We start from the raw sequence: 129,879 nt of genomic DNA, 5'->3' as shown, positions 1-129,879 counted from the left end.
GGGTAAGCGAGGAAAGGCGAGAGCTTCGTGAGGACATGGCAGCGAAGGATCTATCATCTAAAATTCAAGAGAATGACAGTCAGAGAGAGGGAGGGCAAGGGAGGGTCGGACGTGCATATGTTTTACAAGACTGGATACCAGTGTGTTAGTGGCGGCTGGTGAGCTGGAAACAGGGGAGGCTGAAACATTACCTTTAAATTTATCATTACTTTCATCCTGTTCCCCTTTACCTTCCTTGATAAAACAAATAATTCACAGAATAATTGACACCAAACGCGTAAATGGAGTAAATGCTTATGTTCGCGAAACAGTGCAGATTGTCTGTAGTTTGTGTGCTTGCGAACGCTACAATGTCAGATTGTTTAATTAACAAGGATGGCATTTATCGATTTAAATTACGTTAAATGCTCATGACGCATCACAGCTTTTGTGAGGGCTGTGTTCTAAACGTTATTGTTCTTTGCACCTAACCTAAACGTTTATTCTCAGTAATTAAATTCGATCTAACTAAATTTAGCTCCGTTTTGTAATTTGAATTTTGTAACACAAAAAAGCTATAATGTGAAACACTTAAGAGAAAGCTTTGGGATTACTTGCCACTTAATTGTTCAAATTGCTATCCTTAACAACGTCATGCTGTTGCTTTTGCAATAGCGCACAAACTACGGACAATCTGTGCTGTTTCGTGAGCACAATCATTTACTCTATTTACGCATTGGTATCAATTATTCTGTGAATTATTTGTTTTATTGTTAATCAAGGAGGATGAAGGGGAACAGGTTGAAAGTAATGATAGATTTAAAGGTAATGTTTCAGCCTCCCCTGTTTCCAGCTCACCAGCCGCCACTCAGTGTGTATGCTCCGAGAAAAAGAGATGAGGGGAAGAGGAGCCACTTCTCACAAAGGTGTACTCAAGCATCAACCAAAAAATGTCTTTGAGTTATGAGAGAATGTATTTTAACAAGGTACTGTCTGTAGGCGCAGAATAGGCCATTTAGCGCATCACATTCCCCACCCGCATGTTGGAACTGCCGGAAAACTGCCAAAGTATTTCCAGCGCTATGTGACTCTCAAAAACCGTGCGCCCTCATGGAGGCAGATAGATAGATAGATAGATAGATAGATAGATAGACTTTGACTGCTACTACTACTAATAATAATAATAAAAACACCTATCATGGAACTCTGTTTGAAAGGGGGGTGAGGTGCCTCAACCACCATCAATGTGTGGCAGTGTGGCACTAACTGTTAACAGTGCTAGTAATAACTGCAGCAGTATTTACCAAGTGGATGTTTTAGATTGCTCAAATATCTGAACTTTTACATAGTGATACAGCAGAATTATTAATCATTTACATTTATATGATTTCCACATTGTGTCTACAGCTGTGAGCTTTCACACAAACTTTAACACACACACACAAACACAGAAAACTTGTGCCCCTCATACTTGTCTCAGAGAACACCAATCACAGGACACCATTGAGCATGAACCCCACACCCTTACCCACCTGCCCATAGCTACAGGTGCTCCTCACTGACCACTGAGTCTAATATGACCACATGAAAGGAGAGCTGCTTCAGGGGAGATAATCAGCTCTGGCAACTTGTTTGTGGGTACCCATATATGGCACCCATATATACCCCCAAAAAGGGGATTCAACACTGATCTTCAGGTCTGGAGAAGTACAGCCTCACTCCTGTGCCCAGCCAGGGTTGCCAGAGCTGGCTATTGTTTCCCTGAACTCACACTGACTCATGGGATTAAGGAATAACAGAAATTTTGGCATGCCCCATGGAATAGTTTCCCTTCAATGCCTGACTGACTTGAAGAAACTTCCTGCTGTTTTAATCTTGTTTTTTTAATGCACTGTCTTTTTAATTTTGTATTTTTTAGTACTAATGGTTTATGCACTTACACAGTTGTTATGAAAGGAGGACAGAGTCTCTGCTGTTTGTTAAGTTATTATGGCACCGTTTAAGAATGTGGTTGCTTTTGACAATACTGTGTTACTAAGGTCATTCCAACAAAATGCCCTTTAGCTGAGTGGAGCAAACTTATTTATTGGAACAGGTTATTGTTCTCTGAGGTTTTTGTTGTTTGAACATCGACACCACTGTTGGGCTTGATTGGGTGGTTTCTGTTGATGGTTTGGCTTTAAATCCTAAAGCAGGAAATCTGAACACCCTCACTGATACATTTTGCAATAAATGCATTAACAGAACATTTAAGAGTTCATTTTTAAGTCTTGAAAATTGTCCTCATGTCTGCCATCCTGGCTATCATATTCTGCAAAGGTAACTCAAGTGTTCTGTCAAGTTAGAATGCAGATCCTTTAGTTCTATGAGTGTTAGAATGAAGGTCCCACTGGTTTTCCATTGCAACTTTTCTGTCGTATTCTAAACATCCACAATTGCAGCCCTGTGGTGCCTTTTTTTAAACAAGCTTGTCTTAATTATAAAACTCACAGCCAGACAGCAGACTTGTAAACCCCTTGAATTACGCCTCTGAATAATTTGCCATTCATTAACTACAACAGCTGTGGATTAAATCACTGTACATTTACTATTTAGATTTAATTCAGGCCAAATGTTTAATTACACATAATAAGAGCAAACTGGTGCCATGAACGTTTAGGTTGGTGAGGTTGTAACTTTTTGGAAAAAGCGTGTACATGTTTGTGTGCGCATATGCATGTGACTGTGTGTGTGTGTGTGTGTGTCCATGTGTATCACTTCAATTTTCATTTATCTCAGTGATGAACCACATGAGTAACATTCTAAGTTTGAGAGAAGTAAAACAACAGGCAGCAAAAATGTCAGCTCAGCAGCACAGTGCTGTTAGCTTCAAGGGTATGAAAAACAGTGCTCTTCCCTCACTAATAAATGCCTAAAACATATGAATGTGTGTATGTATGTCTGTAAGCATGCGTGTGTGTGCATGTATGTGTGTGTGAGTCAAAGGTTCATCCCTCCGGACCAGTTACAGTTCTTGAATATCATACTCTGTCCCAGATACAGGCACACAGTTCACCTCCCTTCTGTCTCTCTCTCTCTCACTCTCTATGAGCTTTCTAAGTAAGAAAAACCCCTTTGCTCAATTTTAGTTTATTTCAAAATGTATTGTTGGTATGATATTACTGAAGTCTGTGCATTTTGCCAAAACTCAGTATACTAACCTGCTCTGTGGGGTGTTATCTCTCAGCACACTGACCTGCTTTAGCTCATGTTTCCTTATAATAAGAAACGGGTGTAATCATACACACAATGACATGACCAGGTGTTCACTCTTGGATTAGAGTGAGAGGGTCAACAAAAAAGCCAGGATGTCAGAGAGGGGGCAAGAGAAAAAGAGAGAGGATGGGGCAAAGAGAGGGAGAGAGGGAGGATGGACCGAGGGAGATAATGTCTTAGTAATGAAAATATAAACCTGTCCATGCCACTAATTCAAGTTGGAATGAACTGGAAAAAAAGGAGAGAGAAGAGAAGAAAGAGATATACAGAGGGAGTGGGAGTTAGAGAGAGAAATTGGGTGAAGGAGTGGAGTGGAAAGAGAGAGAGTGAGAGGGGAGGAAGGGAATATCTAGTTCTCTGGGGTAACACAAGGGCACAAGATATAATCTAACCGCAGTATCATATTATAATAAATATCATATCAAGATGCACCTACAAGTGTCATTTCAGCACTACATTTGGTGAGTGGCAGGTGTGTTGCTGAGTTAGGTCGTTGCAGGTGTGATAGGGATTAGGATTGCAGTGGAAACAGGTGGCTATACCTGCAGGACAGTTGTGTCACAGGAAGACAACCCTCTTGCATGACTGGAAGGCAGACGCATTAAGCAACTTCATTACTGCCTGTCACTTGTGTGGCTCCACCCACAAAAACCTCACCTAGCTCACTGCTTTGGTTGCCACACACCTGATGTCATTCCTCTCAACATTCCAACGCTGTCCTTAACATCCATCTGAACACTCCAACACTGCAACTTCCTGCACTTGTCCTGAACACTCTAATACTGTCACTTACTGTAGTACCTGAACATTGTCACTTTCTGTAGTAAACTGAACTCTACTTCCAACGCTCTAAAGGACATGATATACTTACGCTATGTATAAAATGTTATGTATAAGTATAGATAAGTTCAACATCCATCATTAATATTTCTCATTACTCTTGCCCAATCAGATCATTAATCATTATTATGATTTATCAAATGTTCAGCTGCAGACATGAGCTGGTCTCAAAGCATATTTAAAGAAAATCTCCCCCTGACAAGGGATTAGGAGAAAAGAAGAATGTTTGGGATGTATGTTAAAGGTGTGTCTGTTACAGTAACTGGGATGAGACATTTTTCCTTGGCACAGAGTATTTACCCTTTAAAGTGAGCCACACCTGATTTTCTTATCTCTCCTAAGAATCATGTTCTACAGCATGTCTCTGTGATAGCTCATCATTCTACCAACATTAACATACTTCCTGCTGTGAAGAAATGCACAGCACAGAATCTGTGCACAGCATTGTGCTGTAATGGCAAGGAGCAGGACTGGTAACCAAAAGGGTTTGATTCCCAGGAAGGGTGAGGCACTTAACCCTTATTGTGTCACTACGTACCTGGCTTAGTGAATGTATAATAGGTAAACTATGTAAGTCGCTCTATACTGTGAGAGCATTTGCTAAGCAAATATAAAGTAAATCAATGCAGAGAGGCTACAGCTCAGAGGGGTGGCATTGACCTGGTTACAAAACCTGGACATCTTGGGGCATGTCACCAGCTTCCAGCTGTCTTATTTAACATTTTCAGCAACTTTGCATCAGCATTTCAGTCTCACTGGACCGTCAGGCTGGGTCATGGTTAATCGTTCAGGGTTAAGACAGCACTGTGGTGTAGTGATGAGGAGCAGACCTCATAACCAAAAGGTCACTGGTTCAATACCCCACTGCAGCACAGCTGCTTCACCCTTAGGCGAAGTACCTAGTCCACAATTTCCTCAGGAAATATCCAGCTGTGTAATTGGATAAAATTGTAACATGTGTAAATTGCTCTGGAAAAGACCATCTGTTAAATGATAGCAATATACTGTAATGTAATGTAAGACAGATGTAATGCTTCCACAGAGCCAGAGTGGATGTGTATTATGTGGAATACTTGGTGTTGCTTTCGCACCAATACATGGATATGCCACAGTCTGTCCTAACCCTCTCTTAATAACCATGGGCTACACACAGAACTGAGAGACTCCGTTGTTAAGGAAATTGAAAAAGATGTTTTTAAAGCGCATGGCGCAGAACAGAAAAGGACCAGACTGAGTGCTGAGGGCGGAGCTACGTGACAGCTGACCTTTGACCCTGAGGGATCGCTCAAGCATAGTGGTCCCCGATTAGAGTGACCAGAAGGAATCACAGCACTTCCCACAACAGCTGTGGAGCTGTGGTCAAGCTAATATTACAAACACACACGCACACACTCACACACACATACACACACATACACACTGGTGTTCCAGAATTGAGTTTCATACAACTGCCTTACCGTAAGTCCCAAAAGCGATTGCACTAACTCCCACCACAGCCCTGGAACAGTAATCACATAAATATCTCCAGGTTTCTTTCACATGCTGCAGTGAGTCATAAGAAAGCAAAAGGAGTGACACCTCTCTCTGAAAGGACCTAAGAGGATTAATGATAAGAACAGAACCAACTAGGCTTGTCCATATATTCTGCCTTTTGTCTACAGAGTGTGTTGCACTGTTTCAAGTCTGCTCTTAACATTGTCAGGGTGCCTGCTTCCACTACAGATTCTGAGGGGAGATTCAATTAATTTATAACTTTCTGAATGAAAAAAATACTCTGAGTGTCATTGAGAAATGTACCTTATTTCCACCTTTGTCTTTTCATTCCCACAAAAAGGACCAATAAAAAAAGATCAAATCACCCATAATCCTCAGAGAAGATGGACACGGGTCCCGCTAACTGGACAGTACGCACACCCAGAGTTTTGAGTGCTTACCGAGAAGCAGAAATAAGCAGCTGACAGAATGACCACAAGTAAGATGTGATTCAGTTCACACTCATCTGTGTTCTGCAAAGGGGAAGAGTATGGCTCCTTCCTCAGGGTCTCCCAAGAAAGGTCTCAAAGATAGGAAACACTGGGCTTCCAGTTCCTCTCTGATTATTTGTCAATAACCAGATGTCTTTGTATGTATGCTCAAATGTTTTCAAGCGCACACTCTTTCAAACACTTGGTCTCATATTTCCTACAAAACAACCCTTATTGGAAAGAAAATAGGTTTTGTTGCCTCAGGAGGTAGCCTCTAATCGAACCTTAACAGCCATATTGACAGGGGGAGAGAAGAATCCCTAACTTGAAAATCTATAAAGCATTTTTAAAGTGTGACAGTGTCTTCACACAGTAATTTATTTGTTTTTTTTTGTTTGTTTTTTTAAATTTAGCAAACTCTATCACCCTCTTATCAAATCTCTCCTGCATTCCAGAAAGTAAAGATTGATCCCAGGTCAGAACTGCCGTGCCTTTTGAAAAAGGTGGAAAAGAAGCTCATTTTAAAAGCCAATATGGACAATAAAACAACCAGGGTAGCATAAATTTCTTAAAGCCCCTGAAAAACATATCTGTGAGTGAAGATGGGACCCCCAGTTTCTGCTCTCTGTACCAGGTTGTGGGGTCCACACCTTTGATGTTTACACCCCAACTAGATATTCATTTTCACCACAGACTGGAGTTCTACATAAAACAAATTACTGAGTGTACATTAGTGTTCAATGTTTGTTTAATAGCCAACATTAACAGCCAGGGTGGTGTACAATGCAAGGTCATAGTGGTGAGATACATTGTAAGAGCTGAAAGGTTGTATAGACAGGGAGGAGCAGGCATTAAGCTTTAGAAAACAAAAACAAACAAAAAAACAGATATGAGCATGTAATCCAGGTGATTATAATTGCAGACATTACATTACAGCAAGGTTATTTAAACTGTGTAACTTGTGTAATTTTGAGTCCATTTTTCTTTCTGTACATTTTTACCTGTCTTTCCTTTCAGAGTTTGATTTATATTATTTTCTTGAACTTCGACATCTTTACATATTCATGAGGCACAGTCTGAAGGCTTATCAAAATGATTTTTCTCTCTCACTGTTTATAAATAGATAAAGATGTAGACTCAAAAGAAAAAATAAATGACTATCATAAATCCTGAAAAGCAACTCAACCACAACTCTTTTTGTTTAAAATTATGTACAGCTAACCATACATTCCCTTAACTGCGTCAATATAAAGACAATACAGCATCAATGGAATATTGCTCATAGCGTTTCTAGCGCAGACTCGCTAGAAACTGTCAGTTATGACTACAGCTCTCTGGCCATCCCCTTCAAAAATACACTGCAGCTTAAAGCGCTTAGTCATTTTTCTCACATTTTCCATTGCTCACTCAGGTTTTCCCAGTGGACATGGTGAGCAACCGAAAACCTGGTGAAGTGACACAACCGTCCAGACAGAGAATGTCAAAAGAGAAGGACACACAACTGTGAACCATAAATCACCAGTATACATCCCCCTTCAACAGAGGAGTTAAGCACAGTTTCAAACAAAAGGCCCTGTCTGGTTAAGGGGTTAAACCATGTTTTGTGCACATACAACCAAGTCTGGTTCAAAGGTTAAACCGTGTTTTGTACACATACAACCAAGTCTGGTTCAGAGGTTAAACCACATCTCACACAGAGAACCTGCTCCGGTTCTCGAGTTAAGCTACATGAGGCTGACTGCTGAAGGATTGTAGGATTGTAACCAGAATGTTACAGGTTTAAATCCCAGCTGGGATTGTGAGTGAAGTGCTGTCACCCTGAGAAAGACAATTAATTATAAGAATGCTGAATTGAACACTAAATTTCCATTAGCTGGGAATAAATATCACAACCAGTGTAAACACAGCAGTACTGAAGGCTTTGGTTTAAGTATAAAAACACAAAAAACAGTGGTAGAATCTGAACTCGCTGAGCTGTGTTAGAGCTGTGTTCTACTTGGATCGACATCTCAACTGGATTGAGACAACTCAGGCAATGTGAGGGACTGTCAGATGAGCCAGAGTGCGAGCAGGTCAAAGCTGAGGGGGTTCCCGAGTTCAGAGAGAAAGGGGGAGGGGCCACATCAGTGCTGATGATGTAATATAATGATTTAAATCATGCCGCAAGTGTCACAACAAAATGACATCAGTGCCCACCCAGCGCAAGACATACGCCACATTACAGTCGAGAGGAAGTGAGTCACGACCTATAGGCGCTCAGCAGAGCAGTTTGAAATGACCTTTGTGACAACGGACAATGTCAAGACATGTTGGGCAAAAACACAACTGCACAGGGACAACAGCCAATCAAAACAAGGGGGGGAGAGTGATGACTACCTGTTGATTGACATCACACCCAAACATTCTACTGGCAAATTTCCTACTGTTTTGTCATAATGGAAATTAATCCCAATGGGAGACAGCCCAGCACTAGCAGCACGCCCCTCTATTCTGCTTCTGAGAAAACAGTTGAATCAAGGATCTACCTGCCAAAAACAGCATAATGAAAATACAATGACGCAGGTGTCTTACTCAACCCAGCATGAAATAAATGCCAGAACTAAATGAGTGCTGCAATAATCCCAAATCAGCAGCGGTTACAAATGCACAGGTACAGCAATTTGCCAAAGGTAGGCTACTGTCACAAATGGCTAATTCCATACATAATAGTAAGACCCGAGCAAAGGTTTTTTAGTGATATGGAGCTGAATATGAACTACCCGAGATTCTTCCTCAAGGGCCAATCATAAACTGAAAGAGTGTCTGAAATGTAACAGATGCATAAAAACTGAAAATCCCCACCACATTCTCACACTTTTTAAAGCACTTCAGTAAGTACAGCATGTGCCACTTACCTCTTCCAAAGATGTTTCATGTTGCAGGCACATTACCTGAACACGCCTGTGGTAGAACACTTCGAATGCCAAATATGTCCCTCTGCCAGTCACTCAGCCCAGTGTGTAAGTCACCCTTGTTGGCATAATTGGTGCCACTGATGCCAGCACATTCTGCCAAATCCGTCCACCAGCCAGGGAAATATCTTCACGCAAGGGGGTCCCTTTTTTTGACTCCTCTGCTCTATCGACCCATTAAAGTGGCAGGTCCTTCAGTTTCAGTAAAAGCTAAATACAGTAAAATATTGTGGAGGTGTCAGCACTGAAGGCAGAGCCCTGGTGGCAGTATTGGCTTTTGCAACAGTAGAATCTCAGTGGTAAACGCTATGTGCTGATCCAATCTTGTGGCTGTGCTGTCTTGGTAAATAGTAGCTGTGTACTTCACGTCAGCACTGACTCTCCCTGTGTCATTGGTAGTACGTTACAGGAATCACACTCAAGATTCAGCATCTAAACAGACACTTGTGAAACCTTGAATGCAGTTTTGGTAATTCAGTGATTAATCCGTGCTAATAATCATGCTGTTTTGTGGGATATCAGAGATTTATCAGCAATCCAGCATTCAGATCTGTAATGTACCCCAGGCTGACAGGGATATCAGGCATAACATGAAGCAGATTCGCACAAGGGTCTGAGCTACAACCTCCTGTTGATGTAACCATATGTAGTTAAGCTCCAGCCCTGAGGACACCGACTCCATCCTTCTGTGCCGGAGGTGGGTGTTGGTGGGGTTCAAAATCGCATTCTCTGAAATGAAGGTCATTTTGGATGTAAGATTCATGCTGTGCACCATCCTCTCAAATTAAAGGAGTAGACTCCTTGGGGCAGGTGGATTGGCATTTGAGGTCAGAGGGAACAGCCTAAATATGTCACCACGCCTACGCAGCAGCTAGTGCCATTCAAACAGGGTAGCAGCACCACAAGGGGGACAGGAAGGGAGTTGAAAGGGACAGAGAGAGAAAGAGAGAATGAGAGAGGAACTGAAACTGACTGAGACACACTACCTCACTGAAAGCATGGAAAAAGAAACCACAATTTCATTTTTGCCTAAGTGATTACCACAATTTCTCACAGTTACCACATTAGGGAGGAGCTTTTTACCCTCCCTGCTTCATTTCACAGAAACGCTGATGACTGACATCACAGCGGGAATCAAAAAGGACAGTAAGGACAGGCTGAACATGGAAAAACTGTATGGTCTCTGGCAGAGTAAACAGATAGTAACCCAGCCCGTCCATTAAGAAACAGAAAAAAAATTAATCCAGGATCCATTCATGAAAAGCCACCTACACACCTGCAGAAAACCTGACTCATTCACTAATCACATAAGGTTTATTGCAGTACCACCTGTTGGCAAAAGGTGGTACTACAAACACATTCCACCCCCCCAAACCCCAACAACTCCACCAAACCAGCAGTTAAAGGCACAGAGACACAGGAAGGCAGTGACTCTGCAGGTGTGTTTTTATTAATATAGAGAACTTGCAGTGCAGTTTTCATCCCCACCACGGTTTTCCAAATACAGATACTTCCAAACCGTTGCGCTTTTTTTAGAGTCTTGCTATCTCCATATACGTATATGCTGTCATCTTCAGCTTCTGCATCCTCCCCTCACATTCCCCCAGACAGACAGTCCTTATTCCAGAGCCTGTCCCACTGCTGGCACAGGAAGCACACCCCATCGTGGTGTGTGTGTGTGTGTGTGGGAGTGAGAGTGAGAGAGTAAGTGGGCATGTGTGTTTTCGAGGAGAGTGCTGAGTATGTGTGTGTGTGTGTGTGTGAGATAGTGTGAGAGAGAAAGAAGACAAAGGGACTTGAGAGGATGGCAGGTTGTGATACAGTCACATAAACACACACACACACACACACACACACACTTCTAGCACAGGCACAATCCAGCATGCTCTCTATGTGTGTCGGAGAGAGAAAAAGCATGCAGTGCTCGCTTAGGAATCAGGCACACACACACACACACACGCATTCCCACGCACACGCGCGGACACACACAGGCACAGACGACACACTTGCACAGGTGTAGGGTTGTAACGGACTGTTTGAGTCTCTCGGACACAGTAAATCTTGTGCATCAGGATCTTCACAGCAAAATGAAGGGAACCGCCTAGCCCCCTCCCTTCCCCGACACGAATAAATAGCGACCAGGACACACAGAGACAAAACACACATGCGGAACACTTAAAAACTGCCCCCCTCCGCCGTCCCCCGTCCCCGAACCATGACACAGTCTGGAAATGCAGCGGGGGCCCAAGCCGCCAGCTCCTCTCAGAGCAAAAGGTCTGTAACCGAGGGCAACAGCTCAGCCAGCTCTGATTGGAGGTTGGGAGTCTGGGTCACAGGGTTTCCACGGAGATCGAGCCGGGTCAGCTTGGGGCAGGAGGACAGGGGCTTAAGTTCAGAGAGCCGAGAGATTTCTGCACAGGGGGTCAAGGGTCAAGCAAACCCATTACACCTTGGGAAAAATACACTACACCTGCCATGCTGTCCAACATAATTATTATTCATAGTTGACATTGTTAATATTACCACTGAAAAAAACCCAGTTACTATGCAAGTGGTCCTGGATTCAGCTCTGGATCAGTGTTTTTGATAAAGGACTTGTCGCATTACTGGCAATAACAAAACTACAGCAAACACAACTTTTGCAAAAATGTGGCAAGAATACTGCTCTTCTTATTATAATAGCATTAATGGCAATATTAGCTTTTTTAATTTTGATACAACTAAATGCATTACTTGCACAAACACATGAGTAGGCTCTGCTGACACCAGCCTATATCGCTTTTGCACTTCTGGTGAAAGGATACGGTTGTTCCTCAGTGAAAGCTCCTCCAGTCGGGGCAGGTGGTAGAGTCCAGGGAGAGTCTCAATGGCGTTATCGTCCACCTCCAGCACCTGCAGGACAGAGACTGAGTTACTCACTCTGAGACAGTATGGCCCACTGCCTTTGCTCTGTGCTCCCAGTCTGCTCTGGACTCTTTTCACAAGGCTGTGTCTGACTGGTGCACAACAGTGGGGACATTATGGAGACTGAAAAAATCAGGCCTGATTTTTCAGCAGCAGGGTCTGCAAGCACTTACTGGAGAAACAGATAAAAAGAAGAAACATTCTGGCTTTGGGCCAAGGTAAACAGTTACAGCTGCTATGGTCCCTGATCTTTCCTGACTTCCCCGAACCCTAAAGACAGACAGGCGTACACAATGGTCAACTTGCGCCATCTGGTGGAGACGATGGACCAGTCGTATACGTTATCGCATGGATTACCTCAAGGCACTGCAGCATAGCGAACTGCGGAGGCAGGGATTGCAGCTTATTGGAGGAGAGGTTGATGTGGGTCACCAATAGCAGCTGGTCGAGGTGACACAGGGTTGTCAGTTTCTGTGGTTGTAGGAAAAAAACAACTCTTTTACAACTTGTGTGCAAAGTACAGACAGAGAGAGCGATGAAGAGAGGGATAAAATCACAAGTTATACAAGTTCTTCAACAACAGTGTATGAACAATGCAGAAGGATGATTCTAGGTAAAAATGTGATTGGGTATGTAGAGACACACACACACAGACACGGCTCGTACCTTGCCAGACAGGCTGAAGACTCGGACCTCTGCGTACTCCATCTTTAGAATGGTGTTCTCTATCATAAACTTACTGCACAGATCACTGTAATAGGAGGAGCGCATGGAGTCTACTTCCTGCAGAGAGAGAGAGGGAGAAAAGCTATTCTCTTCATCTCCTAAACACATTATAGTATCTTCAGTGTTCACATATACTGTATATTACTTTATCAATACCTCAAGGCATCTGCATATGTGTTCTATAATGCATTGTGTGTGATTGCTTTTGTAACCCGACATTGGTCTGGACTGACAATGAAGCATAACTGCATGGAATTAAATTGATCTGAATTTGAAAAGGAAGGACAGAGAACAAGATTGGGGGTGAGAGAGAATGGTGTTCAATTCTAACTGCGTAGCTTTCTGTAACTTTACTGGCTGCGTGTCAAACAGAACACACCCACCAATCAGCTTCCCTGACTGCATGGTGTTGCCAAACCCTCCCTCCCCCAGACGATATGTAAGGAATGATGCACTTCTGTGTGTGTGCAGGTGCGACTGTCTTTGTGTGTATGTGTGTGTCCCTCTTTATGGACTTTGAGGGGCTGTTATGGTAATATTCAAGCCCTACCCTAAGATAAGCTGTGCAACCTGACTAGACAGCCTAGAAACTAAGGGGAAGGCAAGTATACTACCATACATCACAGTCACTAGATCAGAGAATCCAAAACACAATGGTGTAACAGCAACAGCCACAGCTGTAAAGTGTCCGGCACCATGCTATTGGTGACAGAAAAGTGATGGTTGGGGGGACACTGGCAATACCTTGAGGGTCTCAAAGTGAGCGAGGGTCTCTTTCTCATACCCCAGGGGGTCCAGTGCTCTCATCAGGAGGACGATGGTCAGCACACACCCTGAGAGGGCGGAGAGGGAAGAGGGAGACAGATTAGAACCATCTGTGAATGTGAGAGCTTGGTGCAGGGGTCTGGAGAGTTAATCCTGGTCTGAAAGGTGTCCAGTGCTGGTCTGGAGGGCTCTGCAGAGCACTGTTATTCAAGCTCACTGGGCTTCCAACCAAGCTCCCATGGGCGGAGCCAGGGAGAGCTTGCTCCAACACATACCTCTCACACACACACACACAGTGAGACACACACTCACATGCACAGACGCGTGTGCGGTGACACTCACATTTGTTCTGGGGCTCCAGCTCCAGCAGCTGAGTGCAGGACTGCAGCTCCGACTGTAATACTGAGGACTTTTCTACAGAGAGCTCGCTCCTGAGAGAGAGGGGGGTGGGGGACGGCAAGAGACAGAGGGGAGGGGGAGAGAGACACGGGAGAGAGAAGGTGAAGAGAGAGAGGGGGAGAGAGAAGGGGAAGAGAGGGACAGAGGGAAAGAATGGAGGAGAAAGAGAAGGACAGAGAATGAGAGAGGGGTAGGAAAAGGAGGGAGCAAGACAATAAGATAAGAGAGAGTGAGAAGGATACAGCAAGTGAATGACACAATGTCACACAATGTCAAAAGTGATCAGACACTCACTCACACACACACACACACACACACAGTTTGAAATGGCACAGGAGGCCCAACCTAAGAGGCATTCTGACACATAGTATCACTCTCCTTAGACAGTGCACTCTAGTTCCCCTCACATGTGATTAAGCCCAACCTGAGGCTTTTGGGAAATATTCTCTGGCACTGGCACTCAAATGAATTTACTATTTTTATGATGGATATTAACACTGACTGGAAGAAAAAGGACACACACACACACACACACACACACACACACACACACACACACACACACAGAAAGCTGTACCTGAAAAGCTCCTGGTCTGTGGCAGAGTCTCTACACCAGCTTTCTGATCGCCCTGCAGAACAGAGAGATCCAATGAGCTGCAGAGAGGAGGCGCTATAGAGCACACCCCAAAACACACCCATTAACAAGCAACATCACATAAATGCACTGACAAACTCCAACAAACTCCTCCACATACACAAATAAACAAAAACATATCATGCGAGTTTGAACAGAAGTTACGGTTGCACACTCTTGAAAAAAAGAATACATTTCCTTAGCTAAAACATGAACATAAACACTTAAAATTTAGTTATACTGAAATCATACGTATGAATTATTATTTGCTCCTCCTTCGCATGGTGTCCCTTTGGCATCTGCAATAATTGTGGCGTTGGCATAAGTACTGATAGTCACAGCTACTGTGCACCTAAATCTCTCTCCACTCCTCAGGAGAGGGCAATACTGACAAAAACACAAATGCATCCAATCTTCGGATATCTTAACTGATCGTGATCGTGATCTGTTCATGTTTATTTTTTATATACCTTTGATCCTATCCTTACGCCATTCCATGTATGTGTCCTGCACTACTCTTGTTGTTCGTTGTACCAGTACTGTTGGATGGCATTTGTTGCTGTCACCTTGAAAATCATTGTATGAATGCACTATGAGAGACGACGTAACCGGAGTCAAATTCCTTGTATGTACAAGAGCACACTTGGCCAATAAAGTTTTATTCCGATAGCCACACTTTACGGGCCACCAGCAAAAACCTGTAGCGCGTCCTCATTCCTGTCTGCCAGCAGTGTCGGCCAGACACAACAGCACCACGCTCATGTGTAAACCCCCCACTGAGGCATGCTGGTAACCAGGAACGCGCCAGACAGGGTGTGGAGCCGACGTGACGCACACGCCGAGGTCTCCATCAGGGCAAAAGATAACGAAAGCATGCGCAGGCTGAACCCGCTGCAGGTTGGCCTGGGTCCAGCACCTCTGTGGCGGTGGGAGTTACCTGTGTAGAGTACAGTTACCTGTGCGGACTGCATTTACCTGTGTAGAGTGCGCAGTCTCTGTGCGTGTGCCTCTCTGTCCAGTGGACAGTCAGGTTGTGCTCGTTACTGGTGTCACTGATCGTCCCTGGAGGCAGCTCACAGATCTGACGCAGGCGGTGTGTCAAAGAGCAAATTCTTGACACACTCAAAATCAAATCGAAATCAAATCCAAATTCAACTGAGCTTCGCTGGCATGAAATATGCAATGTGATGCAGTACCAAAGCAGACACCTGTCAATCATAAATTGAAATGATGAATGAGTCATTGCTTAATTGCAAAAATACATTTAACACTGTAAGGAAGTGTGCATCTGTCTCTGTCTCTCTCTCTCAATGGCCACATAGCACCTTCTTTCCTCAGTCACTGGGTTTCACTCTGTTCCACTTACATTTCAATATAGCATTACACTGACACAATCACTGTTTTACAGCCACAGTATGTTACACTGATACAGTCACTGTGTTTTACAGCTACAGTCTCTGTGTTACACTGATACAGTCACTGTTTTACAGCCACAGTATGTTACACTGATACAGTCACTGTGTTTTACAGCTACAGTCTCTGTGTTACAATGATACAGTCACTGTGTTTTACAGTTACAGTCTCTGTGTTACACTGATACAGTCACTGTTTTACAGCTACAGTCTCTGTGTTACAATGATACAGTCACTGTGTTTTACAGCTACAGTCTCTGTGTTACAATGATACAGTCACTGTGTTTTACAGCTAGTCTCTGTGTTACACTGATACAGTCACTGTTTTACAGCTACAGTCTCTGTGTTACAATGATACAGTCACTGTGTTTTACAGCTAGTCTCTGTGTTACACTGATACAGTCACTGTTTTACAGCTACAGTCTCTGTGTTACAATGATACAGTCACTGTGTTTTACAGCTACAGTCTCTGTGTTACAATGATACAGTCACTGTGTTTTACAGCTACAGTCTCTGTGTTACAATGATACAGTCACTGTGTTTTACAGCTACAGTCTCTGTGTTACAATGATACAGTCACTGTTTTACAGCTACAGTCTCTGTGTTACAATGATACAGTCACTATTGCACTGTCCACATATTGAACACTGAAGCTGCTGTTCTGCTAAAGTCAGTGTTACAGATCCATACACGCTGTGACAGACACCGATGAGAGGGCGTGTGTAATGACAGGGTGTGTGCAGTGACTGGGTGTCTGTAATGACAGCCCATATATAATGACAGCGTGTGTATTGATTATGGTGGCCTGCAGTGAGTTCAACCTGGCAGTACTGTTCCTAGTGACCTTGGTCTCACTGTGAAGGCATCCAAAACTAAAGATTCAAAGCATCTGTACATCAGGGATGAAACAGCCGCCCTCACTCAGCACACTTTCAGAGGTAAATACGAACAGATAATATTCAGGGCTACTCTCTGTGCAGACCTGCTCCTCTCTGTCTCTCTCAGGAGCCACACTCCCGCTGAGGCCGAGGCTTGTGGACCGGAGATATTTGGCAGACGCCGCTCACATTACCGCGTTAATTGTGGTGTGGTATGTGAGGAACTCACAAAATAAACATTTCCTTTGCAGAGCACATATCCGAATATTACTGCACAAAGAGAGAGGCAGAGAAAGACTGCAGAGCGATTTATACACCGAAAACATTTCCTCTTTTTTTAATAAAATTTTTGTAATAAATGGAAAATATACAAAAATCAGTCCTACCCATTTATTCTCTTGATGAAAACTGATTATAAATTAATGGACCTGTACAGAAAAAAGTGGAATTTGGCTTTGTATCTGAGAAAGGGAAGCAGTGGGAGATACACTGCACTGTACTGTTACACTTACAATATGCTAGTGCATACCACACACGACCGCTTTAGCAACGCTGCTGTGGTTTATCCTGCTAACAAGGCTGAAATGACAGAGAGCTACAGAGAGGGAGAGGGAGTTTTCACCACTGCTCCCTGACCTCTGACCTCTGACCCCCACTGAAAGGATACCCACACCGGACAGTGCCGGAAACGAGGGTGAACACTCCTCCAGTCCACCTGCAGGGGCTGGCCATCCACCACCAGCAGCAGCCCCACGGCCTGGGCCTGAGGAAGAGGAGGACAAGGGAGGAAGAGTGAGAGAGAGGGAGAGGCCTGAGGAAGAGGAGAGAAGAGGTGGGTGGTGGTACACAGGTACTAACGTTCACAGGCCTGGAGAAGGCTACGATGACCCGCTCTCCCTCACGACTGACATACACACAGCTGATCATCTCCTCCCGCTCCGCTGGAACACAGAGAGAGAGAGAGGCACTGTTACGCACACATACACACATATATACTCCACATGCACACACACACACCTACACCTCTTTCTTTCAACACACATACATACTACACACTCCGTCCTACACTGTACACATCTACCACCCTGCATTAACACACGCATACACACTCACATCTCTTTAAATCATCATCACAATAAATACTGCTCTATAGCAAATACAGCAACACACAAACCCCTGGCACAAAGCACACAGACACAGACACACACGCACACACCTCTTCCCAGGAGCCAACGGTAGTAGAACCAGGCACTCTGGTCGTTGGGATCAGTGAAGAAGGCGTTCTGCACCAGCTCATACTCTGGAAGATAAAAAGCACAACAGTGACAACACAATCACATCAGCACAACCTCAGCCTGTAACATTACAGCCTAAATCACACCAGTACAACCTAAGCCTGTAACATTACAGCGAACATCACACCTGTAATCACAGCATTGAACAGCTCAATCGCATTCTAGCACTGATCTCACACCATCTGGGTTGTCCGAATGCCTTACATTACAGAGGTAACAGCAGCCTGTCAGTCTGTCTGACTAACTGCACCCTAGAAGATCAGTCAGTATGATTATTTCCCAGACTCGTCTGTGACTGCATTCCAGCCATTCCTGACAGACTGACTCTGTATCCAAGCAAGCCTGTCTGCCTACGATTGCCTGAATATACGCCTGAATATATGCCTGAATATGAGCTCATCTGTTTCACTGTCTGTCTGGGATTCCGACTATCTGTCAGCTACCTGTCTGTATATACCTGACTGTCTGTATATCCATCCCTGTACTATGTGTGAATTCCTGCCAGTAAATGTATGTGTCTATGTGTGCAAATCCCAGTGTGGTTCTATGTGTCTGTAAATCTCAGTGTGTGTTTGTGTGTGGTATAACAATCCATCTGTTTGGCCTGGCGTCTGTCTGTCTGTCCTGGCATACCTTTAAGCAGCTGTTCCTCGCAGACGCGGTGGGAGTGCATCTGGGGGGAGGAGGGGGAGGAGGAACGGGCGTTGCGCAGGGGGGAGGGGGGCTCAGGGGAGTGGGGGTGCAGCAGGGGCAGTAGGGTGCTCCTGTAGTGCCAGCTGGAGTAGTTGGAGAAGTTAGACCCGATGAGTCGATCGGTGAACTGCAGCTCCTGTTCGACCGGCACACCTGACAACTTCACCACCATCCTGCGGTAATCCCAGCAGTGAACTGGCAGGAGAGAGGAAGCAGTGGAGATGGTGAGAAAGAGGAGGAGAGTGGAGAGGAGGATAAGCAGAGAGGGAACAACATACAGGGTGTAAGAATGAAAGACCTGACAAGGGGAAAGAAGGCTGTACGATTGCAGCTCAGTCAGCACCCATCCCCCAATCAGATCTCACCCAAGACCCCCTCCTCTCTGTCTCTGCACGAATATCCCTCCAATTCTATTGCCTCCTTCCCTTCTGCTCCCTTCCTCTCTCCCTCCCTCACTCACTCACTCTCCCCAAACACCCCTGCATTCTGTCCTTATCTCTACCCCTCCTTCCTTCTTTTCTCCCTCCCCCTCTCTCACGCCTACCCTTCCTTTTTTCCTTCCTTCCTCCCTGTTTCTCTCACTCCCTCACTCACCCCTACCTCCTTCTCCCCCATACCCCCTCCCTCCCCCCTACTCGCCTCTCTCTCTCTCCCCCACCCTCCCTCCCTCTCTCCCCCACTGTCCATCCCACCTCTCTCCTCCCCCTCTCCCACTCCCTCTCTCCCGCTCTCTCACAGTTGCGGTCGTCCAGGCTCAGGCAGCGGTCACACAGGCCCAGCTCTCGGGTCCAGTCGGGTCGGGGGATGCGGGACAGGACCCAGCCACGGTGGTGCCAGCTGCCGTACGACTTGGGGTTCACCTTCAGACATCCCTCCAGAAACGCCAGCTCGTCCTCATACAGCTTCTGTACCTCCTCCTCTGAACTGAGAGACAGAGAGAGGGAGGGAGAATGAAAAGGGTGAAGAGGGTAGTCAAAGCCAATAGTAATTACACTGACATTTAGAGGAATTTTTATGCTGAACAAACATGGTGCAAATGCAATAATAATCATCATGTTTTCTGTACCACACCTACTCCCCCAGCCTGATGATAATGCTTCCAAACATCACTTAAAAAAACAACTGAGTTCCACTCTTTCCAGGCCAGACCTGTAGATATCTGATGCCATCATTAAAGTGGAAGCCAATCCAAACTAGGGTGTATTTTGTGAATGAAGTGAGCTGTTCGGAAAAGGGGTAAACTATGTCTCCCACAAGCCTCTGCTACATGACCCAGTGCTCTGTCAGAGTCCTTACAGCACAGTTTCCTGGTGCAGCAGGATCTCCCTCCTGTAGTTCCACAGCGTGGCAAAGTCAGGGTTTGAGGAGAGCAGCTGCTGGGTCAGCTGCAGGGCCTCAATGTCCATAACCCCCTCCTTTCTCTGTCAGGGCCAGAGAGTAGCAGGAGATAATTGGTTACTGCATATTATTACACATTATGTTTGCTTAGTAACACATTTATGCAGCTGGGCATATATTGAAGCTATTTACAGGTACAACAGCTGTACCCTCACTTGGGGACTGAACCTGCAACCTTTAGGTTACAATGTAACGCTTTAAAGAACTCAGCTACACTGCAGCTAATCTGTACTTCTCCCAATATAAACAGTGGTTGCACATTAAAGTAATGAACGCCACCTGCTTCAGTGGATATCCGGCTGCATAAACGGAAAGAGTGAAACCTGAGGTAGGTACAGAAGGGAGTTCGCTAAACGAACAAACAATAACAGTATAAGAAATAGCTCCCTCAACAACCCCCAGTCCACCAGACCTTGCTAAAGCAGGCATCGCGAGCAGCGACGTAAATTTTCAGTTTTTTCTCTCGCTCTTTTCTTTTTTCCTCCTCTTGCTGAGCTGTCGACTTCAGCTTCACTCGTCCGTGCTGAAGGGAGAGGGAGAGACAGATCGTCCAAAACATTGACAAAATTCATTCACTGTAAATGTAATTCAATTTAGATGTAAATAGTAAGTTAGGTGCAAACAGAAAACTACGACAAACAAATACTCACCATCGTTGTGACTTTTAAAGCGTTCTGAAACCTGAAAATTAGATAAGCAACGAGCTCAGTTATGGTCGGACAGGCGAATGATCTTTGCTACTGTAGAAGCTAGCGGGGCGGATAAAAGGCAAATATGAATGCTTTCATGCGCGTCCACGCATACGCGCACACGAAAATGTTTGAATCTGGAACCGAGACTCGTCCAGGGAGCACCTTTATCGTTACTATTAACAGTGGTGGTTTTTAAACATCGCCTGTCATGCTGTCAATAAATAATTAATTGTATAGCACACCCACTTTTCGCATGCATCGACCAAATTAAAGTTCTGTCAGAAGACTGAGGTTTGCGGTAGGAGAGACGCCGAGACCGGTTTTCTGGCACCTAAGCAGACACGGACTGAAAGCCAGCTCCCCCACCCAGTGGGCAAAGCAAGGCAAGCTCAGCAGGCTAGGCAAGCTAACTCAGCTGCAACAGACACTACAATGACAAGAATACAAAACTAGCTATTACAGCAGGTAGGTAGCTAGACTGCAGCTTCACGGGACTTACCAAGAAGTATCGCTCTAATTACAGGGAACCCTTAAAACCCTGGCAGTGTAGCAGCTGTCATGCAGTATTGCTGATGTTCCTGCGTCATCATGCGCGGCCGCTTTGCGCTTCCGGCTACAGTGACGGTACGCCGCCGCTGCATTTACCTCCGTCGCTTGTAAATTACATCATCGCTCGTGTTACGGGGAGTCGCTCGCGAGCTGCTGCACAGAGAATGATCAACAACTCACATGATAACGTTAGAACAAGGTGACTTATGTAGTAACAGTATACGAGCCAGTCTAAGGTGTTAGTGTATACCCTGTTGTTCGCAGTACAGGTATAACGTTTAGTATTTTTGTTTAAGCGCTGGGCTAACAGTTACCTAGCAACGCTTTATTTCCGTCGCTTAGTAAAAACGTTATCCTTCGGGATAACAAAGTCGGTGCAAAGCGGGGTTGCCCGCAAGGTGCTGGACAAAACGATCTGTACGGCCATAAAACATGATAACGTTATATTTAAATACGAGCCAGTCTAGCATGTTAATGTATGCCCCGTTGTTCGCGGTGTAGGTTTATCGTTTTGTATTTTTATTTAAGCGGCTGGGTAACGGTTAGCTAACGACCCAACAAGCTACACTTTAGGCAAACATATTTTTGTGCGTATGTGAATGACATGTATTAATCACCTCTATTTGCAGGAGAGTCGGTACTGGATACACAGTCATGAAAATAAGTCCTGTTTATTCTCGCAGTGGACGATCTGGCTTCGACCGTCCGGTGTTTTTATTTTGTTGCCAGATAGAGCAGCTCAACGCTGCGACCGCCGGACGTTTTCATACAGAACTCGTTATTACCGAATCATCAAAATATGTAAAAACTAATATGAGTTTTATACGTTCTCTGATCGGAGTAAATATGAAGGAAATGTTAGGAACATAATTTCTCTTGCGGTATGATGTAGCTGCTGTATGCAGCGCTGATTTATGCCTTTAGTGGAGTGACTTTGTCCTCCCTAAGCTGTTTTGGAAGCTCAGCTCTGTCCTGTCTCCATACCCCTGCTAGACCTGGAGGTACGTGCGAGAAGACAGCAGATAACACTGCGATTCAGCGCAGGTAAATCCAGGACACGCATTCGAAAAAGCTGCTCACGGTGAAAGTAACACTCCTTGAAAATTAGGCGATTTGCCTTTGGGCTTAAGATTCTGGCTATAATTGATAAATGAATGACTTTGGTTGGACATGAGGGCATAATACAAAAGAGATGTGAATTCTTAAAGACAATAATGCAATGGTGTGACAATGGAAACTGAAACAAAGTGACTCTTTGCCAGCTTTTATGCATAACGTGCGTGATATCAAAACTCTGTGGAGAAACACCTGTTCTTTCAGCTGTTCTGTGGACTTACTGAAAATGACAGCTGGCTCCCAATTGACTTACCTTGTGAAATAAAGAATAAATAAAAACATATGCCTCTGCCTGGCCAGTAATATCGAGGTCAAGGTGCAGTAAACTATATGTAAGTGTTCTGCAGTTCTTTGAATGAAAAACAAACAAAAAAGAATTTCCCCATAGACCTCTGTGAGTTTCTCTCTGAGTCTATGAAATAGATGTGCCGAGGGTAAAAGACAGCAACAGACAATCAGTTAGCTCATCAGCTAACTACAGTGCAATGTTCCTTGTTATGCTGGGTGCTTGCTGCAGTAGCTGGCTAATGTTAGCTAGGTAACAGGAAAGCTGTCCAGCCAGTAGCCTGACAGTGGCCTCTATTTGACTATGTACATCTACACTAAATTCATCCATGAGCATTGTGTTTCTCAATATCATATTTAAACATCAGAGACTCCATTTGAGTTTATTCCAAATAATGGCTCTGTCTTTTCGGAATGTGCCAATATTGTGAAGGAACTGTTGCTGTTCCGTATGAACTCCAAACACTTTGGGGAGGCTGGGCTGGAGACAGAGGAAAGAGTGAACAAAATTGATTTTTGCTGGAAAAATTCCTGGCACAGATGATCTGTGTCACAAGTAAAATATAAATAAATTATATATGTTTTTATTTAGGGTCTGTATTTACAATGGGAGTCAGTTTTTTGTTGTAGTTGTTGGGTAACACTGTACCTGACAAAGCACTTAATTTCAATCACATATCATGCTGGATTTTCTTCCAAAAGAAGCATTGGGTATTGGTGATTTGCCCTGATTAGGATAGGGCACCTCTGCAGGCTTTCAAAAATTGACCACAATTTGATTTTTAATTTTTTAATTTACATTTTTAAAATACATTTTTGTATTTTACATTTTTAAAAATATTTTTTTGGAAGTTTTGTCTGGATAGTCATCAGCTATGAAACTACCCCCCAAATGGTTAAGCATGCTGTGGAGTGAACTTTTCTTTAATTAATTTGGCAACCAAACCTTTTTATTTTAAATGAAAAGAAAAACACCCATTGAGTTTATTTTTAAGGATTTTTTTTTAGAAAGAATGGAGCCTTAAAACTATGTGACAAAAGTCAGTGTCTCATTCTCTGCCTCTTTCTGACAACAATTTCCTCCTAATTATTGTGCCAGTAAATTGCTTTCATCCTGTCTGTTATTCATCTGGCAGCAGTTATCTGTTTTACTGATGTCCAGGGCTTCCTTGTAAAAAAGACTCGACATCTCAGTGGTATCAAAAACAAAGGTTAGTAAATTATTTAAACCAAACTGAAAGTCTATAATTGTTTTAAAGCAAAGACACAGCTATAAAAAGTCTAAACTTTGCATTGTGTGTGAAATCAATTTAAAATATATATTTCTAATATACATAAAAATATGCATTCAATAAGACAAATGTATCAGACACTGCAAGTTGGCACATGAATGGCATGACTGTAGGTTATATCTTTGTTTTACTTTTTTTTTATATATATTTGAGTCTGTCTTTTGCTGTATCTCCCATTTGATGAAGAGTCAAAGTACAACGGTAAGCTGTCAGCTGTAGTCTGGGCTTTGTATTCCAGAACATCTTCAAATGTTCTCTGTCAACCCTGACTGTCTATATGGAAGGAAAGTGAAAAACTACAGCACCCAATGGCCATGTTCTAGCTCCCCCGAAAATCACTGTGCCCCATCCCATAGATGATTATGAGATTAATGATTTCATGTAAATCACAACTTGAACCTTGGCAGAATGTTCCCTCTAGAGCATATTAAGTAACAAATCAAAAACTATCATGTAAAAATCACAATAAAGCACAAATTTGTCAAAGGTACAAAAGAAAAGAATTATATCACCCACCAAGACTGGGACATTCCAGTACTCCTGGCCAGTGTCACCTCTAACTACATCTAACTAACTCACAGTTCAACTTAAACTTTTGATAAATACAAGTGCAATTTTGTCATAGGTACTCATTATTGATGCAAGGTGGAATGTAGCTTTGAAATTAAAATTCCATAAGGAGAATGAAGCCACAGTTCGCTTGGGAGGAACGTTTGCCACCAGATGGCAACAGTATGATTCTCCTTCTCCGTACCATCATAGTATGTGTGTGTCCTCAGCATACACTGCAATGTACACATACTGTGGCACATGTCAAAGCAGTGTATTAGTTCTGGAAAAACAGAAACGGCTACAACAAGCCTGCTCATTTTGGTTTAGATTTCCTTTGATTTTGGCCACTTTGTACACATTGTATGTGAAAACTGCCTTACTCTCCCTCCTGTTACTTTTTACCCCTATATGGTTATTTTAAACAGACAGATGTTATTTTGTCAACACATACTGTACAACCATATAATTTACTAATAGTGTCAAAAGTTAAATAGCAAGTTCATACGTAGGAATATACTGCATTACAGCATATAACAGGTTGTTATTTATATATCAATTTTTTCAGCCGGGGTGGGTGAATTGTATGTTTTTGTAGTTAATCACATTGGCAAGGTCATATGCACAAGTGCACAAGACACCAAGAGCCAATTTGACTTCGACTGTAATTGTTGTATTCTGCCATTCAAGGTAAGTGAAAAGTATTTTGCTTGTTATTAACATGTGTTATTTGAATTGTTTTTATTTTAAATCATGTTATTGTGTGTTTAATGAAAAAAGGCAACATATGTATGCTTTAGTAGGTGTTAACTGCAGCCATGATTCCCCTTACCCTTCATTTCCTTTAACCCCTAGTAATGCTATTTGTTTTTATTAACCCTCTGCATTCTAAGAAACATAACTCCTGCTGTTGGTGAGGGATTTCTGTATATACATACTTTCAGGATACAGCTAAGACAGCATTATAGTAAGGGCCCATTAATTAAGCACTAATAAAGACATTATTAAGGCAATATGTAAAGTAGATACCTTTTGCTGCATATGAATGACTTTGGGATAGGAACTGCAAAAAAAGGCAATTAATGCTTTATATAATTAGTTTCTGATGAACAATCATACGTTGCTTGTAAAAGAGCATTCTGTCTTCTTTAGGTTCTGCAAAGTGTATATTATTATAATATTAAGAATTCATGTAACATCTCTTCAAGATATTAATTGATGATTAATACATGGGATTTTAATATAAAGCATTACCTTTTTTCTCAGAATCAGACTTAATATTCTGAGTCTTTCAGACTCAGAAACAAAATTTACAGAGCAAATTTTCTCATATTTTCCATGATGACTTGTTCCTTGTGTCGTTTCCTCTCATGATGTGTTTCATAGCCACACCATCACACCTTATTCCCGCAGACCTACTAGACCGTTCTGCAGTCTGGTAGCTGGCTTCCTGTTCCATTGAATAGCTTCTGTTTTACTGCTTTTTACCCTTCGCCCCTGCAATGGAATCACCATTTGCATGTTAGGCTTATCTCACCGCAACCACTAATGCATTCATGCAGGAGCACTGGAGAAAATAAATGCAGTCTCCTTGCTCTCAGAGTGAGGGGGAGAACCCTGGGCAGACTGAACTCCAGAGTCCACTCCACTCAGGGCTGTTGAACAGAGAGAGGGTGCTTCAGACCCCCACCTGCCCTGGCTGGCAGACAGCCATCTTGTCACATTCTCATGCCCCCTAGGTCCTTCACACCAGAGGTCACCTGAGCTGCTGCATTCAGAGGCCAGGCCTCCACTCACTGTTAAAGGACACAGTAAGCAGTTTGGTTATCACTGATAAATGTAAATACTTTCCTTACAGACCTTAACTCTGATTATCTTACTTAACCTGGTGATAATGTTCCAAATTTAATTGGATTGTTTGCTTGTTTTAAGTGTTGGTTAAGTTAAATTCAAACAAGTGTTGCAAAGAAAATTTACAAAAAGTTCTGAAACTAAGTTATGATAGAGATCTGCCACTCAGCATTGTTTTTTATTCCAGAAGGGAGCCTAAAAGACTGAAATGTTTCAGTGATATTTGGCCACATTGGTAAATGTGCTTCTGTTGGAAGACATTTTAAACCAAGCCTAAAACATCACCAGAGATGTACAAATTAATTAGAGGGAAAATGCCAATAATTTTCTGCTGAGAGTTTGTAACTGATTTTAACAGCCAAAATTAAGAATGGAGGTACTTCTGAGGTGCAGCTCCTCTCTTAATTATCTTTAAGCGATTCCAGAACAAAGCCAGTTCATTCTGCTGCTGCGGGCTCCCAATCACTGTTAGCTGGTGGCACAGCTGTAATTAAACTTGTAGGCTGTAGTTCTCAGCCTGTGCTAAAAGCAAGTACCTTTCGGAGCTACTAGATATCCATGAAAAAAAAAGTTAAGTATGGTCTTGATAATGAATTAGATATCCACAGTGAAGAGTTAAGAGATTGTTCAATGAATAAGTGTATCGGTCAAAACATTCCACCAGCACTCTGTGAAGGAGCGCAAAACAAACCCCCAGGGGAAGTCCATCAGACTGGTTAAGAAGTATCACTCACTGCTGGGCGGGGTAGCCTCAAAGCTGCCCTTCATCCGCTTTGGCAGGTTGATCCCCTCAGTCCCTTTACCCAGCCTTTCTATCATATCTTCTACTCTCTTCTTCATCTCCTCCTTCCACCTCAACAGCTCCTCAAAGTCACTTTGTGGTAAAAAGGCTGTAAGACACATGAAATGCAGGGCATGAAATGAGTCAGTGGAGAACTTGCTGACACAGGTGTAACTTAAACACTAGTGTGGATGAAATTACAAATCAAATTTTTCAAATTAATGCATAATTAAACTCAGAGTGGTGGGGTAATGTTGTGCTTACTCCTTAATTTGGCAGGCAGCTCTGATCCTTCAATCTCCTTCCCCAACTCCATGAGTGACTTTTTGAACTTTGTCATGAGATCGCCCTCTCTCCTCCTCCATTGCTCCTCGAAATGTAGCCTAATCTCGTCAGCCATTCTCCTCTGGAACTTCTCCTCCACCTTTTGGTTCACTTGACTCATGTCAGGAGAAAAGTGATGCCCACTGTTTTCTGCCACCATCTCCTCTATCTTCTCCAGCAGCTGTTTAACCTGAGTGCCATCACCCCTGTCCTTATTGTTGAAGACATGATACCTGTTCCCGCATTCATCTACAAGCCACTGGAGGAACCACCCTTCCCTCTCAATGTGCTCCTCAATGGTTCTGTCTGCCAGTCTATCCCCATAAGAGAATAGTACCATAGTGTGTCTCCAGACATTCTCACCAAGACACAACAGGTAATCCAGCAGGGCTCTCCAGTGTCTCTCAGTATATGCTATGTCTGCAGGAATGACCAGGAGGACAGCGTGGGGTCCAGGGGGACACAGAGACATGCTTCTCATGATCACTTTATCCCTCTCCATAGTGCATTGTATAAGATTGTTACTCCATCCTGGTGTGTTCACAACCTTCACCGGTCTCCCTGCAACCTCAAGCTGCCTCTCCTCACACTGTGCAGTTTCACAGGTGGGGAACACCTCTCTACCCAGGATGGTGCTTCCTGTTGCATTCTTCCCAGCTCCTTCCTGCCCCAACAGGACCAGCCTCAGCTCTGGAAGACGATGGCTGGACCCTGTAAATATGACCAGAAAACAATAAAGCTATCTAAATAAGCACAAAACAAAATGTTTTACATGAATCAACATTGAGAAACAGTCCCAGTAGAGCTGATGGGGGTTTCATTTAGGTTATGAATAGATAATCTAGAAAAAAAGAGTATATTTGAATTTCCATTGTCTATATTAGCTGTGAAACATGAAATCAGGAAACTGGAAAACTCACCTTGGAGGCCAGCTTGGAGTCTCTTTCTCTGTTCCTTCATCTTTTTCATCCTCTGCTTAGCCTTTTCCTTTACTTCCTTCCTCTTCTCCTCTATGGATCCCAGAAGTTTCTCATCCACCTGATAGTGACTTCCTCTGTTCCCTGCCACCATCTCCTCTATCTTCTGCAGGAGCTCAGTGACCTGAGTGCCATCAGCTTTGTTCTTGTTATCAAGAGCATGGTACTTGTTCCCACATTTCTCCACAAGCCACTGGAGGGCCTGTCCTTCTAACTCTATGTACTGCTCAATAGACATGGTCCTCAGCCAATCAGCTTTAGTGAACAAAACCATGGTGTATCTCCACACCTGCCCACCTAAGAGCTGCAGGTGTTCCTCCACAGCTCTCCTCTGCCTCTCTGTGAACAATACATCTGTATCAATGACCAGGAGGAAGACGTGGGGTCCAGGGGGACACAGAAACACACTGCACTGCACTTCGTGTTTGATCAGCTCTGGAGTGCTGTTTACAGAGAAGCTTCTCCACCAGCCTGGTGTGTCAACTATGGTGATTTCCATCCCATTCACTTGACCATGTTTCACAAAAGACTTTAAGGTCCCTCTTTCAACATCAAACTCCTCTTTGCCCAAGATGGTGTTTCCTGTTGCACTCTTTCCAGCATTTTGGCTCCCAAGCAGAACTACTCTCATTTCTGTCAGCTTGATCTGCATTTCTGAAAACAGAGAAGGAGGGCAGACTGAAGTCAGACAGATGGCAGTGACAGTGTCTGAGCTAAATTTGTCCCTTTTGCTGTATTTCTATTATTTCATTACTAAACTTTTAAACTATGTGAACAATATGCCTGCACAATGATTACCTAGCTGTAACATAATGGTGAAGTATAGACAGCATCACAGCTGTTCCCTTACCCTGGATTAGTGCCTTGAGCTCCTCTCTTTGTTTCTTCACTTCCATCTTCCTCTTCTCTGCCTTTTCTTCCACTGCTTTCCTCTTTTCCTCCATGGCCTGACAAACACTTTCTTCAACCTCATAATGACCACCACCATTTTCTGCCACCATCTCCTGTATCTTCTCCAGCAGCTCTGTGACCTGAGTGTCATCACCCCGGTTCCTGTTGTTGAAGACATGATACCTGTTCCTACATTTGTCTACAAGCCACTGGAGGGCCTTCCCTTCTGTCTCAATGTGCTCCTCGATGGTTCTGTCCTTCAGCCAGTCCCCACAGGTGAACAGCACCATGGAGTATCTCCATACTCTGTCTCCCAGGAGCTTCAGATGTTCCACCAGTGCTGTCCTGTGGTCCTCGGTGAACGAGGTGTCCAGGGGAACAATGAGGAGGAAAGCGTGGGGTCCTGGTAAGCAGTGACACACACTGTGTTTGATCTCCTCTTTATCTTTCGCTGTGGTTTCTTTCAAAGAACAATAACCTTTCCACCCTGGTGTGTCGACCACAGTGACCTGTCTGCCAGCAATTTCCTTATGGCGGTTCTCACTTTGCACAGTTCTCTGTCTCCCAAAATCAAACCACTCCGTTCCCAGGATGGTGTTTCCTGCTGAACTCTTCCCACCCCATCTTCCTCCCAGCAGGACAATCCTCAGCTCTCTGCTGTGGGTCCCCTCTGGGGGAAATAGATAGGGAAAAAGATACATAGTCTTTTTATCTGCAAGACTACATTTTATTATTGATGTAATATACACAACTATATTAGAATATTAGCCTCCCTTTTTAGACAAAGGTCCCTGATCACACTTTGATATCTTGCCCCAGAAACAGTAAGTTAATCATGTGGCACGTTCAATGAGTTATCAGGACAGTCCCAATCAGTCTATAGTAGGCATTTCTTGAGAATGCAGATTTTTTAACTGACAGGTAAGATCAGATGAAAACTGCACAGAAACACTTTTCTTTCTGCTTCTCTTCTCCATCGTAATTAATCTTCCAACCAGTGACTGTGAATTATGGAAATCTTTGATGATTTTTATGTTCCTTCTATCAGACATATGCACTGGCATTACTTACATACAACACCACATTCACATCCCACCATGAACTGCTGCCATGAAATAATACACTTCCACAAGATCCAGCAATTCCTCATATAAATGTGTCTGTGCCTGTATTCTATGATGAAGTCACTGTTTCTGAGGTCTGGGGTAAATTTTGCTCTTGGGAACACACTGGAGTGAAATCTGAAATTTGACATGGGGGAATATAAAACTCAACACAGACAGAGCAAGAGTTGGAGCTGTGGGGCTGTGATATTACTACCCAGTGCTACACCCAGCCACCCTGCAAGTGGTTACTTTAAGGTTACTGCAAGTGAGGGAATAACTTCTCAGCCAGTGCTGAAAGACTGATGTAACACGGTGAAGTAAACAGGGTAACGTGTCAAATATTATTCCCCATCTGAATGTGAGAGAGACAGGGAAGGAGGCAAATATCCTTAGCTCCCAGCAAAGCTGAGTCCAGCTTTCTTTTTCTTTGTTCTCCTTATTTAAGTAAGTACAAAGAGCCAGTTTCAAAATATATTCATCATGACCATGCATCATCGGTATGTTCCAGTACATTGGCTAATTTAGTAGACAACTCACATAATTACATATTACTTATCATGCAGTCGGTGTAAGTGATTATATACGAAATGAAATGTGCATGGTTATATATACGAAAGCAGCATAACTCCAGTACCTTGCTCAAAGGTACAATAGCAGTGCTCCATATGGGGAATTTTAGTAGAAATATTGATGATAGCCTAATTCTGTAATGTTGTAGCTGTTTTAGTAAATTTCCAACAGGTGAAAACTTCAGGACCTCACCATGTTTCAGGACAGGATCATCAGTTGCCATTTCTATTCTGATCTCGTTGCCTTTCTCCTTTCCAGCTCAGTGTGACCCTCTGACAGATTTCTTTTTTTTCCCTTTATGTGTCCAAAGTGGTTGATGACGCTGGTCATTGATTCTGTCTAAATTAGCTTCTGATGTTAAACCATCTGCTCATGGTTTACAAAACAGAAGTTTTCATCTCTCTTTTTATGATCTCTTCTCTTCCATCTTCCTTTCCATTCTGCCTCTGAGGAAAAACATATACAAAAAAAAAATAATAAATAGTGCCTGCCACTATACACACTTGTTGTTTGCTCCTCAGGAAACCGGTCTGACAAGTTTCCTAACAGGTTTGATATGGCAGCTTGCGCAAAACTAGGAGGAGGTGCACAATAAGACGTCCCTATAATAACAAACCACATTCCAAACATCTGAGTTCCTCCTGCAGTAAGCAATCGGGTTGACATGAAACCTTTGTTTCTGTCAGAATTCTTTTGATTCTGTCTAAATTAGCTTCTGATGTTACTGATCTGACTTTGACAAGAGTCTCTGTAGTTCAGAAGTAAACAGTACTTCTGTTTTTTAGGGTTCTCTCACCTCCCTTTTCCTGGGAGTCAATCATCAATCATACCTACATACACTAGGTACCAGCACTGACAGTGACTTTACTGTTTGCTGCTGTGTGATATCTGTATCATTATAACTGCAATTTCCAGCAGGTATAAATTTAGGTAAAAAAACAAACTGTCCTTCAGGAGTGAATCCTTGGGTGTTGCCATTTTTATCTATTCTGACAGTAGATACTCTAACCCCCCCCCCCCCCCCCCCCAAAAAAAAAACTCAGTGCAGTCCTCTAACTCATTTTCTTTTTTCCAGTTTTCCAGTTTTCTTTTTTCCACTTTCAGTTATTTCATGCAGCTGAATGGGAAGAACTCACCAAGTTTCAGTCACACGCACCTCAGGACTTGGGGCTGTCAATTTTATTTTCAGAATGATTCCTAGTGAGCACCAGCTTGTTTCAGACTGGTACCAGCAGCTACCCTGTTGTACGCACTGTTGTTCTATTGTTATGGTTTTGTATTGTTCATTTGGAAGTGAATTAATCAAAAATCATTCATACATGTTCTTATTAGTGTAAATCTTAGTAGTGTAGACATTTCAATGTATACCTTATATATGTACTTGTATGTCAATATGGTTGGGAAGGTTACTTTCAAAATTACCAATTACCTGACATGATTGCAATCAGTAAATTAATCCCAAGGAACACTCAAACTCAGTAAATCAATCTGATTACCTAGCTTTAGTTTTACTGCAAAAGCTACATACTGAAATAAAGACATTTCAATCAAGACTGGCTCTTCTTTTAATTTTATCAACATTTTATTGATTTTTATACAGTCGGTTGAAGACATAATTCAGGGTAACTGCTTTGCCCAAATCCTTGCATGAACAGCTAAAGAAATAAAGAGAGGAAATAAAAACAGACTCCAAACAATTTTAGGGAGCTTTAATATTTAAAAGAGATCTTCCACAGTACAGATGAGAGTTTTCAAATGAAGATGTATCCTATCTGTGATTTCTGATAAAGAAAACCTTCCAATTTGGAAGACTTTTCTGTAGATTGAACACATCATTTTCAGTGTAGAAGGGCTTGCAGAAACCCAATCAATAATAATATCACTGAGGTACCAAAAACAAACATAAAATACTGCTAAGCACAAGCGCAATAGAGTTGACTTCTTCTTTCAGGAAACCAGTTTTTGGGGAGAGCTCACCGTCAGATTAACTTGAATGTGGTTTATTTTTACATGGTTCATTTATCATCACACTCTTCCCCATTCCCTGCAATCTTTTCTGTCAAAACACTTTGCAGAGGAGCCAATAGGGAGCAAAGTTTCTCTTTCGGATGAGCTGTGGGCTGTGTATGTTTTTTCTTTCCCTCAGAGACTGGAAGAGTAAAGCCCAGTCAAATAGAAATGAATATCCTGAGTTCCTTGGATAGGGAGTCAAGCTAATGGAACCGGTCCCTCTCTAGCTGATACACTATCATGTGTGACAGTGACAGCTGTTTCCCCCCAGCAGGGGGAAACATCTCATGGCTGTGGTGCTTGTGCTCAAGGATGGGTTTGCTTTGCACTTTAAGGTAAATTCTTTGATTATTTTATGAGTGTGTTCCTTCTGTTGATTTGTGAGAAGTGTCAGCCAACTTCTTCACAGTGAAAGTCCCCCCCTGAGAATGGTGTTTGTGTTTTTTCTTGAGCCAATGAAACTGCCTGAATCCTGGTTTATGCTCACGTGGACATTGTCTGGCATATGTGGGTGTGCCCATACTTCCTAACTTAACTCACTGTTATCTTCCAATAGTCCCTTGGCTGGTCTGCCTGAGAGTTCGCAAAGTACTCAAAGTATTTCAATTCCTCTGGTGTCACCCAAGGACATTTTGCTGGCAGAAGCCCTGAAATTATGGGATGTTTAGCCTTTCACCATGTTTATATTTCACATTTATGTATGCAGAGACAGTAGCTTATGTCTTGTGTTTTAGGTCCCAGGAGCAACACTCTGTTCCTCTTCCTTGTCCTCATCTTTGTCTTCAGAGGATGTGACAGGATGGGAAAAATCTGAGGTAGACTGAAATCCAGAGTCCGTTGCAGCCCTGGCTGCAAAAGACCTCAGCTCTTCCTGCCTGTCAGATAGCCATGCTGTCACAGTGTCATACACCCCTTCCTGTTCTTCACTGTCTCCAGAGAAAAGGCCTCCACTCACTGCCGAAGAACACAGCAACAGGTTTTGATACCACTGATAACTGTACCCTTTCCCGACAGACCATTCCTGCTATCATCTTACATAACCTGGTGACAGTAATTCATATTTCAGTGGATTTTGCCTGCTTTAAGACAAACATTTAAAAACAGATGAGTGTTCATCAAGAAAAGGAAAACATTCTTGGTGCAGTATCTGTGGGATTGGGAGCCTCTTCCCTCTGGGCTTGTTGTAAAAAGCAATATGATTTGGGAGAACAGTTCATCTACATTTGAAAACTTAGCCCATTGATTTACACACTATAAACTTGCACACAGGTTTTATATGGTTCCTTTTCCGGCTTTTCAAATGAAGCTGGTCATAACAAATATTGACAGGGAATCTGTGCCCATTGGGTACATCTTGTCATACATTCTGGGAATGCCCATGTGAATTTCTGGGAATATGTTATTGTGGCTCTCTCTAAATTGCTGCATTTTGAGTTACTATGTCCATAAAACTTTTTCTGGGAGATGATTCTAATGTCCTTTTAAATCAACCACCAATGCTTTTCTATCTTGAAAGGCTGATTTGAAGGTGGTGTCCATTTAAAATCTGTGTGGCATCATTATGTTTTGGACAGATAGTTATTTTAAAAAGGTCCACATCTAAACTGCATAAGGCTTCCGTATAGGTGAATGTGTTAGCAGACATTTTAAATTTAAACTGTAAAACATACTGTAAGTCTTAAGAAGTGTCACTCACAGCTGGGTGGGCTAAACTCATAGCTGCCTCTCATCTGGATTGGCAGGTTGATCCTCTCTGACCCTTTATACAGGCGTTCCACTGTGTCTTGTATCATTTTCTTCATCCACTCCTTCCTCTTCATCCACTTCTCAAATTTTCTTTGTGGTAAACGTGCTGTAAGACAAAACATTCATATTCTTCTGTTTCTGTGTTTCATATGGTTTAATATTTTGGAAAAATACAACAGAACTTGAAACAAGTGTACACAGGAATTTCAGAGAATGCTAATGATAGGCTCGGTTCTGAGAACCCCTGGTAACGGAGGACCCCTGGTGACTGACACTTTAGTGGAGGACTTGCCCCTGCAGATTGCTGTCTTAATTGAACCAGTAACTGAAACAGTGGTTTAAAAGAAGTGACAAATTCAACTTCTGTCAATTTTATGAATAATTAAACTCACAGGTTCTTTGGGTAATTTGAGGATTCTTCTTTGACTTAGTAGGTGGATCTGATCCTTCAATCTCTTTCACCAGCTCCATCAGAAACATTCTGACATTCTTCATAAGTTCATCCTCTCTCTTCTTCCATTCCTCCTCAAAACGCAGCCTCATTTCTTCAGCCTCTCTCCTCTTGAACTTCTCTTCCACCTTTTGGTTCACTTGACTCATGTCCGGGGAGAAGTGCTGCCCATCGTTTTCTGCCACCATCTCCTCTACCGTCTCCAGAAGCTGTTTAACCTGAGTGCCATCACCCCTGTCCTTATTGTTGAAGACATGATACCTGTTCCCACATTTATCTACAAGCCACTGGAGGAACCACCCTTCCCTCTCAATGTGCTCCTCAATGGTTCTGTCTGCCAGTCTATCCCCATAGGAGAATAGTACCATAGTGTGTCTCCAGACATTCTCACCAAGACACAACAGGTAATCCAGCAGGGCTCTCCAGTGTCTCTCAGTATATGCTATGTCTGCAGGAATGACCAGGAGGACAGTGTGGGGTCCAGGGAGACACAGAGACATGCTTCTCATGATCTCTTTATCTCTCTCCATAGTGCATTGTATAAGATTGTTACTCCATCCTGGTGTGTTCACAACCTTCACCTGTCTTCCTGCAACCTCAACCTGCCTCTCCTCACACTGTATAGTTTCACAGGTGGGGAACACCTCTCTACCCAGGATGGTGCTTCCTGTTGCATTCTTCCCAGCTCCTTCCTGCCCCAACAGGACTAACCTCAGCTCTGGAAGACGATGGCTGGACCCTGTAAATATGACCAGAAAACAATAAAGCTATCTAAATAAGCACAAAACAAAATGTGTCAACATTGAGAAACAGTCCCAGTAGAGCTGATGGGGGTTTCATTTAGGTTATGAATAGATGATCTAGAGCAAAGTATATTTCAATATCCATATTCTATTTGGACTTTCAGCTGTAAAATATAAAATCAGAAAATGGTAAAAACTTACCTTGGAGGCCAGCTTGGAGTCTCTCTCTCTGTTCCTTCATCTTTTTCCTCCTCTGCTTGGCTTTTTCCTCTGCCTCCTTGTTCTTCTCCGCTATGGATCCCAAAACCATCTCATCCATCTCATAGTGACTTTGTCTGTTTCCTGCTACCATCTCCTCTATCTTCTGCAGGAGCTCAGTGACCTGAGTGCCATCAGTTTTGTTCCTGTTATCAAGAGCATGGTACCTGTTCCCACATTTCTCCACAAGCCACTGGAGGGCCTGCCCTTCTAACTCTATGTACTGCTCAATGCACATGGTCCTCAGCCAATCAGCTTTAGTGAACAAAACCATAGTGTGTCTCCACACCTGCCCACCTAAGAGCTGCAGGTGTTCCTCCACAGATCTCCTCTGCCTCTCTGTGAACAACACATCTGTATCAATGACCAGGAGGAAGACGTGGGGTCCAGGGGGACACAGAGACACACTGCACTGCACTTCCTGTTTGATCAGCTCTGGAGTGCTGTTTACAGAGAAGCTTCTCCACCAGCCTGGTGTGTCTAACTATGGTCATTTCCATCCCGTTCACATCACCTTGTTTCACTACAGACTTTAAGGTCCCTCTCGTAAAATCAAACTGCTCTTTGCCAAAGATGGTGTTTCCTGCTTCACTCTTTCCAGCATTTTGGCTCCCGACCAGAACAACTCTGACTTCCGTCAGCTTCATCTGTACTTCTTAAAAAAAGACAACAGGAAAGATTTGAATCAGACAGAGTTGACAGCCAAATTCTTTTATTGAAATACACACATTTTGAATCAATTATTTTCATCTTTCATCTTTCATCAAGAAGTTCATCTTTTGACTTGACTAATTGTCCAGGGGGATTAATTCATTGTTTGTAATTAATATCCCTTGCCCTAAACTGGCCTTACCCTGGATGAGTGTCCTATGCTCCTCTCTTTGTTTGTCCACCTCCATCTTCCTCTTCTTTGCCTTTTCTTTCATTGCTTTCTTCTTTTCATTCATCTCCTGGCAAACAATTTTGTCAACCTCATAATGACCACCACCGTTTCCTGCCACCATCTCCTCTATCTTCTCCAGCAGCTCTGTGACCTGAGTGTCATCACCCCGGTTCCTGTTGTTGAAGACATGATACCTGTTCCTGCATTTATCTACAAGCCACTGGAGGGCCTTCCCTTCTGTCTCAATGTGCTGCTCGATGATTCTGTCCTTCAGCCAGTCCCCACAGGTGAACAGCACCATGGAGTATCTCCATACTCTGTCTCCCAGGAGCTTCAGATGTTCCACCAGTGCTGTCCTGTGGTCCTCGGTGAACGATGTGTCCAGGGGAACAATGAGGAGGAAAGTGTGGGGTCCTGGTAAGCAGTGACACACACTGTGTTTGATCTCCTCTTTATCTTTCTCTGTGGTATCCTTCAAAGAACAATAACCTTTCCACCCTGGTGTGTCGACCACAGTGACCTGTCTGCCAGCAATTTCTTTATGGCGGTTCTCACTTTGCACAGTTCTCTGTCTCCCAAAATCAAACCACTCTGTTCCCAGGATGGTGTTTCCTGCTGAACTCTTCCCACCCCATCTTCCTCCCAGCAGGACAATCCTCAGCTCTCTGCTGTGGGCCTCCTCTGTCAGGAGAGAAAAACACATTTTATCCCACTTAGAATCTCAGTTCAAATCTGAATCAGTGGTAGTTTTCATTTGTTTCTAACACACACACACACACACACACACACACTTCCCTGTTTATATTAAAAGTGATTAAACAGGAAGAGCAGCAAAAAACGTGCACACAAAACATTTTCAATTTTTTTTTAATTAAATGATAACCTTAGGAAAGTCATATTCTTCACAAATCATGACTTTATGCCAGAGAACACAAGGAAACATGAAACACACATTTAATAAATGAAACCATCATTGAATGCACATGATGTAGGAGGCATTAGGGCTCACATTTCAGTCAGAGCCAATACTTTCAACTCCACACCTTTAGCTTCAACTGTTAATGACATTAGCATTCAGTGTTAAAGTCTTCAGCTTTTCTGCTTCATTTAAAAGGACTTTCAGTGTTGAATGTATTAAACTCTAATAAATGTGCCACTTAATTTTCCATTTTGCACATAGACAGGCAAACAGGAATACCACCTTGATGTTCTTGCAAGAATTTTCTCCTAGACATTAACTGCATTTTCATGACATCCTATGATTCCTTAAAAATAACTGCCAAATAGGTCAATATAGAATCTCACCCCACAAATGAGGCTGTATCAGCTAATTATACTGTTTATGTACTGTATTGACCATATTCTCTTCAGTTGATAAGGTGAAAAAGCACACAGCCAGGAAACATTGAATAGTCCTTGTGCAGTTTGTGTGAGGTACACCATAAACTATTATTGGAACAGCACATCATGGTACAACGCTACAATACTGTCTGATTTTCCATTTCATGCAGATGTCAGGAATATATTGACCCAAGGAAGGCAATTAGTTATCTTCCTGAAGGTACAGTTTCAGGAAACAAGACCTGTATGTAATTCTCAGCATGCATAATTACACCAATTTTGACCAGATCTGTTACGCTGTTGGCTGAAATGCACCCCCAGGTCATTTCAGAGCCACCACCGTGCTTCACAGATGGCTGTAGACAGGTATCAATGTATTTCTTACCAAGTCTTACTCTTCTGACATACTGGTGTCTTTTCTGAACCAAAAAATTGGATTCTCCAGCTGATTTTGTATGGGGAGCTGTGGTGGTAAGAAGTATTTAGCTCTCTTTGCAAGTCTGGCTCACCACTAGTTGTTATGAAGACTCCACTTGTTTGTGTCTCTAACATTCTGGAGGTAGAGTTTTCATATATACTGAGTGGCAGGAAAAATACCTGGCAGATTAGCGGTGATTATGAAAACTGGTCTGACAGGCTTATTATGTTGCAATTGTACATTACATTATTCAGCAGACACTCTTATCCGGAGCGGCTCACACAGTGTGTCTAATAAAGTGGCATGAAAATTTGAACGAACAGGACACCACTAGCCATATCAAGCGTCGTTACCAAATACAGTGTGGACATTGAAAGTGCGAGCTTGATAAACATGACATGCACAACAAAGTGTTCACAGCAGGAAGTCAGGGGAGATAAGAATGGGTGAGATATGGGAGATTTGTGACCTATGAAAAGGCATGCAAATGAAAAACCTGTCTCACTGGTAGCTCGATTTTTTACAGAGCAAAGCAAGAGGAACGTGAGCTGGTATGAGTTGGTACAAACAACTTCCTAAAAATAATCCATCACCCACACACACACACACACAAACACACACACAGCAAGACAAAAAAAACAGCAAATTTACACAAAGTAATTTAAGAAACATTGAGTAGGTTTGCTTTGGAATGATGCTTGACCTTAGGCAGCCCAGGTCTTTTTAGATACTGTAATTTAGTTTAATTTTGATTTCAGTACATTTGCAAATCTTTCTCAGTACCTATAGACATCATCTCTGCATTTTGTGTTTTTGAACAGATTCTATGTAGTCAGAGGTAGATTTGAACACCAGACCCTGGCAATCTTAACAGAGCAGCCAACTTGCTTTACTTAATGAGTGTGAGACACAGGAAATAAAACTTGCTAAAAGTTGCTGCAAAGCTTTGAGCTCCAACCAGTTCGATTACATTTTTTCTTGTGTTTTGACATGCATCATATGCCAAGTGCTGGCACTCACCTTGTGAACTTTTTTAAAGAGATAGTTCATTTATACAGCAGACACCAGAGAGACTGATAATACCTCTTGCTCCTTTGTAGTTTTACACCTGGATATTGAGAATGAATATACAGTACCTTGGGTAAGGGTAAAATGGCAGTGCCCCACCTGGGATATGAAGCTGCAACCACCAGTCCAGGGTCACACTGCTGGTCAGCAAGAAATCACCCACTCCAAAATGTGTCTCTGAAACCTAAAGTGAACAGCCCCTTTCAAAACCTGAGGCCCCAACCAAATTGAAGCCCAAAAACTAAAGCCTTCACCTACCAGTAAGGAAACACCCTGCACCATACCAGCCCATGTCTGATAACATGTGCCACAAATATATTTAGTACTATTACACAGACCACACTATCACTGACCTGTGCAATCAAGGCTTTTGATCTAAAGACAAAGTAACACAAAGTAACTCTTGTGCTGTCTGTGAAAGTGCTCATATTTCAAATATAACACATAATATTAATAATATTAATAATATTACACCTGCCATATGTCATTGACCAGTGTGAAATTAAATGACAATATGTTATTAAAACAAGATTTTTTTGTACATGTGACACGTTTATGCATCATGTGCTTGTTCTTATGGCTGGCAACATGCCATTTGGAATTCTCAGAAAATGCTTGCAACAAGACATGCTTGGGCGTTGACTTTGTCATATTTTTACAGGAATCATCTGTTGTGCCACTCGTCTTTGTTTTCTGCAACTTGCTCCATTAACAAAAAAAAAGCCAAGCAGAGCCAATACAGAGCAAGGTTTCTGTTTCAGCTGAACTGCTTAGAATACATTCTTTTTTTCTCTCTCTTTTTTTTACCTCAGCAGCAGAGCAGAGAGAAGTTAGAAGAGCAGAGCCCGATGAAGTAGAAATGAATATTCTGTTTCTGAAACTGTAGATGCTTAACAAAGACTAGTGTCAGCAACCTGTTTGGACACAGTCAGGGAAATAGAGGAAAGTCCTTTAGATGACCATTTTGAGCCAGAAAGGAGAAAATAAATGGCAAGTGACGGATCACTCCTGAAAGGTGGTAAGTTTTAACCTGCTGGAAATAGTAGTTATAATAAACAGCTGTAACATTACAGCAAACAGTAAGGTGACTGCCAATGCAGTCATTTCTGACTGAATTTTTGTAAACTTTTGTCTACTGAAAATAATCTCTTCAAACCACAGCGAAGGCTGTCTTTATCATATCTCACAAATACAAGAATACATCTACATTTGACTAGTAAATATTGAAATCTTCCATCTGAAGATATTACAGTAACTACCTCAATAATTAACTACTGAAATAACAAAGTCCATCAACTGATGTGAAAGGTGAGATAGGTTTAGGTTTGCTTCAGCACAGTATTATGTGTTGCGTAGCGCAAAGATAAAGGGACCAGGAAAAAATTGTGATTGAGCCGGTTCATGCAGCGTAAAAAAAAGTTACACTGATTCAACCTGAGTAAAGCTTGAATCAGTGTAACTTTATTTTACGCTACATGAACTATTGCAGAGAAAATCCTGTTGTCCCATAAATGCAATGTTGTAAGCAGGGGTTACATTTCTGAACCCAGTTGAATTAAAAATATTTTTGAAAAGGTAGATATGTGGGTAAACAAAATGTGCATAAGATATTTATGATGTGTAAATATTTTTCTATTTAAATACAAGTAAGCATCCTGGTTAACAAAGCCTATGAGGATAAACCTGTTTTATAATTAAAGTTTTACACTTTTATTTTTACATTTTTACACAACTGTAACTAAAAGTGTCATATTTGGTAATAAGTCCATAAATCAAAGGAACAAATAAAAACAGTGATATTGCTTTTTAAAAGTAAATGCATGTTGTTCACATTATCAAAAACCAGTTCATCAGTTTGTCAGTTACACTAAATAAAGAGTCTCACTTCTCCCTTCATTCATCACAAAGGCTTCCAAACACTAACCTAATGTGACTTTCATTGGCAAATGATGACATGTCAAATTCTAAAAATTCAGATTGGCTCTGACTGAAATGTGAGCCTTAATGTATGCTTAATAATTGTTCATTCAATAAATGTGTGTTTCAAGTTTCGTTGTGTTTTCTAGAATAAAATTATGATTTGTGAAGAATATGACTCTTTGAAATGCAACACTATGCAGTTCATCATTTAAAATTTATTATGATTATAAAAGGTTCTGTAAAGACATGTTTTTCGTGTTCTTCCTGCTTAATAATGGATATAAATAGGGCACTGTGTGGGTGTGTGTGTGTGTATGTGTGTCTGGGTGTCTGTGTGCGTGTGTGTGTGTGTGTGTGTTGGAAACAAATGAAAACTACATTTACATTTATTCATTTGGCAGATGCTTTTATCCAAAGTGACTTACAAATGAGGTACAGTGCAACACAAGCAAAAGCCATACGGAGTTACGATATTAGAAGCACTGCATGACCAGGTTTCAATGGTTGGCCAGGCAAGGTACAAACTAGCAGGTAAAGATAACAAGTGCATTAAACCATTAAAAATTACTTTTTTTAATTTAATTTTATAGTTTAGTAGGAGACAGTTTGAGACATGAGAAGTTCCTTTAGGGGGTGCTCAGGTGAGAGCAAAAGAGCTGTGTCTTCCGATGTTTCTTGAAGACAGAACGGATGAAGTGTGGAAGTTCATAGGGGGACAAGGAGAAAGTCCTGTATAGTGATTTTACACCATGTGACGGGTCCACCAGATGCTGCTCGGTAGCAGAGTGTAGCGGTTGGGAGGGAACATACGGTTGCAGCAGTGAGTTCAGGTAGGTAGGTGCAATTTTGTTGGTCACCCTGTATGCAAGTATCAAGGCCTTGAACATGATGCGGGCTGCTACAGAGAGCCAGCGGAGCGAGACCAAGAGAGGTCTAATGTGAGCTCTTTTTGGTTAGTTGAAAACCAGACATACAGCCACATTCTGTATCAATTGCAGAGGTTTAATAGTGCATGCAGGTAGGCCGGCCAAGAAAGCATTACAGTAGTCCTGTCTTGAGATGACCAGATCTTGGACAAGGAGCTGGACAGCATACTCAGATAGGTAGGACCTGATTTTCATGATGTTGTACAGCACGTGATCTGGCAGTCATCGCAATGTGGTCAGTAAATTTTAGCTGGTCATCAATCACTACTCCCAGGTTCCTTGTAGACCTGGAAACTTACCACAGATTCAGATCTGAACTCAGATTCTGAGTGGATATGTTTTTCTCTCCTGACAGAGGAGGCCCACAGCAGAGAGCTGAGGATTGTCCTGCTGGGAGGAAGATGGGGTGGGAAGAGTTCAGCAGGAAACACCATCATGGGAAGGATATGGTTCAAGTCTGGGAGACAGAGGACTGTAAAGAGTGAGAACCAGCACAGCCAAGTTGCTGGGAGGTTGGTTACTGTGGTCGACACACCAGGGTGGAGAGGTTATTTCTCTTTGAAGGATACCACAGAGAAAGATAAAGAGGAGATTAAGAGCAGTGTGTGTTACTGCTTACCAGGACCCCACGCTTTCCTCCTCATTGTTCCGCTGGACACCCTGTTCACCGAGGACCACAGGACAGCACTGGTGGAACATCTGAAGCTCCTAGGTGACAGAGTATGGAGATACTCCATGGTGCTGTTCACCTGTGGGGACTGGCTGAAGGACAGAACCATCAAGCAGCACATTGAGACAGAAGGGAAGGCCCTCCAGTGGCTTGTAGATAAATGCATGAACAGGTATCATGTCTTCAACAACAGGAACCGGGATGATGACACTCAGGTCAGAGAGCTGCTGGAGAAGATAGAGGAGATGGTGGCAGGAAACAGTGGTGGTCATTATGATGTTGAAAGAAGTGTTCGTCAGGCAATGAGAGAAAAGAAGAAAGTAGTGGAAGAAAAGGCAAAGAAGAGGATGATAGAGGTGGAGAAACAAAGAGAGGAACTTAGGACACTCGTTCAAGGTAAGAGCACTTTGGCATGGCTGTGATGCTGTCCTTATTTACCCATAATTATTAAAAGCAATAAATCATGACCCAAGCATAGCTAGCTGGTCAAGTAAAAAGACAAGCTCTTCAGAAAACATGAGATACTTGAAGTATGTCAGCAAATGAGAAAATCAGTCCAGACTTTCTCACAGCTACCTTTCTGAACTAAATTTCACCCATTTTCCCTCTCTTCTCAGAAGTGCAGGTCCAACTGATAGAAGTCAGAGCAGTTCTGCTCGGCAGCCAAAACGCTGGAAAGAGTGCAACAGGAAACACCATCTTAGGCAGCGAGGAGTTTGATGTAATAAGAGGGACCTCAAAATCTGTAGTGAAACATGGTCAAGTGAATGGGACAGCGGTCTCTGTGGTTGACACACCAGGCTGGTGGAGGCATTACTTCATAAAAGATTCTCCAGAGATGATCAAACAGGAAGTGCAGTGCAGTGTGTTTCTGTGTCCCCCTGGACCCCACGTTTTCCTCCTGGTCATTGATACAGATGTGTTGTTCACTGAGAGGCAGAGGAGAGCTTTAGAGGAACACCTGGAGCTCCTTGGTGGGCACGTGTGGAGACACACCATGGTTTTGTTCACTAAAGCTGATTGTCTGGGAACCACGTCAATTGAGCAGTACATAGAGGGAGAAGGGCAGGCCCTCCAGGAGCTTGTGGAGAAATGTGGGAACAGGTACCACACTCTCACTAATAAGAACAGAGGAGAACAATCCACCGAGGTCAAGGAGCTGCTGCAGAAGATAGAGGAGATGGTAGCAGGGAATAGAGGATGTCACTATGAAGTGGATGAGACAATTTTACAGACCATAGAGCAGAAGAGGAAGGAAGTAGAGGAAAAGGCCAAGCAAAGGTTGAAAAGGATGAAGGAACAGAGAGAGAGACTCCAAACTGGCCTCAAGGGTGAGTTTTCCTGTTTCCTCAATTTCCTTTTTCCTGAATTTCCAGAGCTGTGTGGTGAAGGTCCACATATTACACAGGTCTTGAAATATAATAGGTTCTAGATCTTTTATCTATAATCTTAACAGAGAAGTGCTGATTATGAGGCATTCATCTTACTGATCAAAACCACCCATAATAATATTTTCCTTTCTATTTGTTAAGACAGCTGAAATGTGTTACGGTCTCCATTGCAGGGTTAAACTACCATCTCCCAGAGGTGAGGCTGGTACTGCTGGGGCAGGAGGGAGCTGGGAAAAATGTGGCAGGAGGCACCCTTCTGGGTAGAGAGGTGTTCCCCACCTGTGAAACTACACAGTGTGAGAAAAGGCACTGTGAGGTAGCAGGGAGACAAGTGATGGTCGTGAACACACCAGGCTGGAGGAGTAATCATACAGAGTGCACCATGGAGAGAGATAAAGAGATCACGAGAAGCATGTCTCTGTGTCCCCCTGGACCCCACGCTCTCCTCCTGGTCGTCCCTGCAGACACAGCATATACTGAGAGACACTGGAGAGCCCTGCAGGATCACATATCATGCCTCGGAGAGAATGTCTGGAGACACACTATAGTGCTGTTCTCATACGGAGAAAGACTACGAGACACAAACATTGAGGAGCACATTGAGAGGGAAGGGTGGTTCCTCCAGCGGCTTGTAGATAAATGTGGGAACAGGTATCACGTCTCCAACAGTAAGATCAGGGGTGATGGCACTCAGGTTAAACAGCTTCTGGAGACGGTAGAGGAGATGGTGGCAGAAAACGATGGGCAGCACTTCTCCCCGGACAGGAGTCAAGTGGAAAAAATCCTGCAGGAGAAGTTCAAGGGTAGAGAAGCTGAAGAAATGAGGCTACGTTTTGAGGAGGAATGGAGGAGGAGAGAGGATGAACTCATGAAGCAAGTCATAAAACCACTCATGGAGAGGTTCAGAAAGTCCTTGATGGAGCTGGAGGAAGAGATAAATTCTGGACCGCCTGTCGATCCCAAGAGCAGGCATGTATTTACCTCACCCACCTGTGAGTATCAGTATGTATAAGTCAAATAAATAAATATACAAACTTTTTATGTACTCTATATTGATATGACTAGTTTTCCTGCCTCAATAAGAACACTGAATATGGCTGTAAAAGGAAAAGCTAGTCAAACCTGATTGTGTGTTGTGAGTGTGCAGAAAAAAACAACCCAAAAAAAGTGGCATGAGGCAGGCCTCACAGTGTAAGGCAGCAGGGGTGAACTTACTGAGTCTGGGGATCTCCTCACTCCGCACTGTCCTTTGGACTCTAACAGCCACCGGAGCCGCAGCGGTGGTTTGTTCAGTTCAGTATATTTTTATTTAAAATCGAATTGCACAACAGCAATAGTCAAAACCCCGGCTCCACAGAACGGACAGTGAACAGATGAATCCTACAATGCTGTCCCTCTAGTGCCAGTGACCAGCAGCAATGGCTGGTCACTGGTATAAATCTGATAAAATCTTGAGTCAGATTTTTTTAAATGTCTTATACGTTATTTCAGTCAAGGCAGCAATCTTTGGGAGCAATTCCTCCAGTTACCAGGGTCTTCCAGAACCAAGAGTAGAATCAGCTGCTCTGAAATTCCTGTCCTGTTGTTGTCTCAAGTTCTGTTGTGTAGTAGCATCATGTCAAACCATGTGCAGCACACAGAAATGTGTGGTTATGGATGTCTTACAGTGTTATCACCACAAAAAAAAAATGAGACCGAGTGGATAAGGAGGAATGAGCACATAAAGAAGAGGCTACGAGAGACAATGGAAGGACTGAATAAAGAGGCCTTGAGGATAAAGCCACTGATTCACAGGAGTGGCAGCTATGACTATGGTCTACCCAATCGTGAGTGAGACTTTTTATTGGTCACATAGATAGCACTTAGTGGGTCTGCTACAGTTTAATTATTATTTAATTCATGATCAAGATGACACTTCTATAAACAGTATCAAATTTCTATATGTTGATTTACAGCAGACACTCTGCATTCATCAGAATATGTGCTGCTGTGTTTACACCAAACTAAAACATCTCCACAGGTGTACATAATAATTTAGAGAGAAGCTGCACATTAGAAGTCCCTCTGTTCTAAGCTTTGGTTGTTAAAATTAGCCATGAACTCCTGGCAGAAAATTGACAGTTGCAGTTAATTAAAGTGTACAGCTGTGGTGATGTTTTAGGCTTCAGATATCTGTGAAGTGTGCTGAAATGTGTCAGTGTGCTGAAATGTGTCAATCTTTTAGGCTTGCCTTTCAAGAAAAAAAAAACAGTGAGTGCAGATATCATCAATTATTTTCTGAATGTATTACTTGTATTTTTCTGATTGACGCTCATCTTTTCTTCTGGAAATTTAAGACTTAAAACAATGGTGCAATCCACTTAAGCACTGAACATTTTACAAATGCCACATTGTGTAAGACAACCACAGGAAAAATCTGTATAGAAATAGTATGCAGTTATCAGTGGTAACCAAACCTGTTGCTGTGCCCTTTAACAGTGAGTGGAGACCAATTCTCTGGAGACAGTGAAGAACAGGGCGGGTGTGAGACTTCAACAGCATTAAGTGAGGCGGACTCTGGAGTTCACTCTTACTTGGGCTCTTAGCCTTTTTGCACAGAACTGGAGGATGAGAGCATCTGAGATGATCATTGCAGCATTGCCTCCTGGGATTCAGTGAAGTTGGGTGGGGAAGAATGGCATTCTGGTTTAGCAGAAGCACATAGACTTACTCCCTATTTCCCCTTCCCCATGGACTCTTGTTGGGGTATAGATATCTTCTTCCTTCTGTGTTCTAACCCATGTAGTTCTTAATGAAGAGTCCTACTAGCTTTATGTGTATGATTTTGTTACTACTGGGTTCATATTCAGTGATAAATGAGATTATTTACATAAAGTTCTCAGTGAGTCTATTAGTCTATGAAAGATCTAGCTTTAAGCAGGGGCGTGTCTACGGGTGGGCTGGGGTGGGCATTGCCCACCCAAAAGGCTCGTTTGCCCACCTTATGAAAAATCGGTTAAATTAAAGGTTTATCTTTATTTATATAGTTTATGGCTTTTCTTTGCTTTTATATTTCTCCAATGAATCATTGGTTATTTTAAATGTGTGACATAATGGAAGAGGGGCGGTCGAGAACTTTCAACACTCAAAACCTTGCGTCAGAGCGCTTTCATTCAAACAGGAAAATGCTCCCGGCCGGTTCTTGTGTGAGTCACCAATGTTTTGCATAGGCTACTTTTGCCCAAAAGAAAACGTTTGAATTGTTCATAAAACTTTTGTTTTGTTATCCATTTTTTTCCCTCTCATTCGTAGTGTTGACTGGGGTTTAGTGTCATTTCTATTATGTTATGGCCTATAGCTACAGCTAACGCTTTCTTGACCAATGTTAACGTTAACCAGTGTTGAGTCACTATAGTTCCTTGCTGGTTTGTTTTAAAGTAACCTTGCAAACTTACTTGGGCAGTTAAGTTTCTTGAGTTTTAAGAATGCATAAATAGATGGCTTATTCAAAAATGGTCTACCAAGACCACAGACCATTGCTGTTTCTGCCGATCTATCCCTGCTTCAGTGTCAGCAGCACCCGACATTAAAAATACACGACCTGCCAGCCCTGAATGCTTCCACTGTCAAAGACTGAGACTTACATAGTGATAAACCTTCCGAGCCAATTTTGGCAAGTTCCCCTACACGTATGTTTTGCCAGAAGACAAGATACTTTAGCGCGAGCTGGTACCAGTCTTGATCATGGCTGGAGTATTCAGCACAGCATGATGCAGTTTTCTGTTTTCCGTGTCATAGGTTTGGTGCCAGTGATAAGGAGGACATATTCACCAAATTTGCTTCACAAATAGGAAACGTACCCTTGACCAAGACAGTGGCTTCCAAAATCATGTGTCCAGTGTCTGCCATGTGTGGGCTATGTCTGCTTGGCAAGAATATCAGCACAGACATGGATACTGGTGAAAGTGTCGCACATCTGCTAGGGCAAAGTCAGGTCGAAAAATGCAAATATTACGTTAAAATCATTGGCGAGTTTCTCGCGGTAAACGAACTTGCTTTCTGTGGTCATAGCAGTCGGGGAGAGGGAGAAAGTTTCTTTTTGTGTTATATATCTTTGCTTTAGGAGCCTATAGACTACACCAGTTGAGAATTTGTTTTATTTTCAGATTTCTTTTTTTCAGTGTTTCAAAAGAAAACACAAGGCTATCTTACGAGTGATATTCTTGTCTTACTAGGCTTGAAAATGACAGCCTGTAATTCTGTATTAAGTTTGCTAGTACTGCACTCTGATCCTACATTTCTGTAAATTTTGTGTCTATCACATTAATAACTGCAACTACAGTATAAATGGAAATAATCAGCAATTGTAATATTTTTTGTTATGTGGGAATAGCACGACTGTAGTTGCATTTACTGTTGTATATGTGGGCTTACAGCTTTTATCGGAGTATTTCTGAATGAAAAGTAACCTGTGTTGTACAGGCAGAAAGAGAGGTTTTTGAGCTGTGGCTCTTTTCATATTGGATATAGTTGCCCACCCCAGGATGACATGCTAGTAACGCAACTGGCCTTAAGTGGCTATGCGATTTAACTACTTCCTCCACGTTGAGTTATGAAACTGAATGGTCAGCTTATGTCACCCTTATCATAGTTTTATATTGCTGTTAGATCATGAAATTGTATAAATGAAATACACCACAAACATAAATGGGGAAAACTCTCCCTTCTGTCATAGTCACCACCTACACTTTCAAAATTTCAAACTGTCTCAGCATGTTATATGATGAAAAAGAATATTGTATACTATGGTGTTTAAAATAAAATAAATTGGGTTATTATATTGTGATAAAACTATGTAGAACTATACAGCAGATTAAAATATGAAAAAATGAAACAGCCTACCAGATGTCTGCAGTTTCCTTGTCTATATACCTTTCGGCAAAGTGCAACTGCACACAGAGGGCTTTAGTAGACTAAAATAAAAACTTATTGGTAGAAACACCAACACATTTCATGTCAGGCCCATGAATGACACTACACTCTATGCAGAGCTGCAAAATTGCACTCCTGGGGGCCCGCCTCTGACAACATACCTAAGATCAACTCTCCCACCCCAATAATAACCCCAACCATTAAGTGTGATGTTTGTATGGTGATCCAAGATCAGTTTTTAAGAGCATAAAGTGCCTTAAATTTAAATTAGCATTTATGCTAAGTAGCACATGTATAAATATGGAAACTAAAAAGGTGATATTTTCCAAATAATGTGTGTGGAGGATGTGTGGTTGTGTGTGTGTGTGTGTGTGTTTGTGAGCTTGCATGTGGATGCGTACAGGTGTGTGCAAGTGTTTTAGCGTGCATAGTGTAAGGTTTACTATACCTTCTGTGAGCATGGCTGATGGAGACAATTCTCTGGAAGGTTATCTGTAGTTTGATGGCACTTGTTGGTCAAAAGTCATCATGTGTGTCTGTCATATTCATGTCACCTGGGAAACACTTCACCCTAGAGGAACCTGATGGGTTCCCTAGCTTTCACATCAAGCTTACCAGCCTAGAGTGCGGAAAAATAACCTAAATACATAAAATGGGCTCGGACAACCAGGAATGATCTAACTGTAGATGTGGTGTGGGGACGATGTCTGGTGGTGTACAACATTTTTTTATTGTCCTGCTTGTGATTTGGATAGGCTTTGTTGTGGGCTGTGCTGTGGTTGTCCTGTGTTTCTTACATTCTGTTTGTGTTAAATCAGGCCCTCCAAATGATTATCCACTTAAGGGGATGAGCGTGGACAAGTGTGAGTAATTGACTGAATAATATTACTGCACTGCAGATTGGTCAAGCTTGAATTGTACCTTGTGGAGGTTGTGTGCTGTGTAAGGGGAATACATGGCTTTTGTGAATAACTGCATGATTTGTCCTATTCTTGGAGTACTCTCTTTGATCTGGAGTGGTGTGGTTTGGGGTTATACTGATTTATAGACCCTGGTTGGACCAGAGCTACTGAGTGCCAGCTGCTCACCTCTGGCTACCCTCGTCTGAGTGGTGTGTATAGGCGTGTTTCCATTGGAACAGGGCCGGGGTAGTTTTACGGGGCCAGGCCGTTTACAGGGCCGACCCCCTCCTCAGTTCTTTCAGCCGTTGTGTCTCCATTAGGAGAGTAAAGACCCCGGTAGGACCCACTGGCCTTTGGTATTGACGTAATCATTCTTTGACAGTTTCAATTGCAACATAATTGTTTTGCAATAGTTTCAATGCGACATCAACCGCTGCTACTCGCTTCTGGTGAGATTTAAAAATGGCACTTCTCAACGTCTTGTTGTGTTAACGTCATCACCCGCCTACAGCATATCCAATCAGTGTTGAGTCAACACCACGCCCCACTCAGCACTTTTTCGGGGCCGCGCGAAGTACCTACCCCAACGCAGGGTCTTGCCTCAGCCCCGTGAAGGTTCCTGAAAACTCTCGTTGCGGGCCGGCCCTGGGCAATGGAGACATGCGCCGGCCCCGGCCTCGTGAAACTACCCCGGCCCAGTTCCAATGGAAACACGCCTTATGAATTTGTAATAAAGATCCATTTTATCCTAACCTGGTCTCTGTGTTGTGGTGTGTGCCGTGGGATTCCTGGGTCGTTAAGCCGTAATGGTTGTTGGCATAGATAGCAACAACAATGGATGACTATGAACAGTGTGAAGGCCTGTTTTCACGCAACATCCTCCCTAGTACCGAGGAAGGAGCAGGGTGATCATCTCAGTGAACATTGTTTTTCCTATTTAATCTTTTACCTGCAGTCTTGACCGAGTCTGAACAGAAAAAAAACCTTACCTGACTGAGTCAAAACTTATCTGAGACAAACCCAAAATGCTTTTCACCAGATCATCTGTGAGCCCACGGCAAACTCACTATCCAGCAGCTCAGCAGCTGTGAAGCTCACTTGTGAAGGCTTTATGTAACTGACTATTTCAATTTAGAACCTACATTGACCCATCTCAGTGGATTGCAACACAGCAGCTAGAAAGATATCAGAAAATAAATAGTGCATTTCCTCACCAGTGTGCGTCCTACGATGGCAGCATGCCTGTAAGGAGCCAATTAATTAAACAGATTGGAATAATTGATTGGATAAAGCTGGGCTGTATGCTCTGATAACTTAATAAAGACATTTTAGTGGACAAATGTTTTGTAATTTCATGTGAATATATTTTATTCTAAAGATACAATTTAAATGTGTATTGAAATGTACAATGAAATATAGTACTATATATATCAAACACAGGAAACACAAAGCAGTGTCATCTGTTAGTCTGGTATGATTGACAGTCATTTTAGCCTGTTCTCATACATATTTCATACATATAAGTCATGTGACAAACGGAAAAAACAGTGAACTGCTGACTACCTCTTTAATAAACTTGTTTTCAGGATAGGTGAGAAGAGGGTATCAAATGTGCAGTTGCAGGTACAATTTTTTATTATAAAGGAGATGAGCCTTCTACAAAGCAACCAACTGTGGAAGCTCTGTGAAATGTATGTACAAAAATAAACAAACAATATTACAGTGCACAAAGCCTTTATACATATACTGCATCCAGAGGGAAAACACTATGATGACTATAGATGAGAGCATCTCTCTTTTGTGAAAAAGTCATCACTGAAATGACTCCTGCAACATGCTGTTACTGAGCAACCAGCAAATCATAGTGTAGGAGCTAACAGGGAATATACATAGATTCAAAAGAGTGTTTTAGGAAATTGCTTGAAGACCAAAAGCTTTGTGGTTGTTGATGCTACCAGGAGAAAGAAAATGTATCATTAAACAAACATTTTAATAGTGCCCCTATAGTGTAAAGAAATTGCAGCAGAATGAAAATCTAGTACTAAGCGCTCAAGATCTACTGTACATCAAAATTCATGTCTTGGCTGGCTCTTTGTGATGGCCCTGCATTTTCAGAAAGGGGCTAAGGACTCTGAAACAGAATTAGATCTGGATGTGTCACCTGTTCTCACCCCGAATCCTAGTGCAATATCCATTGGAGTATCTAGTTGCCAACGCTGTCTTTAAATCTGTCTACTGTGGACAAACTAGTAAGAAGCAGCTCTTTGTGTCACAGAACAGATCTAAATGCATGTGTGTGTCAGTCTTCCTGGATGCAGCAATACAACACACTTGTTGGGATATTACTCTCGCTGAGCCGCATGTCAGTGTCATGTAGTTTATATGAATTAAAATAATAATGTAGCATGAAGGTTACATTTAGCAGACGCTTTTATCCAAAGTGACTTACATAGGTTACAGATCTTTACAATGTTATCCATTTATACAGCTGGATATTTACTGAGGCAACTGTGGGTTAAGTACCTTGCCCAAGGGTACAGCAGCAGTGTCCCAGCGGGGATCGAACCGGCAACCTTTCGGTTACGAGTCCTGCTCCTTAACCACTATGCTACACTGCCGCCCAGGTTACTGTTTCCTTTACAGCAGGCTGTATACTATCTCACTTGCTACGTTGAAAGATATTGCCATTGCTGCTGATCGGGTCTCCACTGGCCTCTCAGGTAGAGAGATGCATGTAGAAGTTATAGACTCTTTCAGGGGATTGCTTTGAGTCAGAGCTTTTATCCATTTGTGTCCCACCGGACAATTCAATATCCTCCCCTTCTGGGTAAATATTGAGACCAGATCTATATTTTTTTACTACTTGCTTTTGGCAATCCAAAAATACACTTGCAAGTGCTTCACTACCTGTCCATTTGAATTCACATAAATGGAGAGAAACCTGGGGAGAAAGAATAACACAGGAGAATTTACACTTCTCTGTGTACCACTTGCTGTGCATATCATGCAAGCATGCACTTGTGAGCAAGTCATAGCAGAATAGAAATCTATAGTAGAGACCTACAGTACAAGGAAGATTTAAACCACAGTGTGAGAAGCACAAGTGATTACATTTAAGGATTAAAGGGGACTAAAATTCACAGCTTCTATGAACACCCTAGATAACAAGTCATATAGTAACTCTCTGTCACAAAACACACTCATAAACAGTCTCAGAAAAATAAAATCCATAAAAGCATTATATAAATAATCATATCAACATATGAGGAGCTTTATTTAAAAACATACAGATTTATATGTATTTTTTAACGTAGAATTGATTTTAAAAGGCGACAATGTGTCCAGACTGTGGACTTGTATTAATTGCACACAAACACACACACACACACACACATGCACACACACACACATGTCCTCAGACTACAGGAGTCAACTTTCATAGACATTGGAGAGGATCTAGACTGCATATATTCAGCATTAAATTTGTACCCTCATTTGTTTACTGAAACTCATTGAGTTTAATTTTAGGGCCAATATTGATGATAGCCTAATGTTGTAATGTTGTAGCTGTTTTAGTGTAACACAGGTGAAAACTTTGCGAGACCTCACCATGTTTCAGGACAGGATCGTCAGTTGCCATTTCTGTTCTGATCTCGTTGCCTCTCTCCTTTCCGGCTCTGTGTGACCCTCTGACAGATTTCTTTTTTTTTCCCTTTATGTGTCCAAAGTGGTTGATGACGCTGGTCATTGATTCTGTATAAATTAGCTTCTGATGTTAAACCATCTGCTCATGGTTTACAAAACAGAAGTTGTCATCTCTCTTTGTATGGTCTCTTCTCTTCCATCATCCTTTCCATTCTGCTTCTGAGGAAAAACATATACAAAAAAAAAAAAAATAGTGCCTGCCACTATACACACTTGTTGTTTGCTCCTCAGGAAACCGGTCCGACAAGTTTCCTAACAAGTTTCATAGGGCAGTTTGCGCAGAACTAGGAGAAGGTGTACAATAAGCTGAGTTCCTCCTGCCGTAAGCAATCGGGTTGACAAGAAAACATTTGCAGGAAGGAGCAATCAACCGTCAAAAAAGACCAAAAATATATGTTACATACACTCAGAATCACATTTTACTGCAGTGCTTTGCTTCTGTAGCCTTTCTTCAGACTTACAGAATTCTTGTGTGTTTTGACAATCTTTTGATCTCAGTTTTAACTATTTAACTAATCTGACTATGTTTGAAAGAGCTTCACTCCTTCACAGTCTTCACTGTTTGTGTGATCTGGCCTTACAGTGTTCACGGGATTTGTGACTTTTTTAACAGTGCATACAGTGTCCTGTTTGCGCAGAGTAGGGTACAGAGCACAAGGAAGAGAAATATGATATGAACTTCTGATAAAAATAAGCCACACGCAAACCAGAAACTCGTAAACAGGCCTCACTTGCTCACCTCTGTGTGATAAACACAGGCTTGTTTTTCAGAGATCTTGATATGTTTCACAAATTCAATTTTCAAAGCCATTCTTCACTTGTGTTTACCTGTGTTATCATCCTTCATTACTGCATACATCCACCCAGAAGAACACCGTGGTCATTGTCAGTAGATACCATGGCTACTTCTGGTTCAAACATGGATGTTGCCTGTACAATCTAAACACCATGGGCTTCATGTCTAAAGGCTTAACATGTAATGAAGTTGGTGATAGTGTTATAGACAGCAGGGAATGCACACCCTTTCTCACAATTGATGAAATGTTTTAGTTTCTCAAAAACTAATAACATACGAAGACCAAAATGGTGCATTACTTTGTGTAACATTGAGTTGACAGGAACCAGACAGACATTTTGTCTTGGCTGACAGGTATCTCTGCAGCTATTATAAGTGTCATTTTAACTGTGATTGAGCTCTCATGGATACATGAAGAATAAACAAACAGTGCAAAGACAGAGCTCGATTCCATTTTCACTTCATTCCAACGAGGCAACCCACTGCTTCACTGTGCCCTCCTGCCCAAAAGGACCTACGTTTTTATTCTGCCCCTGTGATAAAGCTGAACTTGATGCAAACTGATGTAGCATTCAAACCCAGCCACCTGTGTGAGACACAAGAGACAGCTATTGAGAAGCTTTGAGCCCCAACCAGTTTTATTACATTCTAGTCCTCGTGTTTTTCCATTCATCAATCATACCTACATACACTGAATTCCAGTGCTCACCACCATCATGAGGTTTTTTTTAGAGATCACTTCAGAGATTGTACAGCAGACGTCTGTATTCAGAGAGACTTATATTTCCTTCTGCTCACTGTGTAGTTTTACACCTGGATATTGTGTGGGACTATACAGCATCTTGGGTAAGGGTCATGCTCCACCTAGGATATGAACCTGCAACCACCTGTCATTACATTTACATTTTAGTTGCTTAGCAGACACTCTTATCCAGAGTGACTTAGGCTACAATTCCTATATGTTATCCATTTATACAGCCAGATATTTACTGGGATAATTCAGGTTACAACCAGCAACCTTTGGGTTACGTGCCCTGCTCCCTACCAATAGACCATGCTTCATACCTGAGGACCCAACAAGCTTGAGGTCCAAAGTGTCTGTCCATCAGTAACAAACAGTCCCACACCCTGTGTGTGATGATACATGCCATGATTATTTTTAATATAAATATTATACTATACAATTACAGTATAATATAATAAAATACCATGTCAATACTATTTAAATACTACTTTGCCCACGTTCACTGTGTGAGAAACAAACATAAAATATTGGTAAGCCTAAGCACAATAGAGCTGACTTCTTTCAGTAAACCGGTTTTTTGGGACAGCTTACCGTGAGATTACCTTGAATGTAGTTTATTTTTACATGACTCATTTATTGTCACATTATTCCCCATTCCCTTTTCTGTCAAAACACTTTTCAGAGGAGCCAATAGGGAGCAAAGTTTCACTTTTAGATGAGCTGACAGCAGTATGTTTTTTTCCCTCAGTAACAGAACAGAGAGAGAGAGGAAGAGCAGAGCCTAATCGAATGGAAAATGAATATTCTGTTTCCTAAAATCAGGATGCTTATTTAATATCAGTTTATCATTGATGTAGAAAAAAGGGAAAAAAAAAGGAAATCGTTTAGAAGAACGCATTGATCCGGAGGGGGTGGAAGGGGTAGGGGGGCAGGAAAAACAACAACATCAAAATCGATTAAAAAATGGTAACCCCCATGGATTCACTTCCAAAGGACGGTGAGTTTCTTTTTTATCTAAATTTATACCTGCTGGATATTACAGTTATAATGATACAGCTACAACACTGCAGCAAACTGTAAAGTGGCTGTCAGTGCTGGTACCTCAGTGATGTTATTATTGACTGGGTTTCTGCAAAGGCTTGTCTGCTGAAAATAATGTGTCCAATCTAGAGACAACTATTCTAGATTGGAAGGTTTTCTTTATCAGAAATCACAGATACATCTTCATTGGAAAACTCTCAACTGTCCTGTGGAAGATCTCTTTTAAAAATTAAAGGTCCCTAAAACTGTTTGAAATCTGTTTTTTTTTTTCTCTTTGTTTCTTTAGTTGTTCATGTAAGGCTACCCCATCGATCATGTAAAGCAGTTACCCTGAATTACATCAATATAAAAATAAGTACAATATATTCAATACAAGTTTTACAAAAACACAAGTTATCTGAGTGATCCTGGAAAGGGTCCAGTAGGATGGAAGCTGTAAAAATAAAATATATGAAAAATGTAAGTGTTATGAAATGTATAAACAATTAAATAGTGATGTCTAACTGGATAATTAAAGAATAAAAGAATGTAGTCTATCAATCAAGATTTAGGTCTGGTCTGTGCACAAGTAAGATGAAGAGACCAGGAAAAAATGTAATCTTGCTGGCTTGTTAGTTTAAGTTGATTCGGTGTAACGTTTTTAAACTCCTACTGAGAAAATCCTGTTGTTCCATAGATGTAATGATGAAAGCAGGAGTCATCTTGTAACAGTTATCTAATGTTACCTTCCTTGGCTGATGATGAAATACTGAATTTCTAAAACTTCTAAAATTTCTGAACTGAAAACATTCAGATGGCAAGTAGAGCTGTGAGAAATGGAAAATTAAGTGATGCATTTGTTAAGCTTTTAAAAATTCAACATCAAAAGCCATTTTGAAACAAACAGGAAGACTGCATCAAAGAATTAATCTTTTCTCAATCTCTTCAATGATGTGTGTTTAATTTTTGTCCATTCAATAAATGTGTAAGAACTGAGATTCTGACTGCATATTTTTATCCTGACAGAGGAGGCCCACAGCAGAGAGCTGAGGATTGTCCTGCTGGGAGGAAGATGGGGTGGGAAGAGTTCAGCAGGAAACACCATCCTGGGAACGGAGTGGTTTGATTTTGGGAGACAGAGAACTGTGCAAAGTGAGAACCGCCATAAAGAAATTGCTGGCAGACAGGTCACTGTGGTCGACACACCAGGGTGGAAAGGTTATTGTTCTTTGAAGGATACCACAGAGAAAGATAAAGAGGAGATCAAACACAGTGTGTGTCACTGCTTACCAGGACCCCACACTTTCCTCCTCATTGTTCCCCTGGACACATCGTTCACCGAGGACCACAGGACAGCACTGGTGGAACATCTGAAGCTCCTGGGAGACAGAGTATGGAGATACTCCATGGTGCTGTTCACCTGTGGGGACTGGCTGAAGGACAGAACCATCGAGCAGCACATTGAGACAGAAGGGAAGGCCCTTCAGTGGCTTGTAGATAAATGCAGGAACAGGCATCATGTCTTCAACAACAGGAACCGGGGTGATGATACTCAGGTCCCAGAGCTGCTGGAGAAGATAGAGGAGATGGTGGCAGGAAACGGTGGTGGTCATTATGAGGTTGAAGAAAGTGTTCGTCAGGTGATGGGGGAGAAGAGGAAAGCAGTGGAAGAAAAGGCAGAGAAGAGGAAGATAGAAGTGAAGAAACAAAGAGAGGAGCATAGGACACTCATCCAGGGTAAGGGCACTTTGGGATGGCCGTGATGCTGTCCATACCTACCCATACTGTTACAACTAGGTGATCATTACACATGCATATTGTTCAGTTAAAAGACAAGATAAATAATGGGTTAATAAAAATATTTTAAAAATCTGTTAATATAAAAAAACTCTTTATGGCTTCAATCTACACTATGTCTCTGTTTTCAGAAATGCAGATGAAGCTGACAGAAATCAGAGTAGCTCAGCTCGGGAGCCGAAATGCTGGAAAGAGTGCAACAGGAAACACCATCTTGGGCAAAGAGGAGTTTGATGTTACAAGAGGGACCTTAAAGTCTATTGTGAAACATGGTCAAGTGAATGGGATGGAAATCACCATAGTTGACACACCAGGCTGGTGGAGAAGCTTCTCTGTAAACAGCACTCCAGAGCTGATCAAACAGGAAGTGCAGTGCAGCGTGTCTCTGTGTCCCCCTGGACCCCACATCTTCTTGCTGGTTATTGATACAGTTATGTCATTCACAGAGAGTCAGAGGAGATCTGTGGAGGAACACCTGCAGCTCTTAGGTGGGCAGGTGTGGAGACACACCATGGTTTTGTTCACTAAAGCTGATTGGCTGAGGACCATGTCCATTGAGCATTACATAGAGTTAGAAGGGCAGGCCCTCCAGTGGCTTGTGGAGAAATGTAGGAACAGGTACCATGCTCTTGATAACAGGAACAAAGCTGATGGCACTCAAGTCACTGAACTCCTTCAGAAGATAGAGGAGATGGTGGCAGGAAACAGAGGAAGTCACTATGAGATGGATGAGATAGTTTTACGATCCATAGAGGAGAAGAGGAAAGAAGTAAAGGAAAAGGCTAAGCAGAGGATGGAAAAGATGAAGGAACAGAGAGAGAGACTTCAACCTGGCTCCCAAGGTAAATTTCCCCATTTTCTAATTTTATCTTTTACAGCTGAAAGTCCATGTAGAACATTAATATCTGTCACCATGCAACTGCTCTATAGCCATGGGGCAACTGACTGTCCCATGTCAAAGGGGTCGCCCCTCTCAAACACAATCCCTGTCTGTACTGTGGTGGAATGAACTCCCCACGGGTGTTAGGACAGCAGAATCACTGCCCATCTTCCAATGCAGACTGAAGACTGACCTCTTTAGGCTGCATACTGGATCTATTTCAATCCCTGCCCCCTATCACCTGCTACTTGTAGTACTTGCTGTTTAATTTATATGTATTATTGCAATGTTTTGGATTCTGTGATCTAGTGACGGATATATGGTAGTATACCTGACTTCCATTGTCTAGTCAGGTTGCAAAGGGTAGCTTAGGGTAAGGCTTGGATAGTGTTTTGCTCACACTCACTGGTCTAGGAGTGTTGTTAGCCTGGTCTGACACTGTTGCTCATTCAACTTAAATGGATACACTTATGTTCCATTTTGCTTGAAGTAGCTCTGGATAAGAGCATCTGCTAAATTAATTTAATGTAATGTAATGAAATATACTTTGTTCTAGATCATCTATCTATAACGTAAATGAAAACTCCATTACCTCTACCAGGACTGTTTCTCAAGCTTGAGTCATGTAAAACATTTTGTTTTGTGGTTATTGAGACAGCTCTTCTGTTTTCTGGTCATATTTACAGGGTCCAGCCATCGTCTTCCAGAGCTGAGGCTGGTCCTCCTGGGGCAGGAAGGAGGTGGGAAGAATGCGACAGGAAGCACCATCCTGGGTAGAGAGGTGTTCCCCACCTGTGAAACTACACAGTGTGAGGAGAGGCAGCTTGAGGTTGCAGGGAGACAGGTGAAGGTTGTGAACACACCAGGATGGAGTACTAATCTTATACGATGCACCATGGAAAGGGATAAAGAGATCACGAGAAGCATGTCTCTGTGTCCCCCTGGACCCCATGCTGTCCTCCTGATCATCCCTGCAGACACAGCATATACTGAGAGACACTGGAGAGCCCTGCTGGATCACATATCGTGCCTTGGTGAGAATGTCTGGAGACACACTATGGTACTATTCTCCTATGGGGATAGACTGGCAGAGAGAACCATTGAGGAGCACATTGAGAGGGAGGGGTATTTCCTCCAGGAGCTTGTGGAGAAATGTGCAAACAGGTATCATGTCTTCAACAACACAAACAAGGACATTGCTCAGATTAAACAGCTGCTGGAAAAGGTAGAGGAGATGGTGGCAGAAAACGATGGGCAGCACTTCTCCCCAGACATGAGTCAAGTGAACCGAAAGATGGAGGAGAAGTTCAAGAGGAGAGAGGCTGAAGAAATGAGGCTGTGTTTTGAGGAAGAATGGAGGAAGAGAGAGGGCGAACTCATGACAAAGTTCAGAAAGTCACTCATGGAGCTGGAGAAAGACATTGAAGGATCAGAGCTGCCTGTCAAGTTAAACAGTAAGCATACAATACAATTACCCAACCAACTTGCGAGTTTAAATTGTGTATACATTTGAATTTGTGATTTCATCCACACCAGTCTTTCAATAAAGTAAATTAATCTAGCACTTTACAGAAGGCAGTGCTCCACTGAGTTGTCTCATGTTTTGTTGTGTAGTTCCACTGTGTCCAGCCATGCGCAGCACACAGAAATAGAGAAGGTGCATTTGTGTCTTACAGCATTTTTGCCAAGAAGCAAATTTGGGAAGGAATGGAAGAGGAGGAAGGAGGAGATGAAGAAGAGGGTACAAGACATGAAGGAAATGATGGGTAAAGAGACAGAGATCAACCTGCCAATTCAGATGAGGAAAAGCTTTGAGGTTATGCCACCGAGCTGTGAGTGATACTTCCTAGTCCGATTGGTACATCTCTGCAGGTTCATTGTGTTCAGCTTTACACTGCAGTGGAATGTTTGGACTAATGCACTCTTAAGCATTCTGTTAATGTATAATTTTTTGTTTTTGATTTTTTTTCCTGATCAATGCTGTTTTGAACAAACACTTAACACACGAGTGCGATCCACTTAAATATTTTTACAATCACAGGAAAAATCTGTATAGAAGGAGTGTGTAGTTGTCAGTGATAACCAAACCTGTTGCTGTGTCCTTTGACAGTGAGTGGAAGCCTGGTCTCTGAATACAGCAGCTGTCAGGACCTCTGCAGTGAAAGGGCGTATGACACCGTGACAACATGGCTGTCTGACAGCCAGGGAGAGTGGCAGTCTAAGGCACCATTCAGCTCTTCAACAACATTAAGTGATTTGGACTCTGGAGTTCAGTCTAACTTTGGTTATCTTCGTTCTCTTAAGGACAAGGGAGAGAGTGAGAATCCTGAGAAGGTCTCCACAGCACTGTCTTCTGGAAATTAGGAGCAGGCAGGGAAAGGGGGGTGGGGAAAGACCCACACTCTGTCTTCTGTTTTAACCCACATAGCTCACAATGAAGGGACTTACTAGCTTTAGCTTTGCAATTTTGATGTTTAATCACTTATAGAAAATTGTTCTATTGATGTATAGACAACTGTGTGTGTGTATTTTGTACAGACGTTTGTATAACTGTGTAAATAAAAGACACCACACACATACATGTAAATGACGTAAGTTTGATAAATGGGGAAAACTCTTCCTTCTCCCACAGTCACCACCTACAGTTTAAAAATTTCAAACTGTCTTAGCACTGTTATATGATGAAGAAAATTATTGGATACTTTGGTGTTTGAAATCTGGTGACAGCAGATTAAAATATGAAAAAATGAAACAGCCTACCCTGCCCCAGATGCTTGTAGTTTCTTTCTATAGATCCCTTTCAACAAAGTGCAGCTGCATGCATACGCCTTTAGTAGACTAAAATAAAAATTCATTGGTTAAAACACCAACACATTTCATGTTAGGCCCATGAGAGCTCATAAACTCAATGCTGAGCCATGCTGCACTCTATGCAAAGCACCTATAATTAAATTATCATATATGCTAGGTAGCACATGTATGAATATGGAAGCTGACCAGGTGATATTTTCCCAGTTTTAGTAACACATACACATATACAGATAACACATAACACATATAGCAATAATTCTCATGATTTATCCTGAGCTAATTCTCAGGATAGCTAATGTTGTTAAAAGCAGAAAACTGTGGCATGTGGTGGAAACGCTAAGGCGAACAGATTTTAAGATGAAGCCACAACATGCTGAATTTTGTTGAATTGCAACAGCAAGAAATACGCCACCGTGGCACTGGTGCCAGCACCCCTGGCCATGAGGAAGAGGCCACGGAGGGTTAGAGTGCAGCTGGACTGGGATGGGGGCAGCTGTCCTTCTACAACCCCTCAAATGGCATCGTCCTCTACACCCCAAGGTACACCTTTACTGAGAAGCTGTACCCTGTCTTCTGTCCCAAGCAGGACAGGCTCTTCCCTCTGAGGATCGCCCTGGCGACAGTGCCGACTTTCTGCTCCACTTCACCCACCTGAAACTCCAGTGGCACCACCAGGATTCCAGCCAATCCAGGGCTGTGGCATTATGTGAGCGGGTTGGCAAGTGTCAAAGGTTACCAGGTCAGGTGACTTTGACCCAAGCACTCAAAAATCCAGCAACAAAAATCACCAGTAGTAGTACTGAGCTTTGGAAGTTGTATGAAGGCATGATCTTTATTCTTTTAAAATGTTTTTTTTTTTATTTTTTTATATCTCAAATATAACCTCAAATACTCTGATAAAGATATATATATATATAAATATAAATATATAAATTTACACAAAGTAACTGGTTTCAAAATACCAACTATGCAGTATATATTTAGGCAAATATATTAATTTGTATTAAAAGCTACATACATTGCTTTTACATTGATTCCTTTGTAATGATAATTGAAATTAATTTCATTTCAAGAGAATAAAGGGTTAAACAGAATTATCTGATAAGTGCCACAAATATAATAGACTGATAGAACAGAATGGTTGTTGTTTCCTTGGCGTGAAAGAACGGCTCTCTGGAACACATACAGATGGTACAATGCACCATGGGTACTGTACTTCTCTACTCTGATATGTCTACAAATGATAGTCCTGTATCAGATAAATTATTAATTTTCTCTGTTAGATCACCTTATCCGGTGGTGATACCAACTTTTCAAAATTTCATTTTGTGAAGCATAGTTATACAGTCAGACTGTCACACCAGTGATTCAATCCTAGCATGTTCACATTGAGGGCCAGTGCTCTAATCACAATGTGTCAAACCATGGAAGTCACTCCTGTAAGATTCCCTGAGTGGTTACACCTATGTGTGTGTTTGTGGAGGAAGTCTAATCATACCTGTAGCTCAGTGATGGTACCATAACTGCACCTGTAGCTCTCAAGGTGAGTATATTCACACCTGTAGCTTTCTCAATGAAGGCAGAGTAATCACACCTGTAGTTCTCTCAGTGAAGGTAGAGCAATCATACCTGTAACTTTCCATAAGGGTAAGCTATAATTCTGTCTGTGGTAGTCACACCTGTAGTTCTGTCTGTGAAGGTAGTCAGACCTGTAGTTCTCACACTTTGGGTAGCATAATCACACCTGTAGTTCTCGATGAGGGTAGCAGAGGTAGACAGAGAGAGAGGATGCAGATGAGATGCAGGTGAGACAGCGCCCTCTTGTGGCCAGGAAGTCAGTGACCAGTCTCCTGCTTCCTGCCCAGCAGAGTTGTCTCTGTCTCCATCTCCATCCAGGCCATGTCCCACTGGATCTCCGTCACGTCCGGTTTCGTCTGGGGCGCCCCCTCTTTCGGCCACTCATTTCGGGAGCCCCTGACGGGACAGCAGCTGTCATAATAACACCTCATCCGAGACCTGCGGGCACCAAAGCAAATAGGGTTATGCTGGATATGGTTACCATGGTCACCATGAAAGGTTTGTTACAGGAGTATGGACGCAATACCAGGACAGTGCCAGGAAATAAAACATGATGGCACTATAAGCCACAATCACCTGTCATTTTGGCATGTATCGGTGAACTGGACAGCTCTGATGCTTCTCAAACATTGCTACTTGACTGCATAATGTTTGTGAAAGGGAAGGGTTTCCTTGCCATAGCTCTTGCCATGAGGTTGTTTTTACTCCTCAGCTGCCCCCTAGTGGCCAAGGATGGCGGAGCATTTTACTCTCCTTAAGCAGATAGAAGTATTCATCTCACCTGTAGCGACAAGCCAGCAGTCCCAAAACCAGAGTGATGGGCAGTACTCCCAGAATGCAACAGAGCACCACCACATACAACCTGGAACCTGCCAAAGGAAAAGAGAGAGACCAGGAGAGGGGCACACATAGGCCTGTGTGTGTGCATGAGTGGAGGATGAGTGTGTTTATGTGTGTATATGTATACGTGTGCATGTGTGTGCGAGCACGTATGTGGATGTGGAATGTGTGGTGGTAAGTGCATGTACATGTGTGTGTGGTGGTATGTGTGGTAGTGTGATAGTGTGTGAGGTGTTATGGTTACCATACCTTTTGTGGGCGAGTTTGATGGTGACAGTTCTGTGGGAGAGGTCATTTGTGGTTTGATGGCACCTGTGGGTCAAAGGTCAAAAGGATTTACAGCAGAGGACTGACAAATTAAGAAACAGCTGGGAGAATAACCAGAGGTGGAAAACCCCGGCTTCAGAAAGTAAAAGTCCTGCCATGTATTTGTTCTAGCCATTCACTAAACAAGGTGATTTAACTAATTACCTCCTCTACCTGGCTGGAGAGTTGTGCTAATTAAATTCAGCTGGTGTAATGAATGGCAAGAATAAATATGTGGCAGGACTTTTACTTTCTGAAGCCGGGGTTTTCCACCTCTGAGAATAATATACTCTGTAATTCATTCAATCCATCAATCAATCACATTAGCCCAGCGATTTTAAAGGAATAGTCAGAGTGTATTACAGAAAAGATGCAACAGGTAGAATTGCTAGCATTTTGATTACCTCTCTATTGCAAACATCCAGTGGGATAGTTACAAAAATACCTATTGTAGTATTGAACCTGCAGCCTTTGGCTTACAACTGCTAACCCTCGCCGTTACACCACCATCCTGTGCATGCAGTTGGATGTGCATTTTTGTATATGTCTATGTCCGTACTGTGTGCTTGCATAATGTGTTTCTATGTGTGAGTGTAATTTGCCAGGGCTGCTCTACCTTCTGTAGACGTGTACATCGTGGATAGCAATCCCGTGGGAGAGGTAGGGAGCAAAGCGAAGTGACCTGTCGGTCAAAGGTCAGAGGTCAAAATATTTTACAGGACAGGTAAAAACAATCACAATCACAGTAAGTCGATCAGATTTCACTTTATGTGGCACTGTTACCAAAGATAATGTCACAGAGTGCAAATCCATGATTTTGTTTTTATTCTAACAGAAAGGAAAGGTAACCACTGTTAGTCAATTCCCAGATGATCGAAATAAGTTTTATTCAGATAAAGAAATAGATCTGAAGTTCGTAGTGAAAGAAAGGAAGGTTTATTTGCACAGCCGGCCGTGGGAACATCAACATGGAGCAGAAGTTCATCAGGTACAATGTATGGTTCACATTTATACAGTTTTCAGGTGGTACATTTACATGTGATGGCCAGGAAACCCCCTGGAAGGGAAGTCCATATATGGTCATAAGGAACCCCACGTTCCCTGGACTGGAAGTAGTGGTAATTGTGAATCGGCGCCTTTTGGCTCCGGTCGGATGTAGCGGCATTGCTTTGTATTACACTGTATACATCTAATACACATTGCTTGCCTCCGGATCAAACGCTGTGCCGTTCCACAGAACTGTCTCCTAACACCGCGTTTTACAAAAAGTAACTCTTACGTACATAGTAGTTTAATTAAATTTTATTCAGTTGTTTGTCCCGTCAAAGGAGTGCCAATTCTAGATCCAGAGGGGAAAAAGGAAGGGTGAAGGGGTGTTACAGCAGCTCTGAATTCAAATTTACAACATAAGATGGATGAATGGATTTGGGCGTGCCCTCGTGGTCTCACCTCGCACTGCCACCCAGCTCTCAGGGCTCCTCTCGTCACCGTCAGGGTCTCCGCACTTGTAGAAGCCCCCGTCAGCCCCCGTCACATTGTGCAGGGTGACCTCCGTGCTGTTGTGGGACAGGATCTCCACCCCATTCTTGTAAAAGGCCGTTGTGTTGGGCTGAGACCACAAGTAGAGGCAGCGGAGAGTGAGGGAGTCTCCCTTGGCCACTGGCCCAGTGGGGCTCTGTATTATGACGGAGCCATCTGCAGTTCAGAGGAAACGCATCAGGGAATATCTCCCTTCTCCTGTCCGATACAGTGTGTTAGCTACCACTACTCTCTTATTCTTACTTGCTTTGCATAATCCCAGCATCACCCATTCACATTCTGAAATGAGCTGCATTGATCAGTTTTTCAGGCTCCCATGTTCAAAAATAAATGTTAATATACAGTCTTAGCTAGTGATCATTTACAGCAGTGTTGATTCTATTAATTTTAAGGTTATTGTTTAGGCAATAATGTGCTGCACATTTGTGACCCAAATGACACTGATCAATAATCAGGCATTTGAGATTGATGTGTTCCCTCTTATAATGACAAATGATATTTCAAATATTTCAAATTATATTTCATTATTTCTAATGTATAGACACAGGACAAAGGAATATACAGAAAAGCTTTATAAAAAGTGCAGAGAAGTGCAATAACTCTGGTTCCAGATACCAAACACATGAGCTATGAAGAGAGAATTAAAACGTGCATAGCTCTTTTGTTCAGTCAGCAGACCATGAGGACATACATGGGAATTTAGTGGAAATAGTTAAGGAAAATTTCATACTCTCACACATGACTTTCAAGCGTCAGGTGATACTTCAGCTAAGAACTGTTCTTCTACTCTCAATAAGCAATGCAGGATTCATACTGGAGGCAGATACCCTTAGAATAGTCCAGGCTTGACACAGCGACGTTTTAGACTGTAGGCATAATGACGATCCTAGCTGGGCTGTTCTTATCAGTGCTGACCAGTGTCGTACTGATCAGTGATTGGTACTGATAAGCAGACGAATGACTCACCAACCACTGTAACGTTGATGTCGTTGCTGCGCTTGTCTCCTCCCGCAGACTCACACCAGTAGACCCCACTGTTCCGAGAGTGAAGGTGCGAGATTTCACAGAGCCCTGTGCTCTCTTTGCTCATGTTACCCCCTGCTGGCAGACAGCCGGACTGCACCCCGGACCCCTTGAGATGCTTCAGTGTCCATCCTGTTGAGTTCCCCTCCTTTACCTCACAGTGCAGAGACATCTGCTTCTCCCGAAAGTGCTGTCCTCTGCTGGGACTGATGCTTAGCCTGGCTGGAGCCATGTCTGGGAGACAGAGGGAGAGACAGAGGGAGAGAGAGAGAGAGAGAGAGAGAGAGATTCAGAGAGGAGAGCGAGAGAGAGGGAAAGCAGGAGAGAGAGAGGAAGAGAGAGAAGGAGAGGGAGAGAGAGGGAAAGCGGGAGAGAGAGAGAGAGGGAGAAATGGATGGAGCAAGGAAAGAGAAAAACACAGAGAAAAGAGACCTGTTATAAAAAACTTTCACTGTTAGAGTGGCCTAAACATCTGTGTGTACGTGTGTGACATAACTGTCATACCTTGAGATAGCCCAGGATGGTAAAATGTTACAGTCACTGAAAAAAACAACACACATTATGACATCATTGGTGTTAGTTTTACCACGAGATTTTCACTGTCAGTGTTATTATGACATCATTAGTGTTCTATTATCCTTTCAGCAGAGAGACAGTGACATGTTTCAACAGTGTTTGACTCTTTCACACTGCTTATATTTTAGATTTTTTTTAAATTCTTTTTGCTTTTCACAGAGCTATGTTATTTTATAAGCTTATCCTACAACAGTAAGTCAGTGCAGCGTGGATCATTCCCTGTAGGCCTATGGTAAACACTCTGGGCGTCTCAGATGGTTATCCTTCTGATAATTATATGAAGGAATGCTTGGGTCTTTTTCACTCACGCAAGTTTGCTCCACTATGGCCAATTCAGAACCTTTAAATTCAGTTTCCAGTCCAGATACTCAACAAAGTTTTTTATTAAGCTCCATCCGGCTGCTTACTGACAGTGGCGGATTTTGGTATACCTACTATTTGCATCTTTTTGTGTTGTACTGTTTCTTTAGATATCATGTAGAACTTTAGAATATATGTGCCAGCTGGTTAAAACAATCAAATGGGTGTACAGAAGACTGAACATGCAATAATATCATATTAATAAATTCATGAAAGCGATAAAGCAGAAAATCCACTGGCCTAACGTAATGTATTTTATTTGCATTGCATGATATTTCAGTAGTAAATCGCTACCAAGCCCAAGCTTCCAAGCGTATGCACCAACTAACTAAATATAATTACTGATGATTTGATTTAACTGATGACAAAGGATGCATACAGTAGGTATGCTTTAAGCTTGTAATAGTGCATTTATCTTCATAAAAACCATTATAGATGTTTTAGCATTCAAAAACATAGCATTCAAAAATGTATTGCGTAAACACAGGCTTTCTGATGTGAAACACACTACGTCAATGTTAGTAAATGACTGTGGTTGTTAATAGGAATCACAGCACTCAAAGCTCCTCTGTACTCACCCAGCACCAGAGAGTAGCATGCAGCTGCCATCCTGCCCTGATCACATCTGCCTTTGACTGAGGCCAGCACAGGACACACACACACACACACATACCCACACAAACACACATACACAGATGTGTGTGTTTCTGAGGCATGGGGATGGTTGGACTTTTATTTACATAACAAGCTACTTTCTTCTCCATCCTGTCTTTGAGTGTATGTGTGTGTGTGTGTGTGTGTCTGTCTGTCTGTGTGTGGATGTGTGGCTACACTGTTATTCTTATTCTAACAATTCTCTTTTTTCCCTTTCCTGTCTTTGAGATGATTATCTTGGTGTAGCCCAGGAGGAAGATAATTAGTTAGGAGATATTCCTAAACAACATTTCCTTATTGACACAACCATTACACAACAGTACAAAAGTGCAAAGAATGTTAAAGACTGCAGCCAGCATCTAAATTCAATTATCTGCATCCCCCACTATTAATGAAAGTTATATATATATGGACTAAAGTATTCGGATGCCTGACCATTACATTGTAATGACATTGTATTCAAATACATATACTTTAATATGGAGTTGGTCCCCCTTTTGCAGCTATAACAGCTTCCACTCTTCTTGGAAGGCTTTCCACAAGATTTTGGAGTGTTTCTGTTGGAATTTGTGCCCATTCATTCTGTAGAGCATTTATGAGGTCAGGCACTGACGTTGGACGAGAAGGCCTGGCTTGCAATCTCCATTCCAGTTCATCCCAAAGGTGCTTGATGGGGTTGAGGTCAGGCCTTTGTGCAGGCCAGTCAAATTCTTCCACACCGAACTCATCAAACCATGTCTTTATAGTCCTTGCTTTGTGCACTGGGGCACAGTCATGTTGGAATAGAAAAGGGCCTTCCCCAAACTGTTGCCACAAAGTTGGAAGCATAGCATTGTCCAAAATGTCTTGGTATGCTGAAGCATTAAGATTGCCCTTCACTGGAGATAAGGGGCCTAGCCCAAACCCTGAAAAACAGCCCCATACCATTATCCCTCCTCCACAAACTTCACAGTTGGCACAATGCAGTCAGGCAGGTAACGTTCCCCCGGCATCCGCCAAACCCAGACTCGCCCATCTGACTACCGAACAGAGAAGCGTGATTCGTCACTCCACAGAACACGTTTCCACTGCTCCACAGTCCAGTGTCGGTGTGCTTTACACCACTCCATCCGACGCTTGGCATTGGAGTTGGTGATATGAGGCTTGCATGCAGCTGCTTGGCCATGGAAACCCATTCCATGAAGCTCCCGCTGCACAGTTTTTGTGCTTAAATTAATGCCAGTGGAAGTTTGGAACTCTTCAGCTATGGAATCAGCAGAGCGTTGACGACTTTTACGCACCATGCACCTTACCAGTCATTGACCCCGCTCTGTCATTTTACGTGGTCTTCCGCTTCGTGGCTGAGTTGCTGTTGTTCCTAAACGCTTCCACTTTCTAATAATATCACTTACAATTGACCGTGGAATATCCAGCAGGGATGAAATTTCACGAACCATCTTATTGCAAAGGTGGCATCCTTTGAAGTCACTGAGCTCTTCAGAACGACCCATTTTGTATCACAAATGTTTGCAAATGGAGACTGCATGGCTAGGTGCTTGATTTTATACACCTGTGGCAACGGGTCTGATTGAAACACCTGAATTCAATAATTAACAGGTGTGGCCAAACACTTTTGTCCATAATATACTACTACGTTATCAGAAGAGCGTATTTCATCAGTTGTGGAACATGTGTCTGGTGTTCTTCTCAATCAGGTTAGTTTCTCTCTCAATAGCCAGTCAGTGTAATCTACATTATTTTAAGCTAATACTCTTGTTTTCCTGTGCTTCAGAACTATAGTCTGTAGCTGTCATATTGCACAAGTTAACTTGTGGTAGGGCTTAAATAGTGGTATTCTCACACTCACTGGTCTGGGAGTGATGTTAGCCTGGTCTGACACTGTTGCTTGTTTAAGTGGATACACATCTGTTCTCTTGTGCTGGAAGTGGCTCTGGATAAGAGCTTCTGCTGAATGAATGTAATGTAACTCAATCATCATATGGTATCCCTCACAAACTCACCAAACTAATAGAATGTGTTTACAGTCTGAATGTGCCATCCTCATTCACACCACCACAGGCTGGTTTCTTGTTAGGTTTACAACAAGAATGCACCCTTTCACTCACTCTCTTTCTCGTTGCCTTGGACCAGGTCATGAGAAACACCAGGACTCACCAAGGGGCATTCACTGGACCCTCTTCTCAGGTCTTGAAAAAGTTGTGCAGAATGGCAAAGACGTACTGCAGCCTTATGCTCCACAGGAAGTCAGGAGGAGTAAGTGAGAAGAGTATCTGACAAACGTGTCAAAACCCATGCTCTTAAACAAAAATGAATCAAAGTGAACAGCACAAAACTAATATGATCACATGAAAAGCATTTGGAATTAGCTGCCAAAGCCTTACTATTAAAATTGCAAATAGGCTGAAGCACTATCTGTCTGCCCAGTTTAATGTTCATGTATTCTCCAATGCGCGTAAGTAAAAAAAAAAAAGCGCGCAGTTACGCAGTTTTCAGCCTACGCGTATTCTCCCCTTGACTTAAGTCTATGATTTTCGCGTCATGAAGACAGTTATGCGCTTCGGGCCGAGCAACCCCAAAATCTGGCATTTTCTTATGCAAACACCATTTACGCGTATTCTGCCTTTGACTTGACTTACGCGCTTTTCAGATACGCGCTTCTGAGGGCTGTAGTAAGTCAAGCGCCACTACATGGCGAAACACCAGATTGCCTTTTCAGTCAGCAGCAGGCCTACTTTTAACATTATTATACATGTACAAATAAAGTTCAAAATTTACGATATTTATGTGTCATTATTTTATTTCTTCTCACCCTATATTACATTATTCAACAGAAAAAAGGTTTTACATCACATGGTGTATACTGGGGCTCACTGATGCGCAGTGCATCCAGCAATTTCGTCTCGACCGTGAAGCCATCACCCACCTGTGCAGACTCCTGGACAAACAGCTTTCCAGCCACAGTAGTCACCCGTATTCCCCACCGGTCCTCATCAAAATCACCAGTCCTCTGTCTGTTCTTGCATCTGGGTCGTTTCAGAGGTGGCTGAATTTTCAGTAATGATTTTTTAATAATAGGCTACCCAGCATGGGTTCAAGCATGGACATTAGAACATAGATTTTATTGCACGTTTTCTTCAATAGTGTGTTTTATTAATGAATCTCCATACGTCAAACGTGTATTTATACATAGGCCCAGCACATGTGTTGTTTGGTATATTTACTTTGTTTTTGGGTTTATGTCATACATAGAAACAAATGCTTTCCTTGGAGGCCATTGCGTAACGCATTTGCATTCATTTTCAAAATCAAAGTATGGTTTATGGCAGGGGTGTCCAAACCTCTCCTGGAGGGCCACTTGTCCTGCATGTTTTAGATCTCTCCCTGCTCCAACACAGCTGATTCAAATGATCAACTCGTTATGAACTCCTGAAGCTGCTGAATAACAAAGTGATCATTTGAATCAGCTGTGTTGGAGCAGGGAGAGATCTAAAACATGCAGGACAAGTGGCCCTCCAGGAGAGGTTTGGACACCCCTGTTTTATGGTTTTAATGGATTTCAATGACATTCACATGGTCAGTGGGTGTATGGTGCCACCTGCTGGACACTAAAAGTACTGACATGTGCATGTGAGTTACAAGAAGCAGGTAGGAACGTTCCCCAGTTTGTCTGCTTCCTGTATTAGAGAGAGCCGATGGACTGGAGGTCTCAGAGAGACAAATTCGACAAGTTGAAGACTGTAACTACAGTGGAGATTTAGTCTAAACCCTCAAGCACGATTTGGACTACACATCTTTCTCTTCCCAGCACTGCTGGGAAGAGAAAGGATCTCAGGAATGCCCAGTCTGCAGGAGAAAGTCCTCTATGGAATCTCCTCCTCGTAACCTAGCCTTAAAGAACCTGTGTGAGGCCTTTTTACAGCAGATAATTCCGAGAGCTGCTGCCGGGTCTGAAGCTCTCTGCACTCTGCATGGTGAGAAGCTCAAACTCTTCTGTTTGGAAGATGAGGAGCCGATCTGTGTCGTCTGTCAGACTTCAGAGAAGCACGAGAACCACAAATTGCGGCCTGTTCAGGAAGCAGCACTGAAATACAAGGTTTGAGGAAATTCATGTAAATCATGCTGTAGAAATATACTGACAAGAATTTGCTTCAACAGACAAAATTGTTGACATAATGACTTATGACAAATTTAAAAACTGCCTGATTGGAGTAAGAATCTTGTTTGTACTGGGAGGAATAAGTGAGGCTAAAGTTCTGCCTTTGACACATTTGAAGAGATAGGATGGTGACAGAAAATCCTGTTTGGGTGGTGTCCATGGTTACGGCTGAATTCACACCATGTGTCAGAGAAGATTGTGCTAGTTTTGCCAGAGGAAAGGGACATCTGTAATGTGCACTGAAACATGTGAAAGAACGTATGAATGAGCGTGAAATACGTGAAATACAAAGGGAACTGTGCCTGGTACATACATGTGAAGAGTATTTGAGAGTAAATCACTGTAATTATTAAGAAAGCAGAGGCTGCAACACTGAGCATGCCAGTGTACATGAAGTGATAACTTTTAAAAGCGAAAAGAACTGTAAAATGTCTATCGTAGTAATGCTTTTAATTAAACATAAAAATATATTGACAATTGATAAAGTTAATATCTGCTAGTGAGTTCTTAATGACGTTCACTTTTATTTATAAGCTGATAATTATATTAATATCCAAAGGTGGCTACGTCAATCATATATCTATCTGTAGCCCCCTAAATGCCAGCTTTCCTCGTCCTTGTACCCTCAATATAATACTGAAACACAACAGAACAGAACAAGGCAAAGCACATAGGGACGTAACACATTACATGTCATATTGGTAGCATTGACATTAGTTGCCTGTCTAGTTCATTAATTAAATTTGCCTCCACCATTTGTCTCCAGGAGAAACTCCAGACTGCACTGACACCACTGCAGGAGAAGCTGGAGGCCTTTATTAAAGAAAAACAAAAGAGTGATAAAGCATCTGAGAAAATCAAGGTAGAATGCATGGTCGGTGGATTAAGGGAATTGTGTAAGAGAGACTGTTGATTACAGATGTACCAAACGTCCTTCTTTTGCAGAGTCAGGCCCAGGAAACACAGAGAAAAATAAAGGAGGAGTTTGAGAAACTCCATCAGTTTCTACGAGATGAAGAGGCGGCCAGGATCAGTGTGCTGAAAGAGGAAGAGGAGGAGAAGAGTCAGGTGATGAAGGAGAGGATTGAGAAAATCTCAAAATATATATCATCCCTCACGAATACAATCAGAGCCATAAAACAGGAGATGAAAGCTGATGACATCCCATTCTTGCAGGTAAAGGCATTTTACAATGTGAGATTCATCAAGGTTATTATGAATTCAAAATTCCTATCAACGTCAATAAAAAAATGTACAGATTAACAAATTTCGAAATTAGAATGATCTTCCTAAGGATGCTAGGCCAGGAGAGTCACTGGCCATCTTCTGATGCAGACTGAAGACCCACCTCTTCACACTCACATCTCGCTTCCACCTCAGTCCTCACCCTGTAACACCTGCTACTTGTATTACTTGTGTTTTTTTCACCTGTAGTTCTGCAATGTGGTATGGATTCTGTGATCTAGTGACTGCAGTGCATGGTAATGTGTGTACTTGGCTTCCCTTAGTTTCCCTTAGGCTGTCTAGTCAAGTTAGCACAAGTGAACTTGTGGTAGGTCTCACACTCACTGGGAGTGTTATTAGCCTGGTCTGACATTTGAATGGATACACTTCTGTTCTCTATTGTGCTGGAGGTCGTTTTCAATAAGAACATCTGCTAAATGAATGTAATGAAAGGTAAATATAATGTAAACGTAATGTTGTGTCTTTGTTTCAGAGCTGCAGAGCCACAGAGAGCAGGTATGTAAACTCCAGCCTATCTCTGTTGTCTGTCTGACTGAAGCCAAACCCACAGCAGCACTGACTCCTGTGTGCTGTTACAGAGCCCAGTGCAATATGGAAGATCCAGAGAAGTTGACCTCAGAGGCATATATTAATGTAGCCAAACACCTGGGCAATCTGAAGTACAGAGTGTGGGAGAAGATGCTGGGAATTGTTCACTACAGTAAGTACTGGGGGCAGCCTTTATTAAAGTCACAGATGAATTCACTTACCTTATCAGCCAATGAGGAAAGGAGGGAGGTGAACAAAACAACCAACTGTGACATCATCAGATAGTGACTAAGGCAGCACAAGAAACCACACCAAACTCACCCACTGGTGATGTGGTTAGTAATCTGTTTTTGCCTTAAATATTTCAGAAAATTCCAGTATCATTTTGATTACCTGTCTTGCAAACGTCAATTATACATCATAAAATAGGGTTACTCTCATTCATATCTGACAATTTAATTTATTGCCTGGGAGCACAGAAATTGTCTTTGTATTACATGTGTATCTAGTTGACGAGCTCCTGCAAACCAATACAGCAAAGCCGATATTTAACGAAATATTTCTCTTACATATTGTGATGAGGTTCTGTGTACAGCTGCTTGGTTATGAAGCAGAGTCTCATAAGACAGTTAAAAATGCACTCTCTGTGTGACCCTTATTTAGCAAATGTCATGTTATAAAAATATTTTTAAAACATAACTTGGTTTTTTTTTCACTATTTCTCTCTGGATCTCTCAAGAGGGATCTTAAAGGTAGAAAAAAATTACACCATAAGACATATATTATGATGTCAGATCACATGTATCATAATGTTATGCATTATGATGTCATCACATACATTAACCACAACAGTATAGGTAACAAGAAATGGCACAGACACTCTTCAGAGGAAAACATATTGGTGCCAATTTAATTATCTCACTTGAAATTCCCACACTCCTCATTCTCTACTGACTGAGGTCCAGTTCACATATAAAATTTTCCAGTTGTCTTTGAATACTGCGGTCAACAGCATATCGATTCTCAGTTCATTCTACTCAAGAGCACATTTACCAAAACTCTGTTTAATTCAAATATGGCCTGTGTGATGTGTGACACATCATTCTGATACAGATATGACCACAAAGGGGCCAATTCTATTCAAAGTCCAGGTGACATGTAAACATATACTTTAGTTTATTTATTAGTTACTGACTGAATGGCAACCAGAAGAATGCCATTTTACCAGTAAGGGAAGTCGCAGCCATTGAAGCATGGGGCTGTGCTCATACCCAAAACTGTATCTCTCTCCATTCAGCTCCTGTGATTTTAGACCCAAACAAAAAAAAAAAAGCCAAACTCATCCTGTCTGAGGATCTAACCAGTATGAGATACAGTGAGGAGGGTGAGCAGAATCCTGATGGCCAGGATTATGAAGATGAGGATGAGGATGACAAGGTTGTTTTCATGCTGGGGTCAGAGGGGTTCAACTCAGGGAGACAACACTGGGATGTAGAGGTTGGAGAAAATCTTCGCTGGGCACTGGGTGTGATTGAGGTTAATTTAACTTGTAAAGGGGACATTGATGGGGATACAGCAGAGTGTTGGGTAATGGGATTTGAAGATGGGAAATATGAAGCAGGGAGTAGTGCAGAGGATGAAGTAGAGTATAAACTGACTGTTAGGAGAAAACTGGAAAAGGTCAGAGTTCAGCTGGACTGGGATGCAGGGGAGGTGTCCTTCTCTGACCCCATTGACAGCACTACTCTGCACACATTTAAACACAGATTCACTGGGAAGGTTTTTCCTATCTTTTCCATAATGTCTGACTCTGCTCCTCTGAGAATCTGCCCAATGAAGGTGTCTGTGACAGTGTGGTAGTTCTCTACAATGAAGATAAAGTTAACCAGGAATGGTGTTGGTTTGAATTTCTTTGATATTGTTGGTCAGAACTAGTCATATTCATAAATGAAGAAAACAACATATATACATGACAGTAGTGATTTCTTTGATTCTGGCATGTAAATTCATCGTCAACACGAGGAAGACTGCAGTCATTGTCTAGAAAAGAAGACTCAATACGTGTCTCGATTCCAATGTACTTCCTCACATCACATCAAATCACTCCGCCCTATCAGGATTCAAAGGCAACAGCTTGGTGCAAACAGCTGCTGATGTGTGTTCTGGAGCTGTTCTTAAATGTATCCTCAGGTGCTGACATGGGGTACAGTTTCCCCATTTTAAAACGCATGTGGTGTTTCTGTCACGGGGGTGACTGGGACACAAACGCGGACCACGGGATTTTCAGGTTCCAGGTGTTTATTGTAAGCAGCAGGCAGTTCGTAAGACCAGAGACAGGCAGGGTTCGAAAAACAGAAAAGCAGTCCAGGGGCGAATCCAAGGTCGGGAATCGGAGCAGACAGGGTCAGGAACCAGGCAGACAAGTAATCAGGCGATCGAGTCCAGGCGGCAGGCAGAATCGTGGTCGGGATGCAGGCAGGATCAGCGAAACGTCAATCAACAGTACAAACTACGGCAGGGACGAGACAGGTAGAAACACTGAAATGAACTAGCAACAAGACAGAGACACGCAGGGTAGATATAGGGCTGGGGTGATGAGGAGATGGGTTGCAGGTGAGCAGGCAGGCAGGTGAAGGCGATGAGGAAATCAGGTGGGCGGGGACCAGGCGGGGGGCGGGGCGGGGCGGGAGCACAAGGAAAATGGGTGCCTGTGTTACTCAGACAGTGTCAGGAGGATGTGGCCATTCTCTGACAGTCTGTATGCCTCCTGGTGCACTGTCGGAATTGTAGTGAGGAAAGATAGTCACAGTAGGCATGCGTGTGTATCGGAGGAGTACACACTGCTCTCCCTGCGCTCCCACATGGCTTCAGTGGTTGTCATTGTGGTGGCGAAGAGTTTAAAATGCACAATTCCTGACAACTAAAGTTGGGTGAAAAGGGGGTATGTATGGGAAAAACAAAACAAACACAAATCCGGGTAACAAAATCAACATGATTCTACCTCTGTGTTATCAGTTACATTACAGAACTGATTACTTAAATTCAACAACAATTTTACTTTTTAAAATATGCTTTAACTGTAAATTAACTTAATCATGATTACTGCACAAACACAGGCTAATGCATATCGTAATAAAAGAAGACAAGACTGTGAACTACAGAGCAGTATTAATGATGAGACATGGGGTAAGATATGTACAGAAACACCACTGCTTCACATCTGGTAGAATTTCAATGTAGGGGTTTAGCAAGGAAATGAGTTATTTCCATCTGATTACAAACTGAGGTGGTATATTTAGTGCAGTGGCAGGGTAGACTAAGGAAAGCCTTTTTAACATAGAAGATCAGATTACAGAGTGCAGACTTCCTTAAAAGATGGACTCCCCTATGAAACAAGGAGATATTGTAAACCACTTGACAATATATGTAATGTACAACAAAAATATACATACATTGTTTGCTTTACACCATATGATTCATATGTTGTACTGATTAGTTTACTTTATTAATATGTTGTCTTGTTCTTTTGATTCCTTTTTTAAATTTCTTTTGCTAAATGTAGTTTTTTTGTTTTGTTGATGAAAACCTTTAATTTTTGTATGTTCCCAGATGATACTAAATAGCTAATTCATAATTCATTTTTGTACTGTGAGGCCTGGATGTGTTTTGTAATAGTGTGTGGTTCATAACAGAAGTGTGTTTTAGAATAGAAGTGTGCTTATAATAATGTTTTCTTTAAGAGTGTCCTCTTATAACACATAAGCTGTTTGTTTTTACTGCTTTGGGGTGATCCCCTGTGAATCTTGACCGGTAAAGGGTTCATGCCCTGTGAGACGAGAGTCACGTGGGGCCATGTTTTCATTAAGTGCAATAACAGGATCAGATAGTGTTGCTGTGTGAAGACTTCATAGAATAGATAAAGTGAAGAAATGTAAAAATGCAGCCTATATATGTCTACAGTTGACTGCATGTTTCTGAGATCACTTGTGACAGCATTTGGTGTGTGCTCGGAGTGCTCCCTCTGATGGAAATAATAAAGGCCGTGTGATGAGACCCTGCCTCGTGTCATGTTTGAGTGGGAGAATTTTCCTAACAATATACACGAATACAGAAATGAAAAACTGTAAGTCCACAATTCCTGTGCAGAAACCCTTTGTGCAGATTCAGATGGATGGGGAAGTGTGTCCTTTTGAGTCTTCTCAAACACCCCACTGGGCTGAAACTTTTCTCCTTACTGTGACCTTATTGTGATGTCAGCAGTGCAGGGCACAGAGGGCCAATCACAGGAAAGGGCTGGGTGTGGCTGAGCATGTGAGCAAGCCCAGTGAGGTATCACTACCATGAAATGATTGCCAGGTGTGCTTTATTGAACCAACATGGACAATTCAGACCAGTGTCTTCAGAAAGTATTCACCCTCCATATGGTAAACAAGGTACACCTGTGTTCATTTCAAATCCACCTCTGCCCAGTTGTATGCTTGCACAATAAATATCACTGATTTTGGGAGATCAGATCAGAGATGCTGTCATGAAGACCAAGTAACTGCCAGTGAAACTTCACAAGGAAGTTCATAGGAGGGGAGGAAAGCTGGAGAATTCCCCTCCTTTACCTCACAGTCAGCCTTGTTTACCGTATTTAGTGTGTGTATATGTGAGTGCTGCATGTATGTGTGTGTCACATAGCTCACACCTTTTTCAAAATATCTTCTCTGGCAAACACTCTGGGCTTCTCAGGTTATTCTTCTGATAGCTATGAAGATGAATGCTTGGGTCAGTCCTCAGTCACTGATGCTTCAAGTGTACCCTCTGTTCTCAAACTAGCATCTTAAAATTAAGCTTCCGATTCAGACACCAGAGCAAGTTTGAAAAAAAGCTCCAACCAGTTGCTTACTAACACTGCAGCAGTGTTGAGTCTGGGTGTCAGGAGTATGGGAGATGGTTACACTGTGATTCTCATTTTAAGAATCTTTTCTTTTCTCCTCTTTGTCTTTGAGTTGATTGCCATGGTAGGGCGCAGATGGAAGTTGGTTGGAAATTCTCCACAGAAACGTTTTTTTCTCTGCAAGCTTGTCAAATGAAAGCAGGTTTGGGAAGATATTTATGAATTTAAAGATGAGATTTTGTTCTCCCTTGTTTCTTTCTTGCAGCATGCTACTGGCATCAAAATAGTTTCAGTTGTTTATGAAAGCCGCAGCATAACCTGTCTATCCAGTGTGGGAATGTTTCCCAGAAGTATCTAGTATAGTATATTGTACAGTATACTGTATGTAGCTCAATAAACATGTACTGCTCACTGCTGGATGCAAAAAGTATTGACACATGCAGGTATATGAAAGATGCAGGTAGGAATATCCCCAGTCAGACTGCTTCAGGTGGCCGGAGGGAGTTGACAGAGAGGAGTTCACAGGGAGAATAACGCAATAATTAGAAGAATTTAACTACAACAGAGATCTGATGTAAATCAGCAACAAGGATTTGGATTAAGCATTGTTAACTTTGCCCATAAATAACCTCTTCGACAGATTCTGCCTTAGTTTGTGTGAGAAACAGTGAAAGTGAAACTAAATTATGAGCAGGAGCCATTACAGAACAGAAAGTTGAAGCAAAGAAAAGGAAACCTGGGAAAAATGGCGTCCGGCTCATCTCTCCCAGAAGAGGACCTCACCTGCCCTGTGTGTTGTGACATCTTCACTGAGCCTGTTCTCTTGGAGTGCAGCCACAGCTTCTGTAAAGACTGTCTGCAGCTGTGCTGGGAAGAGAAAGGATCTCGGGAATGCCCAGTCTGCAGGAGAAAGTCCTCTATGGAATCTCCTCCTCGTAACCTAGCCTTAAAGAACCTGTGTGAGGCCTTTTTACAGCAGATAATTCAGAGAGCTGCTGCCGGGTCTGAAGCTCTCTGCACTCTGCACGGCGAGAAATTCAAACTCTTCTGTTTGGAAGATGAGGAGCCGATCTGTGTCGTCTGTCAGACTTCAGAGAAGCACGAAAACCACAAACTGCGGCCTGTTCAGGAAGCAGCGCTGAAGTACAAGGTTTGAGGAAATTCGTTCAGATCATGCTGTAGAAATATACTGACCAGAATTTGTTTCAATACACAAAACAGCTAACATAATGACTTATGACAAATTTTAAAATTGCCTGAATGGAGTAATAAACCATTCATATTGGAAAAAATAAGAGAAGGTTAAAGTTCTGCACCTGACACATCTCAAAAGATATGATGATGACAAAAATTTCTCTTTGAATGTTGTCCGTTGTTACCATTGAATTCATACAATCTGACAGAAAGAGGAGAGGGGTGGTGAGAGGGACATCTGTAATGTACACTGAAGCATGTGAAAGAACATATGAATGAATATTAAATATGTGAAATATGCAAAGACCTGTGCCTGGTACATGCATGTGAAGATTATTATCCAGTCTATATTATTGTAATTATTAAGAAAGCAAAATATGGAACATTGATATGTCAGTGTACATGAAGTGATATATTTGAAAAGAACTGTAAAGTGTCTATTAACAATACTTTTGATCATATTTGAAACCCCTCAATAATTTATAATGATGTCATGAGAGTGACACCATATTCAAGTTTACTTTTATTTTCTACATATATAAAATACAATTAACCTAATATACAAGGGCTGTTGCTTCAATCCTTTATATATCTGTAGACCCCTAAAAGCTGGCTTTCCTCCTCCTTGTCCCCCCAATGTAGTTACATGCCACATTGGTAGAATTGAGATTGGCTGTCTGTCTATTTCATTAAGGAAATATCATCTCTGCCATTTCTCTCCAGGAGAAACTCCAGGCTGCACTGAGACCATTGCAGAAGAAGCTGAAGATCTTTAAAAAATTGAAACTAAAGAGAGACCAGGCAGCAGAGTTAATTAAGGTAGAATTCATAATGGACAGATTAAGGTAAAATGGTGAAACTCAGTCTATTATTTACAGATACCAAATGTCCCCGTTTTGCAGAGGCAGGCCGAACATACAGAGAGGCAAATAAAGGGGGAGTTTGAGAAACTCCACCAGTTTCTACAACAGGAAGAGGCAGCCATGATGGCTGCACTGAAAGAGGAAGAGGACCAGAAGATTCGAGCAGTGAAGGACAAGATTGAGAACATCACAAGAGATATATCATGCCTTAAAAACAAAATCAGAGCCATAGAACAGGAGATGAAAGCTGATGACATCCCATTCTTGCAGGTAAAGGCATCTTACAATGTGAGATTCATCAAGATTATAATTAATACAAAATTCCTACCAATGACAATAAAATGTACTGATTGTTTAATGTTTTGTATGTATTTCAGAGCTGCAGGAATGCAATGAGCAGGTATGTAAACTCCAGCCTGTCGTTGTTATCTGTCTTACTCAAGCCAAACCCACAGCAGCACTGACTCCTGTGTGCTGTTACAGAGCCCAGTGCGAACTGGAAGATCCAGAGGAGTTGACCCCCAAGACAAATATCAATGTAGCCAAACACCTGGGCTATCTGAAGTACAGAGTGTGGGAGAAGATGCTCGGGATTGTTCACTACAGTGAGTACGGGGTCAGCTTTTTTTAAAGTCACAAATGAATCTAAGGCAGCACAAGAAACCACACTAAAGTCACCAATTGACAATGTGGTTAGCAATCTGCTTCCCCTTCAATATTAGAAGCATTACTGTCTGTAATGTTCTACAACAGTGAGGTGTGACATTATTTTGTGTTAATTATTTTTTATAATTCTGATTCTCACTGCCAGTATCCACATGGACAAATATGAATGTGGGGGTAAGTGTGAGACAGTTGATCTCTGACCCTCCTGAGTGACCTCTGACACTGCCAGAACAAATGCAGGTCAGGTACACCTGTAGAACTCAACATACATTCATGTGAAAAAATAAGTACATCCCATGGAAATTGTTGACTTTTTCAACATATTCGAACAAGCAAACATTTGACCATCTTTGATACAGTGTCTACAGATAAAGGTGATATACTTGAACAAAACCACAAGGAAAATTAGCTTTTTCAATCATTTATTCAACAAAAATATCAATAGATGTAATATTCTTCTGTGGAGAAAGTAAGTACACCCTTGGCCTCAGAAGCTAGTATTGCCCGCTTTAGCAGAAATAACTTCTTGTAGGTGTTTTGCATAATTGTCCACTAGTCTCTGACATCGGCTTGCTGAAATTTTTGACTACTCTTCCATGCAAAATTCATTCAGTTGCAAGATGTTTGAGGGTTTTCTTGCAATTCCCCCACGCAAGGGCATAGGTTTGGCTTGAAAGTTAGCAGGGACACATGGGTGGGGTAGAATATGTAGGAGGGAGATAAACCAGAGGTTATAATATGGTTAATTTTGTAAACAAACTACAGTAGAGATCTGACGGGGACAACAATTGTAGCAATACATCACAGGGTCTTGGTTCTATTATAAAAGTTACTATATGTTATATTCTGAATGGCGTTATTACATAGGATCTAATCTATCAGATTTATTTACTTGTAGAGATCAATAATAGTGGTACATGGCCAAAACAAAATAGAAAATATCTAATGGCCACTGGTATGATTATAAAGATGAATTTTACATTATATGAGCTCTAAATTGGTTCTAGTTGACTTTACCGCACCTCCCGTATGACAAACATGCATAAAATAATGGCTGTAAAATCACGCTCTCACACAAGTCTATTCATCTGCTCTTTGAAAAAGACCCAAACACATGTTTCCTCCTATCATTTCTCTCAACAAACTCTTGACAGATTTCTGTAAGGTCAATATCATCAAGCAACTTTTGATGGACATGGCACACTGCAACATGGTTAAGGCAGGGTTGTGACAGCGTGGATCTGAGCCAGGTTTTGGGCCTTCCTAAATCACTCAAGCTTCTCTCCGCTTCTGCTGAAGACACAGGGATGACCAACAACTGCCTAACCAGGGCCTCAACCTGATCAAACTCTAACTTCAACTGGCATTGCTTTCAAGATATGGGCAGCTTCATTACTGGACTTGTAGTTCCCTGCACTGCTGCTGCCACTGGTGCCAGAATCCATGTTCTCTCTTGCATTGCCAATCTCCACAAACTGATAAAAAACATGTTTAACTATCGGATCACCAGCTGGTAATGTAACCACCTATCAATCATACGTTTACAACTGTGCCATCATTAATTGATACATGCCATTGGCAAAACAGGTATTCTCAAATTAATTGAAAGAGCATAAACACTAATATTCTTCATATTATTTTAGGATGGCCAGCAGTTGGCTATATCACTGCTCCAAGAATGAAATGACAGGTTTATTTATCTCATTCAGGTGTCTAGACTAGAATTTTAAAACCTTATCTGAGACCCTCTGTGCTGCTCTATGCTGCTGCTGCCACCCTCAGTGGACTGTGTTTCTATGCTTGTGGCCTAATGATAAAATTATATAAAATCTTAATTGGCCCTTCATTAATTAGGCTATCTAAAGTATATTTTTCTTACTAACTAATCATCTTTAATAACATTACTATACAGCTGGGAATCTCCTACTCACAGACCAGCATTTGGTGAAAAAACATGTGATGTCCATTTTTTTCATTTTTCTCGTATTTAGTCAAAGCTCAGACCTGACTGATAAACACACATACACACATGGACACAAGAAATTATTTTCAGAGAAGTACATTAACTTTACATTCCTCTGTTTTATCAAACAACCTTTGCCTACTTTTTCATATTTGCTCACAAAAATAGGCTGGTGAATTAACATTAGCTAGCTATCTTAACGTTATCCCCTGCACATCATGTACAGAACTTGACCAACAAAAACATTTTCCATTTACCTAACTAGCGTCAGCTATTTACAAAAAGTTTCTCTAAGTCACTGTATAACATACAATACAACGATACAAACAAACATGAAATTGGTTTATTTAAGGGAGACCATCATACGAATCAGGATTAAAATTAAAAAGAAAACTCATGGCGTAGCTTTCTAAATTAACTAACTACCTAGATAGCAAGCTTATGCCCATATAGACATGCCTATAGCTTACTCTGGATGAGATTATTCTCTTAGATTATAACCAAACTACTTACTCTCCATCCATCATCTGTCTCCATCAACAGATAGTACATTGATTGACAAGGTGGTGTTGAGCGACTCTGTTCATGCGCAGTAAGCCTACAGAGTGCGCTGAGCCAGGTGTATGAAGCATGCAACAGCGCCCAATGGAATGAATAAAAAAACTGTCTCCATTTTAGCAGTGATTACAGGTCTAAAGGTAGGGATATTTCAGATTTCCTGAAAGTTGGTAGGGACACGTCCCTACCATCCCTACCTAAATCTATGGCTATGCCCCCACGACATTTCAATGGGATTCAGATCTGGGCTTTGACTAGGGAATTCCATAACCCTCCATTTCTTCTTTTTGAGCCATTCTTTGGTGGATTTGCTAGTGTGCTTAGGATCATTATCCTGTTGAAAGGTCCACTTCCGGTTCAACTTCAACTTTCGGACAGATGGCTTCACATTATCTTCAAGCACTCTTTAATATGATGCAGAATTCATAGTTGAATCATGGACTGCAAGCTGCCCCGTCCCTGAGGCAGCGAAGCAACCCCAAACCATAACATTTTCACCACCATACTTCACAGTTGGTATGAAGTTCTTCTCCTGAAAAGCTGTCTTTGGTCTGTGCCAAACATGTCTACTGTTACTGTGGCCAAACAACTCTGAGATTCAAATCTGTGATTTGTCTGTCCAGAGCACATTATTCCAAAAAGCCTGGTCTTTGCCAATACGTTCATTGGCAAATTATAGTCTTGCTCTAATGTTCTTTTTGGACAGCAAAGGCTTTTTCCTGGCATGCCTCCCATGCAGGTCAAATTTGTACAATCTCTTTTTTGAGTGTAGATGCATGCGCTTTGACATCAACAGTTGCAAGTGTTACCTGCAGATACTGATGAAATTTTGGGGTTATTGGAGACTTCTTTCTGCATCAAACGGTCTGCTCTTGGGCTGAATTTGCTGGGGCGGCCAGTCCTGGACAAATTGGCAGTCGTTTGAAATCTGCGCCACTTGTAGATGATTTTCCTTACAGTGGAATGATTTATTTCAAATAATTTGGAGATCTTTTTAAATCCATTGCCAGACTCATAGGCATCCACAACTAGGGCTGTGACGGTAATGATTTTTTCTTCCCACGGTAATAAAGCAACAAATTACCGTGATTTAGCGGTTTACCGCTAGATTGGAGAAATTCTAGCTAATTTTAGCTTTGAGGAAACAGCGATTTAACTCTAAAAATATAGCAAATGCTAACTGAAATCTATAAGAAACTTACTAATGCAAATGAAAACATAACGAACCATGTAAGGTAACACGCCCGCTACATACCATAACAAATAAGTTATATGCAAAAGGGTTAAAACGAAATTTGCCGTTCAGCACATCTGCGTTTACCACGCCTTTCAGTAATTCAGCCAGGTAAATAGCCGTGCTGGAATTACGGAAGTTGCGGTCAAACTTGTTAATATGATTAATTCGTGCTAAAACATTAAAGCGTTAAAGTTTCCAGATTAATCGCGAACGAGCATTAACGCGTTAACGTTGACAGCCCTAAAATAAATAAATAATTGCGGTGGTGCGGTATTGAGCTCAACCCCGCGGTAGGCGTCTCATGACCGCAGTATTGCGGTGATGCGGTTATCGTCACAGCCCTATCCACAACCTTTTTTCTGAAGACCTTAGAGAGCTCTTTATATCTTTGCATGATGACACCACACACTTCAATAGCAAAGAGAACATCAGACCATACGTAGATGTCAAGTTTAAATAAGACAGGTTCCACCTGCACTCCCTAAGGAGGTTCTAATCATTTTATGAATTTGAAGGTGTGATAAATGTAGAGGTGTACTTACTTTTTCCATGTGACTGATCTGTTTTTTGTCTGTTTGTTTGTTTGTTTGTTTATTTAAATTATGAAGACGACTACAAAATGTCAGTTTTATGTGTCATTTGTTGGAGTATATCACCTTTATTAATATGCACTGTTTCAAAGAGAATCACATGTTTGCTTGTTCAAATATGATGAAACAGTCAACAAAGTCAAACTTAATTTTTCACATGACTGTAGGTAGGAGGCAGTAACATTACAGACAAACCGCAGTTTAACATCACCAGTGAGAACAGGAAACAGGAATTCACCTTAAATATTGCTGAAAATTCCAAGCCTGGCTCCCTGGCTTGCAAATGTCAGTTATATCACACAAAATAGGGTTACCCTCATTTATATCTGACAGTTCAATTTACTGCCTGGGAGCACAGGAATTGTATTTGTATCACATTTGCATCAAGCTTAGAAGCTCCTACAAGACAATACATCAAAGCAGATATTATATATAATATAATAGATATTATTAGACAGTTAGGATGCACTGTATGTGTTATCTTTATACAACAAGCATCAAGAGGGACCTTTGTTGGTAGAAAAAAATACACCGTAAGGCATACATTATGATGTCAGATCACACGCATCATAATGTTATGCATTATGATATCATAACATACATCACATGGAATGGCACAGATTATGCTACATTACATTACATTACATACATTTAGCAGACGCTGTTATACAGAGCGAATTCCAGCATAATAGAACAACAGACTCGCTTACTCGCACATTGCCTGAGGTCCAGTTCATATATAAGATTTTCCAGTTGTCTTTGAAGTCTGAACTTCAAAGACAACGGTCAAGTATTGATTTTCAGTTCATTCCACTCACGAGCACATTTACCAAAAGTCTGTTTAATTCAAACCCAGCCTGTGTGATGCGTGACACATCATTCTGATATAGGAAGAACCACAAGGGGGCCAATTCTTCTCAATTTCCAGGTGACATACTGTATGAACATTTACTGAATTAGTTACTGACTTAATGGCAACCAGACAAATGTCATTTTACCAGTAAAGGAAGTTGCTACCAGTGAAGTGTGTCTTTACAGATGCTCACTTCAGCAGGGCTGTGCTCATATCCAATACCGTATCTCTCTCCTTTCAGCTCCTGTGGTTCTAGACCCAACCACCAAATCAGACCATCTCATCCTGTCTGAGGATCTGACCAGTGTGAGATACAGTGAGCAGACAGAGCCATGTCTTGTTAGCAAAGGGATCTTTGGTACTGTTCCCATTGTGCTGGGATTGGAGCTGATGAGCTCAGGATGGTGTTACTGGGATGTTGAGGTTGGGGAGAATCCTCACTGGGCATTGGGGGCACTTGAGTTTAATTCATCTGATGGGGACTCTGACAGAGATGGAATGAAGGGTTTGGGAATAGGTTTTAAAGATGGGGAATACGAAGCATGGAGTAAAGCAGAGGATGAAGTAAAGAGTAAACTGACTGTTAAGAGAAAACTGGAAAAGGTCAGAGTTCAGCTGGACTGGGATGCAGGGGAGGTGTCCTTCTCTGACCCCACTGACAGCACTCCTCTGCACACATTTAAGCACAGATTCACTGGGAAGGTTTTTCCTATCTTTGGGACAATGTCTGACTCAGTTCCTCTGAGAATCTGCCCATTGAAGGTGTCTGTGACAGTGGAGTAGTACACTGTGATGAAATAAAGACTTAACACTCCAATATAAAGTTAAAAAGTTAAAGTAATGACTTGGTGACAGTGTCTGTGGGATTATATTCTATAATGAGGAAATTTAGAATCTTTTTACTGAACCAATAATTTCATGCAATTCAGCATAGAAGTCTGGTTCACTAACTCACTTCTTCAATGCAGCCCTGTTTATGTTTTATTGTTACCATTTCTAATAATATTGAGTCAAGAAATGTCTGATTTTCCTGGATTTTCCTTTATAAAAGGAAAAGGAAGTCTACATATGGCTTGATAACTTAACAGTGAGAGTGCTGAAAATAAGGCATTAGTGCAATATTTCCCTAACATCAGCAATGTGGTAATCAGCTATAAATGTGTAATCAGTTGAATTGAATGTTGGAATCTCAGTTTTACATGCTGCTTAAGTATTACATGTGTCCACTGAATTGCTTTTCTGCATCTGCGACAGTTATCATCGCAGATAGCGACCCCCAGTGGTCAGAGGAAGAAATAAATTGTACAAACCGATTCACAGTTACAAACTGAAAGAACTGAGGAAATGGGACAACCTGGAATAACTGAACAAATCAGCACTGAGTCAGTGAAATGCATCAGGCCCACAAAGTCCTAAAATGAAAGACTGAACATAAGAATGAAAGAAAACATTTACACACACACACTTAAACACATCCTTAAACACACATGAAGCCCTTTAAAATATTATACTCTCTGTTCCTTCATCTCCTTTTGAGCTGCATAATATTTTGATGACAAATTTCTAAAACACCGTGTTCATGGTTACAAAAATCCCTTTCCAGACAGATTTTACTAATTTCCTAAAAATAAAACCAAAATAAACAGAAGGGGCAAGGCAGAGGGAACAATTCCCACATAAAATCCACACTGAATCTAAAAGGAGTTAAAACAGTGTCAGGAATTATAAATATCAATATAAGACAGCATCCACTACCTCTGCCAGTTTTGCTAGATCAGTGGAGATGGAAGCTTTGTTTCAATCTGTGGAATTTAGTGGCTGGTTGCTACCTGCATGACCAGGAAGTGAAAAGACAGTAACATAAGCACTTTACATATGTATCATGTGCACCTTACAGACAGCTCAAGAGAGGGATGGTGCCCCCTAGAGGAGGTTAGAGCACTGACATGTACAGGTGTTTTAATATTTGGCCAAAGCTAGACCAGAGGAAGAAGGCCTGCTATCATAACCTTTTTTATGGAAAGAGTCATACGGAATGTTTTTTATGTGCAGAAATGTCCAGAAATAAAATGTGATGCAAGGAAATTGTCTTTGTGTGATGTTTTATTGGGTCACTGCATGAAATATTACAAAATGTGATGAAGGTACATTGAAACTAAAATCAGTTTTGCCGGCTGCTCTTTTCATGTTTATAGATGATAATTGTGATGAATGATGTTACCCCTGCGGAGTGGGAGTGCACAGAGCTCCTACAGCACAGAGCTCCCGCAGCACAGAGCTCCCACAGCACAGAGTTCCCACAGCACAGAGTTCCCAGAGCACCGGTAGCTGAAGGTGTGAATTCAGCTTCCCTACAGGTCAGCTGCAGCCGGCTGCGCAGACAGAGAGCTGAGACAGAGACACATGCAGCAGATTAATGCTGTTTATCGATGTGACCATAAACTGAACCCTCAGCAAAAGTGGATCTACACTGGAGAGAAATGTGATTTCAGCTTCTGCACACTTTGCAAATCAGAAGTAACTGCACTTTGTGCATTGTCACAAATCTCAGTGTGGGGTGAGAGACAGTGGACCTCCGACCCCACTGAAACAAAGCCAGGTGAGGTGGAATTCAATATGAACGTCCACTTGGAGCAAATCTGATCTGAGGCAGTGACAATTCAGGAGATACAGTGAGGAGGGTGAGCAGAATCCTGATGGCCAGGATTATGAAGATAAGGATGAGGATGACAAGGTTGTTTTCATGCTAGGGTCAGAGAGGTTCAACTCAGGGAGACAACACTGGGATGTAGAGGTTGGAGAAAATCTTCACTGGGTACTGGATGTGATTGAGGTTAATTTAACTAGTGAAGGGGACATTGATGGGGATACAGAACAGTGTTGGGTAATGAGATTTGAAGATGGGGAATATAAAGCAATGAGTAGTGCAGAGGATGAAGCAGAGTATAAACTGACTGTTAGGAGAAAACTGGAAAAGGTCAGAGTTCAGCTGGACTGGGATGCAGGGGAGGTGTCCTTCTCTGACCCCACGGACAGCACTATTCTGCACACATTTAAACACAGATTCACTGGGAAGGTGTTTCCTATCTTTTCCATAATGTCTGACTCTGCTCCTCTGAGAATCTGCCCAATGAAGGTGTCTGTGACAGTGTGGTAGTTCTCTACAATGAAGATAAAATTAACCAGAAAAGGAGTTGGTTGGAATTTCTTTGATATTGTTGGTCAGAATTGAGTCATATTCATAAGCAAAGAAAACAACATTTATACATGACAACTGATCATTCTCAGTGAGAATTCCTCTGTCAGCAGAGAAGGGGGTGGGATAAACTTGATAAGTAGACACATTTGGTTCAGAAATAACTTCACAGACAGATTTTTCTCCAGTTTGTAAAACAGTAAGTGGAAGTAAAATTAAATTTAAAGCTTTTGTATGACATTAGGGAGCATAAGTCTGAGCGTAATCAAGACATGCTTATCCCTCCCAGAAGAAGACCTCACTTGGCCTGTGTGCTGTGACACTGTGCACTGTACAGAAGTACAGCGTGCACCGTACAGAAATGGGTATATGGTGCCACCTGCTGGACACTAAAAGCACTGACAAATGCATGTGATCTATCGGAAGCAGGTAGGAACATTCCCCAGTCTGTCTGCTTCCTGTATCAGAGAGAGCCGACACAGCAAGGTTTCCGAGAGAAAAACTCAATAAACTGAAGACTGTAACTATAGTGGAGATTTAATCTAAACCTGCAAGCAGGATTTGGATTACACATCTTTGTCTATTATTAACTTCTTGGACAGATTTTGTTGTAGTTCTGTGAAAAACAGTGAAACTGAAAGTAAATGACAGGTTTTTAGAAGTCATTGCAGAGAACAAAACTTAAGAAAGATCAGGAAAAATGGCTTCTAGTTTGGCTATCCCAGAGGAGGACTTCTGCTGTTCAGTGTGCTGTGACATCTTCAAGGACCCTGTTCTCTTAAAGTGCAGCCACAGCTTCTGTGAAGCCTGTCTGCAGCAGCATTGGGCACAGACTGGCTCTCGGGAATGTCCAGTCTGCAGGAGAAAGTCCTCTATGGAATCTCCTCCTCGTAACCTGGCCTTAAAGAACCTGTGTGAGGCCTTTTCAAAGCAGAGGATTCAAAGAGCTGCTGCTGAGTCTGAAGCTCTCTGCACTCTGCATGACGAGAAACTCAAACTCTTCTGCCTGGAGGATGAGGAGCCAATCTGCCTCGTCTGTCAGACTTCAGAAAAGCATGAGAACCATAAACTGCGGCCTGTTCAGGAAGCAGCTCTAAAGTACAAGGTCTGCGGAAATTTATTTCAGTAACATTACGAAATGTATATCATTGGTAGTAATAATACTTTCTACCTTGTGATTTAAATACAGTACAAATTGTAGCAATGTTGTTAAAGATATGATGCTGGTTTTCTTTTCCTGCCTTTATTCGAATAGCTGTGAGGATCATGGAAAAAGGTTGCGTTCAGGATAGTATCTAAATATGATAATCTTTAAATCCAAAGTATACTGCTTCAATTATACAGGAATTGTTACAGTCTTCCTTTCAAGCAAAACTTTCCTCAGTCCCCCAAAACTCCAAAGCTAATTTTCTGCTGAATGTTTTTGAAACATACACTTACACTGCCAAAAAACAGCACTGCAATCATGGTGCTACTGTGTGTGCAGATGCTTTTTATAGTTTGGTAGCATTGAGATTAGTTGCCTGTCTAGTTCATTAATTAACTTTGCCTCCACCATTTGTCCCCAGGAAAAACTCCAGACTGCACTGACACCACTGCAGGAGAGGCTGGAGGCCTTTATTAAAGAAAAACAATACAGTGCCAAAGCAACTGAGATAATCAAGGTGGAGCTGATATTGGACAGACAAAGGTAAAATTTGGAAAAAAATTTTAAAGAGTCTCCTGCTTACACATGTTCCAAATGTCTTCCTTTTCCAGAGTCAGGCCCAGGACACAGAGAGACAGATAAAGGAAGAGTTTGAGAAACTCCATCAGTTTCTACGGGATGAAGAGGCAGCCAGGATAGCTGCATTAAGAGAGGAAGAGGAGCAGAAGAGTCAGCTATTTGAAAGGAGTATTAGAAAAATGACAAAAGAAATATCACTCCTTTCAAATGCCATCAGAGACATAGAGGAGTTATTGAACGGTCATGACATTTCACTCCTGCAGGTAAGGAGTTTTCAGTGCGAGAGCCATGGGATTATTGTAAATTCAAAATTTCCACCACCAAACATACTGACACCTGACCATTTTATTTTGTTTCTTCATCTTATGGCTGCATCTTGCATTTTGCTGTATTACGTTAGACAGTGCACTCTGCTTAGGAGACACATCCATCTTGGACAATTAGATTCTTCTAGGCTATATATTACACCTTCTCTCTTGTTTGAGAAATGTCTTTAGCTAAATTCTTCAGACACTGAACAAAATGTTTTTGAATGTACTGTGTGCTATACAGTCCTTGAGTAAAAAATACATACACAGTAATAATAATAAATAATAATAGCATGACCCATTTTGCAGCATCACTGTGTGAACTACTGCACTCCGTATAGTGTATAATACTGTTTTGAAGTCAATGGGCCTGATTCACTATTCATGCAAAGACAGTACAGTTCCACCATTGCTTAACATTCACCCATGCGTATGAACATTTTTGTGCATTTAGTGTGCATGCCATCAAAATGATTAACATTTGCGAATGCATGAATTTGTTTTTTCTTTGAATTTGCTTCTACATACGGACAAATTTCACAACTGCTCCAGACCACTCATACCACAACTCCAAGCACACACATTTGAGTGAGACAATCTTTTTTTGCCATTCTAATAAAATTGTAGAAGTATCAATTTTATGTGTGAATAAAATGACTTTTTGCTTGAAATATATAAATGATTCAATCTGCATAGAGCAAAAAATATGCTAACAAATATAATCAGTAGACATATATTGTAATTACCTTATTTTCCAAATTATAATTGTGAATCTTCCCATACTGTAGATTACAGTGCTGACAGAGGTCACGTACAAAAAGTATTTCTTTCATTCTACAACTGTAAGCAAACACTGAACTCAGTGCTTACTAAGGGTGTGTTGGTTTGGGGGAGAAAAACCTGGATACACAAGTAAATCCACACACTGTCATTATCTGGGACTAAAAATCCCTCAAATCCCCTCAAAGTCTCAAAATATTAAGAGGAAATGTGTATTCAGTTGGAAATGGCTTTTTCCGGCTTACATGCTTAAATTCCTGCTCATTTGAGTATCATATCACATGTAGTTACTGAGACCAAAATGATTCTTAAAAGTAGATGGCTTGATTCTTATAGGCAGAATGTTTAAACTTTTTTAGTAAAGGAATGATTCTGTCAAAACAATTTGCTTCACAGCTGATTCTCACATCGGTAATCCTACAGACTGCCTTGTACTTCCCTTTTTCTTGTAATGAATTATGGAGCTGACCAATTTTTCTCATGTAGTCATTTTAACTACATAATACTTTATAGTGTGCATGTGTAGATGATATTATATTATCTCTTTCTTTTAGGGCTTCAGCTTCGCAAATAAAAGGTATGCAAATTCCACTCAAGTCTCTTTTCAGTTGTACTAAACCCAAATCCACAGCAACACTGACTCCTAAATGTTACTTCAGGGTCCAGCGCAAAGTAAAGGAAGGAAAGATGGATTCAGGAGCACTGATTGATGTGGCCGAACACTTGGGCAACCTGAAGTACAGAGTGTGGGAGAAGATGCTGAAGATTTTACACTACAGTGAGTACTGTTGGAAAGGGTCAAAAAGGTAGAAAGTTGGGTTAACGTCTTGTGTGGTATTTAGGGACTTTGGCCTGCAGGCAGAAGGATAGAGGTTTGAATCCCAAGTGAAATACTGCTGTTGTACCCTTGTTCAAGGTCCCTCACCTGAATTGTGCCAGTATCTGTCCTCATATAAATAGGTGATATCTAAGGTTTAATAAAGGGTAAAATACTGAGTAAAAAAAAAAAACATCACAGACTTGGTTTATTTGTGAAAGAAAATCCACCTTTGCTGGTGTTGTATTAACAAGGCCTTTTCAGCCTGGCTGCTGTTACTGCACTCCAGTATGACTGTTACAAGTGTGTTTTTATGCTGAAACACTAGGTTTCCTAAAACAGCATTTTAAAAAATACTTATGCAATAATACAGTCTACACTATAGCTTGGGTGAGGATGTGGTGGCAACTCTGCCTTCAGCTCACTAATGGGGTGGGGAAAAGGCCAAAAGCAAAAAGACTTTTTTAATATTATTTGGCAGTTTGCTTCCTATGGGTGTAGCTAATACATTCATTAATGTATTTTTTAATTTTTTTATGTGATGTTCCTTGTTACAGGGCAGTGCTCATGCTCAGTCTTCTCTCTGTCTTTCCCATCAGCTCCTGTGACTTTAGACCCAAACAAAAAAACACCCTATCTCATCCTGTCTGAGGATCTGACCAGTTTGAGATACAGTGAGGAGGGTGAGCAGAATTCAGATGACCCAGAGGCCTTTGGTACTCTTCCTTGGGTGTTGGGTTCTGAGGGATTCATCTCAGGGAGACACTGTTGGGATGTAGAGGTTGGGAATAATCCTGCCTGGGCACTGGGTGTCGTTGAAGGTTTATCTAAAAAACGAGGTACCAACCAGGGCAGAGAGGGAAAAAGATGGGTTATAGCTCTTGATGTCAAAAAATATTCAGCACTGAACAGTGAAGGAAAAGTGACAACTATTAATCTGAAGAGAAAATTGGAAAAGGTCAGAGTTCAGTTGGACTGGGACACAGGAGAGGTGTCCTTCTCTGACCCCACTGACAGCACTCCTCTGCACACATTTAAACACAGATTCACTGAGACCGTGGTTCCTCTCTTTTGTGTTGGGTCTGATGCTGTTCCTCTAAGAATCTGTCCAATGAATTTATCTGTGACAGTGGGATAGTATGCTATAATGCGGACAAAGTTAATGAGGATAGGGGACGGTTTGAAATTCTCAATACTGTAGCTCATCATTTAATCATATTTTTTAAAAAAGAAAAAATATGTACACACCCGTATCACAATAGAGTTTTCTTTGATTTTTTTTTTTTGGCTTAGTTTTTAATTGTAGTCTATTTTCCCCAATACACAACAGAAGCCAGAATATTTTCACATCATTTCACTCTTCTCCTTCCTAATTCAAAGGCAAAATACAGGCTGTGTAATAGCAAGGGTTCTCTCCTAAGCTAAAACTGGCCATGTGACTCTGCTAAGAAAGGGCTTCACTGCTGTCTAAAGCTGGCTGTATTACTCTTACTATGAAAACTCTCCACTGCTGACTAATATTGGCTGTATTACTCTTAGTAAAATTATTGGAATATGGTGATATCCTGAAATTATACGCTTTCATCACCCTCACTTCTTTAAACCTCTCACTCACGTCTAAGGACATATGCACATGCGATGTCTCCTTACTATAATAAAAATAGAAGATGAAAAAAAGAAGTTCCTCTACCCTATGAACACTGAAAATATTTGTCATTTTAGTTTCTGTTTTTTTATGTGGTGGAGTTTGTTAAATTGTCTTTATTAAAGCTTTTTTTTTAAATAAAAAATGATAACTAAAATTTGTTTGTTATTATATGCTGAAAGCATTGTAAACTGTGAATTTGGTGCATTCTTCTTGGTTTTATTTGTAGTACAACAGCATGAAACTTGTTCTGACTGTATTTGAAGGTTTTATTTAATAAATGAAAAGAGAAAACGTTGGATTGAGCTGTCTACTTCAATGTGACTTTGTGTGACTAAATGATGTATATGAATGATTGCATCACTATAAAAACACCACAACACTTCGCTAGCTGCTGCTTTTGCCATTGCAGGTTATTATAATGAGTGACGCCATCTCAGCTGCGTGACAGTGCGCAGAGCTCCTACAGCAGAGAGCTGCGCTATCCGGAAGCGCAAATTCAACCTCTCTACAGGACTGCTGCAGCCGGCCGCGCAGTGGTTCAGCTTAAACGCCATTAATTTTGTCCATAAATTCCTTAAACTGTAGATTGTATGATGAGAAACAGAAAATAAAAGTAAATTTTAGGCTGTTAGAAGCCATTACAGAGCACGAACTTGCAACCAGTGTACATGTTTGTACTCTCTTCAAAGATTGATTTAGGTTAGGAACAGATAAAAAGCGAACTGAATTAAGTGTCCAGTGCAACGTGGCTTCGTTGTGAAAATAACGAATCAACACTTCCTTAAACTATGGGGTGACGTTTAGGGAAAAAAAATACATTTAGTGTGTATATATATTGGTTTGGTTTGCATATATATCGGTTTGATGTGTACATGTATTGGTTTGTCATGCACGCATAATTGGTTTTTCATTTTAGTTTGTATTGGTTTGTCATTTACGCACCTATTGATTTGAGTGTGATATATATTGGTTTGCTATTTACGCATCCATCGGTTTGATTGTATCTTACACTGGTTTCATTAACTCATGTATCGGTTTGACGTGCTGACGTATTGGTTTCTCATTTTCGTTTGTTTTGGTTTGTCATTCGCGCATTTGTTGGTTTGTTGTTTACCCACCTATTGGTTTGAGTGTCTCATATATTGGTTTTCCATTTACGCATCTATCGGTCCGATTTTCTCTTATATTGGTTTCATTCACTCATGTATTGGTTTGTCATTTACGTTTGTAGTGGTTTGCTACTTACACACTTGTTGGTTTGAGTGTCATTTATATTGGATGGATGTGCGTCTGTATTGGTTTGTCATTTATAATATATAAAACCGTCACCCCATATTTCAATTCAATTCAATTCATTTTTATTTGTATAGCGCTTTTTACAACACAAGTTGTCACAAAGCAGCTTTACATTGTTCCCAGGCCTGAGACCCCCTGAGAGCAAGCCTAAGGCAACAGTGGCAAGGAAAAACTCCCTATCAGGAAGAAACCTTGAGCAGAACCGGGCTCATGGGGGGGCCCATCTGCTTCTGGCCGGCACTGGGCAGATAGAACAATAGTAGTTAACAGTAGAGTAATTATAAGAATGTCTCCTAGGATGTCCGGGTCTTGGAATGCAGTTGGCTTTGATGGGCAGGGCAACGAGGTAGCAGGACTGGAAAACAGGATGAGACGCTATTTAACCCCATATTAAACCTTGTCACTGAAATAACAGAGTGGGACAGCAAAAACCCCCCGAGAGTGTGCTGTGTGGTCGTGCAAGCGTTTCTCATAATCATAGTCGTGACAAAGACCTCCCGTGGTTTTCTTACTACTGCGCAGAGCCGCGATTTCATAACGTAGTCAAAACACGATACTGCATCCACTGACTGTAGGCAAAAATCCTAGCTAGTGCAGTTTCAAGGCAAAGTGTCACATACTACGCAGCTCTACAATTAGGGTCATTTTTATATAAAATAAACATTTATACTTTTTGTGAGATATGGTAAATTAAGATTTGGATAGGCCCTAATACTCCTTATCTTTAGTCGGTGCTCCTCCTAACTGTTACAATAATGACCTGTAAAAGAAGAATACAGGAGTTCAGTAAAAAGCGTGCCCTGAGGCGGTCGCTCAAACTATCCGTCTCTTTGATTAATTTGTATAATGTAGTTACTACATTATCCCACATCATGGTCCATCAATACATGTTACACTTTTGGGGCATAAACAACATATTCACTTCCTGGTTTCACATTCGGTTGGGTATGAGCGGGCACCCTTTCATTTGTAGCGGGGAGACTGAAAGTTTTTTTTTTTTGGCAGGGGGGGGGGGTGCTTTGATCTTTGTGCTGTATTTTCTATACTGGTTTATTTTGATGGATTGTTTGTCATCATAACATTTCAACATAATAATGATGCATTCCTTTTTCTGTCTTGGTGCACTGCTTAGCTGTAAATGCACCTGACCTCTAAGGTGCAAGTGGCTGACAGCGTATGAAAATGTATGTTGCCTTTAGACAGTGCGGGGGTGAGCAGTCTGACAGGAGGCTAGAAAAAGGTACTCTTTGTTCTTTACAATATTTACATACATTTATTCATTTGGCAGGCACTTTTATCCAAACTGACTTACAAGTGAGGCAGAGTACAACACAAGCAAAAAAAAACCATAAGGATTGAACAATATTACATTTACATTTATTTATTTAGTAGAAGCTTTTATACAAAGCGACGTACAAAAGCGCATACAGTAAGTATAGCGACAGTACGGGGACAGGATGTATACAGTTCCACAATGAGACAGTAGTTCTCAGCTGAGAGCAAAGTCTGTTTGAGGATGCAGTTCTGGTTAATTTATGCAGCTACAGGTTATAGGGCAACTAACAAGATCCAAATTCAAAACAGCGTGATGAGTGCCAGAGTAAAGGTGGTAACAGCAAAAAAACAAAAACAAAAAACACAGAGCAATTTTTAACAGCCCTGATCCAGATGGGGAGCTATTAGAAGCATTACTGCCTGCAATGTTCTACAACAGTGAGTTGTGACATTATTTTGTGTTTATTTTTTTTTATAATTCTGATTCTCACTGCCAATTTCCACATGGACAAATATGAATGTGGCGGTAAGTGTGAGACAGTTGATCTCTGACCCTCCTGAGTGACCTCTGACACTGCAAGAACAAATGCAGGTCAGGTACACCTGTGGAACTCAACATAGGCAGGACGCAGCAACATTACAAGACAAACTGCAGTTTAACATCAGCAGTGACAACAGGAAACAGGAAAGAGCAACCTCAGTCAGAATTCTCCATCTGCTTGCACACATCTGACGGAGCTGCATTCGCAGAGATAAAAACACCCTGATAAGACAACTTTTGTTCATGAATAACTTCATAGTTTGAGGCAGTTTCTCAAAACAGTCAGTGAAAGTAAAATTCAGTCTAAGGCCGTTTCAAGACATTACAGAGCAGAAAGTGAAGAAAGGAAAGGTGATCCAGACATGGCATCGAGTTTGGCTCTCCCAGAAGAGGACCTCACCTGCCCCATATGCCGTGATATCTTCAGTGACCCTGTGGTCCTGCGGTGCAGCCACAGCTTCTGTAAAGCCTGTCTGCAGCAGTACTGGGCACAGGCTGTCTCTCAGGAATGTCCAGTTTGCAGAAAAACTTCATCTTTGAAATCTCCTCCTCGTAACCTGGCCTTAAAGAACCTGTGTGAGGCCTTTTCAAAGCAGAGGATTCAAAGAGCTGCTGCTGGGTCTGAAGCTCTCTGCACTCTGCACGGCAAGAAACTCAGGCTCTTCTGCCTGGAGGATGAGGAGCCGATCTGCCTCGTCTGTCAGACTTCAGAGAAGCATGAGAAACACAAACTGCGGCCTGTTCAGGAAGCAGCTCTAAAGTACAAGGTTTGAGGAAATTCATTCAGATCATGCTGTAGAACTGTAATGGCCAGCTTTAAAGTATTAACACAATGTATTCAAGAATTTTAAAAATTATCTCTGTGGAGTAAAAATCTTCCGTGTATCTTTGTAGCAATAAGTTCTGTGCTTGTAACATTTGAAGTGATATGACAATCAGAGAAAATGCTTTTTGAAATGGTGTCCATGGTTACTACTGAATTCACACTATGTGTCAGAAAGAGAAGATTGTGTTAGTTTTGGAAGAGGGGTGGTATGAGGGACATCTATAATATGCACTGAAATATGTGAAAGAACATATGAATAAATATTAAATATATGAAATATAACACTGAGTACATCAGTGTATGTGAAACAATCATTGTGAAAAGAACTGTAAAATGTCTGTTAATAAGACATTTCATCAAATATGGAAATCCATAAATAACCTGTAATGTTAATTTCTGACAGTGACAACTTAATGAATTTACTTTATTGGTAAATTAAGTAACTTTATTGGTAAATATTGGTTTCCCAAACCAATATTTCTATCCCTGAAAAATTAAGTTCCACATTGGTACCATTGAGATTGTCTGTCTGCCTATTTCATTAATAAAATTTTACCTCCACTACTTTATTTCAGGAGGAACTCCAGACTGTACTGAGACCACTGCAAAAGAAGCTACAGGCCCTTAATGAAGAGAAAATAAAGAGAGACCAGGCAGCGGAATTAATCAAGGTAGAATTCACAGTGGATGGATGAAGGTTAAATGTGCAAAATGTAGAACATAATATGTTATTTACAGAAGCAGCAAATGTCCTTCTTGTGCAGAGTCAGGCCCAGGAAACAGAGCAACAGATAAAGAAGGAGTTTGAGAAACTCCACCACTTCCTACAACAGGAAGAGGTAGTCATGATGACTGTGCTGAAAGAGGAACAGCAGCAGAAGAGTCGGGCGATGAAGGAGAGGATTGAGAAAATCTCGAAAGATATATCATGCCTCACAAATACAATCAGAGCTATAGAACAGGAGATGAAAGCTGATGACATCTCATTCTTGCAGGTAAGGGCATTTTACAACAGGAGACTCAAAGGGTTGATTGAATGTTGAATTCCTTACATGATGTAATAAATTCCAACTGCTGAAGAAATTTAAACTTGGTGACAGTTAAAATCTACCGATTATCTAATGTTGTGTCTTTATCTCAGAGCTGCAGGAATGCAATGAGCAGGTATGTAAACTCCAGCCTATCTCTGTTATCTGTCTTACTGAAGCCAAACCCACAGCAGCACTGACTCCTGTGTACTGTTACAGAGCCCAGTGCAATATGGAAGATCCAGAGACATTGACCCCAGAGGCATATATCAATGTGGCCAAATACCTGGGCAATCTGAAGTACAGAGTGTGGGAGAAGATGCTGGGGATGGTTCACTACGGTAAGTACTGGGGTCAACTTTCGCTAGGTTTCACTGAGGTCACTGATGAATTCAATTACCTTATCAGCCAATGAGGAAATGGAGAAGGTGAACAACACAACAAACTGTGACATTATCAAACAATGACCAAGGAAACACAAGAAACCACACAAAACCCACACAAAACTCACCCACTAGCAAAGAATTTTTCCGGAGATTGCACATTTGTATGGGTTCTGGCAAAGGGGGCAGTTCATCAAGATCAAGCATTACATTATATTACATTACTCTCATTCAGCAAATGCTCTTATCCAGAGTAACTTCACAAGTGTCAATTTTATCCGTTTATACAGCTGGATATTTACTGAGACAATTCTCGGTTAAGTACCTGGCCCAAGGGTACAGCAGCAGTACCTGAGCAGGGAAACAAATCAGCAACCTTTCGGTCCCTGGCCCTGCTTCCTACCACTATGCTGCACTGAAGCCTCCTTCACTTGTCTTTATGGAGTGGAAGTTTCACCCTTTGTTTTCAGTATAAGAGTGAGGGAAGTTTACAAAAAATGTCCATGTACAATGCACTTGAACGGTAGCAGTACTAGAAGTAATAGAAGTAGTATTCTATTGTTCCAAAACATTTATACGAACAACAGTGTCCCTCACTTTTTACTGGTTCACTCACTGATTGGCTGAAGTCCAGTTCATATATACAGTTTTCCAGTTGTCTTTGAATACTGAAGTTAACAGCAGCATATTGATTCTCAGTTCATTATACTCAAAAGTATTTGTACCAAGCTACTGTTTGATTCAAACACAGCCTATATGATGTGTGACACATTATTCTGATACAGGTATGACCATAAGGGGGTGAATTCTATTCAAAGTATAGGTGACATGTAAACATATACCACAGTAATGTCATTTTACATGTAAAGGAAGTTGCTGCCATTGAACTGTCATTACACATGCTTCTCTCAAAAAGACAGTGTCTATACTCAGTACTCTCTCTCTCTCTTTCCCTTAAGCTCCTGTGACCCTTGACCCAAACACCAAAGGTGCCAATCTCATCCTGTCTGAGGATCTGACCAGTGTCCGATACAGTGAGGAAAGGGCGCAGAATCTCGATGACCCAGAGACCTTTGGTACTCTTCCTTGGGTGCTGGGTTCTGTGGGTTTCAGTTCAGGGAGACACAGCTGGGATGTTGAGGTTGGAGAAAATCCTTACTGGAATTTGGGTGTAATTAAGTTTAAAAAATCTGGTGACGGGTACACTGACTGGAATAGGGTAGAACAATTTTGGAATATAGGCCGTAGGGGTGGGAAATATGAAGCAAGGAACACAGCAGAAGATTTTGCGAAGGTTAGACTGCCTGTCAGAAGAAGAGCAAAAAAAGTCAGAGTTCAGCTGGACTGGGATGCAGGGGAGCTGTCCTTCTCTGACCCCACGGACAGCACTCCTCTGCACACATTTAAACACAGATTCACTGGGAAGGTTTTTCCTATCTTTATCACAAAGTCTGACTCTGCTCCTCTGAGAATCTGCCAACTGCAGGTGTCTGCACCAGTACACAGACACAGGATACACTGTGTACACTGTGAAGAAAATAAAGAGGTAGTCACTCCAATATAATGGTAAAAGAAGCACCCAGAGAGGGTAAGTTACTTGCTCACTTACCCACTGCCATTCTTATGGGAATATGGCTTATCCACCAATTATACTCCTTCATCAATGAACTTCTCCATTGTTAGTCTATGGATAAATGCGTATTCAGTATGGAATATGATATATGTCTCCTGCTTTGCATTTTTAAATCAGGCCTAGAATACTGCACCGAGCTGAAAAGAGTCTATTATTCTAAAAATGTTGAAATATTTTCAGTTTCATTTTCAAGGCATTTTTGTGGCAGATTATTTCTACATCAGTTACTTTTTTTATTTGCTTTTAGAGCTTTTTCCTTAGTGGAATTTGAATTAAAAGGGCTAAATAACTAGTTGAATAAATCAGAAGTAGATAAATAATTCTTGCTGTTGTTATGTCCTGAAAACATTTTTACATATTAATTTGCAGCATTTCTCATGGTTTTATTTGTAGTTGCAATCCAATACTGTAAATTCTGTTTTCACTGTTTTCTTTGACAATAAATGAGAAGGGAACAATCTGAACTGACATAACTTTGTTGTGTAAGAAAATAAAAGACACTTAAATCAACTTGTCACTCAAACCACAAAGAGGGAATCACCTCTCTCATGTGAAATAAACATGAGTGTGTGTGTGTGTGTGTGTGTGTGTGTGTGAGAGAGAGAGAGAGAGAGAGAGAGAGAGATAGAGAGAGAGACAGAGAGAGAGAGAGAGAGAGCTTGTTTGTGCCTGTGAATGATGTATGTGTGTATATCCATCATGACCTGCACTGAATTATAACATTTGAAGAAATCTATTTCAATGACATTAATGGCACTATCTATCTAAATGGAGAAAAGTTTCATTTATGTTTCTCAAAATGTTGGCTTAAATTCTTTCCATGGCACAATTTAAGAGAAATGAGGATACAAGAAAATACACAAATAAACAAATAAATAATCATTTCAATTATTACTTTCAGTGCTGTTTCCCAGTATTCACACTGTATACAAAAAAGAGGAGAGGAGGACAGTTCTATGTGGCACCAAAAAGAGACTCATGAAAGTATCATTAACTGGCATCTGATTACCATTCTAACACCATTGTAATCATCATTCTAACAATCACACATTCTAACTTACAATGATTGAATACTAACTTACAATGCTGTAAAAGTTAAGCTAAACTACATTAGAATTCATGTAGTACCTGAGTGATCAGAGTTACGCCATGACGCACAGGACAGTTTTTCTGGGAGCCTAGGTGAAGTCTAAACTGGTGTCTTGTCAGTCATTGTTGAGGGATGGTGAACGCTGCTAAATGTTTGACGAGCTCCAGAGCACAGCAGCGTCATGCTGTAAGGGACCTTTCCTACACAGGAAGGAACAAAATGCCCAGGTAATGTTTTGTTTTGCTCGTTTCATTTTTTCTAGGGGTTAAAGGAATAGAGGGAAGAGAATACACTGTATTCTCTGTTCCAATACTCAAAAAAATAAAAATGAATCACAGATCAAACTAAAGGGACAAGGAGAGAGACCATCACTGAAAATAAACACTCTCCTGCAAAAACGCCTCTTCAAAAAATACAGTACCTTCATAAATATAAGCCATAGAAGTCAAACCATCAACTAATGTTGGTGTTGCTGTAAATTATCAAGGGAAAAGCAACACAAAATGTTTTGTGTTTTTTGTGTGAACGGAAGACCCCACCAGCATCATCCTTCCTGTCCCATGCTGCATTGCCTGACCTACCTATCGACCTCACTGCGTACGAACAATGTTGGAAAATGTGTCACATGACTTCATATCTGCAGTATGGCACTATCTCATAGATTTTTTTTTTAATTATGACACTCTTTATATGGGTCAGCAAAAAGCACCTTAGAGTCACATATTTCTCAAAACGCACAAAGGAGATTCATTTAGGTCACAAGTCACATGATGTACTCGTGTTGCTGAAATCAGTTTCATACAACCATGTACTCCTAAATGGACCACAGTTTGTGGTTCTTCTGCTTCTCTGAAGTCTGATAGATAAGGCAAATGAACTCCTCACTGCCTGGACAGCTTGAGTTTCTTGCTGTGCATTGTGGATTTAATTTCACTTCACACACCACCTGCAACAAAATCTGTCACAGTGTTATTCGTGGAATATGTTAATCATTTCTTCAATGATTCCTGATCTTTTGTTAAACATAGAGCTGCTGTTTTAGTCTTCCTTTATCCTCCTTTATGAAGTTTTTCCACCACTGAACATATTGTCTTGAAGTCTCTGTGTTGCTTGAAGCAGTGTAGCAGAGCTGAAATAAGTAGGATGTGTGAGCCCTGCGTAAAGCCAGCAGGGAAGCAGGTAGCTGAACAGTTGCAGCGGTTGTGTCACTCCCTGAGACTTGGTTAGCTAGCGTTGTTGCCGATAGGCTAGGGGCAAATTGTCTTTAGCTCAACTGGTAACAACGCTGGCAGTAAGGGGGTGGCAGTGAGAACCCCGGGTTGAAACTCATTTGCTCGCTGACCCATGTAACATCTAGTGCAAAGACACAACACAGACAACACCTGTTACAGCAGCATGGCTGTGAACACCCATACCTGCTTCCTGTCAGGAACTTGTGAGTGTCAGTGCTCATGTGCCCTACAGGGGACAGCGTCCATCTGCAGAACTTTCATACCCTTCAGTAGGGCAGGAGGGTGAAACAGATATAGCTCAGTCAGATCACTGGGCTGACAACTGAGAGTCATGGATTCAGACTCAGTTTTTTTTTCTTCAGCTGTTACATTCCCTGGAAAAGAAAAGCAGCCTTGAAAGTGACTAAAATAGGCTACCTTCATAACATGCTAGAAGTTATTTGTTGTTGTGATCATTTACTCTACTGGGTCGAGACAGTGCAATTTTATTGTTTGCAAAAACCTAACCTTAATCCTCTAATATAAATCCACCTGGATAAACATCTTACAGGTAAACCTCCCAGAGCAGGGTAAAGGGTAAACTACAGGTAAAGACATGAAAAGGTAAAGAAAGGCTGTTCTCCACACTTAAGCCCATTTTTCTTTCCACATTTTTAGAATCCTGGATTTTGAATCAGGAAAAATGTTTAAAAATGATTTCCTAAGTGCCTCAGTTAATGCACTTCTCCAATTTACATCTGAGGTGTTCCCTTACCTACAGATAAATAAATGTATATATGTACATATTCGACCATTTTTCCTTTGTTCCAACCTTTGGTTGATCCAGTCAGAGGGGGTGGGGCAGAGGCTCCGGATGGAGGCGGAGCTACAGGTAAGGCCTGCAGGAGCTTTCTAAAGTGAGGTGACAAAACACCAGCAAGCACAGTTGAATCACCAGACATTGTACCACGAGAAAAGAGCTGTGAAAGGATCTCGTCTTCCATCTGTAGAAACTATACTTTTCTTAACAGCAAAGCTCTGGACAGAATTTTCCATTTGGTTTTGATACAGCAATCCAACGCTGATCACCATCCGGACTGCTACACAGGTAGAATGGAAGTTGCTAGCCCTCACCTGGAAGAGGAGCTCACCTGTCCTGTGTGCAGTGCCACCTGTGGTGACCCCGTGACCCTGAAATGCAGCCACAGCTTCTGCAGACCCTGTGTCTCCCTGGAAGAGCCCCACGAGTGTCCCATCTGCAGAGGCACAGAGCCCGGTGAGATGCAGCACCCTAACCTGGCTCCAGGGTGCCTGCGTGAGACCCCCCTGCAAGAGAGAGGGCCAAAAGCTGCCGCCCCCACCATCACCGCCACTGCTGCCCCACGAGGTCCTGGGTCCCGGGAGCCCTGCAGACTGCACGGCCAGGAACTTGAGCTCTTTTGCCTGCAGGACCAGGTGCCAGTCTGCGATGAGTGCGTTTCGGGCCCACACAAAGATCACATGGCCTGCCTTGTGAGGAAGGCCGTGCGGCATCGGAAGGTAAGATCTGCCACCACCACCCTGTACCTCTTCACCATGCTTTTCAAACATTCTGCTTCAAAATTCACATATAAAAATCCCTGCCGTACAAATCAAGAGAAATATTACCATCCACAGACAGTTAAAAACTCCCAGAAAGTATTCAAGTCTTCGCTGGAGATGAAGGCCTCTCCCTCTCCTACATTGTGTCCTCGAACCTGGCTCCAATGTGTTTCCTCTGGATGTGTCCTTGTGCCACTGTTTTATTGATTTGACAAACAGATCAGGTTGAAATTTTCCATTTATATTTCATTACTGTCATTTAGCAGAGACTTATACAGGTTTCAATTTTGACATCCATGTATACAGCTGGGTATTTACTGTTGCTGTTCTGGGTTAGGTACCTTGCCCAAGGGTGCAGCAACCTTTCGTTTGAGAATGTAAAATTGTGACTTTTGTGAGTGAATGTGCAGTGTAAATTGTATATCAGTTTAGCCTAGTCAAACTGGAATTTACTGAAAGGGTTTGCAAAACCTGCACATTCCTGAGGTAAAGGTGTGCCAGACAATTTCTCACCTCATCAGACTCTTTTCGGCATAACTGATTGCTTTGGGATGGAGAGACATTCCGTGCTACAGACTGTGTTTCTCAATCGTTTCCCTCATTAACACAACACTGAGGGAGTCGTTCTGGCCTATGGAAAGCGGTTTACAATTTGCATGTATACTTAACCCACAAAAGCATTTCAACGATCAGTGAACGATACTGCCAGGTGAGAGTCACCCTATTCACAAAGGCACACTAACAGCATGTTCCTGCAGATTCACGTGTGATTTTGTAATTTAAAAGATTATGAACATATAATAACCTTTAAAAATAGTTATTGTGATTTTAAGTAAGTAATTTAGCACAAGTGTGTTACTGTAAATGTAGATCCCTATGATGTACATGCACAAGTTTTATATTTTGGGTACCTTAGCAGAGTTTGTTGTTGAAACAAGACTGTATTTTCATTACATGGGGATGGTCTTTTGTACCAGATCTATGTTTTCCCCCATTTATTGGTTGTAACTGAACAGTAGATGACAGGCCATCAGTTAGGGCCTTTGCATTCAGCACCTTCGCCTTTTTTGTGACAGCAGTGCTTTTATCACAATTGTTTATTCCGATGTTCCAGTGGGAGGAGGAGACGTGAAACCAAATCAATCCACACATCTGTCTGGTAGCAGACCTAGTCTGTGACACATTCATGGCCCACGGCATGCCCTCTTTCTTTAAAATGAGACATTGTGTCTTGTCATTTTTCAGGATATGTAGGAACCTCCATGTTTTTGTTGAGTTTTTTAATATTTTATTTTTCAATATGAATATGCTGCCCCCTGCTCCAAGCTAAGGGGCTACCACTGGTTATAATTCACAGAATAGTGTGCAGATCATGTGTGAAAATAAAAAAAGAAGATTTCCTGTAATCTACGTCCTCAAGATTCAAAATGTTCAATTTTTTAAAAAAAGTTCAGTCACTACTACTATGCGCTCTGACTACCATACCAACGAGCCAGGCTCTCTGGTGTTGTGGTCAAAGCTGCAGTTTGGTACCCTATAGATCTGGGTTTGAGGCCGAGTGGGGTGACTGCTCTTGGCCTTTGCTACAGACTTCATGGGTGGGTTCTTTATATATGGTCTTATTAAGACAAACAACTATTTTTGTGAAACTAGTAATGTTAAGCATCCACTCAAATGAAACTCAAAAAAGACTTCTTCCATTACAAGTCCAAAGTTGCGATTTTAAAAAATGTTATGCTTGTAATCCAAAGGTGGCCAGTTTCAGTGATTTCAATGGGTGAATTTTACTCATTGTTAAAACACCTTAAAGGGGTCTCATACACTGAGTGGTCTTTTAAATGATATTCAGTGCACAGTTGTCTTCAATGCAATGATATTCAAAGGCAAAAAACTGTGTAAATGAATGGAAACAGATGTGTCTTGAGTCTCTGTTCTGATTCCGCTCCTCCATTTTGTTTCAGGAAGCACTCAGGACTATGCAAAAGACTCTGCGAGTAAAACTGGGAGCTTTCAGAGCGGCTAAAGACAGCTGTGATCAGAGGGCACAGCTTATCAGGGTAAGCCATACCTCACGCTCACCCGTCATCAACTTCCATTCTTCACAGACTCACGTGGTTTGAGCTTCCACGTTAAAGCAGGAGGTTATGGGTTCAATCCCCTGCTGAGTCATAGCATCTTACCACTTTGACCAGCATCCTACAGTGCATCATAGAAATGCATTGCTGATATGTGATGAACAGGCGCCCTCTGCTGGTGGTTCACTTGTACATCACACTCCAGAGATCAGAAAAGGCTGTAATTTTCACATTATAGTTATGAACCTCTACTATTAGCTGCATGGGCTGTAGGCAGGTCTTACTTACTCAAAAACAACACGTCCATCTTCCCAGAGCCAGTTGCTGGAGACAGAGAGGCGGATGAGGGAGGAGTACGAGAGACTCCACGAGTTCCTGCGAAAGGACATGGCTGCCAGTCTAGATGCCCTGCGCTTGGAGGAGGACCAGATGACCAATAAGTTGACAATGAGGACAGAGAAGCTTGAGAAAGAAATCGTGTCCCTTTCAGACAAGCTCCAGTCCATCAAACAGGCCATGGATGATCAGGACATCCCCTTCCTGCAGGTAATGCATGGCCTACTCTGCTGCTCGTTCCATCGCTGTCATATAAAGAGATAACCCTCGGGGAGAATCATCAGAACACAGGCATAAGGCACTGTCAGCATTTTTGTTGTTGTTGTGGTGCACTATAATTGTAAGTATGTTATTATATATCTGTGTGTGATGGATGTTTAATTGATGTTTAACTATTTAACTGACAACGACAGCAGTTACCACTACTATTTGTAACTTTAAAATTAAAATACAAACCAACAATAATACGGGGCATCCCCACCTTAAAGAGTTTTTCATTTCGTCAGGGTGAGGTAGAATTTCAAGAACACTTTCACAATAAAATGCCAGCTATCAAGTGTCACGTTTGCCTACACAATTATCAACTTTTTCTTAACAGCATTTAACTGTATTCCTCTTGTTTGTCTGTTTCAGAATTACAAAGACACAAAGAGCAGGTATGTAAAATCCAGTGTTGTGTTGTATTATACTAATGTTGTTGTACTGAAGCCAAACCCACAGCAGCTCTGACCCCTGTGTGCTGTTTCAGGGCCCAGTGTACAGTGCAGGATCCAGGCAGGCTTTCAGGAGTGCAGATTGATGTGGCCAAACACCTGGGCAACCTGAGACTGAGAGTGCTGAAGAATATGCTGGGTATTGTTAAATACAGTAAGTACCATGGGCATGAGGTCAAAGGTCACAGTTATGGAGTTATGCAATCACAGTGCATGCCTCATCAAGATTACATAACACATTCATAAGCGCTACATGAATATCCATAAACACTTATGCCAGCCACCATCAGAAGTGACATTACTTTTTCTATTCTGATTTGGAAAATGTCTGATGGTAATGTCACTTTTTATACATTTTATACTCTGTAACAGCCTATGTCGGGTGGCGTGATAGTTTATGAATTTGGCCTACCTTACATTATTGTCATTTAGCAGATGCCCCAGAATAACTTACATACAGCAGGTTACAATTTTATCTATTTGTGCACCTGGATATTTACTGAAGTAATTCTGGGTTAAGGGTACAACAGCAAGGAATTGAACCAGCAACCTTTTGGTTGCACCACACTGCTGCTCCTAAGTGGGACTAATTGTATATGAAAGCAGGACCCTTCATAGAAATAGTCACTGAGGTAAATGTAAATGTTGAAATATTTCCCATCATGCTCGAGTACTCAAGTCAGTCCTGACATCTCTGTGCCTTTCCCCTTCCAGCGCCCGTGGTCCTGAACCCCAACACAGCGCATCCCAGCCTCTCAGTCTCCGCTGACCTGACCAGCGCCATGTGCGACAAGAAGGAGCATCTCCCCAATGACCCCGGGAGGGTTACTTCCATGCCATGGGTGCTGGGCTCCGTGGGCTACAGCTCGGGTAGGCGTACCTGGGACGTCGATGTGGCCGGTGTGCCTGCCTGGGGGGTGGGCGTGGTCGGGGAGTCCGTCTGTAAGGGCGGAGCGGCCACGCCCGGGCCGGAGCTGGCCGCCTGCTACGTGATGTACAGGGATGGGGAGTACACCTCAAACCCCCCAGTGAGCCTGGCGGTGTCAGGGACCCTCCCGACGATCCGGGTGCAGCTGGATTTTGACAGTGGAAGCCTCTCTTTTTGTGACCCCCATGAAGACAGGCCTCTGGTGGTATTCCCGCTGAGGGAGAAGGTGTTCCCGTTTTTTTCTGTACACCCCACCTCCGATGTTCCCCTGCGCATCAGTGGCATCAGGCTGAGCATCTACCATCTTTAGACAGCAGCTTCTCAACCTTATGGTGACCTCTGACCCCTCATAAAGGAAGACGGAGGGAAGGAAGGTGGTGGTGTCTTTTTTTCCTATTACAATTTCACTAATGTTCACTTATTATAATAAACAACTTACCCAGGCAAAGTGATTTATTGTTTTATTTTGTGTGTGTATTTTTTGAACTGGTGATATTTTCAAATCACATTGCTATTGGTAGTATATTGTTTTTTTTTGAGAATGGTATATTTACTTCAAGAAGTACTGGACTCCTGTTTACCCTGTTAGTACCACTAGCAGAGGAAGACTTGTAAAATAAAAAGGATATACATTTGTAATATTTTAAATGGGATTTTTTCAGGTATTTTTAAAAGAATATTTATACCACTCTTAGCAAGGTTTAGATAAAGATTTCATTTTTTTCCATCATATTAACCACTACTAGTTTTCATCAGTCAGGGTGTCTAAAAAAAAGGAACCTTAGGAAAATTAGAAAAAAAATCCCTCTGGGTAACTGCAACTGCAACCCGCCGAACTTCTTGATCTGAGGAGTTGGCAAACGAACACTTGCAACTGAAGTCAAATAAAATAAATGATTGGGCAACACCCTCAAACATCCTCTTGGCCTTCTGGCCCCATCCTGTTGTTGAATACCTCTTTACTTTATCCATCTTCTTAGCAACCAAACATTCTTAACCAAGCATTCCAATCACAGCTAGGTCATGTTACACCTGGTGTACCACACAACTAATGCTGCCTGTGTCAGCATGTTGGTGTGGTCCTCAAGCAGCTATGTTGTCTTAAATGGACTGATTGGTGGTTTGTGAACACACAAATGGAACTTGCCTTGAACCTGGGAAACATGAGATGGCCTGGTATTGAAATGTATGGTCAAGGGTCTGCGATGGACTAGGGTGACAGGAATTTATTGTCATTGTTTCATTATACCATTACTTAGTTGTTGCTAGTATTATAGTGTTATAATGCTGCTTATTATTCTGCCTGTTTGTGCTGTCTCTCCTTGCTGCAGAATAGGTGTTGGGGTTGGGAAGGGGGTGAATGTTGCCCAGAGACAGGAGGGACAGAGTTACACTCCTATCTTACCTCCACTGCTGGGCGAAAATTATCCTGAATTGCATACAACTTGTAGAAATGTGCCTGTAAGGTCAGACCTGCCTTCAAAGAATACTAGCTTTTGGTGCTGTATGTCTGTCCCATGCACATTAAAGTACATTTGTTGCAAAGGGACTTGTTGTGTCAAGGCCTCTTGATTCTTCGACTGTCCTGCTCTCCAGAGAGAATCATGGCATAGTGAAGACTGGTGGGTGGAAGATCAGTTACCAGCAGTGTTTTGATGAGTTCTGAGGGTCTGGGGCAACAGTGTAGCATGGTGGTAAGGAGCAAGGCTCGTAACCGAAAGGTTGCGGGTTTGCTTCGCTGCTGAGGCACTGCTGCTGTACCCTTGGGCAAGGTACTTAACCCAGAATGGCCTCAGGAAGTATTCAACTACACACATGGATAACATGTAAAAATTGTAACCTGTAATAAGAGCATCTGCTAAATGACAGTAATGTAATGTAAGGGTGTTTAACAGGCCAGTGTCCTTGCTGGAGAGGGAACACCCGTAGGTTAAAGGTATGATGAGATCAGGTCAGATGTAGGTAGACCAATAACGGACTCGTACAGAAGGAGCAGAACCTTGACAGAGATGCATGAGGAAACTTGGAGCAAGTGCACAGTAGCTGGTTTTAAAACAGAGAAAATCTTACCCCTACACACCTGGCCCTACTGGTGTGTGCAGCAGGGAATATCTGAGTAAGGGACTTACAAAAATCAAGGTGTGAAAAAGGAAAGCACGTATTAGATAAAACAATTGGAGTTCCAGTCAAGCACTGATAATATCTTTGCCAGGTTTCTGAGACCAAAAAAAAAAGACATGATATGTGGTTGTTACATGATTGTAAATTTAAACTCAGGACTCATATTAACTGTTTTAATTTGTTTTTTCCTCCGGCTTGATAGTTCTGAAGTGAAAGTTGTGTTCATCTTTTATTTTGAAAATCCTTTCTCTGTGAATCCCGGAAGTTATCTCCTTACAGTGGCTGTGCGCAACAGCACCATCCGCTGGTTGCACAAACACTTCCGCGTTCTACTTATTACTGCTCGGTTGTTTCCGGCTCAACAATGGTGACGTTCTACGCTCGCTGTCTACAAATAGCTACCAAAGTTGAACATAACCGATGTTGATCGGATTTGCAGGATGACTAAAGCCCCAACCAGCAAATTAGACAAAGGATTTAAATTATATGCTGCGTCATATATACACAGCTACGAAGATAAGAAAACAACTATTAACTAACTAACACTAGCTAACGTCAAATGCTAGCTTTCGTTGTACAAGTTCGCTAACATTAGCTATGTTAGCAGTGTATCTGTGTAAGCAGAAGGACATAGGGACTGTATAGCTAATATGCACACTTCAGTATTTGTTTATTTATCGCAAGTCATATCGGCATCGCAATATTGAACAATGTTATCGCACATCGCAGATTTTCCTCATATCGTGCAAGCCTATTCCTAAAGGCCCACCAACTTGGATGTTTTCCGTGTGTCCCTGCTTTATCAAACCTAATTTGATTGGTCACATAATTTGATCAAGTTAATAAGGATAAGATGGAAACGTGTGTGTTTGGGTGATCAGAAAGAAATTTACGTTAACACTGCTAATATACACCATCTAAGGCATTTTAGTCATCAAGGAAGGTTAATCAAGTTTGTTTTAGTAGGGAGAGAAGGTAACGCTAAGCATTCAAGAGGGTAGGCTTCTTATAGGTCTAGGAGCATGGTTCAGTAATAACACAGTTCTCATAATAACCTACTAGCTCTTTTCCATGAAGCAGAGGTTATATTTCTAATTTCGACCATCAAGGGTTGTTGGCTCTATGAGCTGATCAAGTGTTTGCTGCAGACCTTAGTGTGAGAGAATCGTGAAATTATCCCTGCGTATGTTTACCAGCCATTGTCTTCTCAGGTCAGGATGGATCGGAAAGCCATGGAAATTTAGTATGCCGTTAAATTTGGATGATGCCGACCAAAGCGGGACACAGCTAGGGGTGCAACGGATCACAAAACTCACGGTTCGGATCGTGTCACGGTTTCTGTCACGGATCGGATTGTTTTTCGTATCAGCAAAAAAGGGGAGACAAATATCACTGTGCTTTCCATGTATTACTTAAAGAACACAATGTATATATTTTACACTTGATCGTTGGACTTAACTGCCACCTATCTAGCTAACGTTAGTTTCAACTAATTTGAACAGATGAAGCTGGGTGCTAGTTCTTTCATTAAATTAGCTAGTGATAGCTAGATTGGTAGCGGTATTATCTAGCTAGCAGGTTAATGTCAGTTGCAACTAGCTAGTCACTTAGCTAGCTAGCTGGCACAGTTAGACACAATGATGTTAATACAAATGTTCAAATAAACTTGCAAACATAAAACTATATCCAGAAAATTATTCACTTATTGCATGACTGTGAGGAGTGAGTGAACGAGTGAGCGATTTCGGACGCAGCCTTCGTCTTCGCAACGCTTCTGCTGGTTTTTAAAATGGCGCGTGTATCTTTTCACTGCAACTCTGCATCGAGATTTAGGAAATTATTAATTTAAAAAGTAACAGCGACAGTAAAACTGTATTTCACACTATTATTATGGTTAAACTTTGCAATTAATCCAAGATTCACATGCATGCCGAACCGTGGGCGGGGAGGCGTACAGATCACCGATCAACTACGGTCCGTTACACCACTAGACACAACAATGCTCGGAGTATTTCTTCTCCTGTTTTTGAAAATGTTCCGTCTTGAACATTTTCTAGTGTACACTCATTATGAAATAGCCTAAACATTAACGCTATCAAGAGCTCGCTAGCTAGTTACCTCCAAATAGACCGGAAATAACATAGCAGTATTATTTTGAATCGGAAATACGTTACAAAGCTTAGTACATATAGCGAATTTACGGTGCACGCGGTATCTTCGGTTTTATCCGCAACAGTGAGCTAAAACGGTAGGTTAATGGTTCCATATTGCTGTTTTAACAGGGAAACCTATTTATGGCAATGTTATCTGTGTTAATATCACAGAATGCACACAGATGTTCTTTGGCTGCATGGGACAGATTCGGTGCTTGCTTCTCAACTTCAACCTGCAAACTTTAGATACCTTCGCACGCTCGTATCCCGTGTTTCTCGTTAGAGAACGCGGTGGTTTCTTAAACTGGATATCCCTAGTCTTTTGATTTGAGGATATTTTTAGCAGTGGCTAGTTCGCTAGATCGTTTGCCATGTGAAAGAAACCATACGAGAAGGTCTATGCTAAGGTTAAATGAAGCTGTAATACAAACAGCAACCAAACTTAAAACCCGGGAAGAGTGATCTTACTTGTGCAGACATTTTTAACGCAACATGTTTGTCACAAACAAACATCATTAGCAACACAGATCCCTTTCAGTGTTGGCAAAATAATATGAGATTATTTAATATGACAATAATATAACAGTATGCCAGCGCAGAACGCAACTATGCATGTCACAAGTGCAAACCCATGCTCAGTTTTCCACACATATTTTGTCACACTCGCTTGTCTAAACTCATAATTTAGGGCGTTGAACGGTTAAATGTCGGCTTTGTTCCCATTACAGGCTTCACTTCTAAGAACATGAAGGGAGCCTGTAAACGAATTTAACGAAAACAAAAAATTATTATTATTTGTTGTTGTTATATTTTAATAATTACACAATTTTAACATATTATTGCATTTTTTTTCTTTTGAAAGATTTTAAATAACTGCAAGTACTCTTGGGCAAGGTACTTAACCCACAGTTGCCTTAGTAAATATCCAGCTGTATAAATTTATTACATGTTGCCATGGTAACCTGTGTAAGTCACTTTGGATAAGAGTGTCTGCTAAACGACAATAATGTAATGTCATGTAGATTCAGCTAGGTTGTAGAGTGTTTTATCTGGATCAGTGCTCCTAGCACATAGGCCTGTCACAAAAGTGGCAAAAACCATACCATATGCTAGCTACCTCAGTGCGTAAATATGGTTAGTATTCTCAGTAGGACGTGCAAAGCTATCATGCATTGGTGGCAGTCAGTCTGTTTGAATTCTTGTCATTTCTTTCCAGGAGGAGACTGAGACTGACCTGAAGTCCCTGTTGAATGTCATGGAGAATGTTCATAAAGTGAAACACGACAGCAATGAAACAACAGAGCAGACCAAGGTGATTTAATTCACTGAAATATCATGAAGTGTAGCTTTAATAAATTGTAATAAAACTACTGTTTGTTGAGTAATTTTCCTACCACAGTACAGTAGTAGCAGCAGCGTCAGCGTAGCATAGTGGGAAGGGGCAGGGCTCCTAACCGAAAGGTTGAGGGTTTTACTTCAATGATTTTTACTGTTTTCCATCAGGCTTGACACCATGGCAACATGGACCATGCTTTTTAAAATGTGTGTGAAAACAACCAAAAGTGTTTGACATACAAACAAAACCTGCAATTGTGGGCAAACCTGAGAATGTGTTGTAAGCATTTACATGACTGACAGCTAAAAGGTTAGTCTGATGAGGAGGAGGAAGTGATACGAGTCAAGAGGAAGCCAAAGCCAGTGTTAGTTTATATGTGTAGCCCATATTTTTTTTCTCAATTTCTACATTAACTTTAGTTTCCAAACAGATAATGCTTGCAACTGAGTGGTTGTTTTTTTTTTCTCACAATCTCATCTAGTCATTTTTATGGAGATTCAGACATTGACTCAGACAAGGAGGAAAAATCAGCAAAAAAGCGAGGAAGGATTCCAGAATCTCTACCATCGGGTCCAGCAGCTCCTCATATTCCACCACCACCTTCCATTGTTCCACCACCACCTTCCACTACCTCTCCTCAACCCACTGAGTGCTTTGGAGAGGACTGTCTGGGTAAGGACCCAATTCTCCAGTCCATGCATGCTGCTGCTGTTGCCATTGTATCTTACTGGTCATGATGCTGCACAACGTTCTTTGGACACATACTGAAATTTATCAAATTTCATGTACATTTAAAAAATGCATCAGTTTTTAATTATCCATGTCCATGTTATTTTATATACCTACACAAAAAGTGGATATGCATGCTTATTCATAGCTCAGGAGTAAAGTGTTTGTTTGCCATGGAAAGAGTCATGGGTTCAAACCAGCCAGTCACATGATTTGAGTTGGTTCAGGAGTCCAACTCCACAATGTTGCAAATACCCTTGTTCAGTTTCTCAAAGCTCATGGGCCTGCTGTTGCCACTGTGCCAAGTCATAAACATCATGTTCATAAGCTGAGCTCTGCTTGGACCTTGTTCACTGCTGCTGGCAGCTATATTTATAATTATATTTCTTACCAGATGGTTTCCACCAGAGTAAATTTGATTAAATTTGAACCAAACGTGTAACAAAATATGGCAACACTCTTAAAGGTAGCTCACCTCTCCCTTCGGTGTGGTGACTTGCTTTATATTTTAACCAAATGTCTAACAAAACACACCAACATACCTTGAGGTAGCTCACCCCTCCCTTCAGTGATCCCTTCAAAAAAGCAGACCATTGTACACAAGCAATTGTATGGGTGTTCAAAAGAATTTGCTGTTTGTGTAGATTAGAAATTACTTAAGATGTGCAAGTGACCACACGATGGTGAACTTGTAGGTTTGGGAATTTCAGTTCTCATCTGAAAAATGCACTAAAGTGACTAAGAAAAACTGTAATGTTGATGAAGCTATGATGTATGATAAGAACCTCTCTCTCTCACTCACTCACTCACTCACGCACTCACACACCACTAGCTCCTACTATTTCACTTACACCTTCCCATGCTCCCCCTCCTGGCACTCCTCCACTCACTCCACTACAGCTGAGGAGAACTGAGTCCCCTTCCACAAGCCAGGGTTACAGGCCTTTCTGGCATGGGCAAGAAACCATTGCCTGCTCCGGTGAGTTCTCCAGTTACAGCTTCTATGTGACCTTCATTATTATAAATAAACTTGCCATCCTTATCTACTCAATGAAATCTTCTTTAATGAATTGTACAGAGCAGAGTGAAATGTATCTATATATACTATATGTTCTTGTGTGTGTTGTTCATAGCTGCGGAAGTCCAGATCCTGAGTTTGCTACAATATTTGAAGCACCAGCAGGACCAGCTGATTGCTAAAGTAAACTACCTAACTAGCAAGCTTAGCCCAGCTGTGGAAACAGACACACCTCACCCAGTTAACTTTCCGCTACAAACAATGAATGAGGTGAACTAGTTTGAGGATTGGTTGAGAGATCCTGCAAACTCTCAAATGATACAGAAGCTGGTGAGTTTTCATCTCATTACAATTTTATTTTATATTAATTCTGAACAGTGTTCAGTTTTGTAATGATTCAGCTGTAGTAGATTTGTTTAATAACAATACAAACATTTTCCCTGAGATATTGATTTCACATCTTAAGCGTTTCTCTTCATTTTCAAATCTCATTTCTAAATGTTTACAGCGGTGCTCATAAGTTCACATACTCCAGCAGAATTTGTGAGATACTGATTACTTATGGGAAATATGACTGGTCATGCAGACATTTTATTTGTTTGGGAATAGTGCTCAGGTGAAGGCATGAATTATCAAACAGGCTCTTTTTAGCCATTAAAATCCATGTGTGTGAACTTATGAATGTACTATCAGACCAAACATTCAATGGTATGTAAAACTTCACCAGGGCCAGTTTGGTGTTTTTAGGATCATTGTCAGTTATCATTATGTTAATATTGATCATTATGTTGTCATTGTGTGTAAAAATTCCCAATTATGTTATAATAAATCACTTCATTTCACCACTGTTCCAAAACTGAACAAAAGCTTCTATGTAATCAGATGTCTGTGTAATGTGAAAGGTATCATTGATCCTAACAGATTCACAGATTGACTCTTCAGTTTCTCTCAGTGCTGGTGAGCTGTTTAACCTCTTTACCTATTCCTCTCTCAAAATTTGAGTGTGTGTAGATGTAACAGATTTTTAAAAGTAATCAGGACTTTGAAGATCCCCATTACATTACTCAATCTTCAGATTTTTTTCTGGTTCTCTGCATATTACCATCTGGAAATAAAGTGTAACTTTAGGTTTTGCACTAGGGTCTGCTGCTGCTTCACCTTTAGATTCAAACTATAGATGAATATCATTTAGTTCTTTTTTTAAAGTCCTTTTTTCCCATCATAGAGTTCCTCCCTGTCCACCATTGGGGGCCACGACACCAAGAGAGTCACCTGGAATATCCTGGTGAGGATATTCCCAGATGAAGTTTCCAGAGGGATCAGCTGGAAGGGTGCGAATGGGAAGAGAATCTTCAGCCAGATGGCGACTAAGACATTGCTCCTGTGTAAGTAATTTTGATAAGAAAAACAAGTCTCACAGTAGTCATAAAGGTGGGGTCGGAAATGGCAGGCATTGCAGGCGCTGGTTTGAGTCTGAACAAGGGGGTGGGACCTGTTTTCTAAATCTAGCTTTCTTGTAGGGATTTTTTGCAAGTCTCCAACCCTATCTTTACAGACACTGTAAGCGACATAACATTGCATTTGTTTATGTATATATTTCTTGCCAGATGGTTTTCCCTTTATTATACTATCTTGTCATATCTTATCTCTATCTTATCTTTGGTGAATTAAAAACAATTGATTTGATTTGAGTGATTGTTTTGAAAACAGATTGACATATTTAAGCATCTGTGTATGAAATTATGTATATGGATAAATTTGCCTTGCATAATCAATGTGAAAGCTGTAGATATCTCTATAGACGGTTGGCTAACTTTTCTGATCTGTGTGATTACAGATGCTGTGAAAAAGAACCACATCTGCCGTACAGCAACAGATGTTGAGTTCGAAAAGCATGCTATTAGATTCTTCAACTTGGCCTCGGACAGGTGGGCGTGTGCCAGAAAGCGTTGTGTGGCTGCCCAACTGCAAGAAAATTGAGAGGTGTCAGTTTTTTTTTTTTTTTTTTTTTTTTTTATTTGGTCAACATATTTGATATATTTTTATTATTTCATTGTTGACATTATTGAAATTGTTCATATCGTTAAAAATGCTAAATCCTTACTTGAAGTCACTTTGTATAAAAGTGTCGGCTTAAAAAAAAAAATTTTTTTCATGAAATAATTTTCTCATGAAAATTATACACAGATGCTTGGTTTACATGTTTTTCCTGCTCCCACCATCTTTTAGAAACATGAAAAACAAGGAGGGGATCTCCAGAATATGCCTCAGCTCAAGGCAGCCCACCACAGATGTCCACGTGACTCTAACAAGACATACACAGAGGCCATACACACAAACTTCACATGGGAAGAGCTGTGTTCAGTCAAAAGTACTGAAAAGACATCAGCCTGCTCCTGGAGGAAAAAGACCACCACCACATCAATGTTCCCAGTGTGGGAGGAGCTTCAGTGAATCTAAAGGATTGAAGAGACACATGAGAATCCACACAGGGGAGAGACCGTATAAGTGCTCTGAGTGTGGCAAGGGTTTCATTCAGTCGGCACACTTAACGACACATCATCGCAGTCACACAAGAGAAAGACCATTCCACTGCACCCAATGTGAGAAGAGCTACAGTCAATCTTCACACCTAACCAGACACCAGCGGAGTCACATAGGAGAAAGACTTAACCATTGCTCTCAGTGTGATAAGAGTTTTAGCGAGAAAGGGGATCTGATGAAACACATGAGAACTCACACTGGGGAGAGGCCATACTACTGCTCCCTTTGCGGGAAGAGTTTCAGTTTATCAACCAACCTAAGAAAACACCAGCAGATTCACACTGAAGAGAAGGACTGAAACAAGCTACCTTTCGAATGTGAATGTCGGTCTGTCTGTGGGTATGTGTTGAGCACATGGGAGCTGTGTGTGTTTGGAATGTTCTGTAACAGGTCTTTTAACTCATGGAATTCCACTCCACACTTCTGCAGTTTGTCATTTTCTTGTATCATTCTAATAAATTCTGCATGTGAAACCTGGTGCATAGGTTAATAAGTAAAAAGGAGTGTGGGTAAAATGGAGAATCCAAACTGAGGTACCTCAGTCAATATTGTAAAAAGGCATTTTATTTTTATTTAGTGCACTCCTGCCTTTAAATGTGAAACGAGTACACACAATTAGCTTGATCATTCCAGTATGACTTTAGCCTGAAGTTGCCTTTGCAAAATGCTTTCGTTTCGAGCTTTCGTTTTAATTTCAAATATTTGGCGAATAGTCTCCACTGTCGACATTTTTAAGAACCCTTCTCCTCCAGTTCAAGTAGGTAGGGTATATGGGAGCTAGGCTTCCCATTGAAATCCATGAGGGAAGAAAAGATTTCAGCTGAAGTCGATGAGATGGCGAGTCTCGCTCTGTTTGGACCATAACAGCATTTTGACAAAGTTCCCGCCTCGGAAGCCTCGTTTCACGTCTCGTACAGAGCTGCAGGGGCGCAACATCTTAAGACTATGGCATCAATAAATCGTAGCCTAAATTCAGAGGCTTGATAGACAACCAACCATACCTTTTGATGACTGTTAGCTCCATCACTTAACTCTCAGTGCTTTGTTCGGGCAAAGTAAATTCAGACCACTACTGGGAGTCGGTACTGGAGGGCGGAAATTAAGTCATGGTTTTATTCTTGTTAAAATGGAAGATCGACAAATCGACGTGTGTTTTCTAGTGGCATATATTTATTTATTTATGTATGTATACAAATACACGGGAGTTTAGCTATCGAGCTTCGCTTGCTTCTAGGTAGCTGGCTAAAGACAACAAATGACTTACATGGTTGTAAATGGATAACACTGTGAATATTGTATTGACAAAAAATAAAATTATTAAGAGAGATTACATGACCGTGTTAGCATTGTGGTCACCTTCACAACACAGTCTATGTAATGTTATTCACTTTTCATAAAACCGATTAAATGGCAAATGCAAAACCATCAGCCGCCAAGACTGGCGTTAAGAATAAAATACATCACAACTGACGTCACAATAGATACCACTCCAAAGCTTCTGAAAATTGTATAAATGAAGACAAATGACTCGGTGAAGACACTGAAAACTTGCGAGCAAAGTTTGTCTTCGGCTTTATGAAAAACAGAATGAATATGGATATACAGGACATGGATATACAGACCAAGTCTAATGCGGATATACGCAGTAAAGTGCGAAGGGTATGTATTATGTTTTAGTAATAGTGCTACTAATAATAATGCTTTAAAAGCTACAAACTCTGCAGAATAAATATAGTGCATTCTATTAACGCTTCTCTAAAACCTAAAGACGCTTTAGAAAACCATGTCTGAAAAGAAAAAAAGGAGTAATTGCACTTTAAGACCAGAAAATGCGCATGTTTTCTTTAGGCTTTCATTAAACGCAGTTTACGGTTGTCCAATGCTCGTTTAGTTAATTTGAACAAGTCTAGCTTTTACTGCCACAATATAAGATTAAGCATGTAAGCTTACTAATAATTTCATACTATTCGTCTTTTTCTTAGAGGATTCCAATGACTCTTTAATGTTCGTTTCAGAGAATATACGGTTAATTGGACCTAACGTTCTTTGCTAGATTTGTTCTATTCTCTCTCAATTGTATTCTCATTATTCTTTTTTCTTTTTACCAAAGGATTACAATTGCCTGAACACTTGCGTGGAATACATGTCCACTGTGATACTGTGCTGGGGAAAGAAGCAGTCTGAGGAGCAGGTAGGACTCTTTCCCTTCAAAAGATGCATTTATAAGAGAAATAATGCAGTGATGTTTGTGATCCTTTAGATTTAAAATCTAAAAATGTCTTCAAGCTGAATGCGATGGTGGGTCAGACAGAGTGTGAATATTTCAAGACCTTAAACTGTAGTATGGTATGGTAAACTGTGGTATTTTGTGCTATTTCTGTTTTGCAGAAAAAGACCCTGAAACACTTTCTGTTGCTTCAGAAGAAGGGAGAGGTCCCGCAGTATGTGACTGTGGAGGCCATGAAGGACTGGATTATCTCCCAGGCGAGAAAGACCTTCAGGGAGAAGTGTGTATAGCTACCAGCTGCCAGCATTATTGACATTTAGCATTAGGTTATCTATCAGAGGTGTATATGGGGCCAAGGCACTAGTTTGGTCTAATCCTAAAGATGTATATTTGTAAATATACTATAAGATACTGCATCTGACTATGACCTTGACTATGAGTGTCTGCTAAGAGGAACTGGTGGAATGTAGTCCTGGGTTTCATGCCTGCTGTGGTTTGGTGGTGCAGCCATGAGGGAAACAGGAGAAGGAAATAACAATGTTGTGTTTGTTTGTTTGTGCAGATTCCAGAGAGAGAACGCACTGGAAGATGACCTCATTCGCACGGTAAGGAAGCAGTTTGTGGTCCTCTTGAAGGACAGTAGTGACAGCTAGTAATCTCCCTTTTCATTCATGAACTGCAGGCCTCATGCAACCCACGGACTCAAACATTTCAAATGACAAGCCTAGAAGGGCATGATTATAAATTGGCACTAGCTGCTGATATGCAATTAATGCTACTGCCCAGATTCAGCACCAGTCTCAGTGAATGAGCTCCAGTCTCAGTGAATGAGCTCCAGTCTCAGTGATTGAGCTGCAGTCTCAGTGAATGAGCTCCAGTCTCAGTGAATGAGCTCCAGTCTCAGTGAATGAGTTCTCTTCCTCTGTCTCTGTTCTGGTGTCTCCTGCTCCTGCACTCAGACCTGGGAGGTCAACATGAGACTGAAGCTGCAGGACTCGGAGAGGGAGGCCTGCAGGGAGCTGGGGCTGTCGGCCAGCAGCCTGACCCCGCTTACAGAGGACCCACGGCTGGCAGCTCTCTCTGACCCGTAAGCCCAGCTCTCTCAGTCCTTCCACTCACATTACAGAGCAATGAGGAGGAGCATCCTCATTAAAAACATTTGCTGCCATCTTCTCACAGAGGTTGAATTTTACATCTGCACATGTTTAATGTAGCTTTCATAAGAGTTCTCGGGAGGCCTGAGGTATTTCAGTGCCTGATGAAACTTTTTCTCTCTGCAGACGATCGTCAGCACTGGCAGAAGCTGCAGTTCCTGGCATTTATGCCAGGTACCACTTCGATCCTGACTTTGTTGTGCGGACGGCCATCAAGCAGATCGTGGGTGACCTGCTGCATCTGCCTGTGCCTCGTCCACCCTGCCTGTCTGAGGTGGTGGTGGACGTGGTCACCAGCCTGCTGCAAGCCATAACGTGTGAGCAGAGCAGCGTGGCAGCTTCCAGCAGGCAGCTGAGCGTGGTGGCGGTGGGCACGGCGATGAGCGTGCTGCAGGATGTCTCTGCCCCGCTGATGAGCGAGGTGCAGCCGCAGTGCTCTCCTTCCACCAGGACCAAGGTGGTGGCCCAGCTGCACGGGGAGCTGCTGGGAAAGATGGGCTCCAGTGAAGCTCTGAAGAGAGCCCTGAGGCAGAAGGACACAGGCCTGACCAGCGCCATCACCGCTGCGGTCACCACAGCAGTGAAGGAGCTGTGTGAACCGGTGGATGCTGTGGATCCGGTCTGTGATGTTCCGGAACCGGTGACACCCGTTGTGGACCCTCTGGAACTTGAAATGGATGTTGTGGAAGCTGGTCTTGATGTTCCAGAACCTGCAGTGGATGTTGTGGATGCTGTCCTGGAAGTTCTGGAACCTGGGCTGGACGTTGCTGATTCTGCCCTCGATGCTCCAGAGCCAGCAAACCCCACTGTGGTTGTTCTGGAACCTGTGACAGATGTTCTGGAAGCTGTTCTTGACGTTCCGGAACCTGCTCCGGGTGTTGTGCAGCAGGTCCTGCACACTGAGGATTCTGTCCAGGAAGATCCGGAACCCCAGCAGGATGTGCAGGACTCTGCCATGGATGTTCATGATGCTGTGCTGGATGTTTCAGAACCAGTGCAGGATGCAGTGGACCCAGGGCTGCATGGTTTGGAAGCAGAAGCACTCGATCTGCATTGTATCGAAAACTTCCTGCATGTTCTGGATGCCCTCATCAAGCACAGTTTGGATTTTCCAAAAATTTTGCTGAGTCTTCCAGAACCAGCACCTAATACAGAGTCCATGCTGGAATCTTCGGACTCTTTAGACATTCTGGACTCAGCCCTGAATCGAGGGCCAAAGAAACATCTGCCATATTCTCCAGTGCATCGTGAGATGGAGAATACAGTAAGTTCTGTGCACAACACGCGTTGCCTGGTAAAAACCCTCTGAAATGATCTTCACAAAGACTTAGCTCTTTCTAACTGGAGGGACATTCTTTTGTACAAGTCGTCTGTGTCAGAAAGCCTGTAAGTGGGGGAAATGCAGGAGTATTGTGGCAGAAGAGACTGCAGTGGTGCAGTAATTGTCACATTTTGTGAAAATGAATTGAAATTGAAATGCATTTGTTAAGGATGCTGTACATTTTGAATCAGCTTGATTTTGTTCCATTCAGAACCCTTATGCTACAGTCTGTCTGTTTGCAGCACATTGCGGACAAGCCCTCCATGCTCCAGTCAGACAGAACAGGAACAGGCAACAAGCAATCGGAGGCCTCCTCACAAAGTGAGTCTCACTGACTCTTGATGGAGAATTCTCCTCTTCATTTCTTCATTAACGTTCCTTAAAGTGAAGGATTAAGACTCAGGTCGCAAGCAGAGCAACGTGGTAAAAGGCTGTTGTTCCCCATCTATTTCAGAGGTGAAGAAACCCAAGAAGGGGATCCGCCGCCTGTTCAGCCGCATGTGGAAAGCGGTGAAACGCAGCATCCTCTGCTGCTGCAGCTGCAACACTGCAGATGCAGATTATGAGGTCGTCACCGTGTACGCCTGAACTTCCCCCACCATTCAGGTAGGCAACCGTCCGTCCACCTTTCCCCTAGTGCAGCAGGCCTGATTAAGGATAACATGCATCAAGATAGTCCTGTCCTTAGGCTACCACTAAAAACGTAAACCAACTCTAAAAATTACATGCTAAACATTTTAATGTTTATCTTACACAGGGTTGGACGTTCAGCTTCTTGCACCAAATTGATTTCTTACTCAACCAGAACAGCGAGATTTTGATTCCAGCTCTCCTGCCAGCAGCACAAATGTAAAATGAGATGAAGGATTGACTTTTTGATCTACATTGTTCATATGATAATGATGATGATGATTATTGTTATTTTTATTAGTAGTAGTAATAGTAGTAACATTAGTAGTAGTAATTTTAGTAGGAGTAGCGGTAGCAGTTAATATTATTATAAATAAAATTACTGGAAATACTAAAGCTGTTTAAAGATTTTGTGATTAACATTGAGAGAGTGCATGAAAAATCTGACTAGAGGTTGTTTTTTGAAAGAGTGTGAAACAGAAAAATAAAGTTTGTTTTATTGGATGGCTTGACTGCGTAGACCACCGAACGAAGTGGCAGCGGCTGTCATATGTGCCACCTTTGAAGCACAGGTTGGGGCCTGGGTTTGAATCACAGCACTTGTGTCTGTAGAAGTAAAACCGGCATGTCAATTTAGCTTGATTGGTCAAGTCTTGACTTGAGTTAACTGGGTAATTTTAGCCTGAGTCTGCCTTTGCTGAGCAATAACCTGAATTCAGCTGATTTTGCTGTTTGGTATTTTGCAAGACTTTTCCATGATGCCATGTGGAAGCTGTATGTAGAGTTATTTGAACCATAATCTTGCTTTGTGGAGTTGCCAGGTGCAGGGGTGTAAAAGCGCACAGTGATAAGGGGAGAGAGAAAGCTGTTCTTTCAAACTAGAGTTCAGTAAAGGGGAGTCCTCTGTCTCATTTATTTTCTTAGTCTTAGTCTCACTCCACTTGCTCCCTGTAGCTGCCTGCATCATGTTCAAGGCCTTGATGCTTGCATACAGGGTGACCAACAAAACTGCACCTAAGTACGTGGACTCACTGCTGCAACCCTATGTTCCCTCCCGACTGCTACGCTCTGCCACCGAACAGCACCTGGTGGTCCCATCGCATCGTGGCACTAAATCACTATTTAGGACTTTCTCCGCCGTTGTCCCCAGGTGGTGGAATGAACTCCTACACCTCATCCGTACTACTGAGTCCCTCTGTCTTCAGAAACAGCTCTTCCGCTCTCAGCTGAGCACCTGAAACACTTCCCCCCATCTCCTACTAAACTGTATTTAAAAAAAAAAGATTTTGTTTGTAAATGGTTTAACGAACTCACTAGCTTTACCTGCTAGTTGGTACCTCGTCTGGCCAACCTTTTGAGCTTTGTCATGCAGTACTTCTAATATTGTTGACTTTGTATGGTTTTTTGCCTGTATTGTAGCTCATTTGTAAGTCGCTTTGGATAAAAGCGTCTGCCAAATGAATAAATGTAATGTAAATGTATTTGAGTAAATCATGTAAAAGTTAGTAAAAAGTGTCTGCTACATGACAAAAACAATGTAAATTAAAATATAGATTGTGATTATACACACACCTGGAACCTTGGATTAACCCATCAGAGTGAAGGACTTTTTTATGCATGTGGCATTTATGTATGTTGAACATGGTTTAAAACAAACGCCGTAAAACAGTGTGAAGCTAAAGAGCAGACTCTATAAGCAGTGCACGTTGAGAACACCAGGCAAAATGGTTCACTCTCATTATAAAAAAGAGAGTGTGTGTGTGTGTGTGTGTACGTATGAACAGAGTTAAATTTACACATTCTTATATACCACACATACAAAACACACACATACACACACCACAAACCAACAAACAAATGCAGACACATTCACACACACACGGATATTACATAGTGGCTTGTGGCTTTTAATAGCATCTTCCTCACATTTCAGAAAGCATTTACATGCCTTCATAACTGTCTATAACAACTGGAAGACAGCACTGATGTGTGGTATTTGTTTTCTGAAATAGATATCTACATTTGAAAAGCATTATAGAGCTGTTATTCAGTGGTTGTAAAGGTGTAATATATAAGTTACAAAATATTTTTAATGAAAATACACAGAGACAGTGTCAGATTGTTTTCCTAACATAAAAAATATATTTAGAAACATTCAGTTTTATCCCAAAACATTCCTGGGGAAGCTAAGGGGAGAGTTCTCTTAAAGAATCTCTCTTCTCAGAAGCTGTTCTGGGAGGCGCAGCTGGTGTCAATCAAAATCTTCAGCCAGTAAGGTTTGTCCAATAGAGGGCTTTGCAGCGTCTTGACTGTTTTTAATTCATCATGGCGCTGTACTTTACTGATGAAAGTGAAATTGTGTTGAGATGTTTGCAGTCGTTATACGTTTGTTTTTGGTCAGTTAATTGTTTATATAATCCTGCTATAATGGAAATATTGGGTAACGTTGTGTAATTGTACTATCAGTATTTAAAGAAAACCATTTTTTCAGAGGTGTCACTGCTTCCTTGATTCTTAAAGTTAATAAAAATAATTTTTAATTGCATCTTTCTCCTTTTCGGCATTACTTAATTACTAGGCAAGACATTTTCTAAAGTTAAAATATTTATTTCTAAAGATAAAATAATTCATAAAGATACAAACACTTCAATGTAGTAATAGTAACAATAACACAGTTTATTGATGCAGAGCTTTTCAGTGTATACAAAGAATATATTCTTGTGCAAAATATTTTAAAATGATAAGACAAGCATATTAATTAATAAATACAGGGTGATAAAAGAGAGATGAACCATCAGAATAAAAGATCTGTATTCCACAAGGGTTTCAAGGCGGCTCGTAAGAAATATGAACTATAAATACATACTATAAAGGTGTGTTTTTCAAGTTTGTTTAAAACACACTTCTAGCACATATAACTTTCAAATAAGAAACTACACATTTTCACATGAACACTACTCAAAACACCATGTAAAGAACTGCATTTGACAGAGTACTACATGCTGACAGAATGACGCTGACAGAATGACGCTACCTCTGTTACTCAGAAACAGTGAAGAGCTGCTGGGCGGGGTCATCTATGATTGACACATCTCCAGCTCTGTGTGTAGAGGTAGTACGAACCAGGGTTTTGCAGGTCAGCCATACATCAGCTTTACACCAGGTGTCAGACTTAG

General features: G+C 41.7%; 9 protein-coding genes and 1 pseudogene across 10 annotated transcripts; 6 read left to right on the top strand and 4 right to left on the bottom strand.

The window, feature by feature from the left end:
• Positions 1-10,421: 10,421 nt before the first annotated feature.
• On the bottom strand, positions 10,422-21,390 carry rabggta (Rab geranylgeranyltransferase subunit alpha). The gene is made up of 17 exons (XM_036517568.1): positions 21,285-21,390; positions 20,744-20,774; positions 20,506-20,616; positions 19,992-20,116; positions 19,432-19,619; positions 18,636-18,890; positions 17,924-18,007; positions 17,566-17,648; positions 17,375-17,470; positions 15,393-15,498; positions 14,361-14,412; positions 13,727-13,815; positions 13,364-13,452; positions 12,560-12,676; positions 12,251-12,364; positions 11,794-11,881; positions 10,422-11,400 (listed from the first exon to the last, which is right to left on the bottom strand). The coding sequence occupies exons 2-17, from the start codon at positions 20,744-20,746 to the stop codon at positions 11,252-11,254; spliced, it is 1,749 nt and encodes a 582-aa protein (XP_036373461.1). The 5' UTR covers positions 20,747-20,774; positions 21,285-21,390; the 3' UTR covers positions 10,422-11,251.
• Positions 21,391-27,443: 6,053 nt separating this feature from the next.
• LOC118770894 (GTPase IMAP family member 8-like) lies at positions 27,444-31,306 on the bottom strand. Its single transcript, XM_036518658.1, has 4 exons — positions 31,269-31,306; positions 29,360-30,070; positions 28,453-29,163; positions 27,444-28,243 (listed from the first exon to the last, which is right to left on the bottom strand). The coding sequence occupies exons 1-4, from the start codon at positions 31,297-31,299 to the stop codon at positions 27,444-27,446; spliced, it is 2,253 nt and encodes a 750-aa protein (XP_036374551.1). The 5' UTR covers positions 31,300-31,306.
• Positions 31,307-34,774: 3,468 nt separating this feature from the next.
• LOC118770884 lies at positions 34,775-37,870 on the bottom strand (annotated as a pseudogene).
• A 4,929-nt stretch (positions 37,871-42,799) lies between these two features.
• LOC118770874 (GTPase IMAP family member 8-like) lies at positions 42,800-45,913 on the top strand. Its single transcript, XM_036518638.1, has 5 exons — positions 42,800-42,845; positions 43,196-43,906; positions 44,128-44,841; positions 45,075-45,197; positions 45,366-45,913. The coding sequence occupies exons 1-5, from the start codon at positions 42,800-42,802 to the stop codon at positions 45,911-45,913; spliced, it is 2,142 nt and encodes a 713-aa protein (XP_036374531.1).
• An 11,010-nt stretch (positions 45,914-56,923) lies between these two features.
• On the top strand, positions 56,924-61,497 carry LOC118770866 (GTPase IMAP family member 8-like). The gene is made up of 6 exons (XM_036518626.1): positions 56,924-56,957; positions 58,007-58,132; positions 58,274-58,717; positions 58,909-59,619; positions 60,344-61,111; positions 61,334-61,497. The coding sequence occupies exons 1-6, from the start codon at positions 56,924-56,926 to the stop codon at positions 61,495-61,497; spliced, it is 2,247 nt and encodes a 748-aa protein (XP_036374519.1).
• A 2,086-nt stretch (positions 61,498-63,583) lies between these two features.
• On the bottom strand, positions 63,584-69,316 carry LOC118770860. The gene is made up of 8 exons (XM_036518612.1): positions 69,269-69,316; positions 68,259-68,294; positions 67,698-67,988; positions 66,642-66,887; positions 65,809-65,874; positions 65,136-65,198; positions 64,828-64,915; positions 63,584-64,484 (listed from the first exon to the last, which is right to left on the bottom strand). Exons 1-8 carry the CDS (start codon positions 69,297-69,299, stop codon positions 64,304-64,306), a joined length of 1,002 nt encoding a protein of 333 aa, XP_036374505.1. The 5' UTR covers positions 69,300-69,316; the 3' UTR covers positions 63,584-64,303.
• Positions 69,317-71,549: 2,233 nt separating this feature from the next.
• On the top strand, positions 71,550-77,133 carry LOC118770852 (tripartite motif-containing protein 35-like). The gene is made up of 6 exons (XM_036518599.1): positions 71,550-71,597; positions 73,150-73,437; positions 74,267-74,362; positions 74,446-74,687; positions 75,306-75,445; positions 76,571-77,133. The coding sequence occupies exons 1-6, from the start codon at positions 71,550-71,552 to the stop codon at positions 77,131-77,133; spliced, it is 1,377 nt and encodes a 458-aa protein (XP_036374492.1).
• A 3,767-nt stretch (positions 77,134-80,900) lies between these two features.
• LOC118770850 (tripartite motif-containing protein 35-like) lies at positions 80,901-96,151 on the top strand. The gene is made up of 11 exons (XM_036518587.1): positions 80,901-81,305; positions 82,073-82,168; positions 82,252-82,482; positions 82,590-82,612; positions 82,696-82,817; positions 91,962-92,380; positions 92,844-92,939; positions 93,034-93,264; positions 94,644-94,666; positions 94,749-94,867; positions 95,506-96,151. The coding sequence occupies exons 1-11, from the start codon at positions 80,901-80,903 to the stop codon at positions 96,042-96,044; spliced, it is 2,304 nt and encodes a 767-aa protein (XP_036374480.1). The 3' UTR covers positions 96,045-96,151.
• A 3,793-nt stretch (positions 96,152-99,944) lies between these two features.
• On the top strand, positions 99,945-103,660 carry LOC118770155 (tripartite motif-containing protein 35-like). Of its 2 annotated transcripts, XM_036517642.1 has the most exons (6): positions 99,945-100,433; positions 101,068-101,163; positions 101,257-101,487; positions 101,634-101,656; positions 101,740-101,861; positions 102,863-103,660. In XM_036517642.1, exons 1-6 carry the CDS (start codon positions 100,029-100,031, stop codon positions 103,465-103,467), a joined length of 1,482 nt encoding a protein of 493 aa, XP_036373535.1. In that variant the 5' UTR covers positions 99,945-100,028; the 3' UTR covers positions 103,468-103,660. The 2 variants fall into 2 exon arrangements, with proteins under 2 accessions (XP_036373535.1, XP_036373545.1); XM_036517652.1 differs by lacking the exon at positions 101,634-101,656 and having other exon boundaries at positions 101,257-101,519.
• Positions 103,661-106,950: 3,290 nt separating this feature from the next.
• LOC118770842 (tripartite motif-containing protein 35-like) lies at positions 106,951-111,780 on the top strand. The gene is made up of 6 exons (XM_036518576.1): positions 106,951-107,376; positions 109,380-109,475; positions 109,809-110,039; positions 110,463-110,485; positions 110,578-110,681; positions 111,257-111,780. Exons 1-6 carry the CDS (start codon positions 106,951-106,953, stop codon positions 111,778-111,780), a joined length of 1,404 nt encoding a protein of 467 aa, XP_036374469.1.
• The last annotated feature ends 18,099 nt before the right edge of the window (positions 111,781-129,879 follow it).

This window comes from Megalops cyprinoides, chromosome 2 (assembly GCF_013368585.1).
Source record: "Megalops cyprinoides isolate fMegCyp1 chromosome 2, fMegCyp1.pri, whole genome shotgun sequence".
NCBI lineage: Eukaryota > Metazoa > Chordata > Actinopteri > Elopiformes > Megalopidae > Megalops > Megalops cyprinoides.
The sequence above is the reverse complement of the archived record's forward strand: the minus strand, read 5'-3'. Positions and strand labels throughout refer to the sequence as shown.

Coding starts and splice junctions, on each gene's coding strand:
- LOC118770842 (XM_036518576.1), top strand. CDS start 106,951: ATGGAAGTTGCTAGCCCTCACCTGGAAGAGGAGCTCACCTGTCCTGTG. Junction 107,377..109,379: donor AGGCCGTGCGGCATCGGAAG/GTAAGATCTGCC, acceptor ATTTTGTTTCAG/GAAGCACTCAGGACTATGCA. Junction 110,040..110,462: donor AGGACATCCCCTTCCTGCAG/GTAATGCATGGC, acceptor TGTCTGTTTCAG/AATTACAAAGACACAAAGAG.
- LOC118770874 (XM_036518638.1), top strand. CDS start 42,800: ATGATGCGGGCTGCTACAGAGAGCCAGCGGAGCGAGACCAAGAGAG. Junction 43,907..44,127: donor ACTTAGGACACTCGTTCAAG/GTAAGAGCACTT, acceptor CTCTCTTCTCAG/AAGTGCAGGTCCAACTGATA. Junction 44,842..45,074: donor ACTCCAAACTGGCCTCAAGG/GTGAGTTTTCCT, acceptor TCTCCATTGCAG/GGTTAAACTACCATCTCCCA.
- LOC118770850 (XM_036518587.1), top strand. CDS start 80,901: ATGGCGTCCGGCTCATCTCTCCCAGAAGAGGACCTCACCTGCCCTGTG. Junction 82,818..91,961: donor GCTCGGGATTGTTCACTACA/GTGAGTACGGGG, acceptor ACAAAACTTAAG/AAAGATCAGGAAAAATGGCT. Junction 93,265..94,643: donor ATGACATTTCACTCCTGCAG/GTAAGGAGTTTT, acceptor TCTTTCTTTTAG/GGCTTCAGCTTCGCAAATAA.
- rabggta (XM_036517568.1), bottom strand. Junction 19,620..19,991: donor CTGCACCAGGAAACTGTGCT/GTAAGGACTCTG, acceptor TCTGTCTCTCAG/TTCAGAGGAGGAGGTACAGA. Junction 15,499..17,374: donor TCCGGCACTGTCCGGTGTGG/GTATCCTTTCAG, acceptor CGCCTGCGTCAG/ATCTGTGAGCTGCCTCCAGG.
- LOC118770852 (XM_036518599.1), top strand. CDS start 71,550: ATGGCAAAGACGTACTGCAGCCTTATGCTCCACAGGAAGTCAGGAGGA. Junction 73,438..74,266: donor AAGCAGCACTGAAATACAAG/GTTTGAGGAAAT, acceptor ATTTGTCTCCAG/GAGAAACTCCAGACTGCACT. Junction 74,688..75,305: donor TTCTTGCAGGTAAAGGCATT/TTACAATGTGAG, acceptor AGCAGCACTGAC/TCCTGTGTGCTGTTACAGAG.
- LOC118770866 (XM_036518626.1), top strand. CDS start 56,924: ATGGTAACCCCCATGGATTCACTTCCAAAGGACG. Junction 58,133..58,273: donor GAGACAGAGAACTGTGCAAA/GTGAGAACCGCC, acceptor ACTGCTTACCAG/GACCCCACACTTTCCTCCTC. Junction 61,112..61,333: donor GCTGCCTGTCAAGTTAAACA/GTAAGCATACAA, acceptor TGTGTCTTACAG/CATTTTTGCCAAGAAGCAAA.
- LOC118770894 (XM_036518658.1), bottom strand. CDS start 31,299: ATGGCAACTGATGATCCTGTCCTGAAACATG. Junction 30,071..31,268: donor TGATCCTGTCCTGAAACATG/GTGAGGTCCTGA, acceptor TATTTCCCCCAG/AGGGGACCCACAGCAGAGAG. Junction 28,244..28,452: donor ACTCCAAGCTGGCCTCCAAG/GTGAGTTTTCCA, acceptor TCATATTTACAG/GGTCCAGCCATCGTCTTCCA.
- LOC118770155 (XM_036517652.1), top strand. CDS start 100,029: ATGGCATCGAGTTTGGCTCTCCCAGAAGAGGACCTCACCTGCCCCATA. Junction 101,520..101,739: donor TACAACAGGAGACTCAAAGG/GTTGATTGAATG, acceptor GTACTGTTACAG/AGCCCAGTGCAATATGGAAG. Junction 101,862..102,862: donor GCTGGGGATGGTTCACTACG/GTAAGTACTGGG, acceptor CTTTCCCTTAAG/CTCCTGTGACCCTTGACCCA.
- LOC118770860 (XM_036518612.1), bottom strand. CDS start 69,299: ATGGCAGCTGCATGCTACTCTCTGGTGCTGG. Junction 65,875..66,641: donor GAGCTGGGTGGCAGTGCGAG/GTGAGACCACGA, acceptor TTTGACCGACAG/GTCACTTCGCTTTGCTCCCT. Junction 64,916..65,135: donor ATCAAACTCGCCCACAAAAG/GTATGGTAACCA, acceptor TTCCTTTGGCAG/GTTCCAGGTTGTATGTGGTG.